The sequence below is a fragment of the Jaculus jaculus genome, chromosome 8 (genome assembly GCF_020740685.1).
Source record: "Jaculus jaculus isolate mJacJac1 chromosome 8, mJacJac1.mat.Y.cur, whole genome shotgun sequence".
NCBI classification, from domain to species: Eukaryota; Metazoa; Chordata; class Mammalia; order Rodentia; family Dipodidae; genus Jaculus; species Jaculus jaculus.
The window spans coordinates 106080242-106224420 of record NC_059109.1 but is presented as its reverse complement, the minus strand read 5'-3'; the positions used below and the strand labels follow the sequence as shown (position 1 = coordinate 106224420).

Below are 144179 nucleotides of genomic sequence, written 5' to 3'. Positions count from 1 at the left end.
ATTTCAGATGGGAGACGATACCCAGGCAGAGGGAATAGCATGGGTGAAGGCATGGAGACAGGGGAGTCCTGGGTTGGTGACTTCTGGGGTCATAGTTATGGGTGCTGATTCTCATCCTCAAGAAGTTGCAAGGTAGAAGTCATACGTTCAGGAGGCCACAAACTCACCATAGTCTTTCCAGCATAAGCTGTGAAGTATTCTCTTCTTGGCCCTTTGCTTTAGGAATCCCACCTGACTCACCTACTTCAAGAAGTTGTTGACTTAGTCCTGTTTCTTCATTGGCTTTGTTAAGATTGTGTGTGGAAGCCAGTGGGTAACTTCACATATGTTGTCTATAAGGAAACTGTTCATCTTTTTTTTTTTTTTTTTTTTCCTGGAGATGGGGTCTGTTATTTGCCTGTAATTCATTGCTACCATAGAGTGAGGTTTTGGAGGAAGGGTCAAGATCATAGAGTGAGGTGAAGGGCTAGATGGCAGGGTTGGGGTGGAGGGACACAGGAAGGCCGTCTGGCCCACAGAAGAGCACTAGAGAGGACCAGAAGGATGATCACACCCACCGCAGCCACCCAGTTCTAAAGTTGTGCTGGAGAAGAGCCTAGGGCCATGGCCCAAGTCAGTCTTGGGAGAATGTGGAAACAGAAGAACCAATAATAGTCCTGAAGAGTCCTTGGCAACTCCGGACTGAGTTAAGTGACAGCCTCACATGAGGGGGTATGAACCACTAGCAGTTAGCCCATTTCTTCCGAATACTTGGTGAGTCTCACCTGGTCCTCACACCTCCTTCCCTCTGCCTTTCTCTCTCCTCCCCTTTTCAGTTCTGCCCAGCTATAGCCCCAGTCCTAACCCTGGCTTGACAGCTAACTTGTTCTAGTTAAGGTTTGTAGACAAGAAAGCCTGTCATTCCAGTTACTCGAGAGGGGAAGGAGGAAGATTGCAAGTTCGAGGCTTGCTTGAATGACTTAGACCCTATCTCAACATAAAAAGTGAAAAAGCAGCCAGGGGAACTCAGTTGGTAGACGGCTTGACTTGGACATGTGAACCTCTAGATTCAATTCCCAGTACTGCAAAAAAAGAAAAAAAAAAAACAACAACCCAACAACAACAACAACAGAAAAAGATAAAAAACCCTGTGGGTGTTGTTAAGAGGATCACCATGAGTTCGAGGCCGGCCTGAGACTACATAGTGAATTTCAGGTCAGCCTGAACTAGAGTACAGTGAAACCTTACCTCTAAAAACCAAAAAAAAAAAAAAAAAAAAAAAAGAGGAAAATCTTTAAGTCTATAAAACCACAGGTATGAAAGTGTGATGGTGGTGCCTCTGTTCAAAGAGACAAGTAGGAATATCTATGGTAAGGGAATTAGACTTTACTGGAGGAGTGTCTTAACTGTAGAAGGACACTTCACATCACAGCACTGGAGACTGGAAATGTGAGGTGTCCGCATAGCATTGGTGCAGGAAGGTTTTTAAACTTAAGGAGAGGGGGAAGGGAGAAGCATTAGCCAGTGTGAAGACAGCCAACTTCCTTGAATTCCTTTCTTCTGAGATTGCCAGCCAGGTATCTGATTCCCCTGGAGTTTTCAAGATAGCAGGGATCTGTCTCCTATCAGACTTCTTGGCTTTCACCAGGAGTATGTTGATTTTCTGACATGCAAGCTCCTTCAGCCACCCCTCACCCCCTTGGATTGTCGTCCAATCCCCAAGGTGACCATGCTGGAAGGTGGGTGAGTTGGTCCTGGGGACAGAAATTTGAAAATTGTATTAATGACCTTACCAAGGACACCTCAGAGAGCTTCTCATTCCTTCCTCATGTGAGGATGCCAATAGATGTGTGAAATATAGGAGGAGACTCCTCCCTGAGATGCCTATCTCCTGAATGTGGGAAATGTGCCATCCTCCCCCCCCCCCTTGCACCTCATTCTTGAATGTGCCACTGTGAAATTTCCCTCTTCCACACCCACTGATGGATGAATGAGAATGTGGTGAGAAACACTGATCATGGATAAAATGTATTAATTTCCTGTCAACATTATAGTAACACATTATAGTAATCACTGTAACAGTAGATTATTGGTGAGAAGAGAAAATGGGTATGTCTTAGGTGAAATGAGACCCATTTATTTCCCTCTGTGGTGGCTGCTTGGGGACATTTCCAAAGAATCCACGACTAGTGGATATTCACAACTGGGCTAAAGGGAGGGATATCCAGAGAAGCTCTTCAGCCTAGCAGACAAACATAGATAAAACTCAGGTATAGTTTATGGAAGAGATCAGCGGAAGTACACGCATTCTTCTTTGTTCACTGTTATTTTATTTGTTGATTTGAGAGAATAAGAGGGAAAGAGGGAATGCGGGGGAAGAGAGAGAGAGAGAACTGGGTGTGCCATGGCCTCCAGGCTGTGCAAATAAACTGCAGATACACGTGCCACCTTGTGCATCCGGGTTACATGGGTCCTGGGGATTCAAACTGCTGTCTTTTGGCTTTGCAGGCAAATGCCTTAACCACTAAGCCATCTCTCAGGTCCTGAAGTACAAGCATTCTAATATTCAAGAAAAGTAAAAAAAAACCCAAAAAACAAAAACCCAGTAAGTGATTCTGGCATTATCCTAATAAGTCAGGATTTCAATTAATGCCTGGTTCATACCCAGAACCTGATCTGTGAATCATAATTTAATATTGCTTTGTTTATATTTACGGAGTGCTTCTTGTACATTGGGCCCTGTATTGAGGCCTAGATGGCATGAGAACTCCTGGGAAGAAAGTGATATCACAGCATCAGAGTGAAGGCAAGAGGCCATATTGCTAGGATTAAATAGAAGCATGATTGTCAAGGGCTTAGCTAGGGCTTGTCATGTCACGATGTGCCAGTTTAATGGTCTTGTGTTGGTTAATATAGTCAACCTGGTAGATTGGGAGCTGCCAGGAGACTGGTAATGCATACTGCAGGATGTGTCAGCAAAGGTGTTTCTAGAGAGGATTAACTAGGTGTAGAACCACAAAGGAGAGGGGGCTTAGGGGAGTGAATAGATAGAAAGGGGCAGAACTCACTTTCTATGGACAAGCGTGTGCTTGTAGTGCTCCTTGTGCTTACTGGCTGCCATGATCTGCCTGTCTTTTTAGGCTACTCCCCATTGGCCAGCACTTACTATTCTAGGATGGCAAGCACAGACTACTGTCCTCTCTTCCAGTACCTCCATTCCTGTATTTTAAATGCACAATTAATGACCTTTGGTCAACTTATTGAATTTTTCCTTCACCACTCCAACTGCAACAAATGATCTATTGTGCTCTCTCCAGCCTCTGCTGCTCCCATACCCCCGACAGAGCCACCCTCCATGACCTGCCTTGGCAGTTGGCTTTCTGGTATGTGCTCTGGAAGTCCTGTGTATCCGTTACTTTCACATTGCTGGGACAAAACACCCAACCGGAAGAAGCTTATAGAAGACAAGGTTTATTTTGGCTTACAGTCTTCAGGGGAAGCCTCATCATGGAGTGGGAATCATGGCAGGATCAATATCCAGGTGTCACATCATCACACCAGAAGGGAGGAAGTAGAGAGAGAATGAGCTAAGTGAGTGGGGCTGGTCTAGTGCACCCCAATGGCATGCTTCCTTCAGCAAGGCTGTACATCCTCATGCTTCCATACCTTCTCAAAGGGCACCACCAGCTGGAGATTAAGAATTCAAACACACGGGGCTATGGAGACATGTTATCTTCAGTCACCACAGTGTGTCTTTCAGCATCTGCTTTCCCTTGGTGTATTTGTGATGTTCATCCTCATTGTTTCAAACTCTCATTCACTTTTATTATTGAACTCTCTTGTGTGATTTTTTTGTTGTTGTTTATTCATCAACTTTGGTTACCTCAGTTGTATCTTAGTTTTTTTTTTTTTTTTCTTTTTTAATTGCCTCTAGTCTATGGGCATTTGAGTTGTATCCTTTGTAGGGTTGTTGTGAATAGAGCCTCCATGAAGTCACCCAAAATTTTTGTGGGCATTGTGGGCACTCTCATTTCCCTTGGGTACATACATGGTTATAGTGCTGGTCCTTTCTACACATGAAAAAGTTTAGCATGTCAAAAGATCTTGACATTGTTAGAAGCTAATCAACTGTGTTCTAAAGTAACTAGACCATTTTACATTCTGCATAGAGAGTCCCATTCCCCCTTATTCCTGTAGGAGGGTTCAAACACAAGTCAGCAGCCAAGCTCTGACTGTCTCTACCCTAGGGTCCTGGCCTTCTTCCTTGCATGCATTTTTAGTCAGCTTTGGAGTTACCACTTTAGTTCTATCACATATTTTACACTGAAGAATGGAAATGACACCCCTTTTGTATGGTCGTTGGAAACAATACCAGAGGATGTAGCCAGGTCTACTTTTGCATAAGTACATCCTGTGCGTTTGCAGTTTAAAAAAAAAGTCTTATTTATGATATGAAAAGCATAATATTTGGATCCAAAAAAGGAGTACAACTTGCCTCATTTGGGGGACAATCCAAGGCCAGTTTCTACCTCAAGTGTACAAAGGGGAGGGGAGGTTAGCATCTCTGTGCCCCTGCCTGCAAGCGCCCAGTTCTCTAGCCTCATTCTTGGATGTTTGTTTTGTTTCTGGCTGTAGTTTCACAAGGTGTGTGGAGGCTTGCTTTCCAGTACTGTGGTCTGCTCTATCCCAGGTGGCACCACAGGGACCACCTGCCTTTTGCTATCTTCGTGCCCCTTTGACCCAGTCATGACCCCATCGATCATGCTGGAAGTCCCATTGTACCTGAGCAAGGAAGCCATTTTGGGCTAGAAGGCAGTTAGAAAGCCACTGTGCTACAGCTCCAGGAGCATAAACCACTTCTGCAGATACAGACAACGTGTCCTGCAACCCTAGCCACTTGGAGTAACTGAACTAGCTTGCCATTTGGGCTCATTGATGCTCAAGCCTTCCCATAAACACAAACAAACAAAAAGCAGCTATGAGAAGTCTTGGAAAATGCAATTTGCAAGTTGTTCAATGTGTGTTTCCAGTATCTACGTTAGTACAAATGCCATCTTGTAATGAAGGCACAGTTTCCTCCCTGTGGCTTTGTCCCTCCCCATCTCTGTCATTTGCTGGGAGGAGGCTAGGCCCTCCTGATGATAGTCTAGCTTTACTGTGGCTATTGCATGGTGAGGTTTGCTCCCAAAGACATGCTGGGGCTGTATCTTTCTTTTAAGAGAGTACAGTTACCTTTTTGTGGCTCAAACAAAACATCTGACCAGAAGCGGCTAGGAGAGGAAAGGGTTTATTTCAGCTTTTCTCAGGGAAGTTTCACCATGGTGGAGAAAGCATGACAGACCTGAGCAGGACTCCTGAGTCCCATCTCCTCACCAGCGGGAGGAAGTGGTCTCAGCGTGAGCAGGCCGAACCCCCACTGGGCTTGATTAATGACCCTCATGATCCACTCCCCATGACATGCCTCCAACATCAAGTTCACAGTGGCAAGAGGCCCTGGCATGCTCATATTCATTAATTCTCTCCCTTAATTAAATTTTTAATAATTAAAAAATAAATGTATGTTGCTTATAAACAACCCAGTTTAAGGTAATTTTTTATAGTAGCTATAACTTATAGGAATAGTCTTAATTTTGAAATATACTTAGTTTGGTTGCTTGTTTGTTTGTTTCTTTCGTTAATTAATTTATTTATTTTTGTTTTGTTTTGAGGTAGAATCTTGTATCATCCAGGCTGGCTTCAAATTCATTCTGTGTTCCAAAGTGTGTGTGTCTGTGTGTATGCATGTGTGTGCATTTGTGAGTTCTTTGTGCACGTGTGTGTACAGGTGTGTGTGCCCATGTGTGAAGGCCAGAGGACAATCTCAGGAGTCATTCATTAGGCCCTGTCCATCTCCTTTGAGACAGTCTTCCATTGGCTTGGAACTCACTAGACAGGCTAGCCAAGGAGCCTACAGGACTCTCTGCCTCCACCTTCCCAGTGCTGGGATTATAGGCACATACCACCATGCCCGGCATTTCTGTGTGGGTACTGGGGATTGAAGTTGGGTCTTTGTGGTTGAAAGGAAAGCATTTACTGCCTGAGTCATCTTGCCAGACCCCACTTTCCACTGTGCGAGTCTGTGTCCCCACTTCAAGTAGTTTGAGTCTCCTACCAGGGGCAAGGAGACTGGGAGTCCTGCTCCCCCTATAAACGACATACCCCTTCCTATTACTAGGACTGGCATCTTCAGAAGACAGTGCAGCCCTGAGAGGCAGGAGTGCTGGTGAGAGGCCGGGGACCTACACGATGGGTGACTTAGTGTCATTGGACCCTTTCTCTGGGCTCCTGCTTAAAGGTTGATTTCATTTGCCAGGAGGATAGTGCCCTGCCTTGCCCAGCTTTGCAGACTGCTCATCAGTCTCTTAAGGACGTTGACACTGTAAGTTCTTCAGCCGACAGAAGGAGTTTCATAGGTCTTCACTCATGCCATGACATGTCAGTTGAGTGGTATGGGAGAATGGATTTAACCTGCATGTTTTGGGATTATTTTCTGTCAGTGTTGAGGATGGAAATCAAGCTCTTCTATCTACTGGCCATGAGCTCTGTCCCTGGGCTATCCAGCTCCATAGATATATGTTTTAAGGGGGAGGACTTGAACAGGGTGTTTTCTTTCCTGCTTCTACCATCTTTCAACTAGTCTCTTCTAGAAATCTTATGCCTGAAGTTAATTCTTACCTCACAGCCTTCATGTGGGATTCCCCACCAGCAGAAACTAGCAAAAGCCTTTCATGGCAGAGTGTAGGTTTATATTTGTGAGGAAGCCCCTGGGCATGTTCTGGGACAGGAGGGTTACAATGTGGGAGAGGAAAGAGAAGGTGGTCAGCAGAGACTGTCCCCAAGCTGGGTACTGCTGCGAGCCTCTGGGGAACTCAGCAAGCCTCTGGTTGTGGTGCTGATGGTCAGGGTACTTCTCTGTGAGTGGAGTGGGTCCCTTTGGCCTGAAAAAGCCTAGTGCCAAGTCACACAACCTGGGGCAGGGAAGCCAGGCCTCTATCTATTATAGTGTCAAGGCCAGCGGTAGGTGCCCATCACATCGCTGTGCATGTGTGTCTGTGTGCCAGACAGTGAGCATCACAGGAGCAGTACCAGAGTATTCCCAGACCTTTGTCACGTTGAGTGTGGCAGGACCAGGAATCACCTAGTGGCAGTTTTATGGTGAAATTTTCAACCTACTACATGAACTTACTAGGTCAGAAAGTGGTGGTGCCAGGTCTGGTAATCTATTTTTTTTTAATTTTCTAGATCCTGGAGAATATTACTAGTACATTAATAGAATAAGCCAGGAAGATATGGGCATGGAATTAAAGACAGTCAAATACACAGAGGCAGAGAGCAGATGGTGGTGAGCAGATTCCATGAGTAGAGAAACGTGTACGGAGAACTGGGCACAGTAATGGGGGTGAGTATGTCTGGCTAATGGCAGTATGGCGGCCTTTGGTAATAATTCTGTGTTGAAACTTGCTCTTTTCTTTCACACCTTGGAGATCAAACTCATAAATTCTGTATTATGCACTTTTTTTGCTCCCATATCCATTGCTTTACATCTATGGTTTCAGTTTTCCTAGCCAACTATTGTGCAAAATTCTTAATTAGAAATTTCTGTAAATAAACAATTCCTGACCTTTTAATAACTTTTATCATAGTTCTTGTTTGCAATTCTCCTTTTATTAGCAGTCTGTAATTAATAGGTTAATCTTTAGCATTAGTATGTAGGTAGGAGCAAGCACAGTACATAGAGGATTGGCTACTGCCACTTATTGCAGGCATCTGCCGGGGGGATAGCATGGACCCCCTCCTTTAGGGGACTAGCATTCTGATAACTTGCTAAGAGAGTGGACACTGTGGCATCATCTCACATGAAGAGGTAAGTTTGTGTTTGCTTGATTGTAGTTAACATCTGACCATGTGGATGTCATTAGGGTATATACATAACAGATAGAATTTTTGTGAAAAATAAGTTGCATTTGAGATGACTCAGAGGGTTATGTGCCTGCCATGCAAGCCTTAGAAGCCTGAGTGAAGATGCTCAGCACCCACATAAAGCACTCTGGTGTGGTGGCCTGGGTGGTCCTGTAATTCCAGAGCTGAGGAAGCAAACACAGAATGATTCCTGGGACTATTGTCCTACTAGGATAGACAAATTTGTGAGCTCAAGGTTTAGGCCAAGACCCTGCTTCAAAAATAAGGCGGAACTAAACATTTAACATTTACCCTTTTCCTTGGGTCTCCACAAGTGTACATATGTGCCCACACACATGCTGCTATGCAGGCATACCGCCCCAGGAATAGAAAACAAAGCAATGAAAAGGAAAAAAACAAAAAACAAAATTAAGTTGCATGAAAAGCTATAGAAAAATATAACTCCTCAGTTACTAAAAGATTTGAAAGCATGGCATCCCAGATTATAAGCCAGTTCCTGTGAGCTCATCATTCCATGTCATTCAGACAGACCTACACAATTTTTGGTTATTTTTACATATTGGGACAACTCTTCTGGAGTCATATTTAGAAGAGTTATAAAAAATAAAGCCAGTGGCTGCAATGAGTAAATCCCTCACGTTGCTCTGAGGACAGCAGTGTGTGGCAGCAGTGCTGAGGCCCTGGCTGTCAGAGATGACAGGCTTGCGATGTGTCTACGGTGCTCTGTTGTACGGCACCCACGGCAGACACCACTAATCAATCACCACTCTCTTCAACTTTGGCCTGAAGTTGGCCTCTGTCAGACCTTTTTTAGTGACTGACATCCCCTTCCAGTTAGGGCAGAATGCCAGTGAGCCTTCAAGAGGGAAGCCTGAGAACAATCCATTTCTTGGCTTGAGTAGTTTTCTTTTCTGGTTTGGATAAAGTGGACAGAAAGTGCATTCATTGTGGTTAAGGGAACACTGGAATATATTCAAGTTAGGTTGAGAGGTAGGGCATATCCCCATGACTTCATGATCCAAGGGACAGCCACAACCTGTGCAGTGGTCAGTAGTGGGAACAACTGTTAAGTTGGAGAAAGCAGAAGAAGAGACACACCATCATCTTCTGTAGAAGCTTCTAGATCTTTTAAGAAGGTCTTTCAGGAAGCCTTGGTGTCCATTATGGACCGAATTGTGTACCCTCCTACGACAGTTAATCTACTCTGTCAGCTTGACTGGAATTAGGGTCACCTAGGAGTTTGGTGAGGCTTAGCTCTAGGTTTGTCTATGAGAGGATCAGCTATGGTGGCGAAGCCCCCCCCCCCCATTGAATAAGGGAGGCCCCATCCCATGCCTGGGGACCCACATAGAATAAAAGGGGGAGAGGAGAAAGCGAGCATAGTGCTGGCATTCCCCTTTCTCGGCTCCCTGGCAGCCATAATGTGAATGGCATGGATCTCCCCACCATAATGGTGAGTCAAAAGTAGTCTTTTATTCTAGGTTGTCTGGCTTATGTCACTTAACATGATGATCTCTTCCTGTAAACGGTAACACTTTATGCTCATTTATGGCTGTATTAAACTCCACTGAGTGTAAATACTATATTTTCTTTATCCGTCTCTCTGTTGATGGACAGCGATGCCAATGCCATGCATTGACTATTGTGAAGGGTGTGGTATAGTCATGGATAAGCATGGATATGTAAGCATGGATAAACATGGAGTGCTGACCTACACACCTTTGGGTATTTTCCCAGACGTGCTACAGCTGGATGGTTTATGATAGTTCTATACTTAGACTTTCCATACTGATTTCCATGCTGTATGCATCTCCACTGGCAGCGTGTGAAGGTTTCTTTTCCCTAAGTCCTCATCATCATTTGTTGTTTGTTTCATGATAGCCATTCTGACAGGGATGAGAACTGGAATTTCAATATAGTTTTGATTTCCATTTCATGGAGGCAAAGGGCTTTGGCATATTTCATGTATCTATCAACCATTCATACTTTCCTTTTGATAGTAGCCCAATTTATCCACCCACATATTGATTGGATGATTTGTTTTTAGTGTGTTTAATTGTTTGACTTCATTGTATATTCTGGATACTATTAACCTGATGTTTGGCAGAACATCTTCCCCACTCTCGTTGTTTTCTTTGCTCTGCAGAAGCCTTTGAATTTCGCACAGTCCCATTTATCCACTCTTGGTATTTCCTGAGCTACTGTAGTCTTTTTCAAAAAGTCTTGCCAGTGATTGTGTCCGGAAGTAATTTCCGTTTTCCTCTAGCAGTTTCAGAGGTTTTTAAAGGGTTTTTTTGGTCCACTTTTTTTATTTATTTGAGAGTAACAGAGAGAAAAAGAGAGGGAATGGGTGCACCAGGGCCTCCAGCCACTGCAAATGAACTCCAGATGCTGCATACCTTGTGCATCTGGCTAACGTGGGTCCTGGGGAACCGAGCCTCAAACTGGGGTCCGTAGGCTTCACAGGCAAGCACTTAACTGCTAAGCCATCTCTCCAGCCCAGTTTCAGAGTTTTGAATCTACTAGAAAGCCATGATTTGACAAACTGTTATACAAAAGTAGCATTACTCAAGATGAGCATGCAAAAAGAAAAATCATAGCTTGTCTATGTTTCAATAAGAACACACTGAAAAAAAAAAATCAAGGAACAAAATCGCATTCACAACAGCCTGAAAGAAATTGTCACAGCAATAAAGGCAGCTATGGGGGTGAAAGACCTCTACAATGCAAGCTTTTAAGACTTAGGTGATGGAAGAGGGTGAAAACAAAGAAACTAACACCTTCAACCATGGAAACCAAAGCAATAGCCCCAAAAAAGCATAGCACAATAGAGGAGAGAGTAGTTGGACAGGAGAAGGGGTTCAGTGGAGTAGGGATGGGGGGGGAGACAAGAAAAGGTAATGGGAGGAGACTGATCAAAGTACACTATGTTCATGTATGAAATTTCTCAAAAAATTACACTGAGGAAAGAGATGGAAGAAAACACTAAGTTCTTTTTAGTACTTCTATATTATTTTTTAAGTATTTATTTATTTAATTTTTATTAACATTTTCCATGATTATAAAAAAAATCCCATGGTAATACCCTCCCTCCCCCCGACACTTTCCCCTTTGACATTCCATACTTCTATATTATTGATCTACCTTTTTAAATAAAAATACTTTAAATTTTATTTTTACTTATTTATTTGAGAAAGAGAGAGAGAGAAAATGGGCATGCCAGAGTCTCCAGCCACTGAAAATGAACTCCAAACACATATGCCACCTTGTGCATCTGGCTTACATGTGTCCTGAGGAATCAAAAACTGGGTCCTTTGGCTTTGCAGGCAATCACCCTAACTGCTAATCCATCTCTCCAGCCCTTGGTCTACCTTTTGGTGAATATTTAGTGATGAGTTTTTAAATTTTGAGAAAACATATTTCATATTTGTGAACACTGAGTTGTAGTTTTCATATATCCCCCCTCCTTCAGGGGTTGCTTTAAGGACCTCAGTGGATAGTACTGAATTCTATGTGCACTGCTGGTGGTTTCCCTCTGTTCTATTCTTGCTCGACCTCTCTTAGGTGACAGTCTATCCTGCATTGGGGAGAGATTCTCTTACTTTCTTACCCTAGCCCCCCACTCATTTTGGACAAGAGTATCTATGACTACACTGGTAAGGGTGGCACATTTCAGGGGTTGGTCATTCTCTTCTACAACCTTTGCAACAGGGATTTGCAAATCCTTTCATAAGTAGATGGAATCTATTTTTCTGACCTTTGGGTACACCATACTCAAGTCCCAAGAGCTCTGAGCAAGCTTCAGTAGATGGGTGTAAATTGGCTCTGAGGCCAAGGCTGCTTGAAATTATAATTTTTCATGCTGCTCTTTCACAAACATTGTTATTATTTTAGAAATTTGGCCTAGTGCCAATAAAAATAAGGCAGTGTTGTATTCCATTAGTATAAATGGATTATTATTTTTGGAGCTGTGTGTGTTTATTTTAAGGTTTTTATTTTAGCTCAAGTGACTTATTTTGGCACCAACTCTTTTAAAGAAATATTTATTTATTTATTTATTTGCAAATGGGAGGGGCAGAGAGAAAGGATGAATGAATGAATATGTGTGTACTAGGGCCTCCAGCTGCTGCATACAAACTCAAGATGCATGCGTCACTCTGTGCATCTGGCTTTACATGGGTACCGGGGTCATTTGGCTTTACAGGCCAGCACCATGACCCCTGAAAATTTGTAGTGGGTTGGTTATTCTTGGAAAAGAATGAAAATAGTCTGGGAGCCATGAAGTCACCAACTTCCTGGGAGGAGAACAGTTATGATGTTATGATGTTTTGCAGGTTGGTTGTTTTTGTTGTGGATGTGGTGGTTTGAATGTGAATGTGAATGTGTTTACGATTAAGCCCGTACTCAGTCTCTAGCTGGTGGCCTTCCTGCGGGAGGTGTGTTGCTTGTGGTGAGCCTTGGAGAATTTCTCCCTAAGCCCTCCTTGCCTGAGCCAGTTCACTCTTACTGCTGCTTCCCAGCTGCTGTGACAAGTGTGAGGCCCAGCTTCTGCTCCGCCATGCTTTCATGCCATGCTGAAACTTCCCTCCAGACTGTCAGCTGAAATAAACCCTTTCATCCCAACAGCTACTTCTGCTCAGGTGTTTGTCCCAGCAAACGAGAAGGTAACTGCAGCTTCAGGATTGGGTAGGAGTGCTGTAACTGCAGCTGATGGCTTGGGTAGGAGCACTACAGCTGCAGCTTCAGGACTGAGTCAGAGTACTGTTTCTACAGCTTAAGGACTGGGGAGGAGTGCTATAAATGTAGCACCTGGACTGGGGAGGCGTACAATAACTGCTGCACACGGATTGTGTAGGAGTTCTATAGTTATAACACAAGGTTCGGGTGGAAATACTATAACTATGGTCCCAGTTCAAGTAAAGAAAATGCACAGATGGGCATCCTAGGAAAAGGAAAAGCCCTTGTCATGCAGAAACCTAAATTTTAAAGTATAGACAAGCCCAACACACTGGGAGATTTGGCACACCAAAGCCTGCAGCCACTGCAATCAGGTAGTGAGACGGTGAGTCATGGTCAGGAATGGTGTGATAAAAGCAGGTCAGGGTGAGAGCAGGAGGAGCTAGGGAGTTTCAGCTTGCACAGCACACACTGCAGTACATGAGTAAGTGCCAGCAGTACAGAGGAAATCAGGCTGGCGAAGTGGTCTTGAGAAATGTTGCTGGCTGATAGACTGATGCAATTTTAAGACTGTGTGGTGACAGGTTTTTGGCTGGGTTGTGGTCCACACATATGCTTCACTGTGCCAAGTACGCAGTAAGAGGCTGGCACTCCTGCTGCTGGATTCGAGGGCCAGGTCAGACCTGGACAGAGTGGGTGTTCAGCCACAAGCGTGGAGGGGATTCTGAGATGGAGAAGATCCAGCTGACTGGGACAGCGTCTGCTGATGACTCAGGATCTCTAGAGAAGAGAGGGATGCTGGGCTTCTACGCAGCATACGCAAGAAGCCTTTGCCACTTTGAGCTGAATTTCAGAGGGGGAGGTGACGACGACACGAGGCCAGGACTGCATTTTAGAGATGAAGAGGGCAGACCCTCTAGGGGCAGGAAGTGGACCGCACGATGCAAAAGGCTGACCTGTCTCGGAAGTGGCTCACACGCGGTGAAGAAGGGCCAGCTTCTAGTGACTGGGAAGTGGATGACGCATGATGAGGAAGGCCGACCTTCTATGGGCGGGAAGAGGATGAATACACGGTGGAGAAGGTCGACTTTCTCAGGCTGGGAAGTGGATCATTCACAATGAAGAAGGCAGACGGACCTTTGATGGGCTGGGAAGTGGCTGGACACCCAATACTAGGAATGAACGCACTTTCTGGGAGTGGGTGCTTCAAGGGGACATTTTTACCTTTTCACCACACCCTACTTCTCACAAATACAACACAGTAAAGTCTAGGAAAATGCCTTGTAGAATTTTCTTTTTCATTTAAATTCTAAACCCATTTTGTAGCTTTAGATATATGTGTGAAAAACTTTATATGCTTCTGTCTTTTGTGGTTAAAACCAGTAACTGTTGCACCCTTAAACAATCAGACTGATGGAAGATCATTTATTTATTTGAGACAGAGAAAGATGGAGAGAGAGAGAGAGAGTGAGAGAGAGAGAATGAGCACACCAGAGCCTCCACCCACTAAAAACGAACTCCAGACACATGCTTCACTTTGTGCATCTAGCTTACATGGGTCCTGGGGAATTGAGCCATGGTCCTTTGGCTTTACACATAAGTGCCTTAACTGCTAAGCCATCTCTCCAGCCCCAGATCATTCTTTTTTATCTGTCAAGCCCTGGATCATTCTTTTTTTCTTTCTCCCATATTACAAAGTGGTTAAGAGGAATTTCTAGTTATGTCTCTGCATGTTTTTGTCAGCCTCTTATGTTGGAAAATTTCTCCACAGGTCCTTGAGTACCACTCAACCCTCTTTCAATTTTGGATGGTTAGGTTAATTGCAGAACCCATTCTGGAACGAGATTATTGCAAACTTGAGCCTCCTTTGGATACTATGAATCAAGGACAGTCCTTGAAGGACCTGCTTCTCAAGGCCTGAGGCGTGAGGTCAAAACAGGACACAATCTTGGAATAAATGTAATATCTTTCTCCCATCCTTCCATGTCTTAGAACAGGTAACAACCTATTTTTGAGTATTTTTTGATTAAGGAAGACAGGACCTCTAGATGTATACCAGATCCCTACCTCTGTCTATACTCTTAATTGCTGGGTCTGTGCCTTTAAGGTGGAGCCATGGGTAGGTGGAAGAGAATTGTAAGTTCCCAGTAGTGGGAAGGTTGTATTAAACTCAAATTATGATGTTCCTTGCACTGGGGTTCAAATATTCATCTCTTTACCTGCTAAGACACGCCCAGTTCTTAGTGACTGCATAACCTGTTCAAATTAAGTTTCCCCATCTGTAAATAATTAAACAAGGAGTTGCCTTTCTCTTAAAAACATTTCAGCTTGTTTGTTTCCCTGGAGAATCTGCTTTAGTTGTTTGAATTGCAGCATGGGCACTAGAATTCAGACACAGTGAGACAAGGCATCCTGAGAGGTTCTAATGTGCAGCAGAATTGAGGAGAGGGAAAGAGTCATGACAGGGGGAGGCAGAGGGATGTGGGAGAGCAAGGAAGGCAGAGAAAGGGGACAGGCCATGCACTGTGCCCTGTCACGTAGGGTGTGTTGCTTACCTTCTCCTTCCTTCCGCAAAATGACAACATTAGAACATTAGGAGAACTGCTCAGGTGTCTTCGTCAATTTCCTGCAGCTCTGACAAAATGCTGAACGTTGGATAATTTATCAAAAAATAAAGGTGATTTATCTCATGGTTTAGAGACTGGGAAGGCCAAGAGCATGGTGAGAGTTCACACTCAGCCTCTAGGGAGGGATGTTCCTGCTGCCACATGAGGTAGACAGAACCACATGGTGTATGGACAGACAAACTTGCTTTTCTACCAGAGCGGCTCTCTCCATATATCACTACATCATAATCCATTAACTAGCGCACAGCCTGCATGACCCTGCCTTCTCCTGTCCTTCCTCACGACACAACCCTCAGGCTACTCGTTTGGGCTTGCCTCAAAAAAAATCTTAAAAAAAAGAACATGCTTTCTTGCTGATTTCCCAGGATTTCTCAATCTGTCTCTCACTCTCTTTCCCTCTCCATGCATACCGACAAAGCTTGCAAATGCATTAAGAAAAATTGTATGTTGAATCATGGGCTCAATCCTTGGATTTTTCTCCAAAATCTAGGACCTTCCACTTCTGAGTGCATAGGTGATCCTGAAGCTAAGTTCTTGCCTCTCCAGCTTTGAAAGTGGGCTGTGAGCCCCAGGTTGCTGCTGTCCGCGTAGCCTCTGAGGCATGCATAATGCACTGGCAAATGCATCAAGTAGGAGGTGCTGGCTTGCATACCACCCACCCCAGTACTGCTCTAATCTCCTCCCAATCTCGCCTCATCAGCTCTGACTACCATGCTTGTCCTTCTGTGGCTCCAAACAGCATTTGAAAATTCTTCCCAGATTTTATAGCTATTATTGGCAGAAGGTTTAGGGTGATACAAGTTACTGTCCTGGTTAAAAGTCCAAGGTGGATCACATTCATTTGATTATCTAAATGAAATATCTCCCATAACCTCCTCCTGTGATACAGTCTTATTGCCTGCCGCGAGTCCTTTCTCTTGTGGCAGTTCTCACAAGGCCGAGGTGCGTCCATTCTTCCCAAGAGGCTATTTCTTTGGAAAGAAAGGGAAAACTGAAGACAAGGTCCTTGTCATCTCTTGGCTGGAGAGTACTGCTGATGTTGGCCGTGGTTGCCATGGTCACTACTGACGGGCAGGTTCTCCAGCTGTGCAGGTGTATTTTTTATGCTCAGGCATAAAGTCAGAACTGACTTAGGGTCATCCTGCTGCAGGAACCCAGTGACGCTGTGTCTCTTCTCACTACAGTCACCCATCCCCCCCATAAGCTCATATGTGGCTCTTCTTGGTGCAAGTCCTAGGATCTTAGAGTTTATATGTACACACACGCACACGCACACACACACACACACACACACACACACACACTCATCTGGGCCACCTGTTGTTTTGGGAGGGGACTGTGAACACATCTTCTCAGAGGGAGGCATCTTTGTCTGACAGTCACCATTTTCACAGAGGGTAAGAAATAAGAAAATAGCATGCTATTAAAGAGTGCGTGTAGGGCAGTGAGAATTAAAGTATAGTGTTTATAATTTTCTTACACAATCCTCAAAATAGTCTTCTGAGGTGGTTCTTTCTTTGTGTATGTGTGTGTGTGTGTGTGTGTGTGTGTGTGTGTGCATGTGCATGCACATGTATGCCATGGCACATGTGTGGAGGTCAGAGAACACCTTCTGGACATTGATCCTCACCTTCACCCTCATTTGAGACAGGGACTCTAACTCTCAACTGTTGCACCCAGCAGGCAAGCTTCTGGCATTCTCTTGTCTCTGCTTCCTTCTCACTGTAGATGGGCTGACATTACAGATACTCAGGCCCAAGCATCAGGCTTTATGTGGTGCTGAGGACCCAAGCTCAGACAGATGTGCTTGTGGGGCAAGGCCTTGATCCACTCTTGCATGGTTGCTTCTTGCTTCATTCAGAGCATTCTTCCAACACACACACAGATGGCATACATGTGCATGCACACACACACACACACACACACACACACACACACACACAAAGGCCAGTAATACAGCAAATGCAAGCATCAAAGCTACTTTGTGATTTTCTTATCATATATTTTTTACTATTCAATTTATTTATATGAGACGGAGGGAGGGAGGGAGAAAGAGGGAGAGAGAGAGAGGGCACAGCAGGCCTTCATCTGTTGCAAATAATCTCCAGAAGCATGCACCACCCTGTGCATCTGGCTTACGTGGGTCCTGGGGAATCTAACCTGGGTCCTTTAGCTTTGCGGGGAAGCACCTTGACTACCAAGCCATCCCTCTGGCCCTGTCATATTATTTTTAATCTCAGGCTGATCCCAGTGAGGCACATATAGTCAGATAACTACATTTTTATTTAACAGAGCTTGTCACTGTTATGCCACCAACTTGACATGTGGTTAGTTCATCAACTTGTTTTATTTTGGAAAGGACTTGGAAGGATTGCTTTGTATGTGTTTGTATGTGTAGTATGTGTGGCATGATACAGTGGATGTATAGTGTACACATGCATGTCCAGTGTGCAAGAGGAGGCCAGGGGGCAATGTCACGTGTCCTTCTTGTATCACTTTCCCATGTATTTCCTTGAGATAAGAGTCTCTTTCTGAATATGAAGCTGCTGTATTTGGTCAGACTGACTTACCAGCAAACCCCTGAAAATGTCCTATCTCTGGGTGTAGAAGTATGTGTGTTGATATGTTGATATTTTTGTGTGTGTTGAGGAACCAAACTCAGGGCAAATAAGACTCTACCAGTTCTCATGGTTGCACAGCAAGTGGCCTTACCTGATGACACATCTCCCTAGCCTTTAATTTTTTATACAAATTTCTAGAGAATCTGTATGCTTAAAAGGTAAAATAGTTGGAACAGATTGAATTCAGAAAAAGTTTAATTCCATTTCTTTCACATGCTACTTATTGTTATTACTTTTTATTTTCTGTTTAATTACACACACACACACACACACACCAGAGCCCTTCTTATCTGCCTTCATTCAATAGAGACAAGGATGCAGTAGCCATTATTTGGCCTTTGGGCATGACATGTATGAATTTGGTGTAAGAAACATACTTCATCTAGAAGATAGATCTGAATGGACAGAATCCCCAAATAACAATTGATTATATCATACATTCACTTATGACAGTTTCATAGCACTCCATTGCATAGATACACTATAACTTATTCAGAACGTCTGTTGATGGATGTTTTCCATCTCTTACCATTATAAAAAGTTAACAGTGAATAAAATGGTGCATTTAGACATTAAGATATTAAGAACTGCTCTTTAGAATAGCATCCTTCCAGCGGGATTGCTGAGACAAAGGATATTAATCCACATGTAATATTTTTGTAAGCCACGCTCTGTATAAGTGTGGTACCATTTTGCTTTCCCACTAGTTTGCATGAAAGAGTCTATTTTTTTCCAGCCTCACCAGCAAGATACATCATCTTTCTGGAAATCTCCTGGTATTAATGGTGACACAGGGTTATCCCAGTGTCCTCATAGTTGGCATCCCTGCCACAGACTGGCAAAGCCAGGACCACCAGTCCGAGGGAGAACAGAGCCTTGGGAGGTGGGCAAGGAGTCGGTGAAGTGACAAACAGACACACACACAAGGTGAATGTATCTCAGTGTGTTTTACTGAAGTAGAGCATCAGGTTATATACAATTCTAGCTGCATAAGCTTATCCTTTGTTTATTTAAGTGGTACAATTTCTATGAATAGCCTGTTCCAGGAGAGGCACAAATACATTGAGTAAAGATTACAATCACAAATTTAATAGTTAATATATCACCAAAATCAGTGTTAGACAGTCAGTGGTTAAAAATGATGTTTGGTTTTTAGCCTGCTTCAAGCATCAAGTATTTTTAACAAAAGCTTTAACCAGGCAACTTCATAAGTCTAGTATATTTTCTTCCTTGAACCATGCCATAAAAATGTAAGCAAGCACCAAGGTGGCTTTGACCTAGCAAGTCTGTCCACAAAAGGTAAAGATTACCAAGAAACATGCTTCGCACCATTGTTTGCTAGCACATCCCTATTCCTATACACTCCTGTATAAGGTGATGGTTCATCGATTGGTTCTGATCCTTGGAATTCTGACTATGGCTTGAAACAATAGCGGGGAGAGGGTGTGGCAGCAGTTTGGACTGTCCAGGAGGGACCTTCTGCAGTACTGTTCCATGGCCACCTGTCCTTCCCATGCCCTGAGAGTCTGGGAGAGGCAGGTCCCATTCATTGATGCTATGATGTACAATGATTCCTGTTTAGTTTTCTTGTTTATAAATTGGTTCAAAACCAAAGGGCAAGCTATTGGTGGTAGGATTCAAACTCCATGTGGAAGCCCTAACATGACCCACATAGACTCCTGCATGTTAAAACATAGATGTGGGGCTGGAGAGATGGCTTAGCGGTTAAGCGCTTGCCTGTGAAGCCTGTGGACCTTGGTTCGAGGCTCGGTTCCCCAGGTCCCACATTAGCCAGATGCACAAGGGGGCGCACACGTCTGGAGTTAGTTTGCAGAGGCTGGAAGCCCTGGCGCGCCCATTCTCTCTCTCTCCCTCTATCTGTCTTTCTCTCTGTGTCTGTCGCTCTCAAATAAATAAATAAAAATTGAAAAAAAAAAACATAGATGTGGTCACTTTAGCTACTCTGCTGCCATAGCTGACACAGCCTTACATGATAATTTTACTCTCATGTATGTGCCTTCATGCCTTCCCCTAGCCCCCAGCCCTGCTTGAGCAGAAGCACAGCAGCTCCCTCCCCCTTGGGGACCTTGAAGGACCAGGGGTCTTGATCTCCCACTCTCCCCATTGCCCCTGTGGCTCCTAACTTGTAGGCTGAGTCATGCAGAGTATAATTTTGCTCCTTCACGAAAACTTATACAAAACAAGATTTCTTTGTTCTTCAGCTTTCTGGAGTCCCTTTCTCTGGTTATGGCATGGCACTATGATTCTCATAATAAAGAATTCTAAAGGGGCAATTGCCTCAGCTGCCTCTGGTTGACCCAGACTCCTCTCCCCTTTAAATTTATAACTGTTCAGGCACCTCATATTTAGACTCTCTATGTGACTTACAGTAGCCAAACAGGTCACCAACACTAATGCTCAGTGGTTTGCCCATCGCCATATGGTTCACTAGTGGCAGGTCTAGAATGTTAGGTCCTTGGACAACAACACAATTTCTCTACCTGTCCTACCAGCCTTCTATCATGGTCGTCATCAGCTATGATGAGATATAGCTAAGTTTCTGAGCCCTGCCTTGTTTTCCCCAGTGCTCACACTTCTCAGTTCTGCCCCTGCTGCCCTCAGGTCTGGTGTTGCCTTTTAAAATTTTTCTGTCCACTTTCATTCCTGGTCCAATATCTACAAGGTTGGGGAAAGGCCATACTTAGGAATACTGTTACTCAGTCTCTGTACTGGGCACATGATCAGTAGAGCACAGGCACATGAATTCTGGTCTCTTTGCTGCCTGAGGTCTGGGAGGGAGTTGGAGCTGGGCTGACTGTGGGATCGATTTTTGATTCAATTCCATTCACATTTTTCTCTCTCCTTTCCATGAACTTCATTTCTACCAGAACACCCCTTGTAAAGAAATGAAAACAAACAAGGATTTACACATAATGACTCAGTGAATTTTCTGAGCACCTTCCTGGATAGGTGTTACAAAGATTACACATTTATATATATGAGGAAATGTAGGCTCCATAATGTGCCCATATCATATAGCTACTGGGTCTTAGCCTCAGAACAGGGCAACAGGCAGTCTGTCTGCAGAACATCCACCCCCAAACATATGTCACCCCACTTCAACACCTGTTCCATTGAGGAGCAGTTGGAACTAGCACCTACATCCCTCCCTTTTCCAGCCTACAATGACCATAAAACAGTCTCTGTTCCACAGCCCCAAACTCTTTCTAGCCCCAGGACCTTCCAGAACCTTTGGTAATGTGTTTCCTTTGTTGTTATGGTGCCTTCTCCTCCCTTCTGTGCATGGCAAATGACCAATTATCCAACTCAGTGACTCAGCACTGAGCTTATCTCCCCAGGAATGTCATATACGATCATTTTGTTAACTGACTTTTTTTTGTTGTTGTTGTTTTTGTTTTTCGAGGTAGGTTCTCACTCTGGTCCAGGCTGGCCTGGAATTCACTATGTAGTCTCAGAGTGGCCTTGAATTCTGGACAATCCTCCTACCTCTGCCTCCCGAGTGCTGGGATTAAAGGCGTGATCCACCATGCCCAGTTTACCATCATTTTTATAACCATTGACATTGGTTCTTTTGCATAAAGACCAGGGGTCCTAACTTTTAATGGCCACATGTGTTGTTGCCCAGGGTGCTTGTAAGATGCAGGATCTGACCCATTGGTCATCAGGGCCAGGGCTTCTGCATTTTTAATAAGACCCTGAATAATGGGTAGTCTGGTTGGTCTATACCTGGAACATGTGGGTCTCAGCATTTCTTCTGCCTCTCCTCCAACCACAGTGCTTGACCCTCCAAGCTGTTAATGGTTGGCCCTGGCCTGCATGCCTTTCCCACTCCATTCATGGAGAAGCTCACCCCCAGGCATCATATTTGTTCTATTTATGTCCCTCCATCCTTTATCTCAGTACCTGACACACTGGAGGAGTAAAGTATGTACTTTAATTATCAATTCAATTAATTCTCAAGTACAACTTAATGCTAAAATTTGAATGACATCTAAGTAGAATGTAAATGAAGGAGAGAACATAAGCAACTTGCACTGAGTCTATGTTTTTAATGAGAACTCAAAATGTGTGAAGAGACAGATGCCTGTTAGGCGCAATTAACCAAGAATCAAAGCCTCTAAAATGAACAGCAGACTTACAGATAAATAAAGTCTAAATTCTACACATCTGCCTGTAATTATATTAGCCAGCAGCCCATGAAATAAAAATCTTGTGGTTTGTAGTTTCTCCTATTTGTTTAACTTAGAGGCTTATGTGCAGCCACAAAAATGTATGTGATGCTAAGAAGCTGGAAGAGAAAAAAGGACAAATGTGAATTCTACCTGCTAAACTGAAGTACTGGTTTCATCAAGCTGACCAACCAAACAGTCCCACTTTTTTATTGTTAAGATTCTTCAGGGTACACAGTGGGCTGAGGAAGGAGGCCAGGGAGAGCATGACCTGTGTTTCAGCTTACATTTTCATCGCTGGACAAAATACCCAATCAGAAGCAGCTTGTGGGAGGAGAGGGTTTATTTCAGGTCACAGTTCTTTTTTTTTTTTTTTTTTTTTTTTTTTTGAGGTAGGGTCTCACTTTGTTCCAGCCTGACCTGTAATTCACTATGTAGTCTCAGGGTTGCCTCGAACTCATGGCGATCCTCCTACCTCTGCCTCCTGAGTGCTGGGATTAAAGGCATGCACCACCATGTCCTGCTTTCAGGTTACAGTTTTGAGGAGAAGTTTCATCATGGCATGTCAGAACGGAAGGTAGGCATCACAACTTGTTGCAGCAAGATGCAAGAGAGGATTGAGCTGTAATACCTCAAGGCTTCCCCCAAGTGACACACCTCCCCCAGCAAGGCTCCACCTCCCTACTTGCCATCAGCTGAGGGTTACATATGCAGCTAATCACAAACACATGAGGTTATGGGGGATATTTCACATTCAAACTACCCCAACCTAGAAGTGAGCCTGTCACCCGAAGGAGAGGGCAGGAAAGAGCCTGGTTCATAACTTCATCCAGTGAGTCCACCCACTCTCCTACTGAAAGGTTTAAGGAAAAAGTGGCTGGGAGTTCAAAGGCTTAGGACTACAGTGTCCTTTGAGGTGACAGCATGTGTGACCATCTGGGTGGGTGGTGTTAGGGAAACACAGAGCCCACAGCACCAGAAAAAAAATAAAAAAATAAAACAAAAATCTTCCTTGAGTGCTGGGCTTATCAAAGCTCACACTCCTCTATTTTAGCTGGAGAACAGCTTCTCTTGGCTGGACCTCTGAGCATTTCTGTCTCACGCAGTGAACAGTATGTATTGAAGTTTAGCTTCCTGGAATGTCAGAAATAAAAGCCACAATGTGTTCCTCAAATGGGAAAACAAAACCTCAGAAGGATTAAATTCTGTCACCAAAGTCACAGCACTAGGTATTTAAAGGCAAAATCAAAAGGGAAAATATGTTTCTAAACTAAGCCTTATTCGCTATCCTGACATGAGAACCCCAGGCAGAGTCAACTGCAGAAGGGGAGAGAGCAGATCTTCAAAGGTCTGAGAGGCAGCTGCTCGCTTGCTAACAGCCTGTGCATAGGCATCCCCAGCAGTGGGTGACTGTCCTCACTTCCTTACCCTTCTCTCACACTGCCACAGCATTTTGATGCCATTGGTTATTGAGTCTATGCAGTTCTTTTACAGCTGGGATCATGTTGAAGGCCACAGAAAGAAATCCAGTGTACTTAACTAGGCTTCGAAAGACCCCAGGCTCAAATGAATGCTGAATTCACGTTTCTATTAACCTAAAACCAGTAGTGTCAGTAACCCCTTCCAACAAAATAAATGAGAAGGTAGCAATGCTTCTTTTATTCATGTGGCCCTCCTCCTTTGCAGGACCCTGTGAGACAGAAACAGTCAGTTTAACAATATCGTAATGGTTTGAGTATAGGTCATGCACATGGAAGTTGTCTACAAGGTGCCACTCAGGTCAACCTTACGACACTGCCATAAATAGAAGTAGCACATAGGGCTGGAGAGATGGCTTAGCAGTTAGTGCTTGCCTGTGGGGTCTAAGGACCCCGGTTCAAGGCTTGATTCCCCAGGATCCATGTCAGCCAGATACACAAGGGGGCGCACACTTCTGGAATTCGTCTGCAGTGGCTGGAAGCCCTGGCACGCCCATTCTCTCTCTCTCTCTCTGCCTCTTTCTCTGTCTGTCACTCTCAAATAAATAAATAAAAATAAACCAAAAAAATTTAAAAAACAAGAAAAAAGAAATAGCACATTAAGAAAACTAAACTTGATGCAGGAGTTATAATTTATTAGGGAAAATTAAGTTCAGTTCCAAGCTATCATTAACTGAAAGGCTACAAGAAGAAGTCCAAGGGGGATGCTATATACAAATATGCATGTGAACATATGTGTGTATATGTCTGTGTGTATGTGTATCCACATGTGCATATGCAGGTATGGGCCAAGAGTTGGGGAGTGAGGTTGTATTTTCATCAGCTTTCCACCAATTTGATAAAATACTTGAAATAATCAACCTACAGAAAGTTTGATTCTGGCTTGTGGTTTCAGCAGGTGTCAGTCCACGGTTCCTTGGCTCCACTGTACCTTGGCCTATGGCAAGTACAAACGTGCTGGCAGGGAACATGTTGTGGATAAAAGCTGATCATGGCAGTGAGGATGCAAAGACAGAGACAAGAAGGCCCAGGTCTTGATGCCCCCTTGAAGGGTTCTCCCTCACTCCCAGTGGGCTCTATCTCTTCAAGATTCCACGCACTCCTAACAGTGCCACAGGCTAGACACCAAGCCTTCAACACACGGGCGTTTAAAGAAAACTTCAGATCCAAGCTATGGCAGTGTGTAGGGGTGGAGGATCTGGACAGGGGGTTCTTTTTCCTTCTCCCAAGCCCTACTTGAAGCACATCAGCCAACTAAGTTTATAAATGTGGACAGCTGTGATAGTTCCATTTCCTACTTTCATCTACATCTCCCAGAGTCACAGAAATCAATAGTGTCATTAGGAGCACTCTTTCCAGATATGAACATTTCTTGATACCAGTGAACTATTGCAGAGGAAGTCCCCTTTTTATTAGTAATGATGACAAGCTACTATTAGGCACTTATAACAAAGTAAGTTTGTCTCCTCTATTCTTTGCAATTGTCTGGCAAGTGGAACAAAATTGCCATATTTATCCACGTCAGAATAGGAAGACTTAGGCTGGCAAGTTGCCAAGTGGAGCCCCAAACTTTCTTCTATGTAAAACTGCTGCCATTTTAATAAGCAGCTGGGAAAACCTCACATCAAGTTCTTATCCACCCTCCTTGCACACCAAGTCAACCCTCTTCTTGATTCCTTGACTGGGGAAAGTAACAGAAATTCCTCTGAGCACTAGAACTCATGACTAAAGTGGCCCCCAGAGAGCCAGCACTCATGATCTCCACATTGGCACACGCTGGAGACAGCTGCAGCGTTTCAAACCTGGAAACTCTATGCCTCCTCTCTATGTGGGTTTTAGACAACTGCACAAGTGAACTGGTCAGACAGCATACGTGGACATGCCTGACCCTCACCAGTGGCCTAGGTGGCTTTCCAGCTTCAGGGGCATCACCAGCAGAACCTCGGGGCAGCAAGTCTGAGAAGGTGAGCTCTGCAAGGCCACAGGTGCTGCTGCCAGTCAGGCAACGACTGCTGTGCTATAGGGCTTAACAAGAAATTAAGAGCAAGGAAAATGCACCTTATCTGACATACTTACAGCCAGAAGTCTGCTGGTTTTTTTTTTTTTTTTTTTTTTTTTTTTTTTTTTTTTTAGAGTTTGGGGTTATTTCCATATCTATAATGAGATAGCTTGGAAATAGGAGAAAAATCTTAAGAATAAAATCACTTGAGCATCATATACACCTCATACCCCAAGCTTGAAGATAATTTTATACAATCTTTTAATTTATGTGCACAGAAAGTTTCATGGTGTAGAATTTTCCACCCTAAGCATCATGTTGACACTCAGATTTCAGATTTTGGAGCATCTTAGATTCATGATGTTCAACCTGTAAAATACCAGCCCAGAGTCTGTAGAAAGCAAGAACAGCGTGGGTGATACCCCATGGGGTCTGACCACCATGGTGAGAGAGATGTGGGCACCCTCCTCACACAGACTCAGCCAGTGTGGACCCCGCACTCACCCCAGAGAGCCTGTGTTTACTCCATTCTGAAGGGACAAATTTATCCATTGGTGTGTTCTGAAGTTCTCGTGCATATTTCAGCTCATAGAGTATCTGTGCTTAGAACATCAGCTTTGTTTGTTTGCTGTTTGTTTTGAGTGGCTATTTGGCCAGTCAGTCAGCAAGTCTCAAAGATATAGTGACTTGAATAAAAATTATAGCCAGTTGTGGCCGAAAAGAAAATAGGACCCAGACAGAACAGGACACAGGCCTCCTTGTTTCTACTTATTGGTTCAATTCATGCAACTTTGGCCACGTGACCCCACCTGGGTGAGTCTGGGTGCCAGGCGGGGTGAATGCAGGCAGCAGAAGCGTCTGCCCTGCTGCAGACGGCCAGGGCTCATGGGCTAGAGGCTCACACCAGATGTTCTTTCCCCTCAGGCAGCAAGACAGAGCTGACTCACTTTAGTGAATTTAGGGGTCAGGAGGAACCCCTTCCTTTTCTTACTGTCCCTCCTTCCCTGCACCTCACTTTCCCTAAATCAGCTTTGTGTCCCAGCTCCCTTCCCATCCTTTTTCCATCCCCTGGCTGTTCTCTTCACTCTGCTTTTCCTGGACCAGGGCGAAATACCAGGTCACGTGTGCATCACATGTTCTGTCCCTGACAAGACTGTCTCTGAGCTGCTTAATTCACTCCCTAACCAGCTGCCCTCCCTGTGAGGGCTTGTTTCTTTACCACCATTTAACTTCATCCATGTGTTAATTAGGCTGACCTGTAATATCTTGTCTGAACCTGTCTAGCAATTTGCTGGTGATTACTTCTGTCACCTAATCCACTGACCATGACAGGAGGCCTGTTAGTTTGACTATAGAGTAAGAAACAGCCACAGAGCCCAGCATGTGGAAAAGAATTTCAGGCATGCACAGAATATCTTCAGAAGGGAACTGGGCCAGGAAAGAGACAGCTACAGGAGGCACATCCCACCTACTGAAGCCCTGGGAAGTAGGGACACTCCGTGAAGGAATGTGAGGGCTTGCTGCCGTGTCTCTGGGACACTGCTTGACTCCTCTGTGATGCTCTTTGGGCTGTCACTCCAAATGGGTTTTTTGGCCTTGCTGGAGCCTGGGATCTTGGAGGCAGTGATGCTTCTTCTGTAGGATGGTCTCAAAGGCTCAGGAAGGTCTCTAGCTCTGTGTCACAGCCATGCCTTTGCTTGTGTCTCTGAGCATCTGTATCCACATTTGTCGAAAGATGCAGGCAGCCTGTTCAGTAGTTGTTGAGGCCCTGATGGATTTCAGACAAGGAGCTGTGATGGGTGCACCTTTTCCAGATAGATGGAGGCAGCAGTAGGCAGGCACGCAGGCCCTGTAGCGGGACTACTTTCCTACTACATGCCAGACCCACAGGAGGCACCCTCAGGACCCTCAGATGGGGAAACTAGGGAAGAAATCACTCAGACGTGCTCTGAACTCGGACCTCCCTGTGGCAATGTGGAGATGAGATTGGGATGCCCGCTTGTTTTGTGCTTTCCTTTCAACCTCACAACACTTCAGCAGAAATGGGGGAAGCATTTTCATTGTGTGCACGAGGACTCGGAAGCATGGAGGACAGGATAGCCAGCTAAAGGGCAAACGCGTGGTTGTTTTTCTCCATAGGGGCATAGTTGTGGCAAAGAGAAAACAAGGAACTCTTGACTTCATGGTTCTAAGTAAATGCTGCTTGGGTCTGAGCAGAGGGGAGGCCAGTCGGCCCTCAGTTAGGTCTCAACAGCAGCCTTCCTCCTGGGAGCAATGCTGTATGGCCTAGGAAGGCTTGAGGGATGATCATGTGTGTCTGCCACCCGTGTCTCTGTGGATGGACACCAGACCTCCCTGGCAGAGCTGGAGTGTGCTGCAACGTGGGGATGGAAAGATGAGGTATGGGATTTTTTTTTGTTAGGACACCTTTGCCACCTCTGGGAGGCTGGTATCTGTCATTGCTGAGGGGCAACTGGGGAAAAATGAGTTCTCCTCATTTCTTACTCTTGTAGACATGGTAAAATCAGCCCATCAAGGGGCAAAAAGTTCTGATGAAGATTGTGTTGGAGTTGCATTGTGTGGTCTATATGAAGAACTTTAACAGCTCTAGACTATTGAACACTTCTGTTCACAAACATGATGAGATCACTTATCTAAGATCTTTATAATCATTTTCAATAACATGTCACATATTTTCTTGGTTCATTTAAAAACTTTACTCCTGTGCTGTTCATATTTAAATGCTGTTTTGTATAAGATACTTTAATTAAATGTCCCAATGGTGGTTAGAGCACAGAATGCCATAGCTGATGCTCTGCTGCCCTCATGTTAAGCAGTACCAGGTTTCAGGTAATTGTGCTGTAAAGTCTTTGAATCATCACCATAAACAACCACGATATCTTCAACTTGTGGAAGTTTGTTCTTTCCTCTTTGAGGGACCACAGTCATGAGCCATGGTGGGTTTCAGGGATAAATCCTAAGTGGGTGACTGTGAGAAACAGCCAGGGCCACCTCCACCATCACTTCCTTGCTCTCTGTCCACTTTCTTCTTTTCCACTTTTGTTTCCCCACTCACTATAGTTTCTGTACCCACCCATCTTGAAATCGAGCATCTGATTGTCTCCCTAGGGCCATTATGCAAATGCTGCAAATACTGTGATTGTGTATGGTCTTTGTGGCAAGCTATTTTTTTTTTTTAAGAAATGACTTATCATTATATATGGTGGCTTATGCCTTTATTTTTGTTTATTTGCAAGAAAGGAGAGATAGAAGAGAGACAGAATGGGTGCACCAGTGCCTCTAGCTGCTGCAAATGAACTCCAGACACATGCATCACCTTGTGGGTGCTAGGGGATTGAACCTGTGTCTTTAGGCTTCACAGGCAAGCACCATAAGTGCTAAGTCATCTCTCCAGCCAATAACAAGCCATCTTGATGGATGCTGCTGCTCTTCTTTTCCCTGGCTAAATTCTTATCCTATCTCCAGTGACTTTCCTGTTTACTGAATCCCAAAGCAAGAATATGGTACCAGTTCCTTAACTGGTCATAGACTTCTAGATGCTCTGGACGTGATAATGAGTTAATCTGCCAGGTCAGCAGGGTCAAGTATGATCTGCTTTGATGTCTTTCACCCTAGCCACTTCAGAGCTTTGGGACGCCTGAACTCAAATCCATGTACCAGTCTTTCTACCTTCTACAAGAAGCTTAGAAAGTTCGGGTTCCATCTCTGTCTGTGAAGGGCTTCTCCCTGCCACTGTTTGAATTACTATTCTTGCATAAGAGGAAAAAAGTATTAGATCAGGCTGCTGGCTGAGTTTTTTTTTTTTTTCTTTTTCAGTATGAGAAGAATTAAACATCCAGAACCTTAGGAGGATATTTACTAGAAATATAGACTCTTTCTTCTTGCTGTCATCAGTCCTTTCGCCAATGCTGCCCTCAGGGGTGGACACAGGTCCAGGTGATTCCAGCCAGTATCTTACAAAAACATTGTGGACATTGCAAGAAGTGTGAGAGCCAGAGACTGAATCACCTCTCTGGAGAGCTGGGTTTCCCTGGACCTCTTTAGGATGGGTCAATCTTAGACGAAAGTTGACAAGTTGATATTTCTGTACTGAAATATCATCATCAGAGGTACCACTGCTCTCTAGTAAAAGTGCAGAATATAAGCTTTTCCTAGAAAAATTATTTTCTTTCCTGGGTTGGGGGGATCTGTATTGTACAATATCACTTCATTGTGACCCAAAGTGTCCAGTTATATATTTCAGCCTCAAAACATTTCTTTCCTACAGTTTTTGAGAGAATTCATTAAAGGAGAGAATATCTGATAATCATTTACTGAATGTTTCATGGAGTCATTGCTTTCCATGTACTTATAGAGGCAAGTACCAAACTGAGTCCATTAACACTCTTGACAGATTATCTCAACAACTGTATCTGTGGTTAATTTCTAAAAACTTGAGTTAAACTGACATTGCTTCTATCAACTTTGGGAGAACATATCCCTGTCTTTGGGTTGACAGAAAGAACAGAAATGCTAGTGGCATGTTCTTGTCAGGAACAATGTCTTCTGGTGATGAAGCAGAAATGAACTTGGTAACAATCAATATTTCAACTCAGGATGAGACCAGGTCCAATTTAATTGCTAGGGAATTGTTTGATCATTGTTGGAATCTAACAGAGAAGACCTAATCCCATTAGCAAAGTGTTTTCTGCCTGAGACGACTAACAAGAAGCCAAGGTGAAGGGGAGGCCGAGATCCCCCCCCCCACATGCCTAATTAAGAAAAGCGGAGGCAGACAGCCTCACAGCAACACCCTTGCCTCTCAGGGATCAATCAAGACTCTGCAAAATACCTCATGTGATGCTCACACAAGTGCAGTAGTGGCATACAGCCATGGTGGGGAACCAACTGCTCTTGGATTGGCTAACAGATTTGCTCAGTGGAAAGGAAAGCATATGTAGTACTGGGAAACAAGTCAGAATCATATCCAGATAATGATTTTGTTTTCCAGTGTCAAGGTCCCATTAATTTTAGGCTATCACAGGGTCTACACCCTTTAAATTCTCTCTAATTTAATAATAGTTATCCCATTTAACCAGTGCTGACTTCCTTCTCCATTGGAGAATCTGCTTCTCTTTTTCAAATGGGAGGTGGACCTGAGGAGATAAACAACCCAGTGCACCACACCCCAGCCCAACTGAAACCACAGAGGAATTGGAGAAATGAGCAAGAGTGCTGCTTTCTCAGTGAATCTGATATCAGCACAAGGGTGATTGAGACAGACACTGAGGACACTCAACACCTATGAACCAGAGATCCAGAGGCTCTTAGTGGCCATCACTGAAGTAGAGTTAAAATGCCCCCAGCAGAGAGCAGGGAACATTTTGGAAGAGGGGGTGGAAAGATTTTCAGAACCACCAGTTGGGACATTTTGCATAGAGATATTGCTTCTCACCCCCTCTATAATGCATGATCTATAATCCCCATGGTGTTGACCTGCATCCCCAATGAGGAAGGCCTCTTCAGAAAAGTGGCAGGGAGTAGGAAAAGGATGGTATACCAGCATGTGTTGCTTACATACTAAATATGTCCATATCTAATTTTAAAAAAGAAATAACAAATAATTCTCAAATGAAGAGAATGAATTCTAGTTCATCTCTAAAAAAATATGGGGCAAAGAACTGAATAAGGAATTTTCAAAGGAAGAAATACAAATGGCTGATACTCACCTAAGAAAATATCAAACATCCTTAAACACCAGGGAAATGCAAATTAAAATAACTATGAAATTCTACCTTACTCTAGAAAGGAGGGCAATCATTAAAAAGTCAAATAACAATAAATGTTGACAAGGATGCAGAAAAGAGGACCCCTCATCCACCGCTGGTGGGAGTGCAAACTTAAAATGACTAAGGAGATCAATATGGAAAATCCTGAAAAATATAAAAATTGAGCTAACAATTGATCCATCCATTCCTTTGATGGGCATTTACCCTAAAAGCTCCACTCTTTACCTCAGAGATATTTGCTCCACCATGTTTATAGTTCTCAAGTCACAATAGCTAAAAATTGGAGTTAACCCAGATATCCGTCATTTGATGAACATATAATGAGGATGTGGTACAAATGCACGTGGATTCTACTCAGCATTAAGGAAAAGTTACATAGTGAAGTTTGTAACAAAATGGGAAGACTTGGAACAGAACATAATTAGGGAACTCACGCAAGCATATACTCCCTCATCTGCAGTTCATAAACTGTAACAGCTTTAGTTTCAGGCATACCTGACAGACAACTAGAGGGACAGACAAGAGGGATGGAAGGGTTTGGGGTGTTGGGAACAGGAGGGAGGGGGAGATATACATAAAACCAAAATAAAAACCAGAATAAATTGGTAGCATAAAAACCTTCTTCCTGGATAGCAGACTGAAAGTTGTAACCCCCAATAGAAGCATGGAGGGGTTGTCTGCTAAGAAGGGCTCTTGATAGGGTGGGCTGAGGGCCAACCACAAATCACTTGGCTCTGACTTGTAGTTCCCAGTACCTGAAATTGGTTATAACCCATGTTGAACTGTTGATTAGAGAGACCTATGAGGTCCCCAAAACAAAACAGGCTTCTGTCAGAGCACTTGACTACCCACCTGAGGTAAAGATAAGATGCCATTGCTGAAGACACCACATGCACACACGCTGCCAATGTGGAACATGGAAAGAGCCAGTTGAATCTGAAAGGAAGCCAGTTCCCAGATGGTTATCCCATATAGTGCTGAAAAGTGCTGTGTGAGCTGCTTGGTGAAAATGGCCAACAATGTCATGAGCAAGCAGCGGACACTGCCACGTGAAAACAACTAAGCTGTCAAGATGTACACACTTGTGCCATGGTGGCACACAGTCTAGGTGGACAAGCAATGGCTGCTTGATTGGCTATGAGATCCGATCAGTGGAAAGGAATCCATAACTGGAACTAGGAATCGAGTCAGAACTTTATGGAGATCAAGATAATGGACTCCAATGAGAAGCTCCTACTAACCTTCATCCAAAAGTGAGGCTACACCCATCAAAATCTCTCTAAATTAACAGTGCTTATCCCCTTTAAAAGTTAAATGCTGATATCGCTCTCCATGGGAAAGTCTGTTTTTCTTCAGAAAAGAGCAAGAACAGAGGAAAACCATAACCTACCAATAAGACAAGAATAGATAGCTGCCTCCCTGGCAGGAGAAGAACCACTGTCCCGACCCGCGGGACCTCGTTATTCGTGGGGGCGAGGAGGACCCCAACCTGAAATAAGATGGGCGAGAGAGAGGAAGGGACTCAAGCAAATGTACACTTGTCAAGAGTCCAATTTTATTGAGCCACAGCGGCCTTTTTAAGGGTTAGGGTTAGGGTCTTGGGTGAGGGGGGGCTGGAGGAGGCAGGTGGTGGAAAGTTACAGAATCTTCTTGGCCTTTGGCCTAGGACAGTTTGCAGTTATTCTAAGAATTCCCGGTATAGTTCTCACGTCTCTGCAGTCGCCAGGCAGGATGTTAATTAGTTAGGTGTGGCGGGGTGAGGGGATGGAATCAGTTAGGTATGGCAGGGTGGGGGGATGAGGAAAGGTCGGAAGTTGCTCAGGGCAGAAGTTATCTCAGGGCAGAGGTTATTTCAGGGCAAAGATCTGTTCAGGGCTCATCTCCTCGTCTCCAACATCTCCCCCTCTTCTGTATACAAGGACCAGGATAGGGAGGTTACCGCGACCCCTTAATGATGTCCCAAAGAAGGGCTTGTTTTGGTGGCCGATTATTTTTGTTTAAGAGTAAAAATGGATCCAGAGGAGCAACCTGACAGTAACCTGACATCAGAGAGGCGAGCGTTCCCCAGAGTAGGTTGAGCGCTGTTACTCATAGGTCATTGATTTTGATAAAGTCATTTGGATTGACCTTAGAACAAGGGGCACAAATGGTCTGAGCCTGTTAGAAGGGCAGTGCTGGACCCTTACCCGTCATTGGATCGGCCTCCTCTCGGCGAGGTCGTCCTGTCTTAGGCGGGTCGAGACTTAGCCACCCGTTCCGTCGCTGACTTACCAGACCACTCACTTTGTGGAAATGTAACGCATTTTGCTCTCAACAAGACCGTCAATGCCACATAAGGATCCTGGAGGAAATATGTTTGGTAGCCAATTAGTATGAGGGGTCGCGGAGACCTGAGTTATTATTTGGAGGGGCGGGACCAAAATTTCCACCCCAGGGTGGGTTTTTGCAGGGAGGTAAAGTCTAAGGGTCGAGATGGGGGGTTGTCTTGTTCTTTTGGCGGGTCAGCGGCAGATGCTTCTTCTGTGGCGAGTCGAGGTAGTGGACTTCCACTGGCTTGATTGCAGAATCTACCTGACGCTTAATGAAACTGGTTAGTCGTCTGAAGGCCCAGGGGCCAAAGGAGATAAGCAAAAGGAATCCAACAAAAGGGCCTAAAAGACTGGGAAGCAAAGTAGTTAGCCAAGGAGATGTGGAAAACCAATTTTTATACCAAGATTCTTGTTGTTCTCGAGTCCTTTTTCTATCCTCTAGATTTCTTTTAACTTTATCAAGGCTGTTTTGTATTAGCCCAGTCTTATCTAAGTAAAACAACATTCTTCTTTGAGGGCTACACAGAGTCCCCCTTCCTTTAAGAACACCAAATCTAGCCCTCTCCGGTTTTGAAGTACAACCTCAGAGAGTGAGGCCAAAGAATCTTTGAGATCTTGTATCCCCTCATGTATGAGGTTAAGATCTCTGTCCACTAAGGCACTGAGTTGTGAAAAATGCTGTTGGGAGGTTACCAGCGAGGCAATACCTGTCCCGGCCCCTGCAGCACTAAGTCCCAGGAGCACAGTCAGGGTGAGGGCAGTTAAAGGCTCTCTTTTTGGTCTAATGGCAATGCCCTGATCTATAGTAGTTGTAAAACTTTCAGAATCACGAATGAAAAATCGTGGCAAAACTATAACTACAACACAATAGTCCTTAGTATGTAAAAAGTCCTTGTTGACAATAAAGGGAGTCAGCCCCGTGGAACAAGCAAGATAGGAGTTACTAGGGGCTTTAGTATATATAAAGGAGTCATTGATAATAGCAGTTTGGTTGCATACTGGTTCAAGAGTCAGAGGAGGGAGCATATCAGGGCCTAATAGACACAGTCCGAGGCCGGAAATGGATGTAAGAGTAATACCCCCTTTGGGGCAGAGTGCCAGAATAATCCCTCTGCACTGTTAGTAGACACAGGAGATGTAAGGATGGCAATTCCCTCATAAAAGGGAGGTCCTAGAACTTTTAATCTGTATGGCATTTTAATCAAGCTCTATAATTTTATTTGAGGAACTTTAAATAAACTTATTTTAAGTAAACCTTATCTATGACAACAGGAACGTATGGTATAGACAGTCTATTTCCCTTTTATTTCTCCCTCTCATGAGAAGACACTCTAACTGCTTTAGGGGGCTGGGTCGAAGACATCAGATCATTTACTACTTCCTGCTGAACGGGACACGAAGTGAAGACTTGTTGCAGTTAGAGAATCTCTCCTAGAGAGGGGAACTATTTTAATGTACCCCAGAGTGTAGGAAGATAATCTTGAAAGATAACTTTGGAAAGAAAGAATAAAAGTAAGGAGTTACTGAGAAGTGAACACACAGCAAACTGGTCTTTTTGTAGGTTGAGGGAATCCAGGTAGACAGGCTTGGATCATCTCAGGACCATCTGAGGATGAGCTGGCTGAGATTTTCTTTCAGAACTGTTCATTAAATGGCACAGTAGTATTTAACATGTCTTGTAAAACAGATGAGATGCTAGCAGAGTTATCAGAAACATATACATAACATTTAATCTTAATAATAAAGAGCTATTTTTTATCTTTGGTTATACATTTTTCTCTGAGTGTTTAAGACCTTGCAGATAGCCAAAAGTTAATTAAGGGTTAAATTTGGAGGTCATTAATGGCTCTCCAAAGAGACTTTAGGGACACAAGAGTAGCCCCATAGCTTACTGGTGTCTTTTTGCCTGTTAGGATGAGTCAGGGCCATGTTGGCCAAGTAGTTTTCCCTTCTTTGGGAAGTCAGGAGGACTGATTGCTTCTCAATTGTGACTCTCCTGTTTCACATTGTAGACCACTTTTGTTTGAGTCTCCATATCCTCCCTGCTCAGGAAGACAGGTGACTTACCAGGGGGCCAGTGTAGAAGTGTCCCATCGTCTCCAGTGGCCTCATGACATGGGAGCACAGGCCAAAATATTGACACTTTTTTACTCCGATGATTCCAATTGGCTTTGGCTTCTACATAGGTGATTAACACACTTAGAAAGGAAGTTACATCAGCTTGGATGTACATACATATGGAGCACATTTAATTACTGAAATAGACTTAACTAAAGAATGGCACAGGGCTTCTAAAATCATTTTGTCCTATCTTTAAAATTTTTGTTGTACTGTGGTAGCATAAGTCATATATATATCTGAGGTATAGAAAGTAGGCACATCTCCCATTTTAAATATCCAACATTTATAAGTATAGGCAGAACCTGTTACCAGTCTTGAAAACAGTACCAGTTGATTTATAAACTTAATTCATTTAACGTAGAAAACAAGTAAGACAATATAACATCTTAGCACCTGTGTGAAAACATCTTTGATTAGTTTAGATACCTGTGTGGGTACAAATTACCCAGAGAACATTGGAAACAGAACCGTGGAGTTTGATTTTTTTTTTTTTTTTTTTTTTTCATATGAGGACCATTGTTTGAGCATGAGGCTGTGCCCTAAAGTAGGGAATATGTCTTAAGGGTTAATTTTGTTATAAGCACTGGACTTAAGATGCCAAAATTGAGATAGTTACTTTACATATAACAGAGTAGAATCTGGTCTTTTCTGAGCCCAAACAGCTAGCTAAATATTAATATAACCCTTGATAAATCTTTTTGAAAGAAAAAAACATTATTTGACAACCAATGATTTTGGCTTAAACTTGATAGCTATTGATTTCATGCACCACAGAAATTTTTATTAACATAAAACAATTTTATGTTTTACCCATGACTTAAATTTGATAAAGCTCAAGCAAACTATCCCAACATACTTCAGCCTGAAAATTTTCTTTTTTTCTTTTTTTTTTTTTTTTTTTTTTTCACATCCACACATCTTCATCTACATTAACATTCTGATCTAAGTACCACTCAAAAGACATTTTTAACAAGCACTCTATGTCCCAACATTGAAAAATTCCTTCCCAGTTTTTTTTCGTTTTGGGGCATTCGTGAACCCAAGATCCTCTTTCCTTGCAATACATACATTGATCCTTCTCAAGGGGCTTCCTAAAGCCCTCAGGTTTTTTTTTTTGTTTGTTTGTTTGCCTGTTGCCCAGGTACCCTGGCTGTCTAAGTCTTCCTGATCCTGATGCTTTTTTTTTTTTTTTTTTTTTTTTTAATCACTGTATCCAATATCCTATTTAAGTTCCTTTCTTGTCTCCTTTTCCCATTATTTTTTCTCTCTTCTGCTTCCTTTTTTTTTTTTTTTTTTTTTTTTTCTTTTTTTTTTTTGGTCTTTCTTTTCTTTTTCTCTCTCTCTTATGCTAAACCTTTTCAGCTTCCTTAATTATGTCTGTCAAAGCTAGATCTTGTAAACCCTCCAGATGTTGTAATTTCTTTTTAATGTCTGGAGCGGACTGCCTTATCTATGTCATTGTTATCGCCGCCTGTTGACCCGGAGAAGTAGGGCCAAAAGGAGTATATCTCCGGGAAGCCTCCATCAAGCATTCTAAAAAAATAGAGGGAAGTTACTTTAGCCAGATTCGTGGGGCGGCGAGCAGCCCCCCTGAGACCTGCCATCAGAGCCTGGCAGTAGACTGTCAGTTGCTCCCTACCTTCTGCTGAGTTGTAATTCCATTCAGGTCAGGTGAGAGGGAATCCCACATCAATCTCATTTGGGAGCTAGGTAGGCTGCTCATTTGGGCCTGAGACATGCTAGGGTCAGGGGGAGGACCAAAGGCTCGTACAGTGGAATCAGGTCCTTCAGTTTCTAGTCCCTGCAGTGGGCCCATCTCCTCTTCCCTCGGGCAAAGCTGGAGCAGGGAGAGCAGGGGAGATGGAATCAGGGCAGAGGGCCACTCGGGAGGGTCCTCTATTTCAGGATATATTTTGGGCTGAGCCGAGGGGTCTGTGGCTATTCGGCTTGGTTTTCTCATGGCTTGTTGGGCCACTGCCAGGACTCGGGAGCCTGACCGTGGTGGGGGGTGGATCCAGGGCTTGACCCATGCCGGGGATCCGTCACTAGGCTCTCCCAGACCAGGATGTATGGCTGTTGATCTGGGTGAGAATGGGTGCCTTCTGAAAAACAATATTCTTAACAGCAGAAATAATGGTTAGATCAAATGCTCCCTCTGGCAGCCATTCAAAGGAGCAGAAAGTCTGTTATTTACCTTTTTTAATTTTTACAGATAAGTCATGAGCCTTACTTCTAACTTCAGAGAAATGAGATACCGTCAGAGTCAGGGGGGTCGTCACAGTCTGTACCATAATTAGAAACAAGAGTCCACAAACAAACACAAAATAGATACTGACAAAAAGAAACCAAAAACTGTGACACCTCCGATGCGTCCAGAACAGCAAACCAAATGCAGTTTCAGATGGAAGATGCCTCTGTGGTTTCTCCTGAAGGAGAAATACACAATCTTCCTTTACCAGATAGGAGACTGTCAGCCACCCTGACTCTCCTCAGATCCTGGGGCGTCCCCCAGGATTGCAGCCTGTGGTCCTGCCAACCACCATTGTCAGGTCCTCACGGTCCTGAACAACAGCTGCCCAAACCGAAATTAAAACAGATCAGAGCAACAGAAATCACAGAAATCACTCAGACAAACACTCAGACAAGCAGCGCTGTAAACATTTACATTGTTTACCTCCAAGGGCGTCTCCGGAGTCCTGGGTAGACGTGCAAATCCCTGGACGAGCTCTCAATTGAAAGACCCCAGAGGGAGACCTTCACTCAAGTCTCGAGATAGCACGCACCCAAAGACACACGGGAGACCCAACTTGCTGCAAAAGCATGAGGCTTTATTTAGGAAACCAGAGCTCTGGGGTCGACACATATCTCACGCAGGAGACAGAGGTGTCGACTCTTTGCCATTTCTTCAGTAGTAAGTTTTGATTTAATTCTTTACTGACCCTTTGTCATTTCTTGGGATGAATGTTAAGTCCATCAATCATAAACCATGGACATGTCTTATCAAAAAAAATAAAAAACTGTATAAGATCCTTTTTCTTTACCCGTATTCCTCGCTCTCTGAGAGAGGCTTTAAGCCTCTTTACACAATGAATGGCCCATCTTGATGGGACGGAATGAAGAGGGAAAACTTACCAGGTCTTGCCGTCTTCTTGGGCGGAGAAGCGGTGACCACTTAACAAATCCTCCGGAGGTCGCTGAACTGGGGGGTCTCCGTCCGGTAGGAGTCCGTGCCTCGAGCCGCCACGTTGGGCGCCACTTGTCCCGACCCGCGGGACCTCGTTATTCGTGGGGGCGAGGAGGACCCCAACCTGAAATAAGATGGGCGAGAGAGAGGAAGGGACTCAAGCAAATGTACACTTGTCAAGAGTCCAATTTTATTGAGCCACAGCGGCCTTTTTAAGGGTTAGGGTTAGGGTCTTGGGTGAGGGGGGGCTGGAGGAGGCAGGTGGTGGAAAGTTACAGAATCTTCTTGGCCTTTGGCCTAGGACAGTTTGCAGTTATTCTAAGAATTCCCGGTATAGTTCTCACGTCTCTGCAGTCGCCAGGCAGGATGTTAATTAGTTAGGTGTGGCGGGGTGAGGGGATGGAATCAGTTAGGTATGGCAGGGTGGGGGGATGAGGAAAGGTCGGAAGTTGCTCAGGGCAGAAGTTATCTCAGGGCAGAGGTTATTTCAGGGCAAAGATCTGTTCAGGGCTCATCTCCTCGTCTCCAACAAACCACCTGTCGCACAGCAGCCAGGGTCCAGGTGGAACCACAGAGCAGCTGGTGATATGAGCAAGGGGGCTGCTCCCATGGCAAGCCTGATCACATGGGTCAGGGTGATGCAGACAGACACTGATGTACTCCAAGCACCAAAGCAGAAATCCAGAAGCTTCTGAGAACTCAAAGCTAAAACAGAATTAAAGCACACCCACCAAGGCTCAGGAAAGTTTGTGGAAGAGGGGGTGGCAAGAATGTAAGACCCGCATGGTAGGAAGGACTATGTGAAGACAGAGCCCTCCACACAATGACAGGCTGCTGCTCTCACAGCTCATAACCCTCAACTACATGGTGAGCACCAGCAATCCCACTAAGGAGGGCCCTCCGTGGAGTGGGTGCAGGGAGAGCGAAATGATAGTAACAACATATGATTCATCCATACAAAGTTTCTAATTAACAACAACAACAAAAAAGGTGAGGCAGTTGGAAGCTGGAATGGAGGCAAGAGGCAAAGTGAAAGAAGAACCTGCTTTTAATTTGGGCTCAAGTATGCACCATTAAGCTGTCATCAGAGTCTCACTGAGATTGAGATGGGAGAAACATTAGTGAATATATCCTCATCTCCCAACAGAAACCCGACATTGCTACAGGATAGCAAGTTATTCACCTCCATAGTCCCTCAATGGGACATCTGGCTTCCCCTGTCTGCATGGAATAAGTTTCATGAGGTGTTGAATTCATTAATTTTGCAATCCGCTCAGTGCTCACAGTGTCTCATACTGAGAAGCTATAGTGTGTAGATGTTTGCACCTCTTGGAAATCTGTCTCCAAATAAAACCTAAATTTCTCAGGCCAAGGTAGAAACAGTGTGCAAACCAAGTACCAAATGCAGAGAGATAACTAACTGGGAGAACAGCAAGAAGCATCAATGCAGTTCCCCACTTACTCCTCTAACTGGTGTCGTGCACGTGGGGCCATTGCAGGATGAAAACACTCACGGATGTCCTCACGTGGCTCTTCTCTCTGTCTTCTCTAATGGTGAGAGAGTGCATTTTATGAGCTAGAATATAGGGTATACTGTGAGCCCATGGAAGAGAGGGATATCAGGAGTGGTAAGCCCACAAAATGGTCTGTGAAGCTCGAATGGCTCAGCTCTATCTCATTACATAGAAAATGATGACAGGGTAAATGCAACAGAATTGCACCTTTGGCTGAAACCCAGGTGGAATCGGCTACAGGTCTCTAAGATATCACTGGACACCCAGAAAAGTGTTTTCTCGAACTTAGTGTTTGGACCTAAAGGAACAAAACCACAGGGGTGTTGTGATAAAGAATGACTCTTGAGGAAATATCAAGCTTGAATTCTTTAACAGAGTATGAACAACACTCACCATGCTGAAGAGCATGCAGTCATATGTTGCCTTGCATAGGGACTGGACCCAGGATGCAAATGCCCTTAGGATGCTCAAGTTTCTTGTGTAACATAGTGGAGTATTTGAATGTGAACTACTCACATCTGTCTGGGCAAGAGAGGGGGTAGGAAACACAAATCTAGACCCAAACGGCAATGGTACCATAAAATTCTACATCCTTAAAGGCAAACCAAATGGCTGAACCTTCACCAGGCCCTTAGAGGGAACACCTGAGCCACAGACACTGGAGATGGTATGATGAAGACTGACCTTAATCTTCTACAGATTCTCTCTCTCTCCCTCTCTGTCTCTCTCTCTCTTCTCTCTAACTCTTTTTTGTTTTTAATTTTTATTTATTTATTTGAGAGCGACAGACACAGAGAGAAAGACAGAGAGAGGGAGAGAGAGAGAATGGGCGTGCCAGGGCTTCCAGCCTCTGCAAACGAACTCCAGACGCGTGCGCCCCCTTGTGCATCTGGCTAACGTGGGACCTGGGGAACCGAGCCTCGAACCGGGGTCCTTAGGCTTCACAGGCAAGCGCTTAACCGCTAAGCCATCTCTCCAGCCCTCTCTAACTCTTTTATATTAGTTATCTTTTTCTCCTTTTCTTAGTGGGCACTGACTTGTAACTCCCAGTACTAGCATGTGGCTATCATCCACAATGAGCTTTTGATCAGGAGACCTACAATGTTTCCTAAAAGAAAGAAAGATTTCTGTCAGAGTACTTGATGACCCACCAAAGGTTAGTGATAAGACCCTACTGCTGAAGACACCTTATGTGGTTGACACATAAAATGGAATGGCATGGCTGGAAGCTGGAAGAGAGTCAGTGCCCAGACAGTCAGCATGTCTAGTGCCAGAAGGTGCTACACAGGAGACTGGGGGAAAATGACCAGTATCTGTCTAAGCAACTCATGGTCTAACCTAGTTAGCAGCAAATGACCTGTGGTGATACTCACACACGTGCAATAGTGGTGCACAGCGATGGTGGGAAACCAACTGCTCTTGATTTGGCTAACTGATCCCCTCAATGGTGTGGGACCCATAGCGGGATCTGGTAAACAAATCAGAACCATATCCAAACATAAGCCCACTCTCCAGTATCAAGCTACCACCAATCGTGGGCTACAAGAGGGTCTACACCTAAATTAATTCTCTATAAAAAAAGGATAATCTTTTCTTTGGTCTTGATTTTTAGTGAAAATGGATTGAGTGTGCCCACATTTAATATAATATAGGTGTGTGTTTGTTGTATATAGCCTTTATTATGTTCAGACATATTCCTTCTATTCCTAGTTTCCTCAAAGCTTTTATCATGAAAGGATGTTGGATTTTGTCAGAGATCTTTTTGCATCTGTTGATGTTATGTGAATACTGTCCTTGAGTCTATTTCTGTGATGTTTTGTATGCATTGTTTTGTGTATGTTGTCATTGCTACATTCAAAATGAAGGCAACAATCATAGTGAATGACATTTTATGTGTTCTTGAATTTTGTTTGTAAGATTTCTTTTTGTGTGTGTATGTGGAGTGTGTATGTGTGTGTTCATATACAGGAGAGGGTGTGTGTTTGTTGGCGTGGACGTGAGTGCGTGTGCACATATGAGCATAGGCATATGGGCACAGAGACTGATGGTGGGAACCTTCTTCATTTACTCTCCACTTTATTTATGGAGGCAGGCTGATTCACTTGAACCAACAGCTTGCCAAGTCTGTTAGGCTAGTTAACCAACTTGCCCCTAGAGATTGCAAGTGGGTCATAAACCCACCAGACATTTTCATGAGTGACATAGATTTGAAACACAAGTGATTTATCCACTGAGCCATCTCCCCATCCTGGGTTTGCAAGTGTTACAGTGAGAATTTTCACATCTATATTCATCAGGAAGATTAGCCTTTACTCTGTTTTTTTTTTTTTTTTGGCATTTTCCTTTCTTTCATATGAGAAAGAGCAAGAGAGAGAATGGGCATGTCAGATCTTCTTGCCCCTGCAAAAAAAAAAAAAAACAACAAAACTCCAGATGCATACACTACTTTGTGTGTCTGGATTTACATGGGTACTAGGAAATTAAACCTAGGCCTTCAGGCTTTGCAAACAAACATGTTTAACTACTAAGCTATCTCTTCAGCCCTAATTTTCTTTTTTGTTGACTCTTTGTCCAGTTTTTCTCTTAGTGTAATATTGGCTTCAAAAGTGCAGTTCAGTAGAGTTCCTTCCTTTTTTTGTATTTTATGACATAGTTTGAAGAGTATTGCTGTCAGTTCTTTAAAAAAAGTTTATTTTTGCACAATAGGAAAGCAACACATGTTTATTTTCTGGTTCCATTTGTTTGCAATACCTTTACCATATTTTTGTCCTAAGGCTGTGTTGGTCTTTGACAGTGAGGTATATTTCTTGGAGGCAACAAACAGACAGTGTTTAATTCAGTTTCCTAACCTTTGTGCTTTGATTGGAGAACTTAAATTATGAGCGTTCAGAATTATTGAAAGCTGTGTATTATTTCCCATCATCTTGATGTTCTTATAATGTTTTGTTCTTTCCTAATGTTTGTTACCTATTGTTTTTAGTGTAGTTTATTATTTTCTGTGACCTAATGGTAATACTTATCTCTTAGTGTATGAGAAATCCTTTAAGTATTTCTGTTGTGCTAGGTTAATGGTAATGAATTTTAGTTTGTGTTGATCAGGGAAAGCTTTATCTCTCCATCAATTATGATGAATTTTTTTTTGCTGAATATAGTAATCTGAGTTGGCAGTTTTTATCTCCCAGTATTTTTAATGCATTATGCCACACTCTCCTGACTTTTAGAGGTTCTGATGAGAAACATGGTTTAATTCTGACATATTTGACTTAATATGTGACTTGGTACTTTTATATAATGCTTTCTTTGTTCTCTATACTGAATGCTTTAACTATATGATACAAAGAGTTTATTCATGTTGTCTTATCTGAAATTGAATAATAAATACCTCTGGATTCTGAGTACTCATCTTATTCTTTAGTTTTGGGAAATTTTCTGCTATGATCCTATTTAGTATATTACTTATACCATCAATCTGAAGTTTTTATTCTATCTCCATAATTCATAAATTTGGTTTCCTGTTTTTTTAATCTATGTATTTATTTATTTGACAGAGAAAGAAGGAAGAGAGAGAATGGGTTTGCCAGTGCCTCCAGCCACTGCAAACGATACTCCAGATGCATATTCCCTCTTGTGCATCTGGCTAATGTCCTGGGTAATTGAACCTGGGTACTTTACCTTTGCAGGCAAACACCTTAACTACTAAGCAATCCCTCCAGCCCCACATTTGGTTTCTTAATGGATTCCCATGTACCTACATGTTGTATTTATATATTCTTATTATTGACCATTGTCAACTTCTGAAGACACTAATTCATCTCCTTTATCATCCATCCCTGATATTCAGTCTCCCACTAGATCCCTCTGTTAGTGCAGTTTTCTACCACATTTTGTATTTGGCCTAATGCACTTCTCATTGCTAAACCTCCAGTTTTATTTTTTTCAATATTTCTATCTCTTTGTCGATTTCTTCTTTTAGATCTGTATAAACTTGCTTGTTTCATTTTATTGTGGATTCATTTGGAAGCTTGCTCCTATCCTCTTTGATTTTGTTGTATATTCTTATAGACACATTTTGAATTTTTAGTATATAATATATATAAACAGACACACACATATATGTACATATATATGTATACATATATATACTGTATATATGTATATATATATAGTGTATATATATATACACTATACACACACACACACACACACACACACACACACACATATATATATATATATATATATATATATATATATATAGAGAGAGAGAGAGAGAGAGAGAGAGAGAGAGAAAGAGTCTTGCTCTTGCCTAGGCTGACCTGGAAAGCAATTTGTAATCTCAAGCTGGCCTTGAACTCACGGCGATCCTCCTACCTCTACCTCCTGAGTGCTGGCATTAAAGGTATGCACCATCACACTTGGCAATTTTGAATTATTTATTTGTGGTTTCATCTCATTTTATCTCACTAGAATCCAATGCTCTGGAATTGGTATTTCTATGGAGAAGTAATATTGCCTGGAATACTCACATTTGATGTATTTCTGTATTGGAACTTGAACAACTGGGGTTATAAAACCAAATCAAGTCCATTCGCTGGGTATGGTGGCACATTCCTTTAATCCCAGCAGAGGTAGGAGGATCGCCTGAGTTTGAGGCCACCCTGAGGTTACATAGTGAATTCCAGGTCAGCTGGGGCTAGATCAAGGCCTTACCTTGAAAAACAAAACAAAGCAAAACAAAAAACCATGTGGAGATCATTAAAAAAAAATATTTGTGCAGGGTGAAGTAGCTGAAGAGATGGCTTAGCAGTTAAGACACTTCCCTGTGAAACCAGTGACTCCAGTTCAATTCCCTGGTACCACCATAAAGTCAGGTGCACAGGCATCTAGAGTTTATTTACAGTAGCTGTCGTTCATAGAATACCCCTTTTCTCTATCTTTCTGCTTACAAATAAAAATATTTAAATAGGAAACATTTGTGCAAAATTGATGATTTGAAAATCTGTAGAAATAAAAGACAAAGAGAAGTAAAACAGGGTATTTAAAATTATATAGATGGTCATTACTTCTTCCTGAGTGGGATGGTTTTGAATTCTTTCCACCCCTGTGATGTTTCATGTAAAAGTGTAGTTCACAGGTCTAAGTCAAACCTCCAAAACCAGATGTGCCATGCAGTTTCATGGTGTAGATCAAGTTACCTCTTGGGTTGAGTTTCTTTCTATTCAGTCACCAGTAGATGTCAGTGCATTCTTGTCCTGGTGCTTAGTACTAAGTGCTGTTAAGAAATTTCCACTTTATGTGTGTGGCTTTACATGAGTACTAGGGAATCAAACTCAGGCTGTCAGGCTTTACAAGCAAGCATCTTTAACCACTGAGCCATTTCTCCAGCCTCATTTGCATCATCAGATGAAGATAAAGTTCCAACTAGTTTACTTCTCTCAATTCTTCCTTTCTTTCTCTTTCTTAAGGTAAGAAAGCAGAGCAAAGTAAAAGAAAGAGGCAAAGAGAACCAGACTCCTCATGTGAGGAAACCACATGATCTGGAAACCAGAATCCCTAGTCCTCTCTTTGCAAGTGTAACTATGTCTTGGATATAATGTTAATGTGTTTGTTTTGCTTATTCTAACAAGAAATGTTATGTACTAACTCTTTTTGAACTAGTATTTATATATCATTTTGCAGAAATGTTTATTGAACCTTTAGCAATTTTAAATTGGACTCTGTTCAAAACTTTAAGCAGGATAGTTTTATATTTTGAGTATGACTTCATTTTTAAAAACTTAATTTTAAGTTTTTGTACAGGTATACACTGTATGTTGAGATATTTCTTCTCACATCCTCCGCCCTTCCTTTTCCCACCCTCCCCTTCACATTAGTCCTTTTTTCACATTAAGCACTTTCACCTCTATTTTCATGCCTTATATATGTATATGTATGTATGTATATATGTACATATATATATATATGAAATATATAAATACAAAGTCAGATAAAACACATTTCAGTTAACAGAACTTTTCTTCAGTTGCATCTATTTTCCTACAGTGACATGGCTTCATTGTTTGTGCTGAAAAAGTAAAATGTTTCATATATATATATATATATATATGCCACATTTTGTTTATTGGTCTCTTTTGGGACAGTTCTGTAATAAACATTAATGCATAATTATGTCAGGGATCATCTTATTCAAATAGCCTTCTTTGTCATTTTTTAAAGATCTCCATAAGCTAGCTGACAGAAAGCTGGAAAAGGCTATGCTGCATGCAGTTCTATGGGAGAGACAGAAATCACCAGTGGAAATAAACAACAGTGGACACTGCAAGCAATAAATTTGGCAAACCAGGCCAAATGAGCCAGCAGGTGCAATAGCGGCATGTCTATTGTGGGGGAAACAACCACTCTCTAATTAGCCTAGAGGCCCATTCTATGGGAGGGGATACATGCCTCATACTGAAAACCTATTGCAAAGGAAGCCATGAGCCCTAGGGGTGTAACAGCTGATGGTGTCTGGGTAAATGTATTTACTATGCTCACCAAACTGCCCAGTAAGCACTTCTTTTAATGTTTGCACCCATGTATTAATGCTACTCCTGCTTGTGGTTAAAGAAGCTTCTCTTTTCAAATGGTGGTGACCTTGGGATGACTCAGAGAGCACCATAGTGCTGAGAAGTCAGAGGAGTGCTCAGCACTGAAACATCTATCTCACACCTTTCAAGCCTAAGGATCCATTGTGGAAGAGGTGGAGGAAAGAATTTAAGAGCTAAAGAAAAGGTAGAACTCCTTACAATGCACTCTTGCAGACACAGAATGGTCTGGATATCCATGTCCTCGCAGCGTCTGGCACTACCCAAACAAGAACATCAAAAGCGGAGGAAAAGATGATGACATCAAAATAAAAGAGGGTCTGATGGAGAGTGGAGTTGCAAAGGGGAAAGTGGGAGGAGAGAATTACCATGGGATATGGTTTATAATTATGGAAGTTATCAATAAAATAAAATAAAGATACCCATAACTTTAAAGAGCCATCCTGATCTCAAAGGAAATTTGCATAGTTCCACTGGCCAAATTCTGAGTTTCAGAATCCAGCTGCCCTTCTCTTTCTTTCTTCCTTCCCTACTTTCTTTCTTTTATTTATTTATTTTTTTGCCAACTTCACCATGGTTTATTTTTATTTATTTATTTGAGAGTGACAGACAGAGAAAGAGGGAGAGAGAGAGAGAGAATGGGCATGTTAGGACACCCAGCAATAGTAAATAAACTCCAGATGCATGTGCCACCTTGTGCATCTGGCTCACATGGGTCCTGGGGAAATCTAGCCTCAAACAGTGGTCCTTAGGCTTCACAGGCAAGAGCTTAACCACTAAGCCATCTCTGTAGCCCCAATTCACCATTTTTAATAAAATTTATTTACGTATTTAGAGTGAGGTGATTTTCTTGATGCTCCTTTTATATCTGTTTTGTCTTCTAATGCACTTCTTCTTCCAGACAAAATAAAAATCATCATTGTGTTATGAATCAGGAACACATTAAAGTTAAATTTCAATGGTGGGGAATAGACATTTAAAATTCCCATTTTTCTAGAAAGTAAACCACTAACAATAATTTAATAAAGGAATACTTTTAAAATATGTTATTTATTTTCAATGCAGAGAGATAGAGGGGGAGGGAGAATATGGTGTGCCAGGGCCTACCGTCACTACAAACGGACTCCTGGTGCATGCTCCACTTCGCACAGCTGGCTTACATGGATGCTAGGGAATCAAACCCAGGTGATTAGGCTTTGCAGACAAGCATTGAGTATATCAAGAAAAACATAGAAGGCAATCGTTTTGCTTATTTTAAATATTAGTATTCAAAACTATGTTAAATATGTTTATGCCTCTGCTAATGAATTGTAGACATATGTGCCACATCTGGCCTAGGTGGGCACTGGGAACTTGAACTTGGGCAGGCAGACGTTGCAAGCAAGTGCTTCTACCACGGAGCAGTCGCCCTGCCCTCAAACCTCTTCAAAGATCTTGCATTTTGAGCAACACAAAGCATCTTGTCTTCTCTTAGTTTTCATTAATCCTTGACTATTCAAGAAAAAAATACTGTAAAATTTAATTTCTTCCTAGAATATATTTCAGAAGAAAATCCTCATCAAAATCTATGTAGCCCATGATACATTTTGGGACTTAACAAAACTTTACACTTAAATGAATGCTGTTTTCTACAAATATAAAGTTTACTGTAGAGTTGGTGTCGATCTGAAATTCTTCCTTATATTAGATATCTCCTAATAGCCTACTCAAAGCATTTTAATGTTCCATGAAATATATTTAACAGAGCCAAAACAAACCATTAAGCCAATTTTAAGAATTAAGAGCATATGAATTTATAATGCAAGACAGTGTAGATTTATCATGCCTATAAGCTGTTACATCCATATTTCTTTCATGATGGGATGAAACAGATTAATATCACCTATGCATAAGGCTAAACTCTAAAATATTTTTGTAAGCTTCAGACAGTAACGAATTGATTTTAAAATGACCAGTTGTCATTTTCTTCAGCTCCAAACTAGAGAGTTAAACCTTACATGCTTCCATTTCAGCTGGTCCTGGAGAGGGAGAGAGGGAGAGAGAGAGAGAGAGAGAGAGAGAGAGAGAGAGAGAGAGGGAGAGAGAGGGAGAAAGAGAGAGGTGTTTTCTCTGTAAGATGTAACAGAAGAAGCACAGAAAACATAGGAAGGGTGAGAGTTCAGACAGACAGCAGCACTCACATGCTGATTTTAGGACTCTAAATCCAAAAAGCATCCCAAGACATTTTACACTGATACACACATATACACATTTAAAATTAGGCAAGGATAATTAAGTATGTAATAAGTTTTAAAAATGACCCAACTAAAGTGGCTTCAGGTATGCTAGTAAATATTTCCAGATTTTCTAAAGGCAAATTCATTGTTGGCTCTTCTGTCTTAAGACTCCTTTTTGGTTACAGGTTCATCTTGGTGGCTGAAGCAAGAGTCAAAGCTGAGAAATGTTTTAGGTTGTTAAGATATTCTGTGTAGCTTCCAAGAGTGTCACCAATGAGCCAGATTTTCCCCCTTTTGTTTCTCCAGAAAAACCTAAACATCAAGAAGTGTGAAAGAGTTCGAGGTGCAGGTGATCCTACCCTTACGAGCACTTTCTGAATGAGCCTCTGGAGTTGTTTCCAATCCAGGAATGGAAGATGGTTTTCTGAGGCCACTGTCCATCTTAGGGACAGACACACCAACACCTCTGGTAAGACCCTACACATGTAGACCTACCCAAGTGGGTTATAGAGACCCTAAGGTAGATAAATATCTAGTGGGGCTGTTGGTGCAGGCATGAGGATTTTATGTTCCATTAAGCCAAGTGTCATAGACTCAATACTACACAAAATGGCATACGAAATTCATTACATTAACTCAGAGCACAATTATAGTAGTAACCAGCTAGAATTCTTTTTAGAGATCACCAAGATGTGACAGAGATCTCCCCAGAATGTATCCAAATTCAACTTCAAGCAAACAAGAAGATACTCTTTAGCATCTCTATTCTGTTGTGGCAGGGCCCAGTGCTAAGCAAAGTGGCTATTAAAGCCCCAGAAAATGGAAACAGGTCCTCTCAAATGAGTTGGTACTTTAAAGTGACCGTAGATGAATCCAAATGGCTGTCCTACCACAAATCAGGAGATTAAAAACCAAATTAAAATCTGAAGATGAATGCTGAGTCAGGCTGTGAAGGAACGCAAACGTGACGAGCATCCTGCCGGTGCTTCTCTGTCACACAACGGAACCACGACTCATCAAAGGGGCCACGGAGCCTTCGAAGGGAGAATAATTTCAAATGTGCCCAGTTTATCCCAGGAATTCTTTATAAATGGGTGCAGAGAGCAAGAACAAGCCGAGGTGCTAACCATGAGAATTTCCAAGTAATAAAAGACAGCAGCCACTGTACTCTATCAATAAGCCAAGGTCAAAACAAAAGGCTGTTTCGTTACCAACTCATCGATACTTGTGGTCAGTGCTGCATGTGGAGAAATGGGGAGAGTTCCCAGTTAAACACAGGTATCCAGCTGTACTGGGATCTTCCTAGGGTCTCCTACATGGGCAATTCACAGCTCAGCCCCTTTCTCCTATGTGCTATAGTCCCCTGGATGGGTCTGCTTTGTCATTACACATCCAGTGTTCATGGCAGTGGTCCCAAATCAGCTTCCTAATATGGCTCTGTCCACGAGAAAGGTTGAACTATGTGACAAATGGCCAGGCTAGTCTGGCTTTTACCCTCTGCCTTGAGCTGCAGATGGAAGCATACTGGGAGAAGGGCTGTGAGAACATGTGTTTTAGTGCTGTGGCACCCCATGTGGGGGCCCTGGGATGTTCCTGTTCTAGGCAACCATGGGGACACTAAAGTGATGATGATAACTGAAACGACCCCCTTGGTTTTAGAAGAAAGCTCACATTTTGTCAGTCCACTGTGTTGATAAACACCCTCTCCAAGAAGCTGCACACAGGGACTGGTTTTGCATCACAACAGAGAAGTGCTGGGAGCATCTGCCTGTCATCCCCATAGGTCACATCAGCTCATGATGAAAAGGACATGGAAAAGGTGCTGCCTGGCACTGGGTTAAGTCTCCCTGCCACAGATGCTGGTGTTTCCTACCTCTATCGCCACCTCTCTCTCTCTATCTTGCTCTCTCTAACATACATACACACACACACACACACACACACACACACACACACACACACACACACACACACGTCTCTCATTCATGTAGATGACTAGAACTTTTGTGGAGAGAAGTAGACAGGAATCATCATATATGGAGTCTCTGGGCATCTCAGAACTGAAGGGCAGCCACCCCTCCCCAGATATGGGAGAGGCCAGCCAGGCCATGTCACCATCTGCCTGCTCTGACTTCCTTTCAAGGTTGCATCTGAAGCTCCAGGGTGGCAGCTCAGCTCCCTCCTCAACCTTGTCCATATGCCAGGATCTTCAGCAGGTGTACACTGGGTTCCAAGCACCTCTCTGCTCTGTATCTGCTCTGAGACCTACGTATCCCAAAAGCCTATAGGGCTTTTCCAGACAGGCATGTGTGAGGGTGAGCCCTCATCTCCTATTCCCTCTATTCTTCCTCCTTTCACATCCGGACACAGCAGCAACTCAGAAGGATCAGGTGGAATGTTTGGATTGAGCAAGACATGATCACTCCTTGTGGGCCTCACACTAGTACATTTGAAAAACAGGAATGAGACAGGAACAGCTGCTCAGGTGTGAGAACCTGCTTGTTGTAGCCTTCTTTATTGGGTTCCTAGTATTTGCATACTGAGCAAAGCCAATGTCCTCAGGACCACAGCAGCCTTCCATGGATTGGGGAACTACAGAGAAGGGGTCTGAGTAAGAGGCAGTGCTCACAGCACATGGTATCCTGGCATAGGCTCTCAGGCATTATGGCAGCTGAAATTTTCCATGGAAGTCTTGTTCAGCCAGGGCACAGTGTAGATCTGGAAATTGCAAACTACTTTCTGTAAAAAGGGAAGAAAGACAGTAACTTAGCCTGGTTAGAGCATATGTTATAGCTAAAAGGGCAAGTGCCCAACTTGAAATATCAGAATGGGAACTGGGAGGATGTAGGTGAGAAACTTCTGCCCCATCCCAGGACACTCAGACTGACTCCTCAGTGTCTGCCCATCACCCATCCCATTGCTGCATTCCACCAGATGGCATGTGCCCCCTCCTCCTCCTTCACGTCTTCCTGCCCCAGCACAGCCCTCCAAAGAGCAGCCCATGCAAGATGCTAGAGCCCCAAAGTTAAGTATATGGGAGAAGAAACGGTGTGCTCATCACTCCACTTCCAACATGTGTGGAAGATTCAGAAGCATGAGACACACTCCTGAACATGACAGGGCATAGAGGGGTGACAAAGGGAGGGCACTTGTCCCCAGAGCCAGCATCACAGGGGCCAGCACCATCCAGAGAGGGGCTGGGATATAGGAGGCAGAACTGGATGATTTCCAATCACTTTCAGGGCTACGAATCCCACCAGTGCAATCGGGGCAAGGGTCCCAGGTTATGGAAGCCTTCCCTCCTGGAACTATTCATAAAGCATTTTCTGCCATTCTAGAAGGTGTAATGATGAAAAAGAGTTAGTACCCCAATTTCCAGGGTAAACCTACTGAGAAATAAAAACAACCACATGGATAATCATCCCCAGTCCTGTATACCCAACATCAGCATAGGTCAGTATGGGCAGACACCCTCACTCACACTTTTTAACACAGGCACACACACATTCACCTCTTCAAACACCCATATATGTTCTCTCATGTACTCATACAGCTGCACACAAACCTTCACAGATGTGCACTCACACACAAGCAATGTGTTTGCACACCTCTCTGCCTACATGCACGTACCTTCTGCTGGCCTGGTTGTTCGTTGAGGGGACACTTGGCCAAGTCAGTCTGGGACTGGGACTTGGCACAGAGGGTTCGCGCCAGCACCACTTTGAAATAGAAGTTCTTCCCGCCCACAACCTATAGTGAGAAGAACAGGATTCATTTACCAAGCCTGGATCAGGTTTGAATGCATGCAGTCGCTTTACATGATTATAAGGTTAAAGCGTTAGTTTGGGGTTCCTGCCTGCCTTCACGACCTGCCACCAGTACCACCTTCAGAGCTCACAGCAATCTTTTCCAGCCTGTGGCCACAGGCCTTGCTTGCAATGTCGTCTTCTGAGCACCTCTCATTAGGTGTCTTGTGCTTCTGAGTAAGAGGAGAAATAGGACACAGAAAGCAGAAGCTGACAATTCCTTCAGTGGACTCAAGAAAGGAAGGCTCAAGTCTAGAAGCCAGTGAGGTTGGGAAGACAAACAGTTCCCTTTTCCAGAAGCCCCGGGCTGCTCTGAGAAGGAGCAATGACTGTGGGCTGCAGCAAAGGGCTAAGCCAATCCTGTTGGCTGCGGCTCCTCAGGTGGCCACAACACTAGTCCACTCTAGGAAGGCTCCAGGTTTAAGATTGGCTTTCAGCTGAATCTCAGTCACAGCATGAAACCCAGAGAGATCCCGTCCCTGCATTTACCCAGACTCCTTCCTTCACTGGGCAAGAGGACAGGGAATGCTTTTCACCCATGAGAATGTTGTCAGCCAAAGTGAAGATGGCCCTCAAACTCTTACCCTTTTAATGAGTCACTCATCAGCATGTCTTTTATTCATAATAAAAATAAAAGAATTTAGCCCTTTGAGGACACCGAAAAGATCTACCTGGTGAAGTACATTGAATATTGACAACTCAGACTGATCTCCAGTCTGCACAGTTAAGGATGGAGAGACACATGGTCATACGCCACAGCTTACTGAACCTACCAAAGTGTCAAGGTCGGAAAAGCGGAGCAGGGGTTGCTGCGGGGGAGGAGGGAGAGGACAGGAGGAGGACAGTAGCTCGTGCCAGGAGTGGTGCTGGTGCTGGGACACAGACCTGAGGGGCAGGTACCCACCGCCCACAGTGCCTGGATGGGTTCCAGGCTAAGTTAGAAGAGAAAGTTTTGAACACAATTACAAAGGGTTGTGGCACCAAAAGAAAGCAAAAAAAAAAAAAAAAAATGCCCAGGACATGGCTCGGGTGGCAAGCAGGCATGTATTCATTTCTTTGGTTCAATCTGTACTAAGTGCAGTGAAAGATCACTGCCCACTGGAGGGACAGCATGGAGGGGAGTGAGGGCAGGCTCTCTGCAGTACACACCCGTCCTGCTCTGCCTTGGGCAATGCACTCACCTGCTGGCTGGCACTCATCACATGTACTGGTCGGCTGAGGTACAGGTCGTTGTTGACATCGTTGTAAGCATTGACAGCAAAGTCCAGGGCTTGCTGAGTCTCCTTGCTTTTGAGGTCTGCAGGCTCTGGCATGCCAACTGCTGCATGCTTATCCTTAGACTTGCTGTTCGATGTGGAGCTTACAGCCAGAGCGAGGGCCAGGGTGGCCAGCAGGAGCAGGGAGGTGCACAGCAGCCTGGCCATGGTTGGCTAGACCTGGGGCTACAGTGGAGCCGAGGGGACACAGTCCATGGCTTCTCTGGCCTGCCTCCTGGCTTTTTAAACTAAAAGGCCAGGCTGACCAGGCCCTCCTGACCCCACCTCACCTAACTCCGCCCATGGATCCTCCTTTACCCAGCCAGCCCCAGTCCACTATAATCCTTTCCTCCTAACTTTGGCCTCTCATCTCCCCAATTTTGGCCCCTTCTCTTATGTCTCCCCTTCCTTCCCAGTTGATGCCAGCTTACTTCCCACAAGCCCTGCTTCTTCTTCCTGGAGCTCCCAAAGTCATGTCACTCTGGTCTCCACAGTGTATCCTCACTCTCTAAGTCCTGAAAATCCTCTGAGGTTCACCTCTATTTCTCTAGTAAAGATGGACAAGAAAATTTGTCTTCCCAAGGTCTTTGGAGGTCAGGGGCCATCCGGGATGGCAGATCGGGATGTGTCTACTTCAGGGATGTTATTTCAGAGGTTCCAGGAACAGCGAGCGCTGCCCTTTCCTGGGAAACCTGTTTGCCAAATCCACTGAATTAACCTTTATTTGGGAAAAGGGCAAGGGGTTCTCTTTACAACTCATTGGTACCAGTTATGAAATTCAGTAAATAAACTTCATGTGCCTTCTCCCTGGCCAAGACCCTCCAGGACTTTGGTGCAAGTGACTGAACCCTTGACATGACATTACAGCAGTTTTCTCAAGAGAGTAGTGACATGAACCCATGTGAAATTTAATTTTTTTCTAGTCGACACATTAAAAAGTTCAAAAAAGCAGGTAAAATATTTTCAGTATCTTGATGTTGGCTTAATATATCAAATTCTACTTCAACACACAGAAATAAGTCTTAATGAAATAGCTGATATTTCTTGGGTTGACTTTAAATTCTGCAGGTATCTGTAACATTTAAGGAAGATATTCATCCAAAATGGCCCCATTTCCAGCCCCCTATGGTTATTTGTTGCTGGAATCACAACCATTATTCAGGGTGTATGATGAGATGGGTGGTCCATAATTTAGATCAAGAAATTGTAGGTTCTTTACTAGAAAGGATATAAGGAGGGAGGGGGGGAGATGTGCCATTGGACACTGGTCAGAAGGACTTTCAGGGTCCTGAAAAGACAAAAGATCCTACCCAGGCCAGAATCCAGCGTCCTAGGCAGAGGGAACAGTCGGGGCAAAGGCACCAGGTATAGTGTGGTTTCCTTGTTGGAGGAATAAAGGCACCCGAGGGTATTTGAGCAGAGAAAGGTTGTGGGAACTCCAGCACTGGGAGTTGTGTGAGCAGAACCCTGTGGGTAGGTCCAGGGGTTGGAGGATCAGGGATCTTCCTACCAGGCTAGTGGCAGAGGACAGGCAATGAAGGATGAATGTTAGAGGAGGTCATGATCTGCTCTCCTCAGGGAGCCCCATGGAGGCTGTGGTCCCCTCTTCCCTGCTTGAAACACTTCAACTCACCAGGAATGAAGCATAGTTTACATATGATAAGTGCTGTATTTCATGTGTATAAAAGCATTTTAGTGAGTGCATACATCAATGTTATCTGTAAAAAAATATCTAGATTAAGTTCCTGACCCCAGAAAGCTTCCAAATGACTCTCTGGTTTGTGCTCATGTCTACTGGGTCCTGGCGATTTCCATCTATGCTTGAAGTCTTGTTGTTTGATCTACTTGTGTAATTCCTATACATGGATCTGCAGTATACGCTGTGTTGTGTCTGGTCTTTTAGTTATTGGCCTTTTAGGTTCTCCCCAAGTGTTTTTTTCCCTTAGCCAGACTGCTAGTTATCTTTGTAGTCCCAGACTAGATGACCTAGTCACTGGGACACTATATGGGCAGTTAAATGGCAGGATGGTGCATTCCTAGATTCACATTTAACCCTTCAAATTAAAGGTGGAGGGCTTTTCTACAAAAATTTGGTGGCCTATGGATGGTTGAAAAGCATCAAGGAAGTCAATCTTGAAAGTGGTGGGGCATTGATTAGATAGCACTGGCCAGCCCTGCTCTGGATCTGGATGGGGTGAGAACCAGAAGAAGAAATCCAGCAGCTCTGTGCCATAAAGGTGCAGGGGAAACAGCCAGTGCTGATTCAGAAGCTGTAACAAGAGATACAGAAGACCCAGCTAAGGTCACTGATGCTACTACAGTCAGCAGATTCTCCATGTAGATAGGACAAACCTCATACTAGTGAAGCCATCTGGGACTTTCCTAGCTGGAGACAAGCCCATGTCTGGCTCCCAATCTTCAGAAGATCTGGAGGTTCTCTTGTTATGGGATAATACAGCTGGTGACAAATTTTAAGTTGCAGGTAATAGTCCTCTACCTTTCTGATAATCTGGTGTTCTTAAGAATTATACTAAAGCTACACTGTCTGTACTCTAACTAGAACAGGAAAGCCTAAATGACAGCTCACCTGTTTACAGTATGGGTCACTGAACATTTTAAACCCAGTGTTGAGACATTGAGATTGGAACAATTCCTTTCCAAACATTACTCCTAATTGCCAATGCCTCTGGTCATACCAGAGCTCTGCTGGGGATGAACTAGGGGATGAATGCTGTTTCCTTACTGTGAATAAAATGTCCTTTCTGTACCCACACATCAAGGAGACTTTAGATTTCCTACTCATATTATTTAAGCAGTACATTGGTAAGGTTATAGCTGCTATACACAGTAATTACTCCTACCCATGCTTATGCAAGCAACCCTAACTAAACTCAGTGGGTCACAAAAACAAAGATATGAAAGTAAAAAAGGGCTACTTAGGAAGAAGGGGATAGGTTGGAGAAGGAAGGATAAGTAAAGGAAATTAGGTATCTATCTATCTATCTATATTCAAAAATGAGCTTATAAAAGGAAAAATACTCTTACTGTAGAGCAATGTAAAGAAGAAAACAGGTCCCAGGTGAATATTTTTAAAACATTTTATAAAGTTAAAATGATTTTGAAATCAATGTTATTTAAGCTGATAAATGTATGTAAGAATTGTCTTTAAGAACCACACAAAATTTAGACAGCCTCACGCTTCATGAAGGGAGGGCAAGGAGGAAAAAGGAAGCTGCATGTATGTAGAATGAAGGCTTGAAATTCTTCAGTTCTGAAGTGGTGGTCCTCAATCACCAAGCATATATTCCTTTGACCTCAGAGACCTGTCCATCTGAATATAGGCCCTTGATCCTCAGATATTGGTGGAAAGTAACATGCATCATTTTTCTGAATCCCTGAAGGAAAAAGAAAAGTAATAAAAATCAGAATATTAGTTTCTACTCATATGACAGTGCCCCCAAATGATTAATGTTAGGAGAGAAGCACTCATCCTTTGGACTTCTAAGAGGCTGTGTCTACTGCTGGGCTGATAGATTATTGTGCTTTGCCCTCTTGCACACCAATTCACCAACGCAGAATGGCATCTCTCCAGTATGTCCCATGGTATCTAACATTATGTGTGTCCACCACTAATGAATCCCAGAAGCCTCCCTAATATTGCTCTGGGCTTATGTTGGCTTCAAGCATCCTGGTCCAGAGTCAAGCAGTTTCCAAGGAAGAGTAGCTGCACATGTGAGCTTTGTCAGATACTGAGAGAACATGCCAACATGACATGCTGAATAACAAAATTCATTCCAACTGCAAAAACAGATGCAGTCCAGGATGTGCTGGGAAACACAATTGTATCTTCCACATAAATTGAACAAAGTCCAGACTGGAGCTGAAGAATGGGAGGTTGTGAGTGTCCGGAGCACTGATTCAGGGACAGGAAGGAAGTCCTCTGCCTTCTGCAGCCGAAGAGGGCATCACTGAACCCCAGTGGAAGCCAGCTTGGAAATCACTAGGCACCTAAGGAACAAATAAGGCTATGTTATTAGTTTGATGCCCAATGAACAATAAGCCTGGATGGAAGTGGATCTGTCATGGGCACCATGAACAGAGAATACTCTTGCTCCTGTCTCCTCACTCTTCCCTTTCTTTGTCTGCCTTCCTTGGTTCCTTCATTACTGTATCCTCTTTGATTGGGTTCTTCTAGAAGATCAAGCTTCCAGACCCATTTCCTCAAGGTCTATTTATTTCTCCAGGGGACTCAGTAATTGTACTGGGCACCTGGGCCAGTGCAATTAAACTGCACCCAGACAGCTGGCCAAGAGGGCACTGAGGCCCTCACCTGGAAATGTTCATCACAGAGTTGACTCCTCTCTCTTAAGGGGTCCTTTGGAGAGTACTGTCTACATGGCAAGGATTTGCACATGCCCATAGCAGGCTTGCTGCTTTCTCAGCAATTCTGATGTTACTCACCACCTCCAGGGGAGTTGACAACTATCTCAGGACCATTCTCTTCTCCATCCACTCCATGTTGTTTCCTTTCCCTGCCCTGGGCACACAACTGTGAAGGAGAGGTCTACTAGCATTCCTCCCTTTCAGGTCAGGTGAGTATCTTACTATTCGCAAAACTTGTTGGTGCTTCTTGCAGGCATCCTTTGCAAGTAGGTGACATACTGATGACGGGACTGGCAGCCGTTACAATGAGTTCTTGTTCCTTTTGATACCTAGGCCTGTCTGGGCTCTGTCTGTTCCATCTGTTTCTATCATGTGACCAATACATAGCCAGGAGAGTTCCCACCTGGGTGAAAATAACAATGGACACCCAAGGAGCCATACCTCTGTGGTAAGAAGCAGCTGAAACCCAGCTGTCCTGGACAGAGGCCCCAGACCATCACTCAGCAAGAGTAGACTAAACGAGCCTAGTTGATTCTGTGAGACACAAGTCCTGTGAAGCTGTCATGCCAACGTGCTCAGGATTTAAGGACATGCACATGTCAGGCTGAAACATAAGAAACAACATGGATACTAACTCAGTACTCACATTAGCTTTAGACTCATCTCACAGGAGAGACCCTGGGCATGGGAACAGCTGGCAGGAAGCAGCTCAGGCAGCAGTTGGATGGCGCTGTGGCAGTGAGGGGAGTGTGCCACTAAGGTATCGCTGGGTGCTCCCATCAGGGAAGAACTCGCCTTTCTGCTGCAGAGAAGGCAAGTGCCCCGGCATCTAGTGGCCACAGTCAGGACTCACCAGTTCATTGAGTTCAGGTTCTTTCCTCCTAGCAGTGCCTACAGTGGTTGCACATAGCAGTACGGTGTGGCTGAACCCTGCTCTGGAGGGTCATGCCCTGCCCCATCCCCCCAGATGCTCTTTCAAAGCTGGTGGGTGTGTCAGACCCCACGTTCATCTAATCTCATACTGCGGTTTCATCTAGGCTCACACCGAGCACTGATCTCCCCCCCAACCTAGTACAGGTTTTCAGCCCTGTTTGACAGAAGCCCTTCCCTGCCCTGGCTGTTGTCTTCTCCAGGTTTCTTTATAACCATGTTCCTAAGAGACTGCTTCACCATTAACTCCTTCCTACCATCCATTTCCTGAAGGTAGCCGGTGACCCGTAAGGAAGTGAGGTGGTCAGAGGAAGAACCGGGCTAGTGAGCAGATCATTGCTATGAGTAACTTGAATGCCACAGATACTTTGGGGGAACTCGGTGTGTAACTTGTTTCAGATGTACCCACAAGGCTGAGGAAAAGGTGTTTTATTTCTCACTCTATATCTATTTTAGCTGAAGGCTTCCTATGGGCCACCCAGTGCAGTACTGGTACTTGCCAATCGCCTCCAATAAGAGAAAAGACCTGTCTTGGGAAGAGTCTTAGTGCTACAGTAGAACCGCACTGGTAGGTTTGAGAGCGGTGGCTATCAGAAAACACAGTCAGGCTGTGAGAGCAGGCTGCTAAGAGGCTTTGTTCTTGGGTCACTCACTTCTGCACCACTGGAAAACAGAAGAACAGCAAGAGCTAAAGTACCTGGGCACCTGAGGAGCATCCTAAGGAGGGCACCCTGTTGTCTTACCAATCTGTGTCCACCTGGCCCCTGGTCCTTTAAGGTCAACCTCATCGCATACCACAGAATAGTTTCCTGAGCCCTTTGAACACAGTCAGTTTGTAAAGGTCTGACACGGGATGCCTCAACATTGTCCATTTCCTCTTTTGAAAAGCCATCTTCAACCTCTCATCTTGGAAAGTATAGGTTTACTGAAAGAATTCATGATAAACACAAGTTCACATTGCCTAGGTCAGTAAGAAACTGCTATGGTTTGAATGAACTCAGTATGAAGAAGCTAGAAATGTATTCTAATTAACTTATTAAGAAATGGAGCCTCTTGGAAGCAATTCAGGTTAGAATAAGTTATGTGTTTTGGAGCCCCATTCACAGCTTTTTAAGTACAGGAAAAATGACTCACATACGAATCCTTGCTGTTTTGCCATGTGGCTTTAGTGCTCAGCAGAGTCCATACCAGCAAGATGCCTCTCCTCAGATGCAGGCCCTGAACTTCAGCAGTGCACAAAAGAAAACACAAAAGATGTCTACAGCTATGCTATCCTAAATGTGCCTGATCTCATCTGATCTCAGAAGCTAAGGAGGATCGAGCTTGGTTAGTATGTGGATGAGACAAATCACAAATGACTTATAATCCAAAGTCAAGGGTGAATTGTGGAACTATGACAGAACTTTCTTCTTGAAGGAGGCTAGGTCCTGTGCCCATGGGTGATACAACCCATGAAGGTAAGTATATCACATGTGGGTAGGGGACAGAGTTGTCTCTGCCACCTGTCCAAATGAACTTTAGCCACTACTGTCTAGATCAAGTCCTCAGACATCAGGAAGCCAATCAGAGGGACTGTATTATACATTCCTGTCAGACCCATTATTTGCTAGCCTGTCCCAGCTATTCAAATCCATGGAAACAATCACCTTAGCTGGGGTTATTGTTCACTGATAATCTAAATTGTTGTTTATTCTCTGAGGGCCAACACTGGAAATGAACCTTATCTTGGTCCCTCACAATGAGGAGTCAGCCAGGCAGGTTCCCTGAACCACTTGCCTTGCTCCCTATGGAATCACACTAGCTCCTGGGCATTCATCCTAGTCTGCACACCTTTGTAGTGAGCCTGCTCATCCAAGTGTTCCCTAAGTACCCCTGGCATCCACTTCAGATCCTCAGAAGAATATTTGTAGAATATCCATGACTTTACATTATTTCTTTTGTATAACAAAGATTCTAAACATCTCAAGTAGGAAAATCCATCTAAATGTAGTGTGGTGGTTTGATTCAGGTGTCCACCATAAACTTAGGCGTTCTGAATGCTAAGGTCTCAGCTGATGGAAATTTGGGAATTAATGCCTCCTGAAGCCAGTATATTGTTGGAGGGGGGCTTAAGGGTTTTATAGCCAGCTTTCCCTTGCCATCCCTTTCAAACAAGATGCTCTTGGCCAGGTGATTTCTGCCAGCAATGTGAACTTGACTGCAACAGTAAAGTTGATACCAAAGAGTGGGGTCATCGCTGCTTGAAACGTGACCATGTGGCTTTGGCCTTTTGGAACTGATTATCAGGAGGAATGTGGAAGGATTTGAAACCTTGCCCTAAGAGATGGCTTTCAGTGCTGTAAGTACAGCTTGATGGACTATTCTGGTCAGAGTTGAAAGACCCAAATGCAGTAAGAACTAAGGACTATGAAGTTTGGCTTATAAAGGTGAGAAAGAGCTTTGCTTGGAGTGGGTTAGAAATAGTTAGTGTGAGAGGCTTGCTGTTATGCCATGTCCTGAGAACTTGTGGTGGGTTGCATTGCATAGAAATGGACTGGTGTGAACAGAGGGATATGTCACAGAAAAAATGAAATCTTTGGGTCCAAACTGCTGCTTGTTCAGCTGCAATTGTATGAGAGATTATAAACGTGGAGACTGGGCCAGCTGACCTGCATTGGGACAACAACAACAACAACAAAATGTAGTTTATTGAAGGGGCCTGAATGCTCAAGGAGTGTATTATTCAAAGTCTGCTCCCCTCTCCCTTGATTAACAAATTGGCACCCCATCTCATATTATTGAATATATAAATTCAGGAAAGTGAGGGTCATTGAATTGGCAAAACTGTCTTGTGTTTGGGAAATGGCCATGGGCAGTGTGAAGCAGGTTTTCTTAATGTCTGCATGGAGACCCAATGGAGTCATGAGGATGGACTGTTGGTTGCAGTGGAGACCCAGTGGACATCTAGGACAATGAGATGACTGATAAGGAGAGCTGCTGGCCCTGGATGAAGTTTCCCAGGACTATGAGTAGCCTAGTTGGAGGGGTGGAATCGGAGCTCCAGCAACTTGTCATTGATTAGAATTATTGGACTTGGAGACTTGTCACTCACTAGAGATGTTGGACTTGGAGCTACAGAGTTTGGTGTTTGCCCTGTTTAAATCTTGTATTGCTAGAGTATTTCTTTGGTATGCCAAACGCCATCTTTTGCACTGTGAATGTTTATTCCGTGCCATTATGGGTTTTTTGTATTATGGCTCAGTTAAAAGATCTTGGACTATTGTGATGTTTGAACATCATTGGAGTTGATTCAAAGCTATGGGGACTTTAAAGATGGACTGACTGCATTTTACATCATGGGTTGTTCTGTTTATGGGATCCAGGAGCATAATTTGGTGGTTTGATTCACGTGTCCCCCATAAACTTAGGTGTTCTGAATGCTAGTTTCCCAGATGATAGAGATTTGAGCATTAATGCCTCCTGTATGCAGTGTACTGTTGGGGGCAGATGTATGGGTATTATAGCAAGCTTCCCCTTGCCAGTATTTGGCACACTCTTTGTTGCTGTTTTCCATGTGATGTTGGCAAAGAGTTGATGTCCACCCTCTGCTCGTGCCATCACTTTCCCTGCCATCATGGAGCTTTCCCTCAAGTCTGTAAGCTAAAATAAACCTTTCTTTCCAGAAGCTGCTCTTGGTCAGGTGATTTCTTCCAGCAATGTGAACCTGTCTTCAACATGTAGTTTCTCTTTAAAGCAAACTTTTAGACATGGACTTGGTTATGGTGGCTTAGTGGCAAGGTGTCTTTAGGAAGCACAGGATAGGTGGGGAAATAAAAATATAAAATCCAAAATGTAAAATATCTCTATGTGGAGTACTAGCTATCATTTAAAAATGAAAGATCTATGTCATGCTACAACACAGGTAACCCTGAGGACATCATGCTAAGTGAAGAAAGATCACACCCAAAGGAATAAATACTGTGTGATTCTACTTGTATGTGATGTCTAAAGATTCATAGAGACAGCAAATAGAATGGTGGTTAAGTGAAGGAAATGAGGAGATAATATTTATTAGATAAAGACAGGCTTAGTTTGGGATGGTGACAATTTCTGGTTATGTTGAGTGGAGTTGGTTGCATGATGTGAGTGTACTTAGTACCATACAACTGCCCACTAAAATAGTAAGCAGATAATGCTATGTTAAGTGCATTTTACCACTATCACAGGTGCACATGTGGGACCTGGGGAGACCGTCTAGGGTTTTCATGCATTTCCATGTAAATAAGCAAAATAGACAAATGCACATAAGGTGCCCTTTCATAATCTTCACATTATATTAGTGCCACAAGGGGGGAGGAGTGAGCTTCATTTTAGTGGCTATGTGAATTTCTGTAAAACAATTGGATTCCTAAATCAGCAGGCTTTCCAATTTTTTTACATAAGTTGAGAACATAAATGAAATCTATGTGTCATCTAGGATAATCCTGATTTAGAAAAAGCAACAACCTGCAGGGTGTATATGTGCCATTTCTAGAGATGACATTCTGAAATCCGAGACCAAAGTCATGAAGGCAGCAGATCTGTACTGTTAGCATCATCCTGAGTGAGCCCCACGCCTTACCCACTTCATGGCTGACTATGTCTCTGTAGGAGAAGCAATGAAATGTGTAGCATCATCAGGAGATGGGAGGGTCTTATGACAGAAAAAGGGTGAAAGTTCTTTTGGTACAAGAAGAATCCTAGTGGTCTTGCCCGTCTCACCAATTAACATCCTTGTCATTTGGAAGTGTTTATAAGAAACAGAAACATAAAAGGCACAAGAAGCTTCCCAAGCTTGGGCTATACCTGACCACTGGAGCTTACCATCCATGAACACAGAACAACTATGGGTAGTGTTTCTTTCCAAGCCTGCAGCATAAAATTACCAAGAAGGTTAGTACAACAGGAAGGACACAGGGTCAAGTACCACAGGCCTGGTCTTCAGTCCCTCACATGATGAGGGACTAAATTGCTTCTTACATGTTCACAGAAATATTGCTAACTAATGAGTAGTGACATGAATAGCCTCTGCTTAAGCTCTGTTGTTATGATTGTACTGAGAGACAGTGACATATGCGACATTCACTGATTTAATTATGGATTCTATCATAGATGGATTTTATGAACACCAAACTGTAGACTATTTTAGCTGGAAAGAAATTCACATTACCTATTCAAACTGATCACTATCTGAATCTATTCCTAAACTAAGGCAGTGCCAAAGAGCAATCCACAATGTCAGAAAAGAATGAAGCCCACATCTCAGAGCAGCCATGGTCTATTCTGAGAAGGTTGTAAGTGACTAAAGCCTTGTGATGTTGTCTTAGGATACAGATATTTAGCCGAAGAGTCTCAAGACATTGGTGAATCACCTCTTATAGGGCTTAATGCACTCTTCATGGAGAGGTAATGATACCCAAACAAGGGCAGGAGATGCAGTCTCATACTTGGGGCAGAAGTAAGCACACAACATCAATTTCTTTTCTTTTTTATTCTTTTTTTTGAGGTTGATGTTTCATAAGAATAGTTAGGAATTGAGCTGGAGAGATGGTATAGCCATTAAGGAGCTTACCAGAAGGCACCCAGGTTCAATTCTCCAGTACGTATGTAAAGCTGGATACACAAAGTGGCACATGTGTCTGGAATTAATTTGCAGTGGCTAGAGGCACTTGCCTACCCATTCTCTCTCTATCTACTCCTAGAAATAAATAAGTAAATAAATAAATAAATATTTTAAAACAAACAATAAAGAACAATTAAGAAACATTTCATGTCCTTGCTTGCCATATTAATGTTTTCTGATTCTGAAATGCAAATTATATGCACCCAGGAATAGGCAAAAGTAGATAGGAATTTGTGGAGTTTTTATTAGTTCAAGCTGCAAGTCAGTACATTTAAAGATAGAAATCAACCTAATTTATGTATTTCAAAAATACTTTTAAAACTAATATCCTAAATGAAAATCACAGAGATTATTTTGCATTTTTTTCTTCAAGGACTCTATAGTAATATGTAACCACAACAAAATATCATCTGAAAGTCAATTTTTATGCTTGTATGAAAGTCAGGGTCAAATTGACCTCAGAGACCACACCACTACCTGCAGCTGTTATTTAAGAGAAACTACATATGGACAGAAGTTAAAGAATGAAAGCAGCGTTGATTCAGGAAATATTTCAAGAGAGGAGAAGAAATCTCAGGATAGCACTGTGCTCCGTTCCACATATAACAAGAGCTATAGATTCATCCCAAGTTTTAAGGCAGAGGGAAAGGATGAGATATTGCCAAGAGGAAACATCAGAGGTAGGGTGAGGTATCTGATAATCAACTCAATAGAAATTTTGCTGAAGGTAGATCCCCTAAAGCGGGACTTGATTAGAAACCCAGGGTGAGCCAGGAGTGGTGGGGCATGTCTTTAATCCCAGCACTGGAAAGGGAGGGGTAGGAGTATCGCCATGAGTTTGGGCCATGCTGAGACTATATAGTGAATTCCAGGTCAACCTGGGCTAGAATGAAACCCAACATAAAAAACAAAAGCAAAAATTTGCAGAAGAGAGTATGGAAAGATTGTTAGATTGCACAGAGACATTGCCTCTTCCCCATAACTGATGGCTACCCCCAGAATGCATGACCCACAATCCCCAAAAAGAAGGATCCCTTCGGAGGAGGGAGGACAAAGAGGACACTAACAATGGTGCCAACACGGCTGTTTATACACTGACTATGTACACAACTAATTAACTAAAAAATAAAGATACCCAGGGTGACCATATACTTAGGGGTACACTTATCTAGAATAACCAGGGTGTGAGGAGCAGTAGGAGACTTGCTAAACTGACTTAGAGAATTCTTACTACAGCTGGACTGTTCAGAGGTGACCACCAAAGCCCAGATGTTGAGATCTACTTGGAGAAGGGATCAGAAGTGCTCGGTAAAAGCTGGTCAAGAAAAGAGTATCTGTTCTGTTCTCTGCAACTGAGACTTACTCTGTGTCAACTCAGGGATACATGTACGCTGTAGTCCCTGGCCCAGGGCTATGGCACTGACCTGCTCAACGATAGTCACCAAGAAGCCACAGGAAGTGGAGCAGTACTGCTCTGCCATAGTCCTTTCTAGGGTGTCCCAGGATACAGGGCAGCAGCAGCACTCAGCCAGGTGGCATCTAGTGAGGTCGTAGCTGATGGACACTGCTGCCTCTCACCTGGAGCACCTGGAGGTGGGAGGAGCAGGGAGAGCGTCCCTTGCAAGGTAGAGCGCAGGAGCAGGGGACTGTTCAGATCCTGCCCATCGCCACTCATGTGAGGAGCTGGAGCTGGAGCTGGAGCTGCAGCAGAGCAGAGGGGACGAGATACACGGGCAGAGATCATCCTGCTGTCCTTTTGCTGCCTTCCTTCCCTCCACGCACTCCAGATCCTTCTGTCATCCAAGTGGCACCCCTCCTCTTCCCCTCCTTCCCACCGCCATCCCCTGTCTGCTCTTCTAGTTCACCCCTCCCCAGGCTCCGGGCCCTCCTTCTCAACTTGCCCAATCTCTAGTTACCCAGGTCTCCACAAAGGTGTCACCAAAAATGAAAACACCCAGTGACCTTTAGCTCTATTTCCCCAGAAACGAAGAGAGGGGCAGGCCTGGGTTTCTGCTGTCCTTGCAGTTCAGGGGTGTCTTTAAGCTGGGGTCAAGGTCTGGAATGCCTTGTCTAGGGAGGCCATTTTAGGGGTTTGAGGAATACTCAGTCTGTTTCTTCCTGGGGAACTCCTTTCTAATGCCAAACTTGCTTAATGAACATTTACATTGGAAAAGGGCAAGGTGTTCTCCTTTTCATGACTCATTAGCCCGGGATTTCTATTCAGCAAACTTTAAAGAAACTCTCCCTTGGCCAGGCCATTTCAGCAAAGCACAGGTATTTTGTCCCTGGATGTGTGACACTTTAACAGGTCTGTCCAGTTCAGATGTGACCTTAACCCACGTGTAACCACAAATTTTCTAGTAAACACTTTAAAAAGTACGTAAAAACAGGTGAAGAAATGCTATGTTGTATCTGTTAATATCAAATGATGTTTGATAATGCTGTTTCATGTTAATACTTATTACAAGCACTTGCTTCGCACCTGGGTTGTTTGCAGGCACCACCTGGTCATGCTGATCCTTGGGCCCCAGCCCTTGCCAGGCATTTAGTTGGAGGAGACTCATACTTGATGAACCATCACTCCAGAGTCTGGAGCTCCCTTAATGCAAAGATAACAATGCTCAAATAAGGACAGGGGACCCATTCACCTATTTGATGTAGAAATAAGGATACATGGATCATATTTTGGGGGGTTCTTGTTGCTGAGATTTGTGTCACTTAAGCATTATTAAGGACTATTTTATGTAATTTCATTGCCTGACTCATCTTTGCAAAGACCCCTGAAGTACAATGCATATGCTCCATGAATTGACAAACTGGATAATGAATTCTTCTATGGGTTAATGCAAGTTGCAAGTGAGCCCAAGCAAAACACTCCAAGCACTTTTTCTTTTTCTTTTTGTTTTTTTTGTCGAGGTAGGGTCTCACTCTTACTCAGGTTGACCTGGGATTTACTATGTAGTCTCAGGGTGGCCTAGAGCTCACAGTGATCCTCCTACCTCTGCTTCCCTAGTGCTGTGATTAAAGGCATGTGCCACCAGCCTGGCTCCAAGAACTTTTTTTTTTTAAACATTTTATTTATTTATTTGAGAGTGACAGACACAAAGAGAAAGACAGATAGACAGATAGAGGGAGAGAGAGAGAATGGGTGCACCAGGGCTTCCAGTCTCTGCAAACAAACTCCAGATGCGTGCGTCCCCTTGTGCATCTGGCTAACGTGGGACCTGGGGAACCAAGCCTCGAACCGGGGTCTTAAGGCTTCACAGGCAAGCGCTTAACCACTAAGCCATCTCTCCAACCCTCCAAGAACTTTTTAAAAAGGAAGATATTGAAGGTATCTACCATCCCAATGAACAGCCATAGGCATTTCTCCCAGTGTCCCGCAAAGTGTCATGTCTTATCTCAGCCCAGTCCCTGCCCTTGAGGCATTCACTGAGGACTGGCACATGCACACTGGGGAAGGCCTGTCACATCACCGAGGACTACGGGGCTTTCATGAGGGTATAGCCTGTGGTCTTCCCTCCCCTGTCAGCTCTCAGTGGTGATCCTTGTGGCCTTGGGATCCTGAGCCCAAGTGCACAAGGCTCTTCCATAATCACATCCTCAGTGGTCTTCTGAGACCCAAACTTCTGTGGAGAAGTTGCTGGCTTCATGTGAATTATCTTCTCAGCGATTTGTCTTTAATGTCCTTGTTATAATGTGCAGCAACAGACAAAATATTAAAAGTTTAGCCTGAGAATACCTTTATAGTTGTATGAAAATCAGTCAATGACTGACCATGGAGATGATAAGCCTAGGCCTTTATGTAAGAAAACCAGACCTAGAGTGTACTTCAAGCATAAAAGTAAACTTGAGTAAAAAAGCAAAAAGAGACTTCTGGTTAAGATGGCGGTGTAGGTACCACGCCAAAGCAGCCTGGAGGGAAAAAAGACCAAAAAAACTCAGCAAAATACACACTCTTACTAAAAAGTGAGGTGTATAGGATATTGAAACAGCAGTGGAGAAGTAGGAGAGATCCAGAGCATCCAGAGCCCACACAGCCCGGCAAAAGTGGCCCCAGCAGCTCCACCAACCGCGGTGGTGGCAGGGCACCAGAAAGACACCAGGCTTGGCTCCAGCCACAGGAAAAGCCAGGTGCAGGCGCTTCCCCTCACACCGCGCTCTCCGCAACTTGGGAAATGTGAGGGGAGAGCAGCAGCGAGCAGCGGAGGAGCAGACCGCGAGGTAGAAGAACACGTGGAGCAGCGAAAGAAACAGAGCAGCTGTAGCTCCCTCCCCTCCCCCACCACCTGAGCCCAGCTCCAGTGAACAGAGCAGCAACCTGGGACCCGGCCACGCCAAATTGAGCTGACAGCGGGACCCAAGCAGGAGCAGAGTTCAGCAACAACATCAGCGGCTCTGGAACCAGTACCAGCGGCGCCAGCAGCAGCAGGCCCAGGAGCGGCAGCAGCGGCAGACCCAGCAGCAGTAGACCCAGGAGCGGCAACAACAGCAGACCCAGCAGCAGCAGCTTCAGCAACAGCAGTGGCTCCAGAAGTGGCAGCTACAGCAGCAGCAGCAGCAGAGGCAACAGTAGCAGTGGGCCCAGCAGAAGCAGGTTGAGCTGCTGACAAACCCAGGAGAGGCAGCTTTCACAGCAGCAGTTCCAGCAGTGGGGGTGCTGATCTGCAGGGCCACAGTTGCCAGGCTTGGTTTACCCCACAGGAAAAGCCAGTGCCCAGCTCCAGAAATCAGAACAGCAGCCCGACGACACAGACAGCAACTTGACTGAGACCAAACTCATCCAAGGTAACTGGGTTTGCACCAGGGAAGGGTCTCACTTGGTCACAAGCTGACTGGGATCCCTCAACAGACCAGAAATCTTAACCTCTATGTTGATAGAGGATCTGGTTGTTATAATAACTACTCTGGCATACATACTTGGGGCTGCTTTTGACTGAATGGGTACAGTGTTTAGTTAACTTTTAGAATCTACCTGTGTTTTATTCCACTCAGCCTACTTGAATACTCCCATAGCAGGGAAACTCAACCCCTAGGAGCACCTTTGTAGATATTCTGAGAGTCTTAAGAGCCACATCTAACACCTTAAGCTAGTACCCTGAAAATATATAACATCAAATCAATTGATACAGCTAAGAATACCCAGATAGCTAGAAAATCCAAGCATTAACTTAATTCAAGATGCAAAAATATATACATTATAACACAAGAAACACTAAAAATCAAGATGATATAAATCCACCTAAAAGTATTAATGCATCAGAAATGACCTCCAGTGAGAACGAGTTAGAGGAAATGCCTGAAAAAGATTTCAAAAGAATGATTGTAAATATGTTCAAAGAAGTCAGAGAACAAATCAAAGGAGTCAAAGAGGAACTTAAAGAGGGAATCAAAGGAATCAAAGAAGATGCAGGACACCAATTTCATGAAATAAAGAAGGCAATACAAGACATAAATAAGGAAATAGAAATAATAAAGAAAAACCAGTCAGGATCACTAGCAATAAAGAACACAGTTCATAAATAAAAAACTCTGTAGAAAATCTCACCAGTAGAATGGAGGAAAGAGAGGACAGAATATCTAAGCTAGAAGACCAGGTGGCAGATCTAATACAGGCCAACAAAGAGAAAGACAAACTTACAGAAAAGTATCAGTGGGAATTTCAAGATATGTGGAACACTACAAAAAGATCAAATACTAGAATTCAGGGCATAGTAGAAGGAGAATTTCACTCAAAAGGCATAGTAGGTGTCTTCCACAAAATCATAGAAGAAAATTTCCCCCAAAATGGGAAAGAGGTGCCAATACAGATAAAGGGAGCCTTTAGAACCCCAGCCAGACAAAAGCTGGAAAGAACCTCTCCTCGCCATATTATAATCAAACTTCCAAACACACACACCAAAGAAAAAATACTGAAAGCAGTTAGAGAGGAAAATCAAGTTCCTACAAAAGTAAGCCCATCAGGATTACAGCAGATTATTCAACACAAACTTTTAAAGCCAGAAGGGCTTGTGGTGATATATTCCAAGTTCTGAAAGGTAACAACTGTCAACCAAGGTTACTTTATCCTGCAAAGTTATCCATTCAAATAGATGGAGAAATAGGACATTCCATGACAAAAGCAGGTTAAAGGAGTATTTGAAGACAAAACCAGCTCTACAGAAAATACTTGATAGAATCCTCCATGCTGAAGAAAAGGAAAAGCACACATATAAGGAACCTAAAAAAAACAAGCAATACTCAAATACTAGTTAACAGAAGAGAGCACAGGTAGAACCAGAACCACACACACACACAAAAAGGCAAACATAAATACACACCTTTCAATAATATCTCTTAATATCATCGGCCTCAATGCCCCAATGAAAAGACAGATTTGCAGACTGGTTTAAAAAGCAGGATCCTACAATTTGTTGTCTCCAAGAAACTCACCTTTCTACAAAGGATAGACATTATCTTAGGGTGAAAGGTTGGAGGATGGTGTTTCAAGCAAATGGGCCTAGAAAACAAGCAGGGGTTGCTATCCTAATATTGGACAAGGTAGACGTTAGTCCAACATTAGTCAAGAAAGATAAGGAAGGCCACTTTATATTGATTAAGGGCACACTCCAACAGGAGGACATTACAATCCAAAACATATATGCACCTAACATGGGGGCTCCCTAATTCATTAAACAAACACTATTACAATTAAGGTCACAGATAACACCAAACACAGTGGTGGTAGGTGACTTTAACACCCCACTCTCATCAATTGACAGGTCATCCCGGGAAAAAATAAACAGAGAGGCATCTGGACTAAATGAGGTCATAGAAAGAATGGACTTAACAGATATATACAGGACATTTCATCCAAAGGCTGCAGAATATACATTCTTTTCAGCAGCACATGGAACATTCTCTAAAATAGACCATATATTAAGACACAAAGCAAATCTTAACAAATTTAGGAAAATTGAAATAATTCCTTGCATTCTATCTGACCACAATGGTATTAAACTACAAATCAGTAGCAAGAAAGGGTATAGAGCATACACAAAGTCATGGAAACTAAACAATACACTACTAAATGATGAATGGGTCAATGAAGAAATCAAGAGGGAAATCAAAATTTTATAGAGTCAAATGATAATGAGAACACAACATACCAAAATCTCTGGGATACAATGAAGGCAGTTCTAAGAGGTAAATTTATAGCCTTAAGTGCCTATATTAAGAAATCAGAGGGCTGGAGAGATGGCTTAGCGGATAAACGCTTGCCTGTGAAGACTAAGGACCCCGGTTCGAGGCTCGGTTCCCCAGGTTACACTTTAGCTAGATGCACAAGTGAGCGCACACATCTGGAGTTCGTTTGCAGAGGCTGGAAGACCTGGCACGCCCATTCTCTCTCTCTCCCTCTATCTGTCTTTCTCTCTGTGTCTTTCGCTCTCAAATAAATAAATAAATAAATAAATAAATAAATAAATAATAAAAAATAAATAAATAAATACAAAAGAAATTAGAAAGGTCACAAGTAAACGACCTAATGCTTCGCCTTAAAACTTGGAAAAAGAAGAGCAAGGCAAACCAAAAATCAGTAGACGGGAAGAAATAATAAAGATTAGGGCAGAATTAATGAAATAGAAGAAAAAGGACGATCCAAAGAATCAATGAAACAAATAGTTGGTTCTTTGAAAGGATAAACAAGATTGATAAACCCTTAGCAAATCTGACCAAAAGAAAGAGAGAAGAGACACAAATTAATAAAATCAGAGATGAACAAGGTATCATCACAACAGATTCCAGAGAAATTCAAAAAATCATAGGGACATACTATAAAAGCATATACTCCACAAAGTATGAAAATCTGAAATAAATGGATGATTTCCTTGATCTATGTTACCTACCTAAATTAAATCAAAATGAGATTAATCACTTAAATAGACCTATAACAAACATGGAGATCTGAACAGTTATCAATAATCTCCCAACTAAAAAAAGCCCAGGCCCAGATGGATTCACTGCTGAATTTTACCAGACTTTTAAGGAAGAGCCAACACCATTGCTTCTTAAGCTTTTCCAGGAAATAGAAAAAGAAGGAATTCTACCAAACTCCTTCTATGAGGCCAGCATCACCCTGATATCAAAACCAGGCAAAGATAGAACAAAAAAAGAAAATTACAGACCAATCTCCCTCATGAACATAGATGCAAAAATTCTCAACAAAATATTGGCAAACAGAATACAAGAGTATATCAAAAAGATCATTCACCTGACCAAGTAGGCTTTATCCCAGAGATGCAGGGATGGTTCAACATACGCAAATCTATAAATGTAATACATTACATAAACGTGTTGAAGGACAAAAATCACATGATCATGTCATTAGATGCAGAGAAAGCATTTGACAAAATCCAACATCCCTTCATGATAAAAGTCCTACATTGACTGGGAATAGAAGGAACATATCTCAATATAATAAAGGCAATTTATGACAAGCCTACAGCCAACATTTTACTAAATGGGGAAAAACTGGAAGCTTTTCCACTAAAATCAGGAACAAGACAAGGGTGTCCAGTGTCCCCACTTTTATTTAATATAGTTTTGGAAGTCTTAGCCATAGCAATAAGGCAAGAGACACACATAAAATGGATACAAATTGGAAAGGAAGAGATCAAGTTATCATTATTTGCAGATGACATGATTCTGTACATAAAGGACCCTAAAGACTCTACTAGCAAACTGCTAGAGCTGATCAAAACCTATAGCAATGTAGCAGGATACAAAATAAATACACAGAAATAAGTAGCCTTCATATATGCTAACAACAAACACACAGAGGATGAAATCAGAGAATCACTCCCATTCACAATTGCATCAAAAAAAAATAAAATACATTGGAATAAACCTAACCAAGGAAGTAAAGAATCTATACAATGAGAACTTTAAAACACTCAAGCGAGAAATTGCAGAAGACACTCGAAAGTGGAGAAACATCCCTTGTTCCTGGATTGGAAGAATCAATATTGTGAAAATGGCAATCTTACCTAAAGCAATCTACACATTTAATGCAATACCTATCAAAATTCCAAAGGCTTTCTTCATGGAAATAGAAAAAACATTCCAAAAATTCATTTGGAATCACAAAAAAACTCGAATATCTAAAATAATACTGAGCAGCAAAAATGAGGCTGGTGGTATCACCGTACCTGATTTTAACTTACACTACAGAGCCATAGTCACAAAAACAGCATGGTACTGGCACAAAAACATACACGTAGATCAGTGGAACAGAATAGAGGACCCAGATGTAAGCCCAGGTAGCTATAGCCACCTGATATTCGATAAAAATGTCAAAAACACTCATTGGCGAAGAGACAGCCTCTTCAGCAAATGGTGTTTTGAAAACTGGATACATATCTGCATAAGGATGAAAATAGATTCTTCTCTCTCGCCATGCACAAGAATTAAGTCCAAATGGGTTAAAAACCTTAACATCAGACCTGAAACTCTGAGACTGCTAGAGGAAAAAGTAGGGGAAACCCTTCAACATATTGGTCTTGGCAAAGACTTTCTGAATACAACCCCAATTGCTCAGGCAATAAAACCACAGATTAATCACTGGGACCTCATGAAATTACAAAGATTTTGCATTGCAAAGGACACAGTGAAAAAAGCAAAGAGGCAACCTACAGAATGGGAAAAAATCTTCGCTAGCTATATATCTTATAGAGGATTAATATCTAGGATATACAAAGAACTCAAAAAGTTAAATAATAAGGAATCAAACAAGCCAATCAAAAAATGGGCTATGGAGCTAAATAGAGAGTTCTCAAAGGAAGAAATATGAATGGCATATAAGCACCTAAAATATGTTCTGCGTCACTAGTCATCAGGGAAATGCAGATTAAAACTACATTGAGGTTCCATCTCACTCCTGTCAGATTGGCCACCATCATGAAAACAAATGATCATAAATATTGGCGTGGATGTGGAAAAAAAGGAACCTTTCTACACTGCTGGTGGGAATGCAATCTGGTCCAGCCATTGTGGAAAACAGTGTGGAGGTTCCTAAAACAGCTAAAGATTGATCTACCATATGACCCAGCAATAGCACTTCCAGGCATGTATCCAAAGGACTCATCTCATTTCCTTAGAAGTACGTGCTCAACCATGTTTATTGCTGCTCAATTTATAATAGCTGGGAAATGGAACCAGCCTAGATGTCCCTCAACAAATGAGTGGATAATGAATATGTGGCACATTTATACAATGGAGTTCTACTCAGCAGTAAAGAAAATTGAAGTTATGAAATTTGCAGAAAAATGGATGGACCTGGAAAGTATTTTGGTTGGGGCATTGAGGCCGTTGATATTAAGAGTTATTATTGAAAGGTGTGTACTCATTTTTGCCACATTTTGTAGTTCTTCCAGTTTTACCTTTGATCACTTGTGTTAACTAGTATTTGAGTATTGTTTGCTTTTTCCCAGTTCCTTATATGTGTGCTTTTCTTTTTCTTCAGCATGGAGGATTCTTTCAAGTATTTTCTGTAGAACTGGTTTTGTCTTCAAATAGTCCTTTAGCCTGCTTTTGTTGTGGAATGTCCTTATTTCTCCATCTATTTGAATGGATAGCTTCACCGGATAAAGTAACCTTGGTTGACAGTTGTTATCTTTCAGAACTTGGAATACATCACTCCACGCCCTTCTGTGTTGAGTAATCTGCTGTAATCCTGATAGGCTTGCCTTTGTAGGTAACTTGATTTTTCTCTCTGACTGCTTTCAATATTTTTTCTTTGGATTGTATGTTTGGTAGTTTGATTATAATATGACGAGGAGAGGTTCTTTCCATGTTTTGTCTTGCGGGTGTTCTAAAGGATTCCTGTATCTGCATTGGCACCTCTTTCACAATTTGGGGAAAGTTGTCTTCTATGATTTTGTTGAAGACACCAACTATGCCTTTGGAGTGAAATTCTTCTCCTTCTACTATGCCCTGAATTCTTATATTTGATCTTTTCATAGTGTCCCGAATATCTTGAAATTCCCACTCATACTTTTCTATAAATTTGTCTTTCTCTTTGTTGGATTGTATTAGATCTGTCACCTGGTCTTCTAGCTTAGATATTCTGTCCTCTCCTTAATACATTCTACTGGTGAGATTTTCTACACAGTTTTTTATTTCATTAACTATGTTCTTTATTGCTAATAATTCTAACTGGTTTTTCTTTATTATTTCTATTTCCTTATTTATGTCTAGTATTGGCCTCTTTATTCCATTAAATTGGTGTTCTGTGTTTTCTTTGCTTCCTTTGAATTCTTCTTTGAGTTCTTTGAGCATATTTATAATCATTCTTTTGAAATCTTTCTCAGGCATTTCCTCTAACTCGTTCTCACTAGAGGTCATTTCAGTTGCATTAGTAATTTTTGGTGGATTTATATTGTCTTGATTTTTGGTGTTTCTTGTGTTATATTGTATACATTTTTGCATCTTGAATTATTTAATGATTGTATTTTCCAGTTAGCTGGGTATTATGAGATGTATCAATCAATCTGTTGTTACATATCTTCAGAGTAGGAGATTAAGGCACTAGGTCTGGCTCTGAATACTCTCAGAGTATGTACAAAAGTGACTCTAGGTGTTGGGTGTGCCTGCTATGAGAGTATTCAAGTAGGCTAAGAGGAACAAAATACAGGCAGATTCTAAAGTTTAACTAAACAATGTACACTGTCAAGGAAAGGCAGCTCAGAGTATTTATCCAAGAGCAGGTATTATGACAACCAGATCCTCTGTCTGTCCCTTAGGCTGTGTGGTGCCTCACCCACTCCCTTAATCCTGACCACAAGGTGGTTAAGATTTCTGGTCTGTAGAAGGTTCCAAGTCAGCTTGTGACCAAGTGAGACCCTTCCCTAATGTGTAACAGAAGAGTAAACAAAGCCACTATAATTCAAGAAGCAACAAATAACAAGCCCAAAATACAGCTTATTTAAGATTGGCAAATTTGACCATCCATCTGATTTAACATATAATTTATCCTGATATGGGAGGTACAATTAGCACTTCTGGTTCAGGCATATATACCAGGTTTATTAGGTGGGTACTGACCTGGTGTAATCCCAGTTACCTTTTGGGATGATTTTGGTCTCAGCTGCGCTCTTGATTGGGTCTCTCCTTGGTGCTCTGTCAGTTCAGTAGATGTGGCCTGGTCCCTGGACCACTGCACTGAGCTGGGCTCTGGCTGTCAGAAGGGGAGGGAGCTGATGCTGCTCAGTTTGCCCACTGTTCCACATCTTCTTCTACCTCATGATCTGCTCCTCCATTGTTCACCATGGTTTTCCACGTTTCTTGAGTTTGCGGAGAGCTCCAGTGTTAGTGGAAAATCCCCTCGTCTGGCTTTTCCTGCCGCTCAAGGTGAGCGCTGCCGCTGCCTTCTTGCATGCGGACTTGCCCCACCTGAGGCACTTCTGCCGGCCCATGCAGGCTCTGGATGCTCTGTATCTCTCCTACTTCTCTGCTGCTGTTTCAATTTCCTATACACCTCACTTTTTAGTAAAAGTGTGTGTGTTTTTTTCCCCCCGCCTATGCTGCTATCTTAACCCTAGTTTTCCTGTTTAGGAACCTCCCCTTATCCCTCCTGGAGGGCTCAAACCTAGAGACAATGAAAGGTTATCTGCTGCACCCCTGCAGCCTGGCATTGGCTGCTTTGCAGAAGCTTTCTTCACTTTATGAATAGAGGAATTTTCACTGACTTCGCAACAGTTGCCAAAGATTGACATCCTTCAGTGCAAAGTCACAGTGCCTTACAGAGCATGGCTTCTTGCAAGACTTCTGCATCGGCTCATTGGCTTTAAAGAAACATCTACATCCAAAGACCCATCTGTCCACTGACAACAAGGATGAATAGACTGTGTGCAGGGAACAGTGTTGCTTCCTATGGAGGGCACTGACCTTCTGAGCACAGGAGCCCAAAGCAAGAAGACAAGGCCATTCAGGTTCTGAATGAGTCAGGACCCAATGGCCTCAGTGAACTGCTCCCAAACCTGTTCCTGCTGGGCCAGGAGAGTGAGGACAGCACTGAGGAGAAGGGCACTTTGTTTTGCCATCCCCCCATATCTCCACAGCCAGGGTGAACAAAAAAATCTATGTCTGTAGACAGCTCCTAATAAATATTTTCCACACTGGGCAGAGATGGGACTGGTCTTTGGATGCTAAAGCAGAGGCCATGAGCTTGACTGGGTCCATGAGAGGGATCCTATCCCAGATCACAACTTGCACATCTGTCATGTCACACGTTGGATCACTGGTCACCTCAGGGCTGCCCTCCTCAGCTAAAGCTGCTACACTGTTCCCTCGGTCTCAGGGATTGAGCAAAGGAGGGGTAGAGGGTCTTCAGACCAGTGAGGCATTATTCAGGAATGGAACCGGAAACTAGCAGGATCAAAGGACATACAAAACTTGTTCTCTGCAATTGTCATATAACTTCTTTAACCGAGTGGACCAAGAAATATATAAAATGGATAAACTAGAGGATATGTGAAATATAGGAATCTTAATAGTTTGATTAAGTAGATTACATGAATGTTCTATGAACTATTATTCTACAAGCGTGTGCATAGGCTAGCTAGTTCAGAAATCTGTCACTGATAGAAAATGAGTGATACTGACACCACACAGCATTGCACTATCCAACTTCCAGAAGCGAGTGCAGAGCAGATAATTGCTTATAGTGTAGTGGTGAGCATGATTCAGAAATGCTTGATTGAATCTATGCAGCATTCTCCAGTTAGCTTTGATCTTTTCATCGGGGTCCTGATGTGCTCCTCCTACTGGGATCACTCTTCTCTGTCATTAAACATGTTCACATTGGTGCAGGCTCACATATTATTGCAGTTACAGTCATGAGGACATAAATCATTAGCTATCTCCCTTGCCTGTTTTATGAAATGTGAGTTCTGTATTCTGCATGAGAAGAGTTCTGTCACGTTATGCTGACTGGTGAAAATATAAAAAGTAATCAAGTAGTCATCACTGTGAATAGTCATTGTAAGTATGAAGGTGCTCCCCTCGTTCTAGCAATGGGGCCAGAACATTTCAGAATGACATAAAACTTTCAAAACTTCCTTATATGCCAGACTATGCCCAGCTCCACATAATGGGTCTACTACTCTTCTGGCTTTTTTTCTCTTGTATTAGTAAACTTCAGGTGATGTCTGCTCAACAGCCAATATATGTTTTGAATGGCACATACTCCATGTGGTATTTTCTGTCTCTTCCTACTTCCTTGTACTTGCTTGTCCTATATTTCCTTCAATCTCATTGACACCACACTAAAAAAATTGAGAGTTTAATACATAAAGATAGCATTATTTAATCATGTTGGCATCCTTTTGCCCTCTTTTTGCCCCATCCTCAGTCACAACCAGCATTCCCCAGAGCAGTCTCCTCTTTCCAAATCAACATCTCATTCTTTTTGTAAATGAACTTTTTAATGTTTATAAATAAGCTACATTCACTGGCTAATAACACATATGTTAAAAGGAATACATATTTGTTTTAAAAAGGCAGAGTTTGGGCAGGTGATGCATAAAGTTATGTTCAGAAGCCACAGACTTAGAAAAGAACCTTACTTATTCACTTTATAAGCAGACACACACACACACACACACACACACACACACACAGAGAGAGAGAGAGAGAGAGAGAGAGAGAGAGAGAGAGAGAGAGAGAGAGAAGAGTTGTACAAACCATGGCCTCCTGCCATTGCAAATGCAGGCAGAGGTGGGTAAAAGAATCAGAAGTTGCCACAAATGGTGGCACACACCTTTAATCCCAGCACTTGAGGGGCAGAGGTAAGAGGATCTTTGTGAGTGCGAGGATAGTCTGAAGTTACATAATGAAGTCCAGGCCAGCTTGGGCTAGAGGGAGACCCTAACTCAAAAGCACTAATTTAGTCTTTGTTTAATCTTAGGGAATGACCATGTGATTTCTTTTTCATCTTTCATAGACTTGGTAACTGCTTGAATCTATTCATTCTGACTCCTGATAGCAGGAGGGAATATTGCAATTTGTAGAAAATTGCTGGACAACAGATTCTAAATTTCATTCTTCTACCCCATGGTTGTGATCAAATTGGTATTTTAATATGATACAAAAATGATTTTCAAGATCTTAATGACTCAGTACCTAAAATATCTTATGAGACTTTAACAAAAAGAATCCTTCCTAATTCGTAATTACTATGTTACTGGTGTTTCCTTCTCATTCAGTTCTTTTCAGGCAACTTTCTTTGTGACCTTTCCTCCTGCCTTTCCATTCATAACAGTTTCCCTTTTTCAACGTATCTGCTCTTGCTCAACAGCTTCTTAAGGCCATCCCTGAATCCCTCTTTGTTCTCTTTGAGGCTCCAGGGCTTAGTGTTTTGGAATAACTCAATCAATAAAAATTGAGCATAATGAAAGCAGGCTGTTAATCAGGATGAAATATTGAATGTCTTCATTGCCAACCCAGAAAAAAAAAGAAGTAGATATGAATGACAACATACAATTTGCTGTTACACTAATGATAGTAAAATGATCAAAGGTTATAACTGAATTGAAAGAAGACATATACATGAGCATGGAGATAATTAGGGAAAACTTCTCATAAGCTACTGAATCAAAAAAGACCAAAACCACAAGCCTGGAGAATGGACACAAACTGTTTGTATATACCAGTGTTCACAGATAAAAGAGAAAATTGAGGAATAGTCCCATTCTTAAATCATTCTGTATAAAGTAAAGTACAATGCACAATGGGAAAGAATATATTGTTATAATATCTTGATGTTTTGTTGAAATAATAGTTTATTGACATCAATTTGAACAATGTGAGTATAAATCATTGAAATTATTTTACTCACTGAACCCAGTGCCCTCTAGTTTATATGTCAGTGATATGCTTAATGTTTTCAGAATGATCAGTACTTTCTAAAGGATTTCATACTCAATTAAAGATTAATTAAACCTTTTTTAGTTAACAATTAACTCAGGATAACAAATAGTTGTGATGCAGTAACACAAGTTTGTAAACCTTTCATTTAATTATATAAAGAATTTCATTGTGTCAACCCTGCTTATTTGAAAATTTGCATTTGTCAGCAGCAACAGATGAAGAGGAAACACCAGAAGGCAAGGAACCCAGCCATGATGGCAGTAAAAAGAACCAGACATTGGTATGAAAGTCTTTAAATGTGAAGCTAATGATTTTGTTCTGCATTTAGTTTCAAGTTTCATATGGGCATATAAATTAGTCTTGAGATCGTCATTTAGGATTATTGGCCACTTTTCTGTTAAAATTTGAACTGATTTTAGGTCATTATAAGTTATAATACTATGAGTTCCTGCATTCACATAGGCCTGACCATCATATTCCACTTTTTTTTTTTTTTGCAAAAATAACAATTATATGTTTCTCGCTTTGTTTAAAGCATATAATGTGTATGTCAAGATGAAATTTGACTCTTAAGATTCAACTTTTGAAATTTGCAACCAGATTTATGTGATGGATCTCAAATTGGATTTATGTTAAAGTTGGGTTATTCCCAAAGGCTTTTTATTTCTGCATTCAGATTTTTCCATATAATTGCCAATATAAAGGGTTCATTCTTAGTTTTAGTTGACATAAGTATGTCCTTGGACTAGAGTTTTGACATATCAGCCAGAGTGACCTTTGAGAGAAGACTGTTCACTTGGAATGGAATATTTTGCAGTTACGGTATTTTATTTTATTTTAATTTATTTATTTATTTATTTATTTATTTATTTATTTATTTATTTATTTATTTGAGAGCGACAGACACAGAGAGAAAGACAGATAGAGGGAGAGAGAGAGAATGGGCGCGCCAGGGCCTCCAGCCTCTGCAAACGAACTCTAGACGCTTGCGCCCCCTTGTGCATCTGGCTAACGTGGGACCTGGGGAACCGAGCCTCGAACCGGGGTCCTTAGGCTTCACAGGCGAGCGCTTAACCGCTAAGCCATCTCTCCAGCCCCAGTTACGGTATTTTAAAAAGTGCCTTCTGGGATATGCTCCTTTGATTAACAGAATTTGTTATTAGTATAAAAATATTATAGACATTTTCCCAAAATTTTTACAAGGTTCACTTGTTTGTACTGATGTCAACAATATAAATATATATATATTTTTTTGAGGTAGGATATTGCTCTAACCCAGGCTGACCTGAATTACTCACTATGTGGTCTCAGACTGGTCTTTAACTCAAGGTAATCCTCTCACCTCTGCCTTCTGAGTGATGGGATTAAAGGTGTGCACCACCATTTTCGAGCGAGATAAACATTTTACATTCACACAACAATTTTCACAGAATATTGTGGGGGAGGGGAGGGTAGACATTAAACTTTCTAACAGAAAAGAGCCTATGACCCAGTGACAGATTGTCAGAGAAACTAGCAGCAAACATTTAGTTTTTGTGATTTCTTTGAAATATTTTGAGGATGTTAGGATCAAGAACCTCAAAGGAGTTGGCATTTCCTACATTATGAAAATAGAGGCAGATTCCTCAATATATGTTACTTGGAGGGGAGATTGCAGGAACAGACTTTGAAGGGATACAGATCATTCATATGGATGTGTATGAGCGCAAAATATGTGGCTGAGAGAATAGTGCATCACATGTGCCTGTCGCTGGGAACTTTAGTACCCATTGTGTACAGTTTAGAACGAGTGACAAGCACTGAATGTGAAAGCATGGGCAAAGTGACCATTTAAACTGTAAGATTTTACCGATTAGAATTATTGTAAATGAGTATGTGAAATATTTTAAATTTTTAACAAATATCTTTTGGCCATGTTGCCTTTATTCTAAACCTGGGCTAATAATTTTGAAGTTTTCCATCACTGGGCAGAGTTGCACACGGTTTCTATGAAGTATAAGTACTTCGAATAACACTGTATAAATGTAATCTAAATTTATCGTTTTATTCAAAAATATTTCACCTTTACAGGTTTCATCTATAAATATGTAGACTGTGAATCATTTATCCTGCAGAAGCAGTTAGTATGATGGTTGTATATGCAAATGTACTATAGAATTTAACTCTTTAAATTCTGTGTTCTTTACAGCAATAACTCTTTCTAATTAAGCTAAGCATATAATAGTCTATGCTGTCATGTGTATGTACAAGAATTTATTGAGGATATTTTACATTTTACTTGATATTTATATATTGGCACCCATGCACAAAAACAGAAATTGTGTAGACAATCAGACCTCTTGCCACTGCAAATGAACTAAAGAAGCATGAACCCTTTTGTAGATCTTTTTTTTCTTTTTCATCCTGAGCAATATTATCTGAAATAGTAGGCTTTGCCTGCAATAGCTTTAACCATTGCACCATGTTCTCAGCCCCGAAAATTACCTGTTCCATTTCTAGGTAATGTAATTAAAGTTTATTATCCTAAAAATTTCCCCCTTATTGATGTGTTCTTAAAAGCTATTTGGTGGGTGAAAATGCTTCCTCTGGTCCCATGTGCATGCTGAGGCAGTTAATGGTCATAGGAAGATAGCAGATAGACTTGATTCATGAAAACAGACCTGATCTTTCAGTTGATAAATTCATGTGATTCCTGCAAAGTATATTTCTCTTTTATTACACTAGATTGATCCCATTCACTGTTTTGTTTCATAGATCATCTTTTTTTTTTTTTTTCTGGTACCATGCCCGCAATGACTTCCATACCCTTCCACTGTGCTCTCTTTGCCTTTCACATTATGACCCTATTGCTGGAAACATTTCTGAGCATCAGGGTAAAGGTTCTTTCTCCCCTTTTTAGTGTAGCTATATTAATCTCAGCTGCAGCAGCAATGAATTATTCTTTTCTGTTTTGATTTGTTGTCTTAGAAAACTACCTATGCTGGAATCTTAAATTTAATGTCTTATTTTAGTTTTTCTCAAGGATACTGCCTAAAATTTGGTAGAGAGTAGTTTTGGTCTTAGTGAATGACTGATTGAATGGTGGAGTAGAAGGAGGGAACAGACACGTGTGCTGAATTCAGGATATCCTTTCTTTTTTTGCCAGAGGGAGAACGCACAAAGAAAGAAGTAGAAACCAGAGAAACTAAAAATATCCAAGATGGTAAGGTTGCAAATACATAAGAAAATGGCTCCATTCCAAACTCTGTTCCAAGAAGTGTAAGTGAACAATGCAGAACAGTCTTCATTTTCTTTAGTTTTTTTTCTTTTGTTCCTGACTTTCTGCAGCAAATTACCTTCTGAAAATGCTTCAAACCTCTGAAATACATTCTTGCTATTCTAATTTTATACAATATCAAAATATAGAGATAGACATATATGCTTTTCAAAGCTAAGTAATATTTTTCTCATGAATGTATCTGTGACTAAATTGTACAGGTGAAACATCAACATTTGGATTAGAAGAGAAAGATAAACCAGTGAAGGCCACTGATGTTTGTTTATTGTGTTATTTTGAAATATGCATTGAGTAATGTTTCAACTAAAGAAATACATTGAATTTATGTGACGTGTGAACTTGCCTCAAAGGGACTATTTCCTCATCTTTGTTCTATATGTCATAGGGTTGAAATTGGTAAGCTCATCCTTATTACATAACTATGTTGTGAAACTTCATTTGTATTTATTTGTATACTTCTGTGTATATACGCATGCATGCATGTATTATATACATACATACATATATATATAAGTGTGTGTGTGTGTGTGTGTGTGTGTGTATGTGTGTATGTGTGTGTAGAGAGAGAGAGAGATAAGGAGATAGAGTAATGTAAGATTTTCACAGGCAGATATTAAGTACTGAGAGGTCTGTCGTTTGCATCTTTTCAACGTTTTACTGTCCTTTTTATGTTAAGATATGCTATGTTTTGAAAGTTCTCTTTTGTAACATTTAATAACAGATGTATCTAATCTAACATTTAATAATATTAATACTTAGTATTTATGTGGTATTATTTAAACATAAAACAAAGAAAAAGTTTTCCCTTGAACTTTGTCATTTTGTCCAACTTCAGCCTATCATTAAGTTTTGCCATAGCTGGGTGTGGTGGCTCATGCCTTGAGAGGCAGAGGTAGGAGGACCACCACGAGTTCAAAGCTATACTGAGACTACATAGTGAATTCCAGGTCAGCCTGCATCACCTACTTCAAATTCACTATTTATGCCATGTTTTTTTAAATATTTATTTTTATTTAAATATTTTAAAAATATTGTGTTCTTTTATGATACAGCATGTTCATGTAAAACAATATGTTATATATATATATATATATATATATGTATATATATATATATATATATATATATATATATATATATAATGTATTATATATATATAATAATCCAATAGTAGATTTAGTGACACCATTTTCCTAATTTAAATTTTGACAGAAAATACCTGAGCTTCTTTCAGAGAAGAAAGATGCTGTTCATTTACCTGCCACTCATCTTCAAAGAAAACAACTGAAGTCACATGGAGAAGTGAAAGATAATAACTCTATTTTATTGTATCTGCTTTTCTTGAACATTTAACTAGTAGGACCCATATCTTCTGTTTTGCCACAAGTGATTTACAAATTAATATACTCGAAAGTGAAAGAGATATCCTATCACATCAAGAATAGTATCTAATCCAGTCTCAAAAAGCTTGATCAATAGAGTGTGCTTATGGTAGCTGAAATACTAAAGAAAAAGTATATATGTGTGTTTTTGTATATTAATATATATATAATATATATATTATATATACATAATATATATATTATGTTTATATAATATATATTATATATGTATACATATATATACATGTACATATATATGTATATATATACATGTATATACATATACATGTATATATATGTGTGTGTATATATATATATATATATATATATATATATATGCATAAAGCCAAGATGAAGGGAGAAAGGAGACATTGGAATGACTAATGAGAAAGGCATCAACAAGATGTGTTAAACTAAGACAAGGCTGGGGTACTGGAGACAGCAAGCATGCCATTTCAGGATCATGAGAAATTGAGCACTGAAGAGCTGCATGACACAGTTCCAGCCCAGCTCTCTCTTCCTTGAAATCCAGTGTGGCCCCTCTATAGAAAAATCTTTGGCTCTCTACGCTACAGATATCTGTGGTTTTCTGTATAATGTTTGTCTTTCTCTGTCTTTCACTTGGTGTCCCAATCTCTAAGTTTACTTTTCCAGTAAAAATTGGTGTTAGTGAAGTGTTGGTCAATGTATCTGAAAGAGGCTCTGTCACAGAATTGGAAAAACAAGAAAATGGGTTGGAGATAAATGTTTTCCTTAAAGGCCCTAATTAAAGTCAGGCATGGAGTACAGTACACTTAGGAGGAAACAATGAACCTCCTGGAACAATGTAAAAATTGTTCTATAACTACTTTTTCTAAATGGTGGCAGTTGCAGCAAACTATGACTCTTTACCAAGAATCCTTACAGAAAAACAACTGAAGTCAGAAAGAGTTCACTTGGGAGAACCAAAGTCTAAGTATTGGAGAGACATGAAAAGGAAAATTCAAAATAGATGATTGAGGGATAAATGGATCTAGTGGATCAATGATTAATGATGGGAACCCCATTTGTGGTTGTTTTGTCTCTCACACTTAATATAATAATTGAAAGTAGAAGTTCAGGAAGACACAAGTGCTTGACCACACATACATGGGGAAAATGTGAAGACAGTTAATCATTCTAGGGGCCTGACGACTTTACTTGAGGTGACTAATTATGGGATTGTTTGAGGAAAAGGAATAACAAAAAGTTTCTATGAATTCTGTGAAATTGTACCTTTCTTGAAGTTTGTTCTTGCATGACATGATCAGAAAATAAAAGACTGAGGCTAAGAGCTGTGGCAGCAGACAGAGAAAGATGGAAAAACTCAGCTGCCTTCAGCATTAGCCTGTCAGCTTGCACCAGAACTTGACTTCGAGTCTTTATTTCACTGCTCCCTTTCACACCTCTCTTCAGGGACCCTCCTTCAAGCCAAGGCTGGATCCGGCACTGGGGTGTGTAGAGGAGTGTTTTTTTTTTTTCTTCTGGCATTAATTACTATGCTGCTGGTATCCCCTTTTTCACTAGCTTTGTTTTTGTTGTTGTTGTTTGTTTTGTTTTCTTCTAATGCTTAGTTCCTGGTACCCCCGGTCCCTTTCCTGTTTTCTCAAGGTTCATTCCTGTCTCTTGCCTTGCTCAACAGACCCTTGGCACAGAGTACCTCTTACAAACCATTTATTTTCCTGTTTGGCATGGCTGTGTCTCTTATGTTGGGCACTCCAGTAAATAATAAGTGAGCTTAATGAAATTGTAAATATTGTGATATGACATGCCACTATGATGTTTTCAAAATGTGTATAGTTGTGCTGGAACATTGATATAGAGATGAGAAATTTGTATATGAAAATTTGTTTTGTTTTTGAAACATTTTATATCTAGAATCCTTTCCAGAACAGTGACACCTTAGACAATAAAATAGTCAAGAAAAGTTCAGATTAATTTAAAATCTGACTTATGTAAATAAATAAAACTAGAATTTTTTTATTAGAATGAAATCTTTCTCTTTAATTCTGTAGTGATATTTGCTTAGAAACATTTCCTTACACTGTATAATGTATTTCACTGACATGACTTTTGTTGTGTTTTATACTCAAAATAAGCAACAGAGGTATAGACAGTGACATCAAAAGTAGAGGGAGCCATGGATGGGGGCAGTGAAATGGATATATGCTTGGTATGTAATATTAAAATTTCTAGAATAAATATGTACTCAGACATCTTAGAACAAGCATTCTGGGAGACTTTAGAAGAAGACATCCATAAGACTTCTTATTACCAGAGCATCCCTTATTTAAAAAAATATTACTTATTTGAGATAATGTATGTGCCAGGACTACGTGCCACTGCAAACAAACTCCAGACACATGTGCCACTTTTGTGCCTCTGCCTTATATGGGTACTGGACAATTGTACCTGGACTGCCTGGCTTTGCAAGCAAGTGTTTTTGACCATTGAGCTATTTCTCCAGCCCCCAGGTCACCTCATCTGATAAAATGAATATTTAAGTATTCAACTGTTTTACCTGATCTGTTTTCAAGCATATGGGAAATCAACTTCCTCTCTCAACCAAACAAGGGACAAAGAATTTCTGATCATTGTTAATGTTACAATCTCACTTTCATGTAGCAGAGTAGTCCTGAATTTTAAAAAATCATTATTAGTCAATATTTCAGCATAACACAGAAAACATATTTTAGATTCCTGGTAAAGGCCAAAAACTTTTCAATATTTGACTAAGCCGAACAAAGATATTCACTGAAGAGGGAAAGAAGGAGAAGAAGAAGGAAGTGGAGGAAGAGAAGAAGGGAAGGAGAAAAAGGAGGAAGAAAGAAAGAAGGAAAGAAACAAATAAACAAAGAAAGAAAGAACAAGCAAGCATGCCAGGGCCTCCTGCCATTTCAAACAAACTACAGACACATGTGTCTCTCTGAACATCTGGCTCTACATGGGTACTGCATAATCACAGCCAGGCCAACAAGATTTGCAAGCAAGCACCTTTAACCACTGAACCATCTCTCCAGCCTCTACTGACCGTTTACTGCAAAGACGACCAGCAATAAGAGAAACAGACAACCGAACCTTGCTAGAGGCCTTTCATCCATTCCTTAACATATTCACAATACAGTAGATTTCTATAACTCAGGGACTGCTCTTTTTTTCGTAGAAATATCATGTTCTTCCAGGATGATACTGAGCTTTGAGAACAAGATCCCACAGCTTGTGAGTCATAAATAGCAGACACGGTGCTCACCGTTCTGGAGATTAAGAGGCTGAGATTTGGGTGCCAGTATGTCAGGTTTGAAATACAGGACTCTGATGGTTTTCTTGGGCAAAGGAGGCTTTATTTAATGACAGCAACAGGCAGCACAGTTCAAAGCTAGATGGATGGACACTCTCCACAATGAGGGGAGGATGGGGGCAGGAGCAGGAGAGACAGGAACTCTAGAGAAGAAAGGGGCAGACAGAAGGAAACTCTGAATGCCCTGGTCAGAAGGGCAAAGGGACAGGGTGGACTAAACTAAAAGTCACAGAGAAAAGGGGAGGGAGCTCCAAGGAGGGAGTGGAGGGCAGAAGAGGGAACCCTGAACAGAAAGGCAGAGGGCAAAGTGAAGTAGGAAGAGAAATAGGTGAGAGAGAAATGGGAGGGGGAGGTGCATATGACACACAGGGAGGAAAAGTGAAAGAGAGACAGACAGACACAGCAAGGGAGAACACAATATATGGACTGTGTGTGACCTTTAACCCTTTATCATCATAAGGTACAGGAAAATGCCAGGATGTCTCTAGGAACAAACTTGCCATTGATCATTATTTTACATGGGAAAATGTCCTTGAACAAGATTTCTTAAAAAAAAAAAAAAGTGCCATCATCATGTTTTACACCCCCATTCCTTTTGAGGCAGACAGGAGAAGGATGGTGTTGCAGTCAGGTTCTCATTAGTGGTAGAAATCACCCAACCAAGGCAGCTTGTGGGAAAAAGAGGTTTATTTTGGCTTACAGACTTGAGGGAAAGCTCCACAATGGCAGGGGAAAATGATGGCATGAGCAGAGGGTGGACATCACCCCCTGGCCAACATAAGGTGGACCATAGCAAAAGGAGAGTGTGCCAAACACTAGCAAGCGAAACTAGCTTTAACACCCATAAGCCTGCCTGCAGCAATACATCATATCCAAGAGGCTTTACTTTCCAATTGCCATCAGCTGAGGACCCTAACATCCAGAACACCTAAGTTTATGGAGAATACATGAATCAAACCACCACATTCCGCCCCTGGCCCCCACACACCGATATCCAAACATGATGTAAAATACACTGCATTCAGTCCAACTTAAAAGTCCCCATAGTTTTTATCAATCCCAATGATGCTCAAACAACCCACAGTCCAAGATCTTTTAACTTAGCCATAATACCAAAAAACAAACCCAAACCCATAATGGTACAGAAAAAATACTCACGCTGCAAAAGATAACATTGGGCATAACAAAGAAATATTCAACCAAATACAAGATTTAAAACAACCAGGGCAAACATGAAAGTCTGTAGCTCCAAGTCCAATAACTCTAGCCAGTGAGATGCTGAGTCTTGATTCTAACTGGCAACAAGTCTCTGGAGTTCCAGTTCCACTCCTCCAGCTAGGCTACTCTCAGTCCTGGAAAACTTCATCAGGGCTGGCAGCTTTCCTTAGCAGCCATCTCATGGTCCCGGCATCTCCACTGGGTCTCCACTGCAATCCACGGTTCAAGCTCATGGCCTCATAGGGTCTCTATGCAGGCAACCAACAAACCTGCTTCATCCTGCCAATGGCCATTTCCAAAACACAAGACTGTGTTGCAAACTCAATGACCCACTCCTTCTTGCATTTCTTATACCCCACATTATCAGGTAGGGTGCCAATTTGTCAATCCGGAGTGGGGGAATAAAGCAGACTTTGAACAGGACACTCTTTGAGCACTCAGGTCCCTCCAAAAGAGTCTTCATTCTTCCTGTTGACCCACTGCAGGTCAGCTGGCCAAATATCAATGGTTGTCATCTCTCAATTGCTGCTGAATGGGCAGCAGTTCACCCAAAGATTTTTCTTTCTGTGCCGTATCCTTCTGCTCATACCAGTTCATTTCTATGCAAAGCAACCCTGCACAACTTCTCAGGGCCCAGGAATAACAGCAAGCTTCCCATACAAACTGTTAGTCCAGTCCAGGATAATCTCTTTCTCACCCTCATAAGCCAAACCTCACAGTCCATATTGCAATCAGGCCTTTCAACTCTGACCAGAATAATCAATCAAGCTGTACTTACAGTACTGCAAGGCATCTCTTAGGCCAAGGTTTCAAATCCTTCCACATTCCTCTTGAAAATCAGCATCAAGAGGCCAAAGCCACACAGTAAAGTGCCTAGCAGCAATCCCACTCCTTGGTACCATTTTACTGTTGCAGTCAGATTCTCATTGCTGGTAGAAATCATCCAACCAAGAGCAACTTGTGGGGGAAAAATGTTTATTTTGGCTTACAGGCTTAAGGGGAAGCTCCATGATGGCAGGGGAAAATGATGGCATGAGCAGAGGGTGGATATCACCCCCTGGCCAACATAAAGTGGACCATAGCAACAGGAGGGTGTGCCAAACACTGGCAAGGGTAAGCTGGCCATAACACCCATAAGTCTGTCCCCAACAATATTCCGCCTCCAGACTTTCATTTCTAATTGCCATCAGCTGAGGACCCTAACATCCAGAACACCTAGGTTTATGGGGGCACATGAATCAAACTACCACAGATGGCTTTTTAAATACAGTTCAGTTAGGTACAGAGGCCCAAAGAGACAACTTGATGTCGCTCCGCTGGCTTTGAGTTGGAATTCAACCTGTGATCCAGTCTCAACTGCAATGGCTGCAGCGCCCCCTGCTGCTTCCCCAGCCTAGCACACTTTCTAGATGGGCAGCCTTTGGGTCAGCCCCCTGAGTCCACCTGCTAACCAGGTCTCTCTCTTGCATACCTGAGTCTAATTATAGAAATCCATCCCAATGAACTATAAAGGGCTTAGCCTCCTTCTCTAACCCCACTTCCAACTTTGGAATCCTGATTGACTTTTAGCTCCTTTCATCTGAGTAGTGAGTGTCTCTCTCAGAAACCTGGCTGTTGAGAGAGTAGAGGGACCCACTACATGCTTGGGAACTCCACTTCATTCCACACGTGTGTGCTGTTTTCAGCTACCTTTTTATTTGTTTGGTTAGTCATTCATTCATTCATTCATTCATTCATTCATTCATTCATTCATTTGCAGACAGAGAGAAGGGTCACACCAGGGCCTCCAGCCACTGCAAGCAAACTCCCAGTGCATGAGCCACTTTGTGCATCTGGCTTTACCTGAGTACTGGGGAATCAACCAGGGTTGTCAGACTTTGCAGTCAAAGCCTCAACTGCTGAGCCACCTGTCCAGCACTTCAGATATCTTTATCATTTTGATTTTCCTCTAAACTCTGTGTCTACCACATCCATATTTCCTCTAAACTCAGAGTCTTTCACATGGGCGCTTCCTCTAAACTCGGGGCCTGCTAAGTGTGTAATTCCTGTAAACTCAGGGTCTCTAGCATGTATAATGTCTCTCTTGACTTTCCACATTACTCATTTTTCTAATGACTAAATTTCTCAGTCACTGCTCTGGCATTTTTCCTTGGTTATTTTTCCTCAAGTTTTGGGTCCATCACCACTTAATCTTCTAACTCTCACCTATGCAGAGCTATGGGGCAGATACTTTTTATACTTTGTTCCCATGCGAGTGTGTTAATGTTTATTTTAAATCCTTTAGCATAAAGGTCCTGTGTGTGTAACTGTCTAACCTTTTCCTAGATACCATTTCTCCTAAATAAACTTCATCATTTATTATTTCTCACTAAATAAACTCATGACTTCATCATTCATCCTTCTAGAGTCCCTTTTTATCAATTCTTTGTTAAAATAAGGACAAATACCTAAAATTGGGGTTCACAAGTCTGGTAGACCCTCCTCAACTTCAAAATCTTGCATCATTTTCAAGAATCCCCCAAAATGCCTGCTCCTTTCCCTCTCAGCAGTAGCTTGGCTTCCAGAATCCAGTTCTGTTCCCTTTTCCACAATGCCTATGTTTTCCAGAAGAGAACCACACTGATATTAAAGATTCTGCCAGTCTCATTGACTGATTCTGCAGTATTGGAGAACAAGAGGCGCATGATCTCAAAGTATCGTTAGTGACCCTAACAGGCATTCACTGCCTACCAAGTAAAACTCAGAGACCAGAGGAAACTTGTAGAAGTACTTAAAGGAGTATCTCACCACCTTTGTTATTTCATAGAGGCCTTGGACATGTCTTCAGAGTGCCTGAATGAAATGGGCAGGATAGGAAGTTTTGCCAAGTAGCAGCCCTGACATCATTCTCTTGTTTAATGACCCTGAAATTACAGAGCCCAGAAACTACAGAGCTGCATTTTTGTGAAGCCTTAAAAATATCTGGTTTCATCATGAATGAAAGTTTGATTTATAAAATTTTGATGCTGTTCTATAGTAAACTGGAACAAAGTTTGTCTTCCTGAAATTGAATTCTTGTTCAACAGATAAGCCTTTATTGATGCTGTAGCCTGTAAGCTCTGGAGAGGTTATGAGGCCTGGATGGTGATTAGGAGATCTGAGACAGAAATGAGCAGGGACAAGGACAGATGTTCTCTTCAGCAATTAGTGCCAACACAGTAAGACAAATGGATAAAGAGTTTGGGTTTCCACTGAGGCGTTTTGGAGTGGAGTGGAGCTGTACCTCAACCTGACTATTGATTAAGGTATTTGGGGGTATCTTTGAGATGATTAGAACCTCTCTGAGCTCTTGGGTGGGTATTAACTCTGGAGCAGAGGTGCCATACGGTCAAGGTCACACAGAACTTATAATGAATCAATAGTTTTCTAAGTCCTTATCTTTATGAATTTTGATGAATAAAATCCACAGAACAGAGGGAGAATTTATTATAGGGAAAGCTTAAAGCTTAGAGCTTAGAGAAGGAAATGTAGAGCTCTTGCCCAAGAAGTGAGAGGGGCTCCTGGAAGGTGGGAAGGTTCACTAGAGACCCAGAATAGAGTCTTTTATGGGAGTCTTCTGGGTGGGGGATTAGTCATGATATTAGGTGTCTGAGGTCAAGTTTGCTAGGAAAGGTAAATCTTTCTAAGAATCTTATTCTTCCAGGAAGAGCCTTCTGGGAAGTTTGTCTGCATGTCTACATGTATGTATGTACGTATGTATGTATGTGGTGGGGAGATTATCTCTACTAGGACAAGGGAACTCCTCTACTAGAGAAGAAACTAGAAAAGGCCAGATTTCTCTGACATTTCTGACTGCTAGCAAAGTGCAATAAGCTCGAACCCCGCCCCCAAGTACCACCACAGGCTCAAAGACATTCCTCCCTTCTACTTCCCCATGAGGGGGCGGGCGTTACTCCTAAACTGACTTGAGGACAAGTGCCATGGCATTGGAGTCAGAGCACATGTGCCTGCTGTACTGCAGACACACAGCCTGGGAGGCTTCAGAAGAGGCCAGGGCATGAAGGGAAGTTGCAATCTGAAGACGCTTGTCCTACAAAGGGGCACCAGCTGGTGGAGTTGGGTGCACACACCTGCTTGGCACTAACCTTCAACACCTACTTGGTATTCACGGCCAGCATGCTGGATGCTGAGGCCTTCTATCAGAAGCCCCACTGCTCTGGTCTTCCTACTTACCTGCTTTCCCATCACTGGCAACGTAGATTGGAATAAACATTTCCACTGAAAATGAAGCCTTTCTTTCTTTCTGGTGACTAATTCTGTGCTGCACACTCTCCAACACTGAGGTCTTTATACATTCCCTCCATGTTCCAGATGTAATGCATGCGTACAATGTCAGCACTAATTGCCAACTTCTTTTTTTCTTTTCTTCTTCTTCTCTTCCTCCTCCTCCTCCTTCTTCTCATTAAGAACATATTTTGTATGGATACATCATGTGTTGGGGCCTTCTTTTCCCTCATTCCCCTTCCCATTCTGCTGGGGACCCTCCTCACTGGGGTTGCAGGTAATCTTTATAGGGTTGTGGCTTATGCATTGTGGGAGCAGCCAACATTTTTCTTAATGCCTGCTAGATAGTGACTGGTCAATAAATTGAAGGTGGTTGTGTTGATGCAGGAGATAGAGAGGGTCTATGTACATTATGCACTGAAGTCAACAATAACAGCAATAAATTCGATGATTACTTGGGCCAGTATGCATCTAAGAAATAGTACATCCGGTGGTGAGGGTCTTCTGAGCTTCCATAACAAAAATAAATGAATATACTGGGCAACCAACCCCAGCTTCCTAAGGCCTAGATATGACCTTATGACAATAGTCATGAACTCAGTTACTTTTTCAGGATGCAGAGAATGAGCATCCATGATTGTCAGATGTATCTGTGCATGGTTGATGTAACCTTGGGATTTCAAATCAGGATATGGACATGAAACAGCATATTTTTAGCTCATTCTGTGGCTTGCTGAATATAGTTGGGTGCTGGGAAAACTGGATATTTATCTGTAGAAAGATGAAAATAGATTCTTCTCTCTCTCCATGCACAAGAATTAAGTCCAAATGGATTAAAGACCTTAACATCAGACTGGAAACTCTGAAACTGCTAGAGGAAAAAGTAGGGGAAACCCTGCAACATATTGGTCTTGGCAAAGACTTTCTGAATATAATCCCAATTGCTCAGGCAATAAAACCACAGATTAACTGCTGGGACCTCATGAAATTACAAAGGTTTTGTACTGCAAAGGACACTTTGAATAAAGCAAAGAGGCAACCTACAGAATGGGAAAAAATCTTTGCCAGCTATACATCTGATAGAGGATTAATACCTAGAATATACAAAAAATTCAAAAAAATAAATAATAAGAAATCAAATAAGCCAATTAAAAAATGGGCTATGGAAATAAATAGAGTTCTCAAAAGAAGAAATACAAATGGCGTATAAGCATCTAAAAAAAAGTTCTACATCCCTAGTCATCAGGGAAATGGAGATTATAACTACTTTGAGATTCCATCTCACTCCTATCAGATTGGCTACCATCATGAAAACAAATGACCATAAATGCTAGTGAGGATGTGGAAAAAGAGGAACCCTCTACACGGTTGGTGGGAATGCAACCTGGCCCAGCCATTGTGGAAATCAGTGTGGAGGGTCCTAAGACAGCTAAAAATTGATCTACCACATGACCCAGCTATAGCACTCCTAGGCATATATCCAAAGGACTCAATTTATAATAGCTGGGAAATGGAACCAGCCTAGATGTCCCTCAACTGATAAATGGATAATGAAGAAATGGCACATTTATACAATGGAGTTCTACTCAGCGTTAAGAAAAATGAAGTTATGAAATTTGCAGGAAAATGGATGGATCTGGAAAGGATTATACTAAGTGAGGTAACCCAGGCCCAGAAAGCCAAGTGTCACATCTTCTTTCTCATATGTGGATCCTAGCTACAAATGACTGGGCTTCGGTGTGAGAAGGAAAAATCTCAGCAGCAGAGGCCAGTAAGGTAGAAAAGAGATATAAAGGGAAGAGAAAGGAAGGGGGGTAGTTAATAGGATGGTATTGTATATATGTAAGTAGAAGAATAGATAAATGGGGGTGAAAAGGCCCAAAGTGAGGCCAGAGGAAGAGATTGAGTAAAGGAAATGTGGAGGGACAGCTAATCAAAATCTAAGAGGATATAAATAAATCATATGTAAGCCTACTTTTTTGGACAATGGAACACTCAGGAGCCATGGATTGTTGCTAGAAAATTTTCAGTGTCAGGGATGGTATATCTTCCAGTGAGTTGTTGGGCAGGGAAGTCCCTTACGCCCCCAAAACATCATAGGCCATTGCCGAGGCGCTTGGTTTCCCACCAGGAATAAATGGTATGACCCTATTGCTGAAGACTCCATATACTTGGGCTGCAAGAAATCCTGCTGGATCTGAGCTGAGAACCTCCTCCATGTAGACCAGGTGACAGAAACCTGGAAGAAGCCATTCTGCATACACTTCAATGGGAGAAAGAGATACCACCAGTGAAGATACTCAACAGTGGACACTGCAAGCCTTGTATTTGGCCAGCCAGGCCAAATGAGCCAATGGGTGCAATAGTGGCACGTCTGTCAGTTGGTGGTAACCAACTGCCCTCTAATTGGACTTGGTTCATGGGAGGGAATACATCCCTAATACTGAAAACTTAAAACAGGGGTAGTCATGAGCCCTAGGGGTGTAACTTCTGCAGTTGTCTGGCTAAATGTATATACTATGCTTATGAAACTGCCTAGTAAGCACTTCTGTTAATGTTCACAACCTTATATTAATGCTACTCTTACTTTTGGTAGAGAGTCTTCTCTTTTCAGATGGAAGTGACCTTGGGACAACTCAGAAGGTATCATGTGATGGAAAGAATTGACCGCAGTGCTCAGTACTGCAATATCTCTATCACACCTTCTAAGGCTCAGGGTCAAATGTGGAAGAGGTGGCAGAAAGAATTTAAGAGCCAAAGGAAGGGCAGGACTCCATACAACATGTTCCCTCCAGACACAAAATGGCTTGGATATCCATGGCTTCACAGTGCCTGACACTACCTACATAAGACCATTATAAGAGGAGGAAAGGATCATGATATCAAAAGTAAAAGAGAGACTGATTGAGATGGGGAGGGGGTATGATGGAGAATGGAGTTTCAAAGGGGTAAGTGGGGGGAGGGAGGGTATTATCATGGTTTTTTTTTTTATAATCATGGAAGTTGTTAATGAAAAAAGTCAGAATGAAAAAAAAATAATATCAATACCACCATCTTCCCAACCCCCTTTATGCAAATTAAAAAGACAAATAGTAGCAAAAAAAAAAAAAAAATCTGCCGACACAGTTATTTATAAAGGGGGAGGAGAAGATGATGCTACAAGATAAGTCATGCTGACAGTTCAATCACAAAAACTCAGAATATGTTATTCATGCTGCTTCTCGGTAGCTGGAAAGAAACTGGACAGGGAGAGCCAAATATGTAGCCCTGTGTGTTTTATTTGCCCATAACAGCAATTTGGATTACAAAGGTCCCCTGCTTAATGAAATCTGCAAGCTATCCTGACATGGCAAGGCTTTGTTTTTTGAACTCCCACTCGGCCAGTGTTGGAGATGGGTAGGGGAGCAAGAAGCCAGGGGACAGTTCCGAAACTTGAAGGTTGGGTCTCAGTGGTGAGTAGGGTGGAAGACTGACAGTAAGCTAGCAAACGAGTATACAGTGGTCCACGATGACACATGACTTGAAGAAAGCAAGCAGGGAGCACCCCAAGGACCATCCAAAGGGCTCCTTCATATTGGGGAATATGACTATCTGCACAGGTGACTTTTTTCTTCTCAGCACCATGGTGCCTTCTGAGTCATCCAGGGTCACTGCCATCTGAAAAGACAAGGTTCTCTAACCAAACGTGGTAGTAGCCTTAATATATGGGTATGAACATTAAGAGAAGTGCTTACTGGGCAGTTTGGTGAGCAAAGCATATACTTTTAGCCAGACAGTAGAAGACATTACATCCCTAGCACTCATGACTGCCTCTGTTGTAGGTTCTCAGTATCAGGGATGTATTCCCCCCCCATAGACAGGGCCTCCCATCAAATTGGAGGGCGGTTGGTTTCCCCCACAACAGACATGCCACTATTGCACCCTTTGGCTCATTTTTCCTGGAGGGCCAAATATTAGGCTTGTAGTGTCCACTGTTGAGTCTCATTTTCAGTGGTGATTTCCCTCTCTTCAATTAGGCTGCATGCAGGATAGCTTTTTCCAGCTTTCTACATGGAGGAGGTTTTCAGCTCAGTTCCAGCAGGATTTCTCAGGTGCCTTGCAGCCCAAGTGTGTGGAGTCTTCAGCAATAGGATCCTACCATCTACTCTTTGTGGGAAAGCAAGTACCTCAGCAATTTTGTTACAAAGCAAGAGACAACCAAAATGTTGGTTTTTCTTAGAAGCGGTGTCACCAGACCTTGTGACTGCCAAGCCAATTATAAAATGGGCTATGGAACTAAATAGAGAGTTTTCAAAAGAAGAAATATGTATGGAATATAAGCATCTAAAAAATGTTCCACATCCCTAGTCATCAGGGAAATGCAGATTAAAACTACATTGAGATTCCATCTCACTCATGTCAGATTGGCTACCATCATGAAAACAAATGACCATAAATGCTGGTGAGGATGTGGAAAAAGAGGAACCCTTCTACACTGTTGGTGGGAATGCAATCTGGTGCAGTCATTGTGGAAATCAGTGTGGAGGTTTCTAAGATAGCTAAAACTTTTTTTATTTGTCTTAGGATTTACCATATGACCTGGCTATAGCACTCTTAGGCGTATATCCTAAGGTCTCATCTCATTACCTTAGAGAAACTTGCTAAACCATATTTATTGTCACTCAATAACAATAGCTGGAAAATGGAACCTACCTAGATGTCCCTCAAATGATGAGTGGCTAATGAAGATATGGCCCATTTAGAAAATGGAGTTCTACTCAGTGGTAAAGGAAAATGAAGTTATGAAATTTGCAGGAAAACAGATGGATCTGGTAAGGATTGTACAAAGTGAGGTAACCCAGGCCCAGAAAGCCAAGCGCCACAAGTTCTCTTTCATATGTGGATCCTAGCTACAAAGGATTGGACTTCTGTGTGAGTAGGAATAAAATTCAGTAGCAAAGGCCAGTAAGTTAGAAAAGAAAGATAAAGGGAAGAGAAAGGAAGGGAGGGGGTACTTAATAGGGTGGTATTGTATATATGTAAGTAGAAGAATAGATTAATGGTGGTGATAAGGCCCAAGTGAAGTCAGGGGAAGAGATTGAGTAAAGGAAAGGTGGAGAGAGGACTAATCAAAATCTAAGAGGATATAAATAAGTCACATGAAAACCTACTTTTTTAGACAATGTAACACTCAGGAACTGTAGATTGTTGCTAGAAAATTTTCAGTGCAGGGGTGGGATAACTTCCAGTGTGTTGTTGGCCACGGAGGTTCCTGATACCCCCAAAACATTATAGGCCATTGCCGAGGCCTTTAGTTTCCCAACAGGAATAGATGATAAGACCCTATTATTGAAGACTCCACATACTTGGGCTGCAAGGCCACTGAGAAATCCTGCTGGAACTGAGCTGATAGAGTCCTTCAGGTAGACTAGCTCACAGAAAGGGGGAAGAAGCCATTCTGCATGGAGTTCAATGGGAGAAAGATAAAACACCAGTGAAGGTACTCAACAGTGGACAATGGAAGCCTTATATTTGGCCAGCCAGGCCAAATGAGCCAACAGGTGCAATAGTAGCACATCTGTCATGGTGGAAAACAACTGCCCTGTAATTGGACTGGAGGCCCACTCCATGAGAGGGAATACATCCCTGATACTGAAAACTTTAAATAGGGGTAGTCATGAGCCCTACGGGTGGAATGTCTGCTTCTGTCTGGCTAAAAGTATATACTATGCTTATCAAACTTCCCAGTAAATACTTCTCTTAATGTTCATACCTCTATATTAATGTTACACTTTTGGTAAAGAATTTTCTCTTTTCAGATGGCAGTGCCCTTGAGATGACTCAGAAGGCATCATGGTGCTGGACAGGATTGACTGGAGTGCACAGTACTGCAATATCTCTATCACACCTTCCAAAGCTCAGGGTCTATTGAAGAAGATGTGGTGGAAAGAATGTAAGAGCCAAAGAAAGGTTAGGACCCCTTACAACATTCTCCCTCCAGACACAAAATAGCCTGGATGTCCATGACCTCACAGTGCCTGACACTACCTACACAAGACCATCTTTTTTTTTTTTTTAATTAATTAATTTATTTATTTGAGAGTGACAGACACAGAGAGAAAGACAGATAGAGGGAGAGAGAGAGAATGGGCGCGCCAGGGCTTCCAGCCTCTGCAAACGAACTCCAGATGCGTGCGCCCCCTTGTGCATCTGGCTAACGTGGGACCTGGGGAACCGAGCCTCGAACCGGGGTCCTTAGGCTTCACAGGCAAGCGCTTAACCGCTAAGCCATCTCTCCAGCCCCACAAGACCATCTTAATAGGAGAAAAAGATCAAGAAATCAAGATAAGAGACTGAATGAGAGGGGGAGGACATATGATGAAGAATGGAGATCCAAAGGGGAAAGTGGGAGAAGGGAGGGTTTTACCATGGAAATTTTTTTAATTAATTAATTAATTTACTTATTTGAGAGCGACAGACACAGAGAGAAAGACAGATAGAGTGAGAGAGAGAATGGGCGCACCAGGGCTTCCAGCCTCTGCAAACGAACTCCAGACGTGTGCGCCCCTTGCGCATCTGGCTAACGTGGGACCTGGGGAACCGAGCCTCGAACCGAGGTCCTTAGGCGTCTCAGGCAAGCGCTTAACCGCTAAGCCATCTCTCCAGCCCCCATGGGAAATTTTTTATAAACATGGAAGTTGTTAATAGAAAAAAACATTTTATTTATTTATTTGATAGAGGAAGACACAGAGAGAAAGGCAGAGAGAGAGAGAGAGAGGTAGATAGAGAGAGAACGGGCATGCCAGGGCTTCCAGCCACTGCAAACAAACTCCAGACGCATACGTCCCCTTGTGCATCTGGTTAACGTGGGTCTTGAGGAATCAAGCCTCAAACCAGGGTCCTTAGGCTTCACAGGCAAGGGCTCAACCACTAAGCCATCTCTCCAGCCCTAGAAAAAATTTTTTTTTAAAGACTATACCTACTGCCTCTCAAAGTGCAAATTATTAGATGGATAAAAGTTGATACAAAGTCATTCTCTGTGTGTTTCCCTGTCTTTCAGTGTCCAGAGATTAAGGAGCTATTTTCCGGAGTCACTAGGCAGGCATAAGGAAGGGGCTCTGAGTCTTAAAACTAAACAAATTAGGTATAAGGTTCTTAGCCACTGTATTAAAGGCAATTTGTTATAACACAAACCCAATTTCACAATAACTGAGGCACATAAGAATGACTTCACACATAACTGAAAGTTAAAAGTCTTCAGCTGTAACTTGATCATGAGGTTAAATGACAGTAACAAGATCTCCTTTCCTCTCTAACTTGCAACTTAACTCACCACATATTGGCTTTTCTTACTTATTTTCTTTTCATAATTTTCTTCTAAGCAATGGCTAAAAGTCAACTGAAGTGTCCTCAGAAATTGCTTCCCCTCCATGTCGCTTTGTATTCACTGTGAAAAGAACAAGACCTTTGTTTCCAGAAGCCCAGCAGATGATTCACTGTGCCTCAATGACCCTGTTTAGGTCACATAGTCACAGACACTTTCCTTCCCACTGATGTGACGGTGTGACTCAGGCTCCCTGTTAAGGCCTGGCATGATGAGACTTACCCTGGAGACTGTCAGCTGAAATTCAGTCTTTTCTCTTGTGAGCTGCTTCAGGGCAGTGTGTGTCCCTGCTTCTGGTCAGGTGTATGTCCACTGCTTCTGTTCCCCTGCTTCTGGTTGGAATGCCAACTGTTTCTGGCTGGTTTGTCCACTGCTTCTGGTCAATGTGTGCACTTGCTTCTGGTCGGTGTGTCCATTCTTTCTGTTCTCCATGTGTTATGCCCACTGGCTCTAGCTGGTATATCCACTGCTTCTGGTCAGGTGTATGTCCACTGCTTCTGGACAGTGTGTCCACTTCTTCTGGTTGAAGTGTTCACTGGCCCTTGTCGGTGCATGTCCACTGCTTCTGATTGGTGTGTCCACTGTTCTGGGTCAGTGTGTGTCCACTGCTTCTGCCAGATGTGTCAATTGTTTCTGGTCAGTGTGTCCACTAAACTGGGCAGGTGCATCCATTGTTTCTGGTCTGTGTGTCCACTGCTTCCATTTGTTCATTGCTTCTATTGAGTGTGTGTCCCACTGTTTCAGGTCAGTGTGTGTCCACTGATTCTATCCAGGTGTTGGCCTTGTTGCTTCTTTTCCACGTCCCAAGTAGGATGCAAAATCTTTCATGCAAATATCATGTCTTCTACACATAAGCTCAGGGGACATCATGCCTCCTGCTTTAGGAAAATGGGGCTCAATGAGGAGGAAGATGTGCTGGGAAGATGGCTTAGGCCTGGCAAGCATGAGGACCTTATTAGTGCTCTAGAGTCACGGAAAGGTGGAGTGTCTTGATATATGTCTGTACTCCCAGTGCCACAGACAGGGTGAATTTTGGTGCGTACTGCTCAGCTAATCTAGCCTAACTGGAGAGACCTAGGCCAAGAAGATATGAATGCCATTCCTGATAAATTACACCACAAGTTGTCCTCTAGCCTTCACATGGATGCATTCACATGAACACAAGTGAATACAGCTGCACAATGTATGAGCCTATGTGCACACATGCATGCATGTACAACACACACACACACGTGGCTAAAAACGATGAAGCCTGAGCAAGCTCATGTACTTACTAGATGGAAGAAGTGACCTGAGGTTGATTTGCAGGCGTGTGTCTCTCTCTCAGACCTTGTGAGCAGTGCCTTCTCCACCACATGAGTGCAATTGCACATGGCAAGGCTTCTACTCTCATTGTCTTAGGTCTGAGCTCTCTGCACCACCTCCAGTGCTGCTTCTCCCTTGTGACCATGAGTGAACCTTAGCTTCAGGCACTTGTCTAAAAGCTCAGGGCCGTCTTTGGTGCCATTCATCTACCTTATGTGAGTGGGACTGCCATCAGAGAGTGACCAGGTTTTCTACTTGAAGACTGCTACCTTCTTAGTCCAATAAAGTGCTCATCCCACCTGCCTTTTGAGGAAATCCACTATGATGGGACTTGACATCGTCGCAATTGGTCCTGCTATAGAAAGCAAGTGAGCCCAAAATTTATAGGAACAAGAAATAGTCTGCAGAGCTCAATGATAATCAGAGGGATGTGCCACGCCAACTCCAGTGGAGTCTGCGTGACCTGTTCACCAGGCCGAGGCGACAGCTTCAAGGAAGAAAGCCTCCTGGAAGGACATGCATTCTCGAAGATTGTTGTGCCTTTTCTGCTCTCTAATAGCTGTTTTCTTCATTACTACTGTTCTGTTCCTGACACATGACAGCAGCATGATGTTCTTTCACAATGTAGTAAAAATTAGATATGGAGCAAGTGTCCATAAAATTGAGTCACCTGGTTGTGTGATGCTTCCTCCGAAGACACCACTGTTGTTTCAAGCCATAATCAGAATTCCAAGGACCAGAACGAATTGATGAACCATCACCTTATACAGGAGTGTATAGGAATAGGGATGTGCTAGCAAACAATGGTGCGAAGCATGTTTCTTGGTAATCTTTACCTTTTGTGGACAGACTTGCTAGATCAAAGCCACCTTGGTGCTTGCTTACATTTTTATGGCATGGTTCAAGGAAGAAAATTACTAGACTTATGAAGTTGCCTTGTTAAAACTTTTGTTAAAAATACTTGATGCTTGAAGCAGGCTAAAAACTAAACATCATTTTTAACCACTGACTGTCAAACACTGATTTTGGTGAGATATTAACTATTAAATTTGTGATTGTAATCTTTACTCAAGGTATTTGTGCCTCTCCTGGAACAGGCTATTCATAGAAATTGTACCGCTTAAATAAACAAAGGATAAGCTTATGCAGCTAGAATTCTATATAACCTGATGTTCTGCTTCAGTAAAATACACTCAGATACATTCACCTTGTGTGTGTGTCTGTTTGTCACTTCACCGACTCCTTGCCCACCTCCCAAGGCTCTGTTCTCCCTCGGACTGGTGGTCCCGGCTTTGCCAGTCTGTGGCAGGGATGCCAACTATGAGGACACTGGGATAACCCTGTGTCACCATTAATACCAGGAGATTTCCAGAAAGACGATGTATCTTGCTGGTGAGGCTGGAAAAAAACAGACTCTTTCATTCAAACTAGTGGGAAAGCAAAATGGTACCACACTTATACAGAGCATGGCTTACACAAATATTACATGTGGATTAATATCCTTTGTCTCAGCAATCCCGCTGGAAGGATGCTATTCTAAAGAGCAGTTCTTAATATCTTAATGTCTAAATGCACCATTTTATTCACTGTTAACTTTTTATAATGGTAAGAGATGGAAAACATCCATCAACAGACGTGCTGAATAAGTTATAGTGTATCTATGCAATGGAGTGCTATGAAACTGTCGTAAGTGAATGTATGATATAATCAATTGTTATTTGAGGATTCTGTCCATTCAGATCTATCTTCTAGATGAAGTATGTTTCTTACACCAAATTCATACATGTCATGCCCAAAGGCCAAATAATGGCTACTGCATCCTTGTCTCTATTGAATGAAGTCAGATAAGAAGGGCTCTGGTGTGTGTGTCTCTGTGTGTGTGTGTGTCTGTAATTAAACAAAAAATAAAAAGTAATAACAATAAGTAGCATGTGAAAGAAATGGAATTAAACATTTTCTGAATTCAATCTGTTCCAACTATTTTACCTTTTAAGCATGCAGATACTCTAGAAATTTGTATAAAAAATTAAAGGCTAGGGAGATGGGTCATCAGGTAAGACCACTTGCTGTGCAACCATGAGAACTGGTAGAGTCTTATTTGCCCTGAGTCTGGTTCCTCAACACGCACAAAAATATCAACATATCAACACACATACTTCTACACCCAGAGATAAGGACATTTTCAGGGGTTTGCTGGTAAGTCAGTCTGACCAAATACAGCAGCTGCATGTTCAGAAAGAGACTCTATCTCAAGGAAATACATGGGGAAGTGATATAAGAAGGACACGTGACATTGCCCCTGGCCTCCTCTTGCACACTGGACATGCATGTGTACACTATACATCCACTGTATCATGCCACACATAGTACACATACAAACACATGCAAAGCAATCCTTCTAAGTCCTTTCCAAAGTAAAACAAGTTGATGAACTAACCACATGTCAAGTTGGTGGCATAACAGTGACAAGCTGTGTTAAATAAAAATGTAGTTATCTGACTATATGTGCCTCACTGGGATCAGCCTGACATTAAAAATAATATGACAGGGCCAGAGGGACGGCTTGGTAGTCAAGGTGCTTCCCCGCAAAGCTAAAGGACCCAGGTTAGATTCCCCAGGACCCACGTAAGCCAGATGCACAGGGTGGTGCATGCTTCTGGAGATTATTTGCAACAGATGAAGGCCTGCTGTGCCCTCCCTCTCTCTCCCTCTTCCTCCTTCCCCCCTCCCTCCCCCATCCCTCCCTCCCTCCCTCCCTCTCATATAAATAAATTGAATAGTAATAAATATATGATAATAAAATCACAAAGTAGCTTTGATGCTTGCATTTGCTGTACTAATGGCATTTGTGTGCGTGTGTGTGCATGCACATGTATGCCATGTGTGTGTGTGTTGGAAGAATGCTCTGAATGAAGCAAGAAGCAACCATGCAAGAGTGGATCAAAGCCTTGCCCCACAAGCACACGTGTCTGAGCTTGGGTCCTCAGCACCACATAAAGCCTGATGCTTGGGCCTGATTATCTGTAATGTCAGCCTATCTACAGTGAGAAGGAAGCAGAGACAAGAGAATGCCAGAAGCTTGCCTGCTGGGTGCAACAGTTGAGAGTTAGAGTCCCTGTCTCAAATGAGGGTGAAGGTGAGGATCAATGTCCAGAAGTTGTCCTCTGACCTCCACACATGTGCCATGGCATACATGTGCATGCACATGCACACACACACACACACACACACACACACACACACACACATACACAAAGAAAGAACCACCTCAGAAGACTATTTTGAGGATTATGTAAGAAAATTATAAACACTATACTTTAATTCTCACTGCCCTACACGCACTCTTTAATAGCATGCTATTTTCTTCTTTCTTACCCTCTGTGAAAATGGTGACAGTCAGACAAAAATGCCTCCCTCTGAGAAGATGTGTTCACAGTCCTCTCCCAAAACAACAGGTGGCCCAGATGAGTGTGTGTGTGTGTGTGTGTGTGTGCGTGTGCGTGTGTGTACATATAAACTCTAAGATCCTAGGACTTGCACCAAGAAGAGCCACATATGAGCTTATGGGGGGGGGATGGGTGACTGTAGTGAGAAGAGACACAGCGTCACTGGGTTCCTGCAGCAGGATGACCCTAAGTCAGTTCTGACTTTATGCCTGAGCATAAAAAATACACCTGCACAGCTGGAGAACCTGACCTTCAGTAGTGACCATGGCAACCACGGCCAACATCAGCAGTACTCTCCAGCCAAGAGATGACAAGGACATTGTCTTCAGTTTTCCCTTGCTTTCCAAAGAAATAGCCTCTTGGGAAGAATGGACGCACCTCGGCCTTGTGAGAACTGCCACAAGAGAAAGGACTCGCGGCAGGCAATAAGACTGTATCACAGGAGGAGGTTATTGGAGATATTTCATTTAGATAATCAAATGAATGTGATCCACCTTGGACTTTTAACCAGGACAGTATCTTTTATCACCCTAAACCTGCCAATAATAGCTATAAAGTCTGAGCAAAATTTTTAAATGCTGTTTGGAGCCACAGAAGGACAAGTATGGTAGTCAGAGCTGATGAGGCGAGATTGGGAGGAGATTAGAGCAGTACTGGGGTGGGTGGTATGCAAGCCAGCACCTCCTACTTGATGCATTTGCCAGTGCATTATGCATGCCTCAGAGGCTACTCGGACAGCAGCAACCTGGGGCTCACAGCCCACTTTCAAAGCTGGAGAGGCAAGAACTTAGCTTCAGGATCACCTATGCACTCAGAAGTGGAAGGTCCTAGATTTTGGAGAAAAATCCAAGGATTGAGCCCATGATTCAACATACAATTTTTCTTAATGCATTTGCAAGCTTTGTCGGTATGCATGGAGAGGGAAAGAGAGTGAGAGACAGATTGAGAAATCCTGGGAAATCAGCAAGAAAGCATGTTCTTTTTTTTAAGATTTTTTTTGAGGCAAGCCTAAACGACTAGCCTGAGGGTTGTGCTGTGAGGATGGACAGGAGAAGGCAGGGTCATGCAGGCTGTGCGCTAGTTAATGGATTATGATGTAGTGATATATGGAGAGAGCCGCTCTGGTAGAAAAGCAAGTTTGTCTGTCCATACACCATGTGGTTCTGTCTACCTCATGTGGCAGCAGGAACATCCCTCCCTAGAGGCTGAGTGTGAACTCTCACCATGCTCATGGCCTTCCCAGTCTCTAAACCATGAGATAAATCACCTTTAGTTTTTGATAAATTATCCAACGTTCAGCATTTTGTCAGAGCTACAGGAAATTGACGAAGACACCTGAGCAGTACTCCTAATGTTCTAATGTTGTCATTTTGCGGAAGGAAGGAGAAGGTAAGCAACACACCCTACGTGACAGGGCACAGTGCATGGCCTGTCCCCCTTCTCTGCCTTCCTTGCTCTCCCACATCCCTCTACCTCCCCCTGTCATGACTCTTTCCCTCTCCTCAATTCTGCTGCACATTAGAACCTCTCAGGATGCCTTGTCTCACTGTCTGAATTCTAGTGCCCATGCTGCAATTCAAACAACTAAAGCAGATTCTCCAGGGAAACAAACAAGCTGAAATGTTTTTAAGAGAAAGGCAACTCCTTGCTTAATTATTTACAGATGGGGAAACTTAATTTGAACAGGTTATGCAGTCAATAAGAACTGGGCGTGTCTTAGCAGAAAAGAGATGAATATTTGAACCCCAGTGCAAGGAACATCATAATTTGAGTTTAATACAACCTTCCCACTACTGGGAACTTACAATTCTCTTCCACCTACCCATGGCTCCACTTTAAAGGCACAGACCCAGCAATTAAGAGTATAGACAGAGGTAGTGATCTGGTATACATCTAGAGGTCCTGTCTTCCTTAATCAAAAAATACTCAAAAATAGGTTGTTACCTGTTCTAAGAAACATGGAAGGATGGGACAAAGATATAACATTTATTCCAAGATTGTGTCCGGTTTTGACCTCACGCCTCAGGTCTTGATAAGCAGGTCCTTCAAGCACTGTCCTTGATTCATAGTATCCAAAGGAGGCTCAAGTTTGCAATAATCTTGTTCCAGAATGGGTTCTGCAATTAACCTAACCATCCAAAATTGAAAGAGGGTTGAGTGGTACTCAAGGACCTGTGGAGAAATTTTCCAACAAAAACATGACAAAAACATGCAGAGACATAACTAGAAATTCCTCTTAACCACTTTGTAATATGGGAGAAAGAAAAAAAGAATGATCCAGGGCTTGACAGATAAAAAAGAATGATCTGGGGCTGGAGAGATGGCTTAGCAGTTAAGGCACTTATGTGTAAAGCCAAAGGACCATGGCTCAATTCCCCAGGACCCATGTAAGCTAGATGCACAAAGTGAAGCATGTGTCTGGAGTTCGTTTTTAGTGGGTGGAGGCTCTGGTGTGCTCATTCTCTCTCTCTCTCTCTCTCTCTCTCTCTCTCTCTCTCTCTCTCTATCTATCTCTCTCTCCATCTTTGTCTGTCTCAAATAAATAAATGATCCTTCCATCAGTCTGATTGTTTAAGGGTGCAACATTTACTGGTTTTAACCACAGAAGACAGAGGCATATAAAGTTCTTTCACACATATATTTAAAGCTACAAAATGGGTTTAGAATTTAAATGAAAAAGAAAATTCTACAAGGCATTTTCCTAGACTTTACTGTGTTGTATTTGTGAGAAGTAGGGTGTGGTGAAAAGGTAAAAATGTCCCTTTGAAGCACCCACTCCAGAAAGTGCGTTCATTCCTAGTATTGGGTGTCCAGCCACTTCCCAGCCCATCAAAGGTCCATCTGCCTTCTTCATTGTGAATGATCCACTTCCCAGCCTGAGAAAGTCGACACTCTCCACCGTGTATTCATCCACTTCCCACCCATAGAAGGTCGGCCTTCCTCATCATGCGTCATCCACTTCCCAGTCACTAGAAGCTGGCCCTTCTTCATCGCGTGTGAGCCACTTCCGAGACAGGTCAGCCTTTTCCATCGTGCGATCCACTTCCTGCCCCTAGAGGGTCTGCCCTCTTCATCTCTAAAATGCAGTCCTGGCCTCGTGTCGTCGTCACCTCCCCCTCTGAAATTCAGCTCAAAGTGGCATAGGCTTCTTGCATATGCTGCGTAGAAGCCCAGCATCCCTCTCTTCTCTAGAGATCCTGAGTCATCAGCAGACGCTGTCCCAGTCAGCTGGATCTTCTCCATCTGAGAATCCCCTCCACGCTTGTGGCTGAACACCCACTCTGTCCAGGTCTGACCTGGCCCTCGAATCCAGCAGCAGGAGTGCCAGCCTCTTACTGCGTACTTGGCACAGTGAAGCATATGTGTGGACCACAACCCAGCCAAAAACCTGTCACCACACAGTCTTAAAATTGCATCAATCTATCAGCCAGCAACATTTCTCAAGACCACTTCGCCAGCCTGATTTCCTCTGCACTTCTGGCACTTACTCATGTACTGCAGTGTGTGCTGTGCAAGCTGAAACTCCCTAGCTCCTCCTGCTCTCACCCTGACCTGCTTTTATCACACCATTCCTGACCATGACTCACCGTCTCACTACCTGATTGCAGTGGCTGCAGGCTTTGGTGTGCCAAATCTCCCAGTGTGTTGGGCTTGTCTATACTTTAAAATTTAGGTTTCTGCATGACGAGGGCTTTTCCTTTTCCTAGGATGCCCATCTGTGCATTTTCTTTACTTGAACTGGGACCATAGTTATAGTATTTCCACCTGAACCTTGTGTTATAACTATAGAACTCCTACACAATCCGTGTGCAGCAGTTATTGTACGCCTCCCCAGTCCAGGTGCTACATTTATAGCACTCCTCCCCAGTCCTTAAGCTGTAGAAACAGTACTCTGACTCAGTCCTGAAGCTGCAGCTGTAGTGCTCCTACCCAAGCCATCAGCTGCAGCTACAGCACTCCTACCCAATCCTGAAGCTGCAGTTACCTTCTCGTTTGCTGGAACAAACACCTGAGCAGAAGTAGCTGTTGGGATGAAAGGGTTTATTTCAACTGACAGTCTGGAGGGAAGTTTCAGCATGGCATGAAAGCATGGCAGAGCAGACGCTGGGCCTCACACTTGTCACAGCAGCTGGGAAGCAGCGGTAAGAGCGAACTGGCTCAGGCAAGGAGGGCTTAGGCAAAAACTCCCCAAGGCTCACCACAAGCAACACACCTCCCTCAGGAAGGCCACCAGCTGGAGACTGAGTAGGGGCTTAATCATAAACACAGGAAGCAATGGGGAACATTTCACATTCAAACCACCACACCCACAACCAAAACCACCAACCTGCAAAACATCATAACTGTTCTCCTCCCAGGAAGTTGGTGACTTCATGGCTACCAGACTATTTTCATTCTTTTCCAAGAATAACCAACCCACTACCAATTTTCAGGGGTCATGGTGCTGGCCTGTAAAGCCAAATGACCCGGGTACCCATGTAAAGCCAGGTGCACAGAGTGACGCATGCATCTTGAGTTTGTATGCAGCAGCTGGAGGCCCTAGTACACACATATTCATTCATTCATCCTCTCTCTCTGCCCCCCCCCGTTTGCAAATAAATAAATAAAAAAATATTTCTTTAAAAGAGTTTGTGCCAAAATAAGTCACTTGAGCTAAAATAAAGACCTTAAAATAAACACACACAGATCCAAAAATAATAATCCATTTATATAAATGGAATACAACACTGCCTTATTTTTATTGGCCAAATTTCTAAAATAATAATAACAATGCTCGTGAAAGAGAAGCATGAAAAATTATAATTTCAAGCAGCCTTGGCCTCAGAGCCAATTTACACCCATCTACTGAAACTTGCTCAGAGCTCTTGGGACTTGAGTATGGTGTACCCAAAGGTCAGAAAAATAGATTCCACCTACTTATGAAAGGATTTGCAAAGCCCTGTTGCAAAGGTTGTAGAAGAGAATGACCAACCCCTGAAATGTGCCACCCTTACAAGTGTAGTCATAGATACTCTTGTCCAAAATGAGTGGGGGGCTAGCGTAAGAAAGTAAGAGATTCTCTCCCCAATGCAGGATAGACTGTCACCTAAGAGAGGTCGAGCAAGAATAGAACAGAGGGAAACCACCAGCAGTGCACATAGAATTCAGTACTATCCACTGAGGTCCTTAAAGCAACCCCTGAAGGAGGGGGGGTATATAAAAACTAAAACTCAGTATTTACAAATATGAAATATATTTTCTCAAAATTTAAAAACTCATCACTAAGTATTCACCAAAAGGTAGACCAAGGGCTGGAGAGATGGATTAGCAGTTAGGGTGATTGCCTGCAAAGCCAAAGGACCCAGTTTTTGATTCCTCAGGACACATGTAAGCCAGATGCACAAGGTGGCATATGTGTTTGGAGTTCATTTTCAAGTGGCTGGAGACTCTGGCATGCCAATTTTCTATCTCTCTCTTTCTCAAATAAATAAGTAAAAATAAAATTTAAAGTATTTTTATTTAAAAAGGTAGATCAATAATATAGAAGAGGGAGGGTATTACCATGGGATTTTTTTATAATCATGGAAAATGTTAATAAAAAATAAATAAATAAATACTTAAAAATAATATAGAAGTACTAAAAAGAACTTAGTGTTTTCTTCCATCTCTTTCCTCAGTGTAATTTTTTGAGAATTTTCATACATGAGCGTAGTGTAATTTGATCAGTTTCCTCCCATTACCTTTTCTTGTCTCCCCCCCATCCCTACTCCACTGAACCTCTTCTCCTTTCCAACTACTCTCTCCTCTATTGTGCTATGCTTGTTGGGGTTATTGCTTTGGTTTCCATGGTTGAAGGTGTTAGTTTCTTTGTTTTCACCCTCTTCCATCACCTAAGTCTTAAAAGCTTGCATTGTAGAGGTCTTTCACCCCCATAGCTGCATTTATTGCTGTGACAACTTCATTCAGGCTATTGTGAATGTGATTTTGTTCCTTGATTTTTTTTTTCAGTGTGTTCTTATTGAAACATAGACAAGCTATGATTTTTCTTTTTGCATGCTCATCTTGAGTAATGCTACTTTTGTATAAGAGTTTGTCAAATCATGGCTTTCTAGTAGATTCAAAACTCTGAAACTGGGCTGGAGAGATGGCTTAGCAGTTCAGCGCTTGCCTGTGAAGCCTATGGACCCCAGTTCAAGGCTCGATTCCCCAGGACCCACGTTAGCCAGATGCACAAGGTGCGCAGCATCTGGAGTTCATTTGCAGTGTCTGGAGGCCCTGGTGCACCCATTCCCTCTCTTTTTCTCTCTGTTACTCTCAAATAAATAAAAAAAGTGGACCAAAAAGACCCTTTAAAAACCTCTGAAACTGCTAGAGGAAAACGGAAATTACTTCCGGACACAATCACTGGCAAGACTTTTTGAAAAAGACTACAGTAGCTCAGGAAATATCAAGAGTGGATAAACGGGACTGTGCGAAATTCAAAGGCTTCTGCAGAGCAAAGAAAACAACGAGAGTGGGGAAGATGTTCTGCCAAACAGGTTAATAGTACCCAGAATATACAATGAAGTCAAACAATTAAACACACTAAAAACAAATCATCCAATCAATATGTGGGTGGATAAATTAGGCTACTATCAAAAGGAAAGTATGAATGGTTGATAGATACATGAAATATGCCAAAGCCCTTTGCCTCCATGAAATGGAAATCAGAACTATATTGAAATTCCAGTTCTCATCCCTGTCAGAATAGCTATCATTACACAAACAAAAAATGATGATGAGGACTTAGGGAAAAGAAACCTTTACATACTGCCAGTGGAGATACATACAACATGGAAATCAGTATGGAAAGTCTAAATATAGAACTATCATAAACCATCCAGCTGTAGCACGTCTGGGAAAATACCCAAAGGTGTGTAGGTCAGCACTCCATGTTTATCCATGCTTACATATCCATGCTTATCCATGACTATACCACACCCTTCACAATAGTCAATTCATGGCATTGGCATCGCTGTCCATCAACAGAGAGATGGATAAAGAAAATTACACTCAGTGGAGTTTAATACAGCCATAAATAAGAATAAAGTGTTACTGTTTACAAGAAGAGATCATCATGGTAAGTGACATAAGCCAGACAACCTAGAATAAAAGACTATTTTTGACTCACCATTATGGTGGGAAGATCCATGCCATTCACATTATGGCTGCCAGGGAGCCGAGAAAGGGGAATGCCAGCACTATGCTCGCTTTCTCCTCTCCCCCTTTTATTCTATGTGGGTCCCCAGACATGGGATGGGGCCTCCCTTATTCAATGGGGGAGGGGGGGCTTCGCCACCATAGCTGATCCTCTCATAGACAAACCTAGAGCTAAGCCTCACCAAACTCCTAGGTGACCCTAATTCTAGTCAAGCTGACAGAGTAGATTAACTGTTGTAGGAGGATACACAATTCGGTCCATAATGGACACCAAGGCTTCCTGAAAGACCTTCTTACAAGATCTAGAAGCTTCTACAGAAGATGATGGTGTGTCTCTTCTGCTTTCTCCAACTTAAGAGTTGCTCCCACTACTGACCACTGCACAGGTTGTGGCTGTCCCTTGGATCATGAAGTCATGGGGATATGCCCTACCTCTCAACCTAACTTGAAAATATTCTAGTGTTCCCTTATCCACAATGAATGCACTTTCTGTCCACTTTATCCAAACCAGAAAAGAAAACTACTCAAGCCAAGAACGGGATTTCTCTCAAGCAATATATTCTAGTGTTCCCTTATCCACAATGAATGCACTTTCTGTCCACTTTATCCAAACCAGAAAAGAAAACTACTCAAGCCAAGAAAGGGATTTCTCTCAAGCTTCCCTCTTGAAGGCTCACTGGCATTCTGCCCTAACTGGAAGTGGATGTCAGTCACTAAAAAAGATCTGACAGAGGCCAACTTCAGGCCAAAGTTGAAGAGAGTGGTGACAGATTAGTGATGTCTGCCTTGGGTGCAGTACAACAGAGCACCGTAGACACATCGCAAGCCTGTCATCTCTGACAGCCAGGGCCTCAGCACTGCTGCCACACACTGCTGTCCTCAGAGCAAAGTCAGGGATTTCCTTATTGCAGCCACTGGCTTTATTTTATTTTTTTTTAAATGATTTATTTATTTATTTGAGAGCGACAGACACAGAGAGAAAGACAGAGGGAGAGAGAGAGAGAATGGGCGCGCCAGGGCTTCCAGCCTCTGCAAACGAACTCCAGATGCGTGTGGCCCCTTGTGCATCTGGCTAACGTGGGACCTGGGGAACCAAGCCTCGAACCGGGGTCCTTAGGCTTCACAGGCAAGTGCTTAAACGCTAAGCCATCTCTCCAGCCCTGGCTTTATTTTTTATAACTAACTATTCTAAATATGACTCCAGAAGAGTTGTCCCAATATGTAAAAATAACCAAAAATTGTGTAGGTCTGTCTGAATGACACGGGATGATGAGCTCACAGGAACTGGCTTACAGTCAGGGATGCCATGCTTTCAAATCTTTTAGTAACTGAGGAGTTAATTTTTTCTATAGCTTTTCATGCCACTGAATTTTGTTTTTTTCCTTTTTATTGCTTTGTTTTCTATTCCTGGGGCGGTATGCCTGCATAGCAGCATGTGTGTGGGCACATATGTACACATGTGGAGACCCAAGGAAAAGGGTAAATGTTAAATGTTCAGTTCCGCCTTATTTTTGAAGCAGGGTCTTGGCCTAAACCTTGAGCTCACAAATTTGTCTATGCTAGTAGGACAATAAGTCCCAGGAATCATTCTGTGTTTGCCTCCTCAGCTCTGGAATTACAGAACCACCCATGCCACCACACCAGATTGCTTTATGTGGGTGCTGGTCATCTTAACTCAGGCTTCTAATGCTTGCATGGCAGGCACATAACCCTCTGAGTCATCTCAAATGCAACTTATTTTTAATAAATATTCTATCTGTTATGTATATACCCTAATGACATCCACATGGTGAGATGTTAAGTACAATCAAGCAAACACAAACTTACCTCTTCATGTGAGATGATGCCACAGTACCCACTCTCCTAGCCTGTTATCAGAATGCTAGTCCCCTAAAGGAGGGGGTACATGCTATCCCCCCAGCAGATACCTCCAATAAGTGGCAGTAGCCAATCCTCTATGTACTGTGTTTGCTCCTTCCTACATACTAATGGTAAAGATTAACTTATTAATTACAGACTGCTAATAAAAGGAGAATTGCAAACATGAACTATGATAACAGTTATTTAAAGGTCAGGAATTGTTTATTTATTGAAATTTCTAATTAAGACTTTTGCACAATATTTGGCTAGGAAAATTGAAACTATAGATGTAAAGCAATGGATATGGGAGCAAAAAAAAGTGCATAATACAGAATTTATGAGTTTGATCTCCAAGGTGTGAAAGAAAAGAGCAAGTTTCAACACAGAATTATTACCAAAGGCCACCATGCTGCCATTAGCCAGACATACTCACCCCCATTACTGTGCCCAGTTCTCCGTACACGTTTCTCTACTCACGGAATCTGCTCACCATCATCTGCTCTCTGCCTCTGTGTATTTGACTGTCTTTAATTCCATGCCCATATCTTCCTGGCTTATTCTATTAATGTAGTAGTAATATTCTCCAGGATCTAGAAAATTTTAAAAAAATAGATTACCAAGCCTGGAACCACCACTTTCTGACCTACTAAGTTCATGTAGTAGGTTGAAAATCTCACCATAAAACTGCCACTAGGAGATTCCTGGTCCTGCCACACTCAACATGACAAAGGTCTGGGAATACTCTGGTGCTGCTCCTGTGATGCTCACTGTCTGGCACACAGACACACATGCACAGCCATGTGATGGGCACCTACCACTGGCCTTGACACTATGATAGATAGAGGCCTGACTTCCCTTCCCCAGGTTGTGTGACTCAGCACTAGGCTTTCTCAGGCCAAAGGGACCCACTCCACTCACAGAGAAGTACCCTGACCATCAGCACCACAACCAGAGGCTTGCTTAGTTCCCCAGGGGCTCGCAGCAGTACCCAGCTTGGGAACAGTCTCTGCTGACCACCTTCTCTTTCTTCTCCTACATCGTAACCCTCCTGTCCCAGGACTTGCCCAGGGGCTTCCTTAAAAATATAAACCTACACTCTGCTCTGAAAGGCTTTTGCTAGTTTCTGCTGGTGGGGAATCCCACATGAAGGCTGTGAGGTAAGAATCAACTTCAGGCATAAGATTTCTAGAAGAGACCAGTTGAAAGATGGTAGAAGCAGGAAAGAAAACACCCTGTTCAAGTCCCTCCCATAAAACATATATCTATGGGGCTGGACAGCCCAGGGACAGAGCACATGGCCAAGAGCTTAATTTCCGTCCTCAACACTGACAGAAAACAATCCCAAAACATGCAGGTCAAATCCATTCTCCCATACCACTCAACTGACATGTCACGGCATGAGTGAAGACCTATGAAACTCCTTCTGTCGGATGAAGAACTTACAGTGTCAACGTCCTTAGGAGACTGATGAGCAGTCTGCACAGCTGGGCAGGGCAGGGCACTATCCTCCTGGCAAATGATATCAGCCTTTAAGCAGGAGCCCAGAGAAAGTGTCCAATGACACTAAGCCACACATCGTGTAGGTCTCCGGCCTCCCCCCAGCATCCCTGCCTCTCAGGGCTGCACTGTCTTCTGAAGATGACAGTCCCAGTAATAGAAAGGGATATGTCGTTTATAGGGGGAGCAGGACTCCCAGTCTCCTCGCCCCTGGTAGGAGACTCAAACTACTTGAAGTGGGGACACAGACTCGCACAGTGGAAAGTGGGGTCTGGCAAGATGACTCAGGCAGTAAATGCTTTCCTTTCAACCACAAAGACCCAAGTTCAATCCCCAGTACCCACATAGAAATGCCGGGCATGGTGGTATGTGCCTATAATCCCAGCACTGGGAAGGTGGAGACAGAGAGTCCATTAGGCTCCTTGGCTAGCGTGTCTAGTGAGTTCCAAGCCAATGGAAGACTGTCTCAAAGGAGATGGACAGGGCCTAATGCATGACACCTGAGACTGTCCTCCAGCCTTCACACATGGGCACACACACCCGTACACACACGTGCACAAATGAACTCGCAAATGTACACACATACATACATACAGACACACACAGTTTGGAACACAAAATGAATTTGAAGCCAGCCTGGATGATACAAGATTCTATCTCAAAACAAAACTAAAATAAATAAATTAATTAATGAATGAAAAAACAAACAAGCTACCAAACTAAGTATATTTCACAATCAAGACTATTCCCATCAGTTATAGCTACTATAACAAATTACCCTAAACTGGGTGGTTTACAAACAACATAAAGATATTTTTTAATTGTTAAAATTTTAATTGAGAGAGAATTAATGAATGTGAGCATGCCAGGGTCTCTTGCCACTGTGAACTTATTATAGGAGGTGTGTCATTGGGAGTGGACCATAAGGGTTATTCATCCAGCCCAGTGGGGGTTCAGAGTCTAGCTGGAGGAGGTGTGTCTCTGCGGGCAGATCTCGTGGTTTACCCAGGCCAGTGGGGGTTCGGCCTGCTCACGCTGAGACCACTTCCTCCCCGCTGGTGTGGAGATGGGACTCAGGTGTCCTGCTGAGGTCTGTCATGCTTTCTCCACCGTGGTGACACTTCCCTGAGAAAAGATGAAATAAACTCTTTCCTCTCCTGAGCCGCTTCTGGTCAGATGTTTTGTTTGAGCCACAAAAAGGTATCTGTACTCTCTTAAAAGAAAGATGCAGCCCCAGCATGTCTTTGGGAGCAAACCTCACTATGCTATAGCCAGAGTAAAGCTAGACTATAATCAGGAGGGCCTAGCCTCCTCCCAGCAAATGACAGAGATGGAGAGACAGTCTTCCATTGGCTTGGAACTCACTAGACACGCTAGCCAAGGAGCCTAAAGGACTCTCTGTCTTGTAATGAATTGTGCCTTCATTACAAGATGGCATTTTTAATAATGTAGATATTGGAAACACACATTGAATAACTTGCAAATTGCATTTTCCAAGACTTCTCATAGCTGCTTTTGGTTTGTTTGTGTTTGTGGGAAGGCTTGAGCATCAATGAGGTCACATGGCAAGCTAGTTCAGTTACTCCAAGTGGCTATGGTTGCAGCCAGTAAGCACAAGGAGCACTACAAGCACACGCTTGTCCATAGAAAGTGACTTCTGCCCCTTTCTATCTATTCACTCCCCTAAGCCCCCTCTCCTTTGTGGTTCTACACCTAGTTAATCCTCTCTAGAAACACCTTTGCTGACACATCCTGCAGTATGCATTACCAGTCTCCTGGCAGCTCCCAATCTACCAAGTTGACTATATTAACCAACACAAGACCATTGAACTGGCACATCGTGACATGACAAGCCCTAGCTAAGCCCTTGACAATCATGCTTCTATTTAATCCTAGCAGTATGGCCTCCTGCCTTCACTCTGATGCTGTGATATCACTTTCTTCCCAGGAGTTCTCATGCCATCTAGGCCTCAATACAGGGCCCAATGTACAAGAAGCACTCCACAAATATAAACAAAGCAATATTAAATTATGACTCACAGATCAGGTTCTGTTTTGTTTTTTTTTAACTTTTCTTGAATATTAGAATACTTGTGCTTCAGGGCCTGAGAGATGGCTTAGTGGTTAAGGCATTTGCCTGCAAAGGCAAAAGAGAGCAGTTTGATTCCCCAGGACCCATGTAACCTGGATGCACAAGGTGGCACGTGTATCTGCAGTTTATTTGCACAGCCTGGAGGCCATGGCACACCCAGTTCTCTCTCTCTCTCTCTCTCTCTCTTCCCCCGCATTCCCTCTTTCCCTCTTATTCTCTCAAATAAATAAATAAAATAATAGTGAAAAAAGAAGAATGCATGTACTTCTGATGATCTCTTCTATAAACTATACCTGAGTTTTATCTATGTTTGTCTGCTAGGCTGAAGAGCTTCTCTGGATATCCCTCCCTTTAGCCCACTTGTGAATATCCACTAGTCATGGATTATTTGGAAATGTCCCCAAGCAGCCACCACAGAGGGAAATAAATGGGTCTAATTTCACCTAAGACATACCCATTTTCACTTTTCACCAACAATCTCCTGTTACAGTGATCATTACTATAATGTTGACAGGAAATTAATACATTTTATCCATGATCAGTGTCTCTCACCACATTCTCATTCATCCATCAGTGGGTGTAGAAGAGGGAAATTTCACAGTGGCACATTCAAGAATGAGGTGCAAGGGGGGAGGATGGCAGATTTCCCACATTCAGGAGACAGGCATCTCATGGAGGAGTCTCCTCCTATATTTCACACATCTGTTGGCATCCTCACATGACTAAGGAATGAGAAGCTGGCTGAGGTGTCTTTGGCAAGGACGTTAATTCAATTTTCAAATTTCTGTCCCCAAGACTAACTCACCCACCTTCCAGCATGGTCACCTTGGGGATTGGACAACAGTACAAGGGGGTGTGGGATGGCTGAAGAAGCTAGTACGTCAGAAATTCAACATACTCCTGGTGAGAGCCAAGAAGTCTGATAGGAGACAGACCCCTGCTACCTCGGAAACCCAGGGCCCTCAGAGACCTGGCTGGCAATCTCAGAAGAAAGGAACTCAAGGAAGCTGGCTGCCTTCACACTGGCTAATGCTTCTCCCTCCCCCCTCTCCTTAAGCTTAAAACCCTTCCTGCCCCAATGCCATGCGAACACCTCACATTTCCAGTCTCCAGTGCTGTGATGTGAAGTGTCCTTTCTACAGTTAAGACACTCCTCCAGTAAAGTCTAATTCCCTTACCATAGATATTCCTACTTGTCTCTTTCGAACAGAGGCACCACCATCACACTTTCATACCTGTGGTTTTATAGACTTAAAGATTTTTCCTCTTTTTTTTTTTTTCTTTTGGTTTTTAGAGGTAAGGTTTCACTCTACTCTAGTTCACGCTGACCTGAAATTCACTATGTAGTCTCAGGGTGGCCTCGATCTCATGGTGATCCTCTAAACTCTGCCTCCCAAGTGCTGGGATTAAACGTGTGCCACAACACCCACCAGGGTTTTTGTTGTTGGTGGTGGTGGTGGTGTTTTGTTTTTTTTTTTTTTTTCTTTTTTCTTTTGCAGTACTGGGAATTGAATCTAGAGGTTCACATGTCCAAGTCAAGCCGTCTACCAACTGAGTTCCCCTGGCTGCTTTTTCACTGTTTATGTTGAAATAGGGTCTAAGTCATTCAAGCAAGCCTTGAACTTGCAATCTTCCTCCTTCCCCTCTCGAGTAACTGGAATGACAGGCTTTCTTGCTTAGGAACCTTAACTAGAACAAGTTAGCTGTCAAGCCAGGGTTAGGACTGGGGCTATAGCTGGGCAGAACTGAAAAGGGGAGGAGAGAGAAAGGCAGAGGGAAGGAGGTGTGAGGACCAGGTGAGACTCACCAAGTATTCGGAAGGAATGGGCTAACTGCTAGTGGTTCATACCCCCTCATGTGAGGCTGTCACTTAACTCAGTCCGGAGTTGCCAAGGACTCTTCAGGATTATTATTGGTTCTTCTGTTTCCACATTCTCCCAAGACTGACTTGGGCCATGGCCCTAGGCTCTTCTCCAGCACAACTTTAGAATTGGGTGGTTGCGGTGGGTGTGATCATCCTTCTGGTCCTCTCTAGTGCTCTTCTGTGGGCCAGACGGCCTTCCTGTGTCCCTCCACCCCGACCTGGCCATCTAGCCCTTCACCTCACTCTATGATCTTGACCCTTCCTCCAAAACCTCACTCTATGGTAGCAATGAATTACAGGCAAATAACAGACCCCATCTTCAGGAAAAAAAAACAAAAAAAAAAACGATGAACAGTTTCCTTATAGACAACATATGTGAAGTTACCCACTGGCTTCCACACACAATCTTAACAAAGCCAATGAAGAAACAGGACTAAGTCAACAACTTCATGAAGTAGGTGAGTCAGGTGGGATTCCTAAAGCAAAGGGCCAAGAAGAGAACACTTCATACCCTCATGCTGGGAAAGACCATGGTGAGTTTGTGGCCTCCTGAACGTATGACTTTTACCTTGCAACTTCTTGAGGATGAGAATCTGCAGCCATAACTATGACCCCAGAAGCCACCAACCCAGGACTCCCCTGTCTCCAGGCCTTCACCCAGGCTATTCCCTCTGCCTGGTTATCATGTCCCATCTGAAATGATCATAGCCACCTCCAACCAAGACAGCCAGAGCACTCCCTCCGTATCTCCAGCTTAACATGTTTCCAAGGGTCTCTACTGGAGTACCTCTTTCTGTCTCTCTCCCTCCCTCTCTCTCTCAAAAATACACAGTAACACGTTTCCTGTTCGGGTATTAGTGCACATTGTACTCTTGGTACTGTACTATATTTATGTACTTGTCTTCTCTGTGGAACTATAAACTCCACTGGGACAGAAAGCCCTTATCTTAACCACCTTCGAGTTCTGACTGCGCCTTGAGGAAAGCAGGAGCACCGTCCAGGTGACGAGGTTATGCACATCGGGTAGCTGGGAAATGAAAGGAAGTCACCAAACAGCACAGCAAGAGCCAGTGAGCAAGGGTTATCGTTCCAACCTCCATAAGCCTCTGTGGATGGGCTGCGAACACTGGACCTGCACTCTGTGGGTAGGCTCCTTCCTCCGTCATTCCATCTCTATCAGCTTCTGTGGATGGGCGGGTGAGCGGGTCCGAGATCTAGCGGGGCTGGGGGAGCGGCCAGGGGTCTCTAGGGGACCCGCAGCGGTCAGAGGCCTCACGGTGGGAAGGGAGCATCCCGAGGTCCCGGGGTGGTCCGAGCTGTCGCGGGCTCAGAGGAGCATTTCCGAGGTCTCCAGGGCAGAGGGAGCGAGTCCGAGCTTGTGCTGGGGATGTCGGGGTGCGGGCAGCAGTGCTTGGGTTTGGGGAGCTGGTGTGAGGCCGCAAGGCGTGGGGTCGGGGTCCGAGGCCCCGCAGAGGGGCTCTGAGGTCCCGTGCGGGAGGAGTGGAGCAGGTCTGAGGCCCGATGCTTGGGAGGTGGGCGGGAGAGGGGGTCTGCGGCTTCCCCGTGGCTGGGCGTTGGCTGGGCCTGAGGTCGCACGAGGGGGCGCGGGTCTGAGGTCTACTGGCCTGTGTCCTGTGCAGGAGGGACCTGAGCCCGGGACTCTGGCTAGGCCAGCGGCTTGCGCGGTTAGGGGGGCTCGTGGGCTCCCTGAGAGTGTGGGAATCAGCCGATTCCCTTTTTTGGCCTTCCCCACTCTCGACTAGAGGTCTATGAGAGACTGCTCTTCCCTACAGAACCCAGTCAAGCCTTAATATCTTTCCTTTCCTTCGCCAGGAGGTGTGGCAGTTGGGCGGAAGCCATCTTGGCAGGAAGTCCTCACTTCCCTGTTTTAAGCAGGCCACAAGGGGAAGTAAGGAGCAGAAGGTAAGCGCGTCCTGGTGGGGAAGGCAGGATGCTGGACTTGGGCAGCAGTAGCTTGCAGTGGGGTTTCTTCCAGTCTTAGTGGATTAGGAAGCAGAGGGCAAGCTGGAGCCAGGAGTGGACGTCATCTGCAAGGCGTGTCCCCAGTGACCCACTTCTGCTAGCTAAGCTATAGAAATGGGTATCATCTTCCATAACTGTTCCCAGATCTCACAGCTGACTCAATTTTGCTACCTAAGCTACAGCCCCACAGGTTCCACAATCACACAAAAAATGCCACCAGACAGGGACCAGGTGTTAAAACATCCATTGGTGTGATGTGAATGTGAAATGCCACCCCCTCCCATAGCCTCATGTGGTTTCAGTACTTACTCCACAGCTAGTGGCACTTTGGGAAGGTTGTGAAGCTTTTGGGAGGTGGAACTTTGCCGGCGGTGTGTGGCTTAGGTGGAACTTGATGTTTATCAGTCCAGCCCTCTGGGGTGCAGAACTAGCTCTCTGTTTCCTACCTGCTGCTGTGACAAGATGTGATGCCCCAGCTGCCAGATCTGCCATGCTCTCATTGCCCTAATGAAACTTCCCCTCAAAGCTGTAAACCAGGTAGAGCCTTTTCTCTTCCCACAAGCTGCTTCTGGCCAGGCAAGTGCAACACCAGGTCTCTTTTATGAGACTGCTATATCTATGCAGTTTTCTGATTTACAACCTAGCCACCTCCCTGCAAAGGCCCCGCCTGCTAATACCTTGAGGGTTAGGATTTCAACCTTTGAATTTCATGGGGGAAACGTAAGCATCCATTGTAGATCAGGTATTGGTGTTACAAGTGGGACTGTTGCTTGGGGCTTTGTGACTGGATTGGGACAAGTACCTCAGTAAGTTATGCTTGGGAATGGCTGGGAGGTAGGCATAGGACCTAACACCTTCTGTTTCCAGTGCTCCTGGAGGATCATGATTCAAAAACCAAAATCTAGTCTTTAAAAAGATTCATTTGGAGTGGGGGGAGAGTGAGACAGAGACAGAGAGAGAGAGAGAGAAGGAAAGGGAGAAGGAGAAGGAGAGGGAGAGGGAGAGGGAGAGGGAGAGGGAGAGAGAGAGAGAGAGAATGAATGCTTCAGGGGCTCTAGCCACTGGAAATGACCTTCAGATGCATGTCCCACATTGTGCATCTGGCTTTTGTGGGTACTGGGGAATTGAACTTGGGTCGTTGAGATTTGCAGGCAAGTGCCTTAACTGCTGAGTTGTCTCTCCAGCCCTAAAATTTAGGCTTTTATGATGAGTATTCTAAGTTTGAGTTGGAGATGTGAAGTAAAATTAAAGGTAAACAACTGAATGGTAGTCTGAAATGAGGCTAAGGCCCTCAGCAAGGAATGGATGAAAGGTGGTCTCAGAAAGATGGCTGACCACCATCATCACAGGTTTTTCAGTTCTCATAATGGCTCCAATCTGGGCAGGTGATTTTTTACTTCCTTGTTTTTATTTTATTTAGTCAGTGAATGCAGTCAAGTAGGTTGGTGGTTGTCTTTGATAAGAAGGTTGAGGTTGAGGTCAAAGAGCCCTATCAAACCCAACCCTTGCAGCCACCATAAATTGACGGCTGCGTGTGTCACCTGTTCTGCAGCGTGTGTCTCACATGCTTGTTCACATGACACAGGTGACAGTTACATCAGGGAAGTTCAATACTGATGGCTCTCTAAAATCCTTTTCTATTCTGATCATTGACAAAATGGCAGTGTTTGACTGAAAAACAGATCCCCAGCATGACATACTCACAGTAGTGGGCTAATGAAAGACTTTTCCTCATCACAGTCGCTCAGACATTTCTCATTAACAGGAGTTGGAAAACAGTTGATTAAGTCATAATCTCCCACCTTCTCACATTAAAAAGATGGCAGACTCTGGAGTCAGGAACTTGGAACTGCTGACTGCCAACTCTGAGGATCAGTCTCCCCATCAACAAGAACCTCAACTTTCTTCTCTGTCAATGCAGAACACAGCTGTCATCCAAACGGGATAAGAGATAGTTCATTCTGCAGCCAAGTTTCAGTGATCATGGCCCGGGAACATAGATTTTGGTAACCTCAATCCATGTTCCAATGCATTAACAGTTTCATGAAGTTTTTACAGTTAGAGAACACCACCACCAACAAAAGTGCCATGACTCAAGGCATCTTTCAAATACGGTGGTGGACCCATCAAGTAGGTAGGTTACAGTAAAGTAGAGAAATATCTGCCATTAGCTTCAGATGCTATTGATGACATTCTTAGTCCTCTGGCTGGTGTAAGTTGGGGGGCTGCTTGCACATTCACAAAAGGTCACACCTAATCAACCTCTATAGTCACCAGGATATTGGGTCAGACACATGGATGGGCAATAAATGCTTATTAAAGGGTTAAAGGTAGCCCAATTATCGTAGTCAGCTCCACCTTGCAGGGAGGATCATCCAAACAACACAGTTTATAGGAGGAAAGGATTTATTTCAAGCTTACAGGTCCAGGGAAAGCTCCATTAACAGCAGAGGAAGCTGGCTGGCTTTCACAGATGCAAGCAGAGGAAATACCACCAATAGCCAGCACCACAACCAAGCACACATCCACCAAAGCTCATACTGCTCTCCATACATACACCTTTGGGCTGGGATTCGGATCCACCCCAAACACACGTTAGGGCTGGACTCCAGGATCCACCCTCAGAGACACCTCCTTCAGTCTAATGGCTGGAGACCCACGTTAGAAGCTTAATTTTTATAGAACACCTGAGTCTATGAGATCATGCATTCACACTATCACATTCAAACTGCCACACCAAGATAATCTGGCCCCCGTCTTGTAACATTTCATTTCTCTCTGATCCATCCAAGGAGTTCTGTCAGTCCATTCATCCTTGTTGTAAAAAGATACAGAACATTTAGGGAACTTTGTTTCACGTATATTGGTGGGAAAAATAATAGATTTTTGGCGGAGGTTTTAGCAAAAAGAGTTATGTATTCATTAATCACAGAAATGTTTTCTGAGCTTCTGTTACATGACGTGTATTAGTTACTGTAGTAGTTTGAATGTGAAATATCCCCCAACAGCCTCATGTGTTTATGACTAAGCCTCAGATTCCATTCCCAGTGGATGGAGCCCTTGGAAGGTGAGCTTCCTGGAGGAGATATGTCACTGGGGAAGGCATTGACCTTGAGGTTTATTAGTTTCCCAATGGGTGTTCAGAGATAGCTCACTCATGCTGCAACCTCCCAGCTGATGTGAAAGATGTAATTCCAACCCTCAGCTCTGTCCTACTTTTCCCTGCCATGATGACATTTACCTGTAAGCCAAAGTAAACCTTTCCTGCTCAAATGACCAAAATGTCTGAGAGAACAATTTATGGGAAGAAAGCCTAATTTTAACTCATGGTTTTAGAGGTATCACTCCATGGTTGAATACCTCATGAATATCTACCTCATGGTTGGAGAGGGATCACTCTAGGGTTGAATATCATGGTTTCAGGAGTTACTTTGACTTCTTACTTTCTAATTTGTGTCTTTTTTTTTTCTCTTCTTTTATTACTTGAGCTAAGACTTCAAGTACTGTGTTAAAAGCACTGGTGAGAATGGACACCCTGTTTTGTTCCAGACCTTCCTGAGAATTCATCAAGTATTTCCACATTTAGTGTAATATAGGCCTTTGGTATGTTATATATGTCCCTTAGTCTGTTGAGATATGATCCATCTACCCCTAGTATCTCCAATGTTTTAATCAAGAAGGGATGTTGTGTTGTATAGAAGGCTTTTTCTGTATCTACTGAAATGATCATGTGATTCCTATCTCTTAATTCTATTATTGATAGGCTAAATTATGTTTATTGATTTCCATATGTTGAACCATACCTGGATATCTGGGATGTTATACACTTGATTGAGATAGGTAATACTTTTGATGTGTTTTTGGATTCTATTTGCAAGAAGTTAATTTAGAATTTTTGCATCTAAGCTCATCAGGGATATTGCTCTGCCATTTCCCTTCCTTGTGGCTCTGTGTGGTTTTGGTATCACTATAATGCAGGCTTCATAGATGGAGTTAAAGGGTATTCCCTCCTTTGCAATTGTGTGAAATAACTTGAGAAAACATGATTCTAGGCCTTCAATGAATGCTTCGTAGAATTCAGCCAAGTATCTGTCTGTTCCTGGGCACTTTTTTTTTTTTTGGAGGGAAGCTTTTAGTTACTTTTTAAATCTCATTAGATTTTACATCTCTATTCAGGTAAGTTATTCTGAGTTTAGTTTTGGTATGCGATGTGACTTGAGAAATTCATATATATTTCTTCCAGATTTTCCCGTTTTGTGTAATATAATCTTTGAAATATGTCCTGATGATTTTCCAACTTCCACTGATATCTGTTGTTACATCTCCCTTTTCCATCTCTAATCTTGTTTTCCGTATTCTCTTTTTGTTCTGATTAGTTTTGTCAGGGGTTTATCAATCTTGTTTACTTTCTTTTCAAAGAGCTGGCTCTTCATTTCATCAATTTTTAAAACTGTTTTCTTCATATCCAATTCACTAATTTTACTGATCTTGATCATTTCTTTCCATGTGGTAATGGCTGCCTTTATTGTGTCCAATAAGTTTTGGAGTGTTGTGTTTTCATTACAATTCAGTTTTAGGAATATTTGTATTTCCCTTTTGATTTGACTACTCATTGATTGTTTAATAGTGAGTTGATTGGTCTCCACAAGCTGGTGCATTTTTTGTTGATTTCTAGTTTTATTGCATTGTGATCTGAAAAAAATACAGGGAGTTATGTCAATTTTCCTGAATTTGTGGAGACTTGCTTTATGTCCTAATATATGATACATTTTAGAGAAGGTTCCATGACGTGCCAAGAGAATGTGTTTAGTCCATTTGATTTATGGTGGTGTTCAGATCCATTATTTCTTCATTTAGGTGATTTATGGATGATGGTGAGGTATTAAAATCTCCTATTGTATTAGGATTTGTTTCTGATTAATATCTAGATTTTTCTTTGTAAACTTTGTTGCACCTCTTTTTGGTGCATATACATTTATGACTATAAGATTCTCTTGCTGAATTGTCCCTTTAGTGAGTCTAAACTAGTCTTCTTTATCTCTTGTTTAAAAATATTTTTATTTATCTCTTTGAGACAGAGAGGAAGATAGAGAGAGAGGGGAAATGGGCACAACAGGGTGTCCAGCCACTGCCAATGAACTCCAGACACACGTGCCCCTTGTACATCTGGCTTATGTTGGACCTGGGGAATTGAACTGGGGTCCTTTCGCTTTGCAGGCAAGTACCTTAACCACTAAGTCATCTTTCCAGCCCACATTCTTTATCTCTTGATTACATTGGGTTTAACTTCTACTTTGCCAGGTAGTATAGCCAAACTGGCTTTTTCTTTTTTCCATTTGCTAAGAAAATCTTTTCCATCCTTTCACCATAGGATGGTATCCATCTGTAGTGGTGAGGTAGGTTTCTTGTAGACAGGGAATGGATGAATCCTATTTTCTGACTCAGTTCTTTAACCTGTGTCTTTTGATTGGGGAGTTTAGTCCACTGATATTCAGCGTTATAATTGAGAGGTGTAGGTTAATCTCTGTCAAGTTAAAAACTGTGTAGAATTTAGTGTTTCACTGATTTTCATGTCTTTCATGTCTGTTCTAGTTTTCATTATGCTTTTCCCTCCTGTATCATCAGGAGCCTGTTTGCTCATCTCTTCAGTATGGAGTGTTCCATGCAGTATTCTCTGTAGGGCTGGCTCAGTGCCACTGATTCATAAAGCTTGCTTTTGACATGGAAAGTTTTCTTTCTTTCTTTCCTCTCACTTTTACAAGAGAGGCATAGAAAGAGAGGGAATGGGCGCACTAGGGCCTCTAGTCACTGCAGACAAACTCGAGATACATGTACCATCTTGTGAATCTGGCTTTACGTGGGTATTGAAAAATTGAACCTACATTCTTAGGCTTTACAGGAAGTACCTTACCCCCTGAGCCATCTCTCCAGTCTGTAAAGATTTTCTTTCATTTTTTATTATGAAAGATACTCTTATAAGGTAAAGTAGTTTGGATTGGTAGCCATGGTATTTTAAAATTTGAAATATTCCATTCCAAGCACATCTGGCTTTTAGAGTTTCCATTGAAAATTTGAAGGTAATTCTTATGAGTTTACCTTATAAATAATGAGCTGTTTTTCTTTTGCAGCTTTTAGTATCTTCTCTTTGTGTTCTATGTTTAGTTTTTATGTGTAATGTGATGTGGAGAAGTTCTTCCTCACTCAGTCTGTTTGGTGTCTGGGTACCTCCTGTACCTGAACAGCCCTGTCTTTTGTAAAATTCAGAAAACTTACTTATGTTATTGTATTTGAATTTATTCTTTGTGCCCCTGGTACATAGTTCTTCCTTTATTCTTTGCCTATGATCTGAACTTTTGGTCTTTTAAAGGCGTCTCACAATTCCCTTATGTTCTGTTCATAGTTTTTTCCAATTTGTTGCTGATTTTGGACTCTGTGTTTGGCCTCTGTCTTTTTCTCAAGCTTTCTTCTGCATGCTCAAATCTGTTAGTGATGCTTTTAGGAGCCTTTAAAAATTACACATTATATACATATATATATGCATATATGATTTTTAATATAATTATTATAATCCTTTTTTTTTGAGGTAGGGTCTCTAGACCTGGAATTGATTATGTATCCTCAGGGTGGCCACAGTCTATCTACAGTCTATATACTTGAATCTGAGTCAGCTTCTCCTTGTGTGGCTTTTAGCTGGGTCTGTGCTAGATACTGGGATGGCTGGTATACTTAATGCCCAAGCTGTGCAGTGTGATCAGCTAGGAAGTCTAGTCAGGGAGATGCAGGTAGGCTGGCCCAGACCAAGGAGTGAGCAGTTGTATGCCCAGGGAGCAGAAGGGGAACTCTCTTGGGCCCTGTTTATCCAGTTCTGTGACCTGTCCAGAACTTTAGAATGAGATCAGCTCCTGGGTTCCAACTGGAGGTGGTAGCAGAGGCCAGATGGGAAGGGGTCAGAGTGGGGAGGGAGTTCCATACATGATGAGGCTTATACCTAGTCTCTGCAAGTGGGCAACCTGTTGAGGGAAGGGGAATTTCATCTGGGCCCTGGTGGCCCAGCATCACTCATTGCCTGGTGTTTGGAAGTGACGTCACCTTCTGTGTTTCTACTGGTGGTATCCGTGGCTGTGATGGCAGTGGAAGGGTCAGGGTGGGGAGGGAGTTCTGTGTGGAGTGTGGCTGGTATATAATCCCTTCTAATCATGGATGTGTCTAATCCATGCTATTCATCAGGGAGGAGGGAAGCTCACCTGGGCTTTGGTCATGTACCATTACTCATTTCCTGGGACTATGGAGTCTATTAATTAAGTTTTTGACAGATTATGTTTTTATTTTTGGCGAATGTGTGACATGCCATATTTGTGGTATGCATGTGTGGGGTACGCAAATGCAGGTGCAGAGATGTGCATATGTTCAGAAGCCAGAGGAGAGCCTCAACTGTCCTCTTGTACCTTTCTTCCACATTGCTTTGTTGAGACGGGATCATTCTCTGAACCTGGAGCTTACTGGTGACCCAGCCATCCTCCTGTCTCTACCCACTCCCAGCTGGGCTTCCAGGCATGTGCAGCCAGCCCAGCTCCTTCTGTGTGTTCTGAGAAGTGAAATCAGATCCTCAGACTTGTTCAGCAAGCACTCTTACCAACTGGGTCATCTTCCTGTTCATGACAATTTTATACATGTATATAATGAAGCTATGAAGCTTTAAAAAATGCATTATAGCAATAAACTTTATTAACATTTCCTGCACATTATGTAGTATAAGGCAGATAGTATATAACATGTTTTGATCACACTTGTTCCTCCCTATTCATTACCTTCTCTTGCCCACCCTTCTTATTCCTAAGTAGTCCATCTTCTATTTTGAAGCCCCCCTTTTTGGATGACTTACTGATTTTAATTGCTTGTTCCCATGGGCATCTGTGGGGTTTGTTTACTATACAACCAGCAACTTTCAAGTGGCTACACCGGAAGAAAATGACTGCAACTCTCAGGAGTCACTAACTGCTACTCCCTACTCAGGGAGGAGTGGGACCTCATGAGTTCCACCGTGATCTATGATGCAAGGTTGATGGGCCTGATCTTGGGATGGTCTTGTAAAGAATCACTTATAATAAGGGATGATGTAGATTACGTTTCCTTCTGTGCTTGTCTGAGAGGGACTGGATTATCTGATTAGGTTAATTAAGGTAGGAAGACCCACTTTTACTCTGGATGGCACCATTCGATGGGCTGGGGTCCTGTCCCGTGTGAAAAGGAGAGAGCTGTCTGAGCACTCTCTGCCTCATCGTTGTGGACTGATGGTGGCCAGCGGCCTCAAGCTGCTGTTACCATGCCTTCCCCAGGATGGTGTACTTAGAAGCTACAACTATAAGGTGAAATAAATTTGTCTTCCTTCAGCTGATTTTTGTCAGGTATTTGTCATGGCAATGAGACTTTTAGTCTCCTTTTCTGCATGCTTCCTGAGCCTTGCAAGGGGTGATGTAGCTCGCCCATGAAATGCTGAACACTCAACAGCCACTTGTCTTAGCCCTTTGACCAGCTATGAGTTTCTGAAGTTACCACTGCCGACTTCAAGAAGAAACCACTGTGACTAAAGCTAAAGGTAGCACTAATCTATGTTCATAGACATAAATATTTAGAAGGCAGTGACTGGCACAGCATATCCATTTAGCCAAAAGCAGTCATAGATTCCCTCTTAGGATCTACTGACTCTCTAGCTACGGGCTTTGGACCAGGTTTAGATCACCATTATATGGGCCTTTATGTCTCTCTAGAATTAAATGAGGACGGAGAATCCATGAAGGGTCACAGAATGCAGTGTTTATGAAGGTTTTCTGGTGGGCAGAAAGAGATGATAATGAAGATAGAAATGAGAACATAATTGAAAAATTTGGTAAGGATGAATATTACATATTCTTTTCTTCTTCTAGTCTTTCCATACAAAGTTTACATTTCATCACCTGAATGCATTTATATGTCCATGGACATATGTGTGAAACATGTATGGCAATGGACAGATGTGTGAAGATAAGGAATTAAATAGGCAATAACCAAAGGCATCCAGCTATTATTATTTTTAGTTTATTTTTGCCTTTTCGCTGTAGGGTGTGTCTATCTCAGGCTGTCCTGGAGTTTACTCTGTAGTCTCAAGCTGGCTTTGAAGTCACAGCAATCTGCCTACCTCTGCTGCTCGAGTGCAGGAATTAAAGACATGTGCCACCTGCTCAGTTTTTCCCAAAAAATATTTAGTGAGCATATTTATGTCAAATGAGTGCTCATCTGGCTTTATGTGGGTGGCTGGGGAATTGAACCTGAGCTGGCAAGCTTTGCAAGCAAGTGCCTTTAACCACTGAGCCATCTCCGTTGACCTACGTTGTTATTTTTATTCTGGCAGTCTATATCATTGGCAGACACATGTTAGTGGAGATGTAGCATTCATACTCAGGACCCATCCTTTTAGAAAGTACTTTGTCATTTGTCACAGAGCAATGCAAGCTAGAGGCTGTTTAAGTCCTGTCCACACATTAGGGTCACCACTAGAGTGTGGAGTTACAAGAAAGCTTGCTGCCTGAGGGCTCTGTCCCAGACCAATTAAAACCAGAATCTGGGTACCAAATTAAAAATAAAACTCTTTTAATGTGAAGGGTGAGAAGCATTGTTTTAGAGCCTGAATTCTCATACCTCAAAGCATGTTATTTAGACCAAAGTATCTATTGATTTTAGGCTAGCTTTTTGTAAAGATTGCATTTATTTAGTAAAATGATAAAGTGGGGTTGTAGCTCACTGCTACAGTGCTTGCCTAACATGCATCATGATGTCTTAGGTTCCATCCCCACACACGCATGAATACACAGACACACAAAACACACACAGACAAAGACACCCGCAGACACAGACACACACGCACGTAGAAACACGTGTAGAATCACAGAGAGACACATAGACATAGAGAACACACTGAGACACAAAACATACACACACACATAGACGCACACACACACACACAGACACACACAGACACATAGACACACAGGCACACACAACGTTGGCCCTGAGAACGTGGGACATGTGCGCCTGTCCAGCGCTGCCACTCTAACCAGGCCGAGCTAAATGGGAGAAGGAACCGGGAGCCTGCTGAAGGATGGTGGCAGCTAGGAAGGGGGTGTCTGACCTGGTGGCCTCTCCCACCCGCTGCAGAAAAGGGTCCCTAGCTTGCTGCATTCAGATAGAAGCAGCGCTTCCCTGGCTTGCTCTCCTACCTCACTAAGGCAGTGGAAGGAGTTACCTGGGGGCTCTGCCACCTCTGAGATGTTAGGCCAACCTAATGAATTGTTTTCCCACTTCAAAATACACACGCATGCTATTTAAGGAAGCTTAACAGATGAAGCCCCGTGATGAAGGCTCTGCAGGAAGGGGAAACTGAAAGCAGCAGCAGCTGGATCTTTCCTGAACAGACACTCATCAGTCCCAGCCACACAGGGAACATGAGCCAGCGATCCCCATGCAAGTCCCATGCAATCTCCATGAAATCCCATGCAAGCCCTATGTAATATCCATGAAATAGTCAGGCAATCCCCATGCAGTCCCTGTGCAAGCCCCACACAAGTCCCGTGCAAGTCCACGAGACTTGGTTAGTGACTGTGACTGCCCCTCATCTCAGAGCTGTGGTAAGGTACACCAGGTCTTTAGGAAACAAAATAAAGCCTGGTACAGATAGAGCCAAGTGGTTTTACATCCTCCCTTTATGGACTACCCAGGTTCAGTGTTCTACACATGTAGGTTGGACACTTGAGAGTGAGTGCCACCTTAAATTTCTCACCCCAGGTGCCCGCCTGGCCTTTCCATAGTCCTAGTCATTTGCTGGATGGTGGTGATGGTGGTGTGCATCTCTGAACCCAGCACTACAGAGGAAGAGACAGAGAAGCCCTGAGGCTCACTGGTTGCGTGGACTTGCCAAATTGGCGAGCTTGAGGTTCAGTGTGAGAATTTGTCTTTAAAGAAAACTTCGGGAAAGTGACTGCCCCAGACATCAACTTCTGGCCTCCACATGCACACGTGCACGTGTACATACGTGCCTGCACACACCATGTACAGTCACACATGTAAAAACTTACACACACATGCAAAACAATAGGACTGGGAGTTCTCCTAACTCTCAGAGAGATGGGGTCTTGGAAACTTTCTGCATTAGACAAGAGGGGAAAGAACAGGAAGGTGACAGCTTTGGGGAAAGATTTCATTTAGATACCCTGTTGATATCAACTACGTACCTACGGTTTGCCACTGTCTTGATGTTTTTGGTATAAGCCTGCCTTTTCTCAAGTAGTGAAGTCAGTCTTCCTAAAAACTAGTTGTGAGCCAAACCCTGCATCTCCAAGTCTTTAGTCACCATCTTTCCTGATCCTACTACTTGGGACCTAGCCTGTGCCAAGGGCTTCCTTTCAATTTATTTCTCCCCAGAGCACCTAACACCAGCCACCATTCCTCCTTATGTTATGTTGATTTACTTGTGGTCTGACTCTCCTCCTCTATAATGTCAGCCCCATTAAGGTGGGGACGTTAGTCTGTTAGGTACTGTTACTTGCTCCACACCTAGAACAGTGCCTGGGCTAGACTAGACACCCAATTAAATACTTACTAAGATAGATAAACCACTTCTTCTGTCTCTCTCTCTTTCTGTATTCTTTCCTCTGTCCTTATCCTTAACCACCTCTTTTTCTTTATGTCCCTTTTATTTATTTTATGATACATCTTTTATTATGCATGTATGTATATGTATGTATGTATGTATTTGTGTGTGTGTGTGTGTGTGTGTGTGTGTGTGTGTGTGTGTACTCATGTAGCACAGTTCACATGTGTAGGAAAGAGGACCAACTCCGGGTCCTCTCCTTTTACCTTATTTTGAGATAGGATCCCTCTGCTCCTGCTTGTAAACTTCTAGATTCTCCTGGCTCCACCTCCCATTGCCACAGGTGCATTCAGATCACAGATGCATGCACCACTTTGCATCCACCTTTATGTAAGGACTGAACTTACATAGACAGGCTTGTAAGTAAGTGCTTTAAACCTCAGAGCCATCTCATCTCCATAGCCCCTGTTGTTTTATTTCTATTTGTTTCCGTCCATCCATCTGACCATCCATCCATCCAACCAACCAATCATCATCCACCCCCTCATCTATGTAGGTCCTGTTTGATTACACCGTGGCATGGCTTAAAGAATAGAAAACTGCCAACTAGGACTACATCAGTTAATACTCAAGAGCATCTGAGGCTCCGCTGGCTTCTTGTTCCCACTGAGCATCTGACTTTCAGGCGAAGGATGTCTGTGATGAACACAAAGATAATTATTCAGCTAAACGGGGTCCTGGTCCTGCTATGTCTGAGAGCCAGCACTAGGGAGCAGAACCCCTTTCATGCTTAAACTTTTTTTTAAAAAAAAGAGAAGCACACATATTGGAGAATTGTCCTTTTAACGTGAGGAGCTTTGTACCAGTGGGGCTGAGAGGGTCGTGGCAGCTGCGTAAGAATCCTTCCATCTCTATTTCGCCCTCAAGGAAACTGGAGTTGTTCTTTGTCCCTCTGTACTATGTGGTTTTCTCATGTTTTTTATACATCCACAGATGGATCTTGGTGACTTTTGGTTGTTACATATTCAGGCCAAAAGTGAGAGAAAAATGCTCAGCTTGCTGTACTGATACAGGGAGGGGAGGGGCCTAGGCTGTCTTCTTACTAACAGTGGCTGGAGTCTGTCTGAGGGGGATGCCCTGTGATGGCATCTCTGAAAGCTGAGTCACAAACACGGTGTTCATGGCTACACATGGTCAGCAGTTAATTTGGTTCATACAGTAGTGATTTACTTTTACTTTTTCTTTTGGACGGCGGACTCATTATACATTAACATTGATCTGTACAGGGCTCAGTGTAATGAAAAGAGAATGACCATATCACATCTTGTAAATGGCCCACCCTGGGGCTTAACCTTGATTGACACCTGGGAATTTGGTACTCCATGGCATCCCAACAAGGGCAATCCTGTTTGGTTTATCTGGGATTCTGAGTGACCATGACCCTTTTTTTTAAAAAAAAAAATTATTTATTTGAGAGAGACAGAGAGAAAGAGAGAGAGAGAGAGAAGGAGAGAGAGAGAGAGAGAGAGAATGGGCACCCAAGGGCCTCTAGCCACTGCAAATGAACCCCAAACGCTTGTGCTACCTAGTGCATCTGGCTTATGTGGGTGCTGGGGAATCAAACCTTGGTCCTTTGCAGACAAGTACCTTAACCATTAAGCCATCTCTCCTTTAGGAAGCCTGCAATGTCAGTGGTTATTTCTAGTTGTCATGTTCGTGTGACTGACTCCTTTAGAACCCTTCCTTGGAGTCTAAATATGCACTGCATGGCAGATGCCATGGAGGTGCTGCTGAGTTTTCCAGAGAAAAGAGTGTGTCTTGCATGCTGGCCCTTGACCTCTGACCCTGCCCCTGAAATGTGGGGAATGCATTTCTGGGGCATGTAAGCCACCCAGTTTATTGCATTCTGTTGTAGTGGCTCAGATGGACTGAACAGTGACTGCGTAAGAGGTGTCTTCACACAGGACAGTGCCTTTGCGAGTCGTGTAGGTCATTGGCTGTACAGGTGGCTTGTTTTTATTACAAAGTGCTGTTCTAGGACATGACTGCTCGTGAACCACTCCCTCTTTGAAGGGACTTTTGGATTGCCCCTCACTTTTGGTGATCCCCTCATTTTTGGTGGTGATGAATAGAGCTGCTACAAACATTTGTTATCTGGGTACAGGTTTTCATGTGAACACAGTTCTCATTTCTTTAGGATACCCAGGAGCAGGATCTAGTGTTACCTTGCAAGTATATGTTTTTCTTGGTAAGGTCTGTCACACTGTCTGCTAGAATAGCTATGGCATTATGAATCCCCACCGCATCATGCCACTGCTGCATGGTTACCTGCACTGGGCCTGGTTTTCCATCTATGCTTAGAGGTCACCCTGGGGGACTAGGAGCTGATCTGCGTCAAGTGCCTGTTGTGCAGGCATGCAGGCCTGAGCTTGGGGCCCCAGCACTCCCATAAAAGCTGAGAGCGGAGGCTCCTGCCTGTAGTCACAACTCTGGGAAGTGAAGACAGGAGTATCTCTGGCTCGCTGGCTGGCTAGTCAAGTTGAATCAAGGAGACCAGGGTTCAGCGAGAGACCTTGTCTCAAAGAATAACACGGACGACTGGGTAGATGGCTTGGTGGTTAAGGCACTTGCAAAGCCAAAAGGCCCAGGGTCGATTCCCCAGGACCCACATAAGCCAGATGCACAAGGTGGCACATGTTTCTGGAGTTTTTTTTTCAGCTGCTAGAGCCTCTGACATGCCCATTCTCTCTCTCTCTGCCTCTTCCTCTCTCTTTCAAATGAATAAATAATTTAAAAATATTTAAAAAGAATTAAAATGGAGCGTGATTGAGGAAGACACTCCACTGACCTGTGGCCTCTACCTGCGCATGCATATGCACGTGCACACACGTACCCACATGTTTCTCAACATGCACCTACCCATGAGAAAATAGGGTATGCCCTGTGAAGTTTCAATGTTAGTCAAAGCCTACTTTTTTGTTTGTTTTTTTGAGGTAGCTCACGCTGACCTGGAATTGACTATGTAGTCTCAGATGGCCTCAAACTCATGCTTTGGGTGTTGGGTGCTTTGGGTGTTGGGCGCTAGCAGACATCAAAGGAGACAAGAGCCTCAGCCTCAAAGCTCTTACATTCTCCTGGGATGTTCAAAAGGGAGAGACAGTTAAGAAAGAAGAAACCTGGTGTAGTTAAGAGGTGCAGTGTAGATGGTAGAAGACATTATGAAAATAATTAAGAGAGAGCAGGGCCTAGAGCATGCTGGGCACAGCAGGGTTTTAATGTTAAATCACGTGGTGTGTGTGTGTGTGTGTGTGTGTGTGTGTGTGGTGTGTGTGTGTGTGTGGACACACATGTTTAAGTCTGAGGACAACCTTGATGTATGTGTCAGTCTTCTCTTCCCCACCTTCTTTTGAGATAGGGTATCGTTATTTTTGCCACTGGATCGAACTACGAGCTTCCAGATTCTTCTGGATCTACCTCCCATTGCTGTAGGCACATTAGGACTACAGACATGTGTGCCCCTGTGCATCTGGTTTTACATAGGTGCTGGGGATTGGACTCAGGCTGGGTTGGCAGGCTTACAAGCAACTGCCTTTAATCACAGAGCCAACTCCACCACCCCAAGTATTCTTTTGGGGGGGCATTAAAGAAAATTATGGAGAAAATTAATGATATATGAAAATAAAGTTTGGTTCTGGAGAGATGGCTTAGCAGTTAAGGCACTTGCCCACAAAGCCTAAGGGCCCAGGTTCGATTCTCTACTACCCATGTAAGCCAGGTGCATATGGTGGCACATGTGTCTGGAGTTCGTTTGCAGTGGCTGGAAGCCCTGGCATGTGCACCCATTCTCTCTCTCTCTCTCTCTCTCTCACTCTCTCTCTCTCTCTCTCTCTGTGCATCTTTCTCTTCTCTCTCTTAAATAAATAACTAAAAATATTTTTTTAAAAAAGGAAAATAAAGTTTGTAGTATTACTGCATAGTATTAAGTTAGTGCAGATTTCCTGACTCTGTTCAATAGCTCCTAAGAGACTGGCTTTGGTCTTTAACAAAAAGAGGTACTACACATGAATTATTTAGGTGTAAAGGAATATGATGTCCCCAACTTTGCTCAAATTATTCAGCACACAAGGCCAGACACAATCATGTGTGCACAGAAAAAAGATGAGAAAGCATGGGTGTTAAATATTCACTATTTTGGGAGCTCTTTATACTGATGTTACCACTTTATTGCTAGGATGGAATTGTTTTATTTATTATTTTCATGTATGTGTGTATGTGGTGTGTGTGGTCACGTGGTGCATACGTGTGTGTACAGAGGTGTGATCCCTGTGCACACTGTTCTGAAGTCAGAGGAGAAACCAGGCTCCTCCTCCTGTCACTCCCCAGCGTGTCTCCTTGTCCAGGAGTCTCGCACTGAATGTGCGGCTGCTGGATTTGATCCGAGCACTGTGTCCCAGTTATTCCCTGCACTTTGCTCCCTGTATGACTGGGGTTGGAGGCATGTACGTCCATGTTCAGTTGTTTACGTGAGGGCTGGGAAATTTTGAACTCAGGGCAAGTCAGGCCTTCACAGACTTCCATGCGGCGTGGCCAGTGCTCTTAGTTGCTGTTATCATCCCAGTCCATGTGAAATTATTTTAAAGTCTAAAAGTTTTATTTAAGAAATGAACCAAGAGGCCAGGGACCAGTCACAATCTCTCATGCTCATCTCCCACTACTTTGCTCCCCTATACTCAACATGGCAGCTTTGTGGGATTGTGCGTAATCTTCTCATTCCCACCTCCTTGCAAATATGCTCTTTACAAATGTTCTAGCCTTGCTGGGTAATCTCAGCACTCAGGAGGCAGAGGTAGGAGGATCGCCATGAGTTCAAGGCCACCCTGAGATGACACAGTGAATTCCATCTCAGCATGGGCTAGAGTGAGACACTACCTCAAAAAAAAAAAAAAAAATCTATCCTTGTCTCTGTCATTTCCAGAAATGCCTTGCCTCTCTAGAACACTCATATGCATCCCTTCAATCTGCCTTTGTAGAAATGCTCCGTTATTTTCTGTCCTTTCCAAAGTGAAATAATAAACCCTGGCACCTTACTGGGTACAAAGAGCATGCTAGTGTCTTGACTGAAGTGTGTATCACCTACTCTTGTTTCCTGATCGTGATGTCAAGGATCTCATTCATCCCCCAGACCAGCTCACTGCTTGTTCTAGAGCAGAAGGGCAGAGGGACATTGCTGACATGAAGAAAGGATCTAATTGGACACAGGAGCCTGGAGGGGAGAGACAGCATACTTGTCAGGGTTCCCTAGAGGAGCAGAACTGATGGAAGGGGGGTTATAAGAAAGGGGTCATTAGACTGACTGGCAGTCCAACCGCATCTGTCTGCTGGCTGGACAGGTGGGGAACCTAGTGGCCACTCACTCCATGTGACTGGAGGCCCCAGCAGACCCAACCTAGTGTGGAAGGCCTGGAGGATTCCTGGAGAGCGGCTGTTCTCCAGTCCACTGATGGCTGAAGAAGCTGGGGTCCAACGTCCGCAGAGGGGACAGCAGCCGGGGAGATGCACCAGTGGGGAGCAGAGGCAGGCCGGGAAAGGTCACTGCTGCTCCTCCAGACCTCTGTGTAGTTGGACTGCCACTGGCAAGGCTGCTCTTCTTGGAGAGTCTTCACGCATCCTCAGTTCATCCTCGCTGCGAATGCCCTCACGGCGCTTCCTGACCCAATCAAGGGACAGAAGTGTTTACTTGGGGGACAAAGGGACCCCATGGGTGGGACCTGCTGAGATTTTTGTATTCCAGAGCTGGTGACTGGAAGCAGTACACAGGCAAGGAGATGCCTTGGGTCAGATCACAGGTAGAATTGCACTTAGGCTGGCTTGACATGTAAATGGATACCGGAATGTTGACCAGTGACCCTTTGCCCTTAATTGACCAAGAGCCCGGACTGGGATCCTTGTCATGTTTGCTGCTATGTTGAACCTGAGAAACCTCAGTAGTTCAGGGCGAAGCAGAGCAGAGGTGATTAGTATGGCTCTCCAGTGCTTTGATGCCCTGGGCTCTAAGGCTGAGGACCTGAGTAGATGCTGAACACCAGGCTGTTAGCAGATGACTCATCCTCCTGGGTGCCCTGAGGACAGAGTGTTTGTTACATAGGCCACTAGCTATGTTCAGCCACTTCAGCTATCTTCCACAGAGTTCAAAGGAAGCTTTCCCCTGCGGCATGCAGTGGAGACTCAGGCACAGAGAGACCAGGGGTGCGGCAGAGTTGAGTCATGTGGGGTGCAGAGAAGCCGCTGAGGAGGGAACAATAGAAGGCACATGGAAGGAGGGGGTGACTCGGGCGGAGAAGTGCTTGCCAGCGCGAGGACCTGAGTTCAGATTCCAGCACCCATGCAAAGCCAGATGCAGTAGCATGGGTCTGCAATTGCAGAGCTCCTAGAGTGCGGTGCGAGGCAGAGACGGGAGACCCCAATGAAGCTTGCAGGCCGGTAGAGAACAACAGAGAAACCTTGTCTCAAGCAAGGTGGATGGTGAGGCTGCCCACACATGAGATGTCTCTAACCTCCACGTGCGTGCACACGCACACACACACGAAAGAAAACTCACAGAATGCAACAGCATGGAGCTCGATGAAAAGAAGGTGTCTTGGAGACAGACGGCACTGTTTTTTGTTGTTCTTTGTTGAAGTAGGGTCTCAGTCTAGCCCGGGTTGAGCTGGAATTCACTGTCGCCCAGGCCGGCCGGGAGCTCACAGTGACGTTCCTGCCTGTGACTCCTGAGTGCTGGATGAAGGCGCGCACCTCCATGTAGGCCACACTGGTTTTGAGTCACTGTTCTGTCTCTTCCCAGAAAGAGACCTGGAGCAAGTCACTTGCTCTAAGCCTCAGAGTCCTCAATCTGTGACTCAAAGAGTCCTCGTAGAGATTAAGTGAATAAATGCACAGCATGCTTGGTATTCTCTCTCTCTCACACACACACACACGTACAACACACACATTCCCTTTCTCCCTCATCACTCTTCCATTAGAGACTGAAATTGGAACCTTCCCATATTACCACGTTACTCCATTTCTTCTTTCATGCCCTACACACACATACACATTTATATACGTATATAAATTTAAAGCTAGAGTTTGCATAGTCCCTATAGCATGCATGTGGTCTATCTACAGATGAACCCTTCGCCACAGCCAGCTGGATTCCAGAGTTAATTTTAGAGACTCCTTTGCCTTTGAAGTTTGATAAATTACTCAGGGATATCTTTCTGATGACACAACCGACATTTCCCTGGTGGCGTTTGGTGTTTGGTTGTCCCTTCTCATATGTATTGTGGCTTTCTGGGCAGATCGGTAGCTTGGACCCACAGCTGCTAGATTGGTTATTTTTCCCCCTCCTCTCTTTCTCTCTCTCATTTTCCCTCTGTCCTCCTATCTCTCTCTCCTTCCCCTCTCTCCCTATTTTCCCTTCCCGTCCCTTCTCTTCCCTTCCACATTTTCCTTTTCAATAATCTCCCTATTTAGCCCCATGCTGGCCTCAATTTTGTGATTTTCCTACCTTAACCTCCAGAGGGCAGGGACTGTAGACATTTCCCACCGTGCCTACCTACCTTGTCCTTACATAGATCATTGGACCTGTATCACAAGGAATATGGTAGACTGCTTCACATTGCTATTGAAATTAATACTTACAGGTGACATCAGATTTAAAGCTGCCCTCATGAATGAATGGGTGATTTTGGAACCCATCCTGTATCAGTAGAGAATTACTCCATTCTTCCACTCCACAGTTGCACCAGAGATAACTTAGGGAAACCTCTGCTGTTTGTTTGCTTGTTCTGTGAGGTCATAACCAGCACTAGGAATCTCTCTAAGTATGAAAGTTTGGTGATAGTTTCACAGGTTTGTCTCTGTAAAAGAACTCCTGTCAGGAACTGGGGAAATGGCTTAGTGGTTATGGCATTTGCCTGCGAAGCCTAAGGACCTGGGTTCAATTCCCCAGGACCCACGTAAACCAGATGCACAACAGGGCACATGTATCTGGAGTTTGCATGCAGTGGCTAGAGGCCCTGGTGTGCCCATTCTCCCTCTCTTTCTATGTGGTTTTTTTGTTGTTGTTGTCTCTCATAAATAAATAAATAAAATAACAAAAACAAAAGCGAACTCTGGTCGATGGAACAGTGCTTTTTGTAAGGCCCTTGGTAGCTAGCACTGTGAAATCGTCTTTCCAAGGGACCGTTACACTGGTTTCTCTGCCAGGAGCAAAGGGAAGGGTCTGTCGGTTTGCACAAGCTCAACACTAAGATCACTGCCTGGCAGACAGTAATGCTTAATAACTACATAGCATGGCTCACACCATTCTTAGGATCCTCCCCGTTCCCTCTCCTTGCTGCTTTCTCCTTGCTGTTTTCATTAGTGTCCACTGAGACTGTAACTGTGGGCCATGCCGCGGTGCAAGCCTCTCTGCAGCCTGGCGACTGTGATCTTGCAGACAGGGTCTTCCCTCCGAAGTTGAGGAAGAAATTCTCTCTTTCCCAGAAAATAATGCAGGGCATAATTCTGAAAAAGAAAAAGAAAAAGGTAAGAGCAATGCTTCCTTAGTACTGTCTATAGTTGAAGGTGTGATTTCTCCACAGTTTCTTTCTTCTTCTGTTTCATTTGTTTGAGTCTCAGGGTGGTCTCAAAGTTAGAATCCTCTTACCTCTGCCTCCTGCGTGCTGAGACTGCTGACGTCCAGGCCCTCCCGCCTGATCTCCACTGAGGAAAACTCAGTCACAATCCCACTTCCTTACTGCAGAGCATGCCACAGAGGAGGTGAATTTATTTCTTCTTCTTTTTCCTTTTCCTCTTTTTTTTTTTTTTTTTTTTTTACTTTGTGAGACAATGTCCTTTGTAGCTCAGGCTGGTCGTGAACTCCCTACATAGCTGAGGATGACCTTGAATTCCTGATTCTCCTGCCTCCATCTCCCAAGTTCCGGGATTACAGGAGTGAGCCATTACAGCTGGCTGTTGGTACTTCAGCTTAAGAATAAAAATTACTCACTGGTACGTGCATGTGTGTATAAGTGCTCCAAGGTCACTTGTGGATACAAATCAATGCCAGATGCTTGTATCACTTTTTCACCCACCTTATGTGGGTGGCTTGGGAAGTGAACCTGTGCCCGCAGGCTTTTCATGCAAGCACCTTTAACCACTGAGCCATCTTCCCAGTCCTGTGCTTCAATTTTTTTGAAAATAATTATTTTTATTTATTTACTTACTTGACAGAGAGAGAGGGAAGAAGGAAGGAAGGGAGGGAGGGAGAGAGAGAGAATATGAGAGAGAGAGAGAGAATGGGCACACCAGGGCCTCCAG

General features: G+C 43.1%; 1 protein-coding gene and 1 pseudogene across 1 annotated transcript; both read right to left on the bottom strand.

Moving 5' to 3' along the window:
- Nucleotides 1–51892: 51892 nt before the first annotated feature.
- Nucleotides 51893–66744, bottom strand: LOC123462884 (cystatin 10-like). The gene is made up of 4 exons (XM_045157048.1): nt 66688–66744; nt 54235–54483; nt 52878–52997; nt 51893–51986 (listed from the first exon to the last, which is right to left on the bottom strand). Exons 1-4 carry the CDS (start codon nt 66742–66744, stop codon nt 51903–51905), a joined length of 510 nt encoding a protein of 169 aa, XP_045012983.1. The 3' UTR covers nt 51893–51902.
- An 11236-nt stretch (nt 66745–77980) lies between these two features.
- Nucleotides 77981–137159, bottom strand: LOC101617996 (annotated as a pseudogene).
- Between the last annotated feature and the right edge of the window lie 7020 nt (nt 137160–144179).

Bases quoted from the DNA above. Each gene is read 5' to 3' on its own strand.
- LOC123462884 (XM_045157048.1), bottom strand. From the start codon at position 66,744: ATGGCAGAGCAGTACTGCTCCACTTCCTGTGGCTTCTTGGTGACTATC. The intron at 52,998-54,234 runs GTGAGTGCATTG...TTCTCACTATAG, and splicing joins TGATGAGTGCCAGCCAGCAG to GTTGTGGGCGGGAAGAACTT. The intron at 51,987-52,877 runs GTACGTGCATGT...CCCTTTTTACAG, and splicing joins AACAACCAGGCCAGCAGAAG to AAAGTAGTTTGCAATTTCCA.